At 51.6% G+C, this 138,501-nt stretch overlaps 5 protein-coding genes and 1 long non-coding RNA gene across 18 annotated transcripts; 2 read left to right on the forward strand and 4 right to left on the reverse strand.

The window, feature by feature from the left end:
* Positions 1-18,441: 18,441 nt before the first annotated feature.
* FMNL1 (formin like 1) lies at positions 18,442-43,972 on the forward strand. Of its 9 annotated transcripts, none has more exons than XM_054460211.2 (28): positions 18,555-18,811; positions 27,159-27,242; positions 28,992-29,105; positions 29,863-29,936; positions 30,287-30,370; positions 30,711-30,839; positions 31,471-31,488; positions 32,777-32,885; positions 33,948-34,024; positions 34,213-34,306; positions 35,227-35,301; positions 35,618-35,728; positions 37,141-37,290; positions 37,801-37,902; positions 38,054-38,306; positions 38,519-38,818; positions 39,010-39,134; positions 39,788-39,990; positions 40,437-40,671; positions 40,822-40,890; positions 41,465-41,545; positions 41,631-41,760; positions 41,905-42,068; positions 42,284-42,385; positions 42,530-42,625; positions 42,862-42,982; positions 43,157-43,256; positions 43,519-43,599. In XM_054460211.2, the coding sequence occupies exons 1-27, from the start codon at positions 18,683-18,685 to the stop codon at positions 43,246-43,248; spliced, it is 3,321 nt and encodes a 1,106-aa protein (XP_054316186.2). In that variant the 5' UTR covers positions 18,555-18,682; the 3' UTR covers positions 43,249-43,256; positions 43,519-43,599. The 9 variants fall into 9 exon arrangements, with proteins under 9 accessions (XP_054316187.2, XP_054316184.2, XP_054316180.2 ...); XM_054460215.2 differs by having other exon boundaries at positions 28,992-29,075; XM_054460209.2 differs by having other exon boundaries at positions 18,542-18,811; positions 28,992-29,075; positions 42,862-43,256.
* LOC134738742 (uncharacterized) lies at positions 34,685-39,011 on the reverse strand. The gene is made up of 2 exons (XR_010124727.1): positions 38,714-39,011; positions 34,685-38,369 (listed from the first exon to the last, which is right to left on the reverse strand). It is a non-coding gene; the product is annotated as an uncharacterized LOC134738742 (long non-coding RNA).
* Positions 43,973-45,313: 1,341 nt separating the features above from the next.
* LOC129018417 (formin-like protein 1) lies at positions 45,314-65,791 on the forward strand. 2 transcript variants are annotated; one of them, XM_063656788.1, is made up of 6 exons: positions 45,314-45,381; positions 45,412-45,983; positions 48,491-48,571; positions 48,651-48,780; positions 64,421-64,636; positions 64,724-65,791. In XM_063656788.1, the coding sequence occupies exons 2-5, from the start codon at positions 45,900-45,902 to the stop codon at positions 64,438-64,440; spliced, it is 315 nt and encodes a 104-aa protein (XP_063512858.1). In that variant the 5' UTR covers positions 45,314-45,381; positions 45,412-45,899; the 3' UTR covers positions 64,441-64,636; positions 64,724-65,791. The 2 variants fall into 2 exon arrangements, with proteins under 2 accessions (XP_063512858.1, XP_063512857.1); XM_063656787.1 differs by having other exon boundaries at positions 65,317-65,791.
* On the reverse strand, positions 51,798-59,665 carry SPATA32 (spermatogenesis associated 32). Of its 4 annotated transcripts, XM_054460217.2 has the most exons (5): positions 59,420-59,665; positions 54,574-54,628; positions 53,786-53,825; positions 52,525-53,489; positions 51,798-51,923 (listed from the first exon to the last, which is right to left on the reverse strand). In XM_054460217.2, exons 1-5 carry the CDS (start codon positions 59,430-59,432, stop codon positions 51,836-51,838), a joined length of 1,161 nt encoding a protein of 386 aa, XP_054316192.2. In that variant the 5' UTR covers positions 59,433-59,665; the 3' UTR covers positions 51,798-51,835. The 4 variants fall into 4 exon arrangements, with proteins under 4 accessions (XP_054316192.2, XP_054316193.2, XP_063512855.1 ...); XM_054460218.2 differs by lacking the exon at positions 53,786-53,825 and having other exon boundaries at positions 59,420-59,548; XM_063656785.1 differs by lacking the exon at positions 59,420-59,665 and having other exon boundaries at positions 52,525-53,510; positions 54,574-54,653.
* MAP3K14 (mitogen-activated protein kinase kinase kinase 14) lies at positions 60,454-114,849 on the reverse strand. The gene is made up of 16 exons (XM_054460216.2): positions 114,735-114,849; positions 88,277-88,552; positions 87,003-87,072; positions 84,916-85,126; positions 84,193-84,807; positions 82,571-82,708; positions 72,650-72,779; positions 72,309-72,440; positions 71,689-71,793; positions 69,241-69,404; positions 68,596-68,746; positions 64,714-65,067; positions 64,400-64,506; positions 63,845-63,989; positions 62,469-62,569; positions 60,454-62,125 (listed from the first exon to the last, which is right to left on the reverse strand). Exons 2-16 carry the CDS (start codon positions 88,530-88,532, stop codon positions 61,961-61,963), a joined length of 2,844 nt encoding a protein of 947 aa, XP_054316191.2. The 5' UTR covers positions 88,533-88,552; positions 114,735-114,849; the 3' UTR covers positions 60,454-61,960.
* LOC134738697 (uncharacterized protein KIAA1143-like) lies at positions 65,719-67,008 on the reverse strand. The gene is made up of 3 exons (XM_063656031.1): positions 66,954-67,008; positions 66,367-66,606; positions 65,719-66,311 (listed from the first exon to the last, which is right to left on the reverse strand). The coding sequence occupies exons 1-3, from the start codon at positions 67,006-67,008 to the stop codon at positions 66,100-66,102; spliced, it is 507 nt and encodes a 168-aa protein (XP_063512101.1). The 3' UTR covers positions 65,719-66,099.
* Positions 114,850-138,501: the final 23,652 nt, after the last annotated feature.

A 138,501-nucleotide genomic window follows, 5' to 3' on the forward strand; every position in this document is an offset into this window, starting at 1 on the left:
AGAGTGCAGTGGTACAATCGCAGCTCACAGCAATCTCTGCCTCCCAGGTTCAAGTGATTCTCCTGCCTCAACCTCCCGAGTAGCTGGGATTACAGGCATGTGCCACCACACCCAGCTAATTTTGTATTTTTAGTAGAGATGGGGTTTCTCCATGTTGGTCAGGCTGACCTCGAACTCCTGACCTCAGGTGATCCGCCCGCCTTGGCCTCTGAAAGTGCTGGGATTACAGGCATGAGCCTGTAATATGACATTTTCTTTAGCCACTCATTGATTGATGGGCATTTGGGCTAGTTCCATATTTTTGCAATTGTGCAATTGTGAATTGTGCTGCTATAAACATGTGTGTGCAAGTCTCTCTTTCATATAATGACTTCTTTTCCTCTGGGTAGATACCCAGTAGTGGGACTGCTGGATCAAATGGTAGATCTACTTTTAGTTCTTTAAGGAATCTCCTGGCCCGGCGCGGTGGCTCACGCCTGTAATCCCAGCACTTTGGGAGGCCCAGGTGGGCGGATCACGAGGTCAGGAGATCGAGACCATCCTGGCTAACACGGTGAAACCCTATTTCTACTAAAAATACAAAAAATTAGCCAGGCATGGTGGCAGGTGCCTGTAGTCCCAGTTACTTGGGAGGCTGAGGCAGGAGAATGGCATGAACCCGGGAGGCAGAGCTTGCAGTGAGCTGAGATTGCGCCACTGCACTCCAGCCTGGGTGACAGTGCAAGACTCCATCTCAAAAAAAAAAAAAAAAAAAAGTAAAGGAATCTCCATACGGCTTTCCATAGTGGTTATACTAGTTTACATTCCCACCAGCAGTATAAAAGTGTTCCCTTTTTACTACATCCATGCCTACATCTATTATTTTTTTATTTTTAAATTATGGCCATTCTTGCAGGAGTAAGATGGTATCACATTGTGGTTTTGATTTGCATTTCCCTGATAACTAGTGATGCTGAACATTTTTTCAAATGTTTGTCGGCCATTTGTATGTATTCTTTTGAGAATTGTCTATCTATTCATGTCCTTAGCCCACTTTTTGATGGGATTGTTTTTTTTGTTTTTTTTTTTCTTGCTGATTTGTTTGAGTTCCTTGCAGATTTTGGATATTAGTCCTTTGTCAGATGCATAGTTGTGAAGATTTTCTGCCACTCTGTGAGTTGTCTGTTTACTCTGCTGATTATTTCTTTTGCTGTGCAGAAGCTTTTTAGTTTAATTAAGTCCCATCTATTTATCTTTGTTTTTGTTGCATTTGCCTTTGGGTTCTTGGTCATGATGTCTTTGTTGAAGCCAATGTTTAGAAGCGTTTTTCAAATGTTATCTTCTAGAATTTTTATGGTTTCAGGTCTTAGATTTAAGTGTTTGATCCATCTTGAGCTGATTTTTGTATAAGGTGAGAGATAAGAATCCAGTTTCATTCTTCCACATGTGGCTTGCCAATTATCCCAGCCACCATTTGTTGAATAGGGTGTCCTTTCCCCACTTTATGTTTTTGTTTGAGTTGTTAAAGATCAGTTGGCTGTAAGTATTTGGATTTGTTTCTGGGTTTTCTATTCTGTTCCATTAGTCTATGTGCCTGTTTTTATACCAGTACCATGCTGTTTTGGTGACTATGGCCTTATAATATAGTCTGAAGTTAGGTAATGTGATGCCTCCAGATTGGTTCTTTTTGATTAGCATTGCTTTGGCTATGCAGGCTCTTTTTTGGTTCCATGTGCATTTTTTTTTTTTTTCCAGATGGAGTCTCGTTCTGTCGCCAGGCTGGAGTGCAGTGGCACAATCTCGGCTCACTGCAACCTCCGCCTCCCAGGTTCAAGTGATTCTCCTACCTCAGCCTTCTGAGTAGCTGGGACTACAGGAACGCACCACCATGCCCGGCTAATTTTTGCATTTTTAGTAGAGATGGGATTTCACCATGTTGGCCAGGCTGGTCTCAATCTCTTGACCTCGGATCCGCCTGCCTCTGCTTCCCAAAGTGCTGGGATTACAGGTGTGAGCCACTGCGCCCGGCCCCACATGAATTTTAGGATTGTCTTTTCTAGTTCTGTGAAGAATGATGATGGTATTTTGATGGGAATTGCCTTAGAGTTTTGGATTGCTTTTGGCAATGTGGTCATTTTCACAATATTGATTCTACCCATCCATGAGCATGGGATGTGTTTCCATTTGTTTGTGTCTATGATTTATTTCAGCAGTGTTTTGTAGTTTTCCTTATGGAGGTCTTTCACCTCCTTGGTTAGGTATATTCCTTAGTATTTTATTATTATTTTTTGCAGCTATTGTAAAAAAGGTTAGATTCTTGATTTGATTCTCAGTTTGGTCATTGTTGGTATACGGCAGTGCTACTGATTTGTGCGGATTGATTTTGTATCCTGAAACTTTACTGAATTTGTTTATCAAATCTAGGAGGTTTTGGATGAATCTTTAGAGTTTTTCTAGGTATATGATCATATGATTGGTGAACAGCAACAGTTTGACTTCCTCTTTACCAATTTGGATGCCTTTTATTTCTTTTTTTTTTTTTTGAGACGGAGTCTTGCTGTTTCCCAGGCTGGAGCGCAGTGGTGTGATCTTGGCTCACTGCAAGCTCCGCCCTGCCGGGTTCACACCATTCTCCTGCCTTAGCCTCCTGAGTAGCTGGGACTACAGGAGCCTGCCATCACGCCCGGCTAATTTTTTTTTTGTTTGTATTTTTAGTAGAGACAGGGTTTCACCATATTCACCAGGATGGTCTCGATCTCCTGACCTCATGATCCACCTGCCTCGGCCTCCCAAAGTGCTGGAATTATAGGTGTGAGCCACCGCGCCCAGCCTGGATGTACCTTATTTCTTTCCCTTGTCTGATTGCTCTGGGTAGGACTCTGCCATTTTCTTGACCTTGGATATGTCACTAAGCCTCTCAGCACCCCAGTCTCTGCATCTTATTGAAATAATGGGACTAGTAACACCAACCTAAATGTATTGCCACAAGGATGAAACTAACAAGACCCTTTCACAGGCCCAGCGCCTGGTGTTCAGCGGATCTTTGATAATTGTTCCTTCTGTTAGCATTCATTAAACACCTACTGTGTACCAGATGCCAGGCTGTGCTCCCCTAGCCCCAAGAATGGACCTAGGTTTTCTAGGGGGCCCCCTTACTCCACTCCCTCCTCTTAGCTGAGCAGCTCTGGGCAGCTGTGAGTCCCAGTCTATTTGGCTGCAGATTGGATGGGACCTCACCTGCCCTAGTTTGTTTGCTTTTTTAAGGTGGAGCCTCACTCTGTCGCCCAGGCTGGAGCACAGTGGCATGATCTTGGTTCACTGCAACCTCCACCTCCCCGGTTCCAGTGATTCACCTGCCTCAGCCTCCCAAGTAGCTGGGATTACAGGCACCTGCCACCACTTCTGGCTAATTTTTTATTTTTAGTAGAGGTGGGGTTTCACCATTTTGGCCAGGCTGGCCTTGAACTACTGACCTCAAATGATCCACCTGCCTCAGCCTCCCAAAGTGCTGGGATTATAGGCATGAGTCACCACACCTAGCCTGTTTATTTTTTGAGACAATGTCTCACTCTGTCACCCAGGCTGGAGTGCAGTGGTGCGATCATGGCTGACTGCAGCCTTGAGCTCCTAGGCTCAAGCGATCTTCCCACCTCAGCCTCTTGAGTAGCTGGGACAACAGGCACACACCACCATGCCTTGCTAATTTTTTAGTTTCTATAGAGACAGGGTCTCACTATGTTGCCCAGGTTCATCTTGAACTCCTGGGCTCAAGTGATTCTCCCGCCTTGGGCTCCCAAAGCAGTAGGATTACAGGCAGGAGCCACTGCAGCCGGTCCCCATCTGCCCTACTTTTTGTAAGACTTAGGGCCTTGAAAGAAATGACTACATTTTCCTCTCCTGGCTGGGTTGTCAGAGCTGTTTCAGACAGACTGACAGACCAGTAAAGGCGACAGCTGTGGTTTGTAGCCTCTCAGCTCAGTCAGACACAGCCAGAGTGTGAGAAGTGACCAAATGTCTCCTTGGTAGACCGTTTCAAAGATTAAGACACTTAATCTAAGATTAAGATTTGGAGGCTAAGTGTGGTGGCTCATGTCTGTAATCCTAGCACTTCGGAGGCCGAGGTGGGAGGATCACTTGAGGCCCAGGAGTTGGAGACCAGCCTGGGCAGCACAGGGAGAATCTGTTTCTACAAATAATTAAAAAGAAAAAAAAATTAGCTGAGCATGGTGGTGCATGCCTGTAGTCCCAGCAACTCAGGAGGCTGTGGTAGGAGGATTGCCTAAGCCCAGGAGGTGGAGTCTGTAGTGAGCCATGATTTTGTCACTGTACTCCAGCCTGGGCAATGGAGCAAGACTCTGCCTCAAAATAATAAATAAATAGGCCAGGGGCAGTGGCTCACACCTGTAATCCCAGCACTTCGGGAGGCCGAGGCAGGTGGATCACGAGGTCAGGAGATCGAGACCATCCTGGCTAACACGGTGAAATCCATCTCTACTAAAAATACAAAAAAAAAAAAAATATACAAAAAAAATTTTTTTTGAGACACTCTATCTCAAATAAATAAATAAATAAATAAATAAATAAAATAAGTAAAAATATAAACATTTGTTGTTAACCAAGAAGCTCCTCCTGGCTTCCCTCAGCTGTCCCCTCAGAGACACCATGAAAAGCAAGAGGGCTAACCTGGGTTTGAATCCTGGCTCTGCCACTTTATAAGTGGGTGACTTGAGTTACTTCATCATTAGCAGCCTCAGTGGCCACTAATGTAAAATGAAACTAGAATAATCTCCAGTTCACAGGGTTGCTGTTTGTATCTCATCCTTTGAATTCTCTCTTCCCAGACTCAGTGATCACCCTCAAACTCAGCCCTTGAATTTTTTGTTTTTTTGAGACAGGGTCTGGCTCTGTTGGCCAGGCAGTGCAGTGGCACAATCATGGCTCACTTCAGCCTCTATTTGCCTGGCTCAAGCCATCCTCCTGCCTTAGCCTCCTCAGTAGCTGGGACTACAGGAGTGCACCACTACACCCGGCTAATTTTTAAACTTTTTTTTTTTTTTTTTGAGATGGAGTGTCACTCTGTCACCCAGGCTGGAGTGCAGTGGCACGATCTTGGCTCACTGCAACCTCCACCTCTCGGGTTAAAGCGATTCTCCTGCCTCAGCCTCCCGAGTAGCTGTGACTACAGGCGAACAACACCACACCTGGCTAATTTTTGTATTTTTAGTAGAGATGGGGTTTCACCATATTGGTTAGTTTGGTCTTGAACTCCTGACCTCATGATCTGCCTGCCTCGGCTTCCCAAAGTGTTGGGATTACAGGCGTGAGCCACCGTGCCCGGCCTTTTTAAACACTTTTTGTAGAGACAGGGTTTCACTATGTTGCTTAGGCTGTCCTCATACTCCTAGGCTCAAGTAATCCTCCTGCCTTGGCCTCCTGAGTAGCTGAGACTTTGGATTTGTGCTACCATGCCTAGCTAATTTTTTTTTAATTTTTAGTAGAGACAAGGTCTTGCTATGTTGCTCAGGCTGGTCTCTAACTCCTGGACTCAAGCCGTCCTTCCACCTCAGCCTCTCAAAGTGCTGAGATTACAGATGTGAGCCACCACAACTGGCCAGTCCTTTAGTCTTTACCCCTCTTCCTTTGACCTCAGAACTGACTATTGCCAAGTTTGTCCTACAGATACCTTCCCTCCAAGCAATTGCTGCATATTCGTCATCCTCATCTTCACTTCCATTTTTAGGGCACTATGTGCTAAGGACTTTACACATGGCTTTTTTTGTTTGTTTTTGAGATGGAGTCTTGTTCTGTCGCCCGGACTGGAGTGCAGTGGCACGATCTCAGCTCACTGCAACCTCCACCTCCCAGGTTCAAGCGATTCTCCTGCCTCAGCCTCCTGAGTAGCTGGGACCATAGGTGCCCACCAACATGCCTGGCTAATTTTTGTATTTTTAGTAGAGACAGGGTTTCACCATGTTGGCCAGGCTGGTCTCGAACTCCTGACCTCCAGTGATCCGCCCGTCTCAGGCTCCCAAAGTGCTAGGATTACAGGTGTGAGCCACAGCGCTCAGGCTATACAAGGTATTTTTGATGTTCTGTTGTAGATATTTTCTAATTTCTGTTAGGAGTTCTTCAAGCCACAAATTTTTAATTAATTAATTAATTTATTTATTTATTTTGAGACAGGGTCTCTGTGGTCCAGGCTGGAGTGCAGTGGTTTGATCATGAATTACTGCAGCCTTTAACTCCTGGGCTCAAGCAGTCCTCCCACCTCTGTTTCCCGAGTAGCTGGGACTACAGGTGTGCGCCACCATGCCAGGCTATTTTTATTTTTAATTTTTTTTTATAGAGACAGGGTCTCACTATGTTGCCCAGGCTGGTCTCAAACTCCTGCGCTCAAGTGAGTCTCCTGCCTCAGCCTCTGAAAGTGCTGGGATTACAAGCATTAGCCACTGTGTCCAGCCCCATGAATTATTTAGAAGTGCATTTTGACTTTTTTTTGAGACGGAGTCTCACACTGTCACCTGGGTTGGTGTGCAGTGGCACGATCTCGGCTCTCTGCAACCTCCATCTCTCGGGTTCAAGCGATTCTCCTGCCTCAGCCTCCCGAGTAGCTAGGATTACAGGCGCCTGCCATCACGCTCATCTAATTTTTGTATTTTTAGTAGAGATGAGGTTTCACTATCTTGGCCAGGCTGATCTCAAACTCCTGATCTCGTGATCCACCCTCTTTGGTCTCCCAAAGTGCTGGGATTACAGGCGTGAGCCACTGCTCCCGGTGCATTTTGACATTTAAAAATGCATGGGGTAGTTTATTTTTAAAAATTATCGATTTCTAATTTAACTCTATTGCTGTTAGAGAATGTGGTCTATATGATATTTTGAGTTGATGGAGACTACTTGCTTTATGATCTGATATGTGGTCATTTTTGTAAATAGTCCATGTGTGTCTGAAAGTAGAAGTGTGTTCACCAATTGTTTGAACTGCAGTATTTAAAATATTCTATTAGATTATGCTTGCTGATTGCATCGCTCAAATCTTTTAAATCCTTACTGAATTTTTTGTCTGCTTGATGTACCAATTCCAGAGGGAGGTGATTTAAATCTTCCATTGGTAGATTTGTCTATTTTTCCCAGTATTTCTTTCTTTCTTTCTTTTTTTTTTTTTTTTTTTTTTTTTTGAGACGTAGTCTCGCTCTGTCGCCCAGGCTGGTGTGCAGTGGCGCGATCTCGGCTCACTGCAAGCTCCGCCTCCCGGGATCAAGTTATTCTCCTGCCTCAGCCTCCTGAATAGCTGGGATTACAGGCACCCGGCACCACGCCCAGCTAATTTTGTTGTTGTTGTTGTTGTCTGAGACGGAGTCTCGCTCTGTCACCCAGGCTGGAGTGCAGTGGCGCAATCTCGGCTCACTGCAAGCTCCGCCTCCCGGGTTCACACCATTCTCCTGCCTCAGCATCCCGAGTAGCTGGGACTACAGGCGCTCGCCACCATGCCCGGATAATTTTTTGTATTTTTAGTAGAGACAGGGTTTCACCGTGTTAGCCAGGATGGTCTCCATCTCCTGACCTTGTGATCCGCCTGCCTTGGCCTCCCAAAGTGCTGGGATTACAGGCGTGAGCTACCGAGCCCGGCCTATTTTTCCCAGTATTTCTGTTTTATGATTTTTGAAGCTATTTTATTAGGTACATACAACTGTAGAATGGATATATCTTTTTTTTTTTTTTTTTTTGAGACGGAGTCTCGCTCTGTCGCCCAGGCTGGAGTGCAGTGGCGCGATCTCGACTTACTGCAATCTCCGCCTCCCGGGTTCAAGCCATTCTCCTGCCTCGGCCTCCCGAGTAGCTGAGACTACAGGCGCCTGCCACTATGCCCGGCTAATTTTTTTGTATTTTTAGTAGAGACGGGGTTTCACCGTGTTAGCCAGGATGGTCTCGATCTCTCCTACTAAAAAAAATACAAAAATTAGCCGGGCATGGTGGCATGCGCCTGTAATCTCGATCTCCTGACCTTGTGATCCGCCCACCTCGGCCTCCCAAAGTGCTGGGATTAGAGGTGTGAGCCACTGTGCCCGGCCTAGAATGGATATATCTTATTGATAGATTGAGGTAAGCAAGTATCCCTAGCATCTCTCTCTGCTGGGTAGATGTTTTTTCCATTACTATGGAAGGATATCACCTTTTGGGCACCCTTGACTTTTTCTTTCTTTTTAAAAATTTTTTTTGAGACAGGGTCTTGCTCTGTCACCCAGGCTAGAGTGTGGCGGCATGATCTTGGCTCACTCCAGCCTCTGTCTCCTGGGCTCATGTGATCCTTCCACCTCAGCTTCCTGAGTAGCTGGGACTACAGGTGTGTACCACCATGCCCGGCTAATTTTAAGTATTTTTTGTAGAGATGGTGTCTCACCATGTTGCCCAGGCTGTTCTTGAACTCTTGGACTCAAGCGATCCTTCTGCCTCATCCTCTCAAAGTGCTGGAATTACAGGCTTGAGCCACCACGCCTGGTTCATTCACTCTTGACTTTTTTGAAGGGCACATTATCTCTGATTTAATCTCCTCCTCTTTATGAGGCCCCAGGCTTTGTCTTGTTGCTTTCTGGATTTGTGCCTTTGTGGAGTCTTGTTTTCTTGCCAGCTCAGCCTTGCATTGAAAATAACACACATGTCTGGGTGCAGTGGCTCATGCCTGTAATCCCAGCACTTTGGGAGGCCGAGGTGGGGTGGATCAGTTGAGGTCAGGAGTTTGAGACCAGCCTGGCCAACATGGTGAAACCCCATCTATATATAAAAATTATAATATACTTTTTATATTTTTATACTTTTTAATAAAAATTATAATATAATAATATAATATAATGTACTAAAAATATAAAAATTAGCCAGGGATGGTGATGCGCACCTGTAGTCCCAGCTACTCAAGGCTCAAGAGGCTGAGGCAAGAGAATTGCTTGAACCCAGGAGGTGGAGGCTGCAGTGAGCCAAGATCACAACACTGCCCTCCAGCCTGGGCAACACAGCAAGAGAAAGAAAGAGAGAAAGAGAGAGAGAGATAAAGAAAGAGAGGAAGAGAGAAAGAGAGAAGGAAGGAGAGGGAGGGAGGGAAGGAAGGAAGCAAAGAAGGAAAGAAGGAAAGGAAGGAAGGAGACCCATATACATTTTTTTTTAAATTTTTTATCTAGCATTTCTAGCTGTTTTGTACACAAGAGTTTTTCTGAACATATATAGTCCACCTTATTGCTGGAAATAAAATCTCTACTAAGTGCTTTACATAAAATTGTATTTAACATTCAAAACAATTCAATAAAATCATGTCACCATTTTTTTTTTTTCAGAGAAGAAAACAGAGGCTCAGGGAGTTTATGACTGGATTCAGATCCTAGTTCTGACATTTACCAGCAATATGACCTTGAATAAGTCAGTCACTCCAGAGGACACCGAGCTCAGTGAGCACAGTGGCGAGGCCTGCCCTGCTGGGATGCTGTTTGCCTTACAGTAACATGTAGAATGCCTCAGTGTCTGGCATAGCATTGGTACTCAGAAGACGTCAGTGATGACTGCTGTCTAAAGGGAAGGGATATGTACCTGGGACATGTAGCCTGTACTCTCTTCACTGGGAAGCATTGACAAGGACAGGTCAGTAACTGACTGAATTACCTGGAGGACTTTAAAAGACACAGATCCCTGACCGTACTCCCCCCAAATTCTGATTGTGATGCATGGCCGGGTTTGGGAGCCTGTGTCACGGGGGTGTGGCTCATGCGGTCTTCGCTGGTCCACTCCCTGGGGCTGTCCTCTAGTGAGTTACATAGAAAGGATAGCGTTGGGTTGGGTGCGGTGGCTCACACCTGTAATCCCAGCACTTTGGAAGGCCGAGGCGGGCGGATCACAAGGTCAGGAGTTCGAGATCAGCCTGGCCAATATGGTGAAACCCCGTCTCTACTAAAAAAATACAAAAATTAGCCGGGCATGGTGGCATGCACCTGTAATCCCAGCTACTTGGGAGGCTGAGGCAGAAGAATTGCTTTAACCCAGGAGGCGGAGGTTGCAGTGAGCTGAGATCGTGCCACTGCACTCCAGTCTGGGGGACAGAGCAAGGCTTTGTCTCAAAAAAAAAAAAGAAAGAAAGGATAACATAGTGACTATCACGAGTTGCCAAGAAGAGGGAGAGAGCAGCCCTCATGGTTAGATAGCAAGCAATTTGCTTTAATTTTAATTTACTTTTTTTTTTTTTTTTTGAGAGAGAGTCTCGCTTTGTCACCCAGGCTGGAGTGCAGTAGTGCAATTTCGGCTCGCTGCAGTCTCTGCCTCCCGAGTTCAAGTGATTCTTCTGCCTCAGCCTCTCTAGTAGCTGGGACTACAGGCACACACTACCACACTCAGATAATTTTTGTATTTTTAGTAGAGACGGGGTTTCACCATGTTAGCCAGGCTGGTCTCAAACTCATGGCCTCAAGTGATCTGCCGGCCTCAGTCTCCCAAAGTGCTGGGATTACAGGTGTGAGCCTTGTGCCCAGCCACCTTTTCATTTTTTTGAGACAGAGTCTCACTGTGTCACACAGGCAGGAGTGCAGTGGCGCGATCTTGGCTCTCTGCAGCCTCAACTTCCCTGGCTCAAGTGACTTTCCCATCTCAGCCTCCCAAGTAGCTGGGACTACAGGAGTGTGTCACCATATATGGCTAATTTTTTTTTTTTTTTTTTTTTTTTAGACGGAGTCTTGCTCTGTTGCCCAGGCTGGAGTGTAGTGTAGTGGCGTGATCTTGGCTCACTGTAGCCTCTGCCTCCCAGGCTCAAGCGATTCTCCTGTCTCAGCCTCCCAAGTAGTTGGGATTACAGGCATCTGCTGCCATGCCCAGCTAATTTTTGTATTTTTAGTAGAGATGAGGTTTCCCCATGTTGGCCAGGCTAGTCTCGGACTCCTGACCTCAGGTGATCTGCCTGCCTCCACCTCCCAAAGTGCTGGGATTACAGGTGTGAGCCACCGCACCCGGCTTATGGCTAATTTGTAAACTTTTTGTAGAAAGGAGGTCTCACTATATTGCCCAGGCTGGTCTCCAACTCCTGGGGTAAAGTGATCCTCCTACCTCAACCTCCCAAAGTACTGGGATTATGGGCATGAGCCAGTGCACCTGACCTTAATTTAACTTTTTGAATAGGTAATATATGTACACGTTTCAACAACCATAATGAAATATAAAGAAATTCACTGGAAAGTTCTGTTCCCACCCTGTCCTTGCCTACCCCCCAACAGGATTCCCCAGCTCCCTATAGGTCACCCACTGTTATTACTTTCCCTATGCAAATTCAAGCAAATATAAACATTTATTTTTATTTCCACCTCCCTTTCATTCATTGGCTACGATACTACCACTGTGCAAAGCTCTTTTCTTTTCTTTTATTTTTTTGAGACAGGGTCTCACTCTGTCACTCCTGCTGTCTCACTCTGTCACCCCTGCTGGAGTGCAGTGGTGCAATCTTGGCTCACTGCAGCCTCGACTTCCCCAGCTCAAGCAACCCTCCCACTTTAGCCTCCTGAGTAGCTGGGACTACAGGTGCGCACTACCACGTCCAACTAATTTTTGTATTTTGTGTAGAGATGGGGTTTCACCATGTTGTCCAGGCCGGTCTCACATTTCTGCAAGTGATCTGTCCCCCTTGGCCTCCCAAAGTGCTGGTATTACAGGCATGAGCCACCACACCCAGCCTCCTCTACCTGCCTTTCTTTCAAAAAAGATGACATACTATGTATACTGTTCTGAACCACATTTTTTTTTTTGAGACGGAGTTTCGCTCTTGTTGCCCAAGCTGAAGTGCAATGGCGCTATCTTGGCTCACTGCAACCTCCGCCTCCTGGGTTCAAGTGATTCTTCTGCCTCAGTCTCCTGCGTAGCTGGGATTATAGGCATGTGCCACCACTCCTGGCTAATTTTGTATTTTTAGTAGAGACAAGGTTTCTCTATGTTGGTCAGGCTGGTCCTGAGCTCCCAACCTCAGGTGATCCACGGTCCTCGGCCTGCCAAAGTGCTGGGATTACAGGTGTGAGCCATCGTGCCTGGCCTTTTTTTTTTTGTAGATGGGGTCTTGCTCTGTCACACAGGCTGGAGTGTGGTGGCACAACCACAGCTTACTGCAGCCTCAACTTCCCCGACTCAAGCAATCCTCCCACCTCAGCTTCCTGAGTAGCTGGGACTACATTCATATACCTCCATGCTGTCTTTTTTTTTTTTTTTTTTTACTTTCTGTAGAGACGGAAGTCTCATTATATTGACCAGGCTGGTCTTGAACCCCTGGACTCAAGTGATCCTCCTGCCTCGGCCTCTCACCTTGGCCTCCCAAAGTGCTGGGATTATTGGCGTGAGCCACTGCACCCAGCCTGTACCACATTTTTGTTTCAAAATATATCCTGAAGATCTTTCCATTTTTCTTGGCATCCTCATTTTTTTTTTTTACAGCTGTATAGTTTTCCACTGTGGGGCTATATCATAATTTACTGAACCCTTCACTGTCCAATATAGTAGCCACACATGGCTACTTAAATGGAAATTAATTAAAATTAAGTAACATTTATTTATTTCCTGAGTTGAACTAGCTACAGCTTGAATACTTGGTAGCTACGAGTGGCCAGTGGCTGCCATATTGGACAGGGCAGATAGAGAACATTTTCATCATTGCAGAAAGTTCTATAGGACAGTGGTTTAACTGATCCCCTAAAGCTGGACACCTAGTTTGTTTCCAGTTCTCAGGCAGCTTGGGGATGATGGGGCCTGGAATGCAGCAGAGCTGGGTGAAAGCTGCACTGGGAGTTCTGGGCCTTCAACCTCAGACCTTGCAACCTGGAAGGCTCCTGCAAGAGGAAGGCTTTTGGATTTGGGGCAGAGGCTTGACCAGGGTCTGGAAGAGAAAGTGGCCCTAAAGAGCAGTCCTCCTCGGAGGTTGCAGTGAGCCGAGATCGCGCCACTGCACTCCAGCCTGGGCAACAGAGTGAGACTCCATCTAAAAAAAAAAAAAAAGCAGGCCTCCTGTTCAAACCTAACCCTTTACTCTTTCCCTCCGGGCCTGCCAAAATGCAGCTCTGTTTCTTTCACTCAATATTTAGCAGATACTTCTTGAGTAACTCCCAAGGATGGTGTCAAGTCCTTCACTGGAGATGTAGGTAAGAGAAAGACACAGTCCCTGCCTTGGAGAAACCCGCGGCCCAAAGAAAAAGACAGATCATCAACTGCTCTGTGACCAGGACTTTTAAAGAGTCATCACCTAAGATCAAAAGGCCTGATATTAACTTGTTTGTGAGGATTTGGGGAAACAGGTGATCTCATCCATTATTGGGGATTGTAAATTGGTACAAAACTTTTGGAGTGCAATTCTGTGAAAACCTATAAAACATTTAAGAGCACATAATCTTTGACCCAGAATTGCCATACTTATAAATTTATTTTACACACACACATATGTCTGCAAATATATGTACCAAGATATTTCCTGTAATTAGCATTGTTTGTAGTAATAAAAGGCGGACATACATAAATATCCACCAGGAGGGGAATGGTAAGTAAATTGTGACACACCATATGATGGAAAACTGTGTTGACTATCTACAGGCAGGTATATTATGACACGAAAATAGCAGGCGCTGAACAGTGTAGAGTGCGTGCTATCATTTGTGTCACACACACAGGCACATACACACAGCATATGCTCCAAATATCTCTGCAAAGATACATTAGAACTGTTAAGAGGCCAGGTGCAGTGGCTCACACCTGTAATCCCAGCACTTTGGGAGGCCGAGGCGGGTGGATCACTTGAGGTCAGGAGTTCAAGACCAGCCTGGCCAACATGATGAAACCCCATCTCTACTAAAAATACAAAAATTAGCTGAACATGGTGGCGTGCACCTGTAGTCCCAGCTACTCAGGAGGCTGAAGCAGGAGGATTGCTTGAATCCAGGAAGCGGAGGTCGCAGTGAGCTGAGATCACGCTACTGCACTCCAGCCGCCTGGGCAACAGAGTGAGACTCTGTCTAAAAAAAAAAAAAAAAAAAACTGTTAAGAGTGGTTGCCTCTGGGGAGGGAATGGGCAACAGGGCAACAGGGAGGCTGATTGGCAAGAGATCTTTCCTTTCTTTCCCCTTCCTTCCCTCCTTCCTTCCTTCCTTTCTTCCTTCCTTCGAGATAGAGTCTTGCTCTGTTGCCCAGGCTAGAGTGCACTGGTGTGATCTTGGCTCACGGCACCCTCCGCCTCCCAAGTTCAAGTGATTCTCCTGCCTCAGCCTCCCGAGTACCTGGGATTACAGGCACCCGCCACTACGCCAAGCTAATTTTTATATTTTTAGTAGAGACGGGGTTTCACCATGTTGGCCAGGCTGGTCTCAAACTCCAGACCTCAAATGATCCACCCACTTCAGCCTCCCAGAGTGTTGAGATTATAGGTGTGAGCCATCGCACTTGGCCAGGAGGGACTTAGGTTCTTTGCACATGCTTTTGCACTTTGTTTCTCTTTTGAACTGTCTAATAACCTTTTTCCTTTTTTTTTTTTTTTTTTTTTTGAGGCAGGGTCTTGCTCTGTTACCCAGGCTGGAGTGCAGTGATGCGATCTTGGCTCACTGAAGCCTTGACCTCTCAGGCTCAAACAATCCTCCCACCTCAGCCTCCCGAGTAGCTGGGACTACAGGTGCGCACCATCATGCCCAGCTGTTTTATTTTTTTATTTTTTTAAATTTTTTGTAGAGATGGGGTCTCACCATGTTGCCCAGGCTGGTCTTGAACTCCCGGGTTTTAGCAATCTTCCCTCCTCAGCCTCCCAAAGTGCTGGGATTACAGGTGTGGGCCACAGTGCCTGGCCCCTTTTTCCTTTTTTTTTTTTTTTTTCCCTCAAGACGGAATCTTGCTCTGTCGCCCAGGCTGGAGTGCAATGGCGTGATCTCGGCTCACTGCAACCTCGGCCTCCTGGGTTCAAGCGATTCTCCTGCCTCAGCCTCTGGAGTAGCTAGGATTACAGGCATGCGCCATCACACCCGGCTAATTTTTTGTATTTTTAGTAGAGATGGGGTTTCACCATGTTGGCCACACTAGTCTCGAACTCCTGACCTCGTGATCTGCCCGCCTTGGTCTCCCAAAGTGCTAGGATTATAGGCGTGAGACACCGCGCCCGGCCCCTTTTTCCTTTTTTTTTTTTTTTTTTTGAGACAGGGTCTCGGTCGGCCAGGCTGGAGTGCAGTGGCGCCATCTCAGCTCACTGCAACCTCCTCTGCCTCCCGGGTTCAAGCGATTCTCCTGCCTCAGCCTCCTGAGTAGCTGGGACTACAGGCGCGTGCCACCATGCACGGCTAATTTTTTTGTATTTTAAGTAGAGACGGGGTTGTGTTAGCCAGGATGGTCTCGATCTCCTGACCTCGTGATCCGCCCGCCTCGGCCTCCCAAAGTGCTGGGATTACAGGCGTGAGCCACCGCGCCCGGCCTCTTGTTTTCCGTTTTTAAGGAGGCTCCTACAGAGTAATGGTGAAGGGGAGAGAAGAGATCCCTGGGGAAACCTTATCAATCACCTGGGTTCTGAATATCCCCAGTGACTGCACTGAAGGTGACAACAGTCCAGAAATGTCGCCGCTGCGGTGAATCCATCCATCGCCCCTCAAATCCTTGCCCTATCTTGGCTGTCATACCATCTGTGGCCAGCAGGGAGTAGCACAGATCCACCAATGTGTTAGTCCCAAGCTTCAGTCATCCCTTCTAGGATTTCCTCCTCTGTGGGCCAAGATGGGAAAGATACCTCCTGCCAAGCCAATGAAATTTACTACGTAATAATTGATTCCATCTTCTCATTTTTTTTTTTTTGTAACTCACAGTTCTGATCAGCATGAAAGAGAGAGAGAGAGAGAATGAATGTAGGCTTGCAGAAACAATAATTTTCCACAGAAGAGGTGTTACTTAGCCCAGCTTTATTCCACCAGGCGTTGGGTGAAGAGTGTCTGGCAATGGCTTGAGAAGCCCCCAGGATTGAGGATACAGTCTGGTAACTACTGCATTCGTGGCTCCCCACCTGGCTTGGGTTTCCAGCTGCAGGGCATGCTCCTACCCTTCTCTTTTCCTCTCACAGAAGTAGTTCTGGGCAAGAGGAAACATGAACAGCTGGTCCCATCGGATGACTTGAAGCAGCCACTCTCCGAGAGAGGTTAAAAGTCTGTCCCTCGCTAGGCTGCAAGCAGCCCAAGGACCGAGGCATTTCTCATCTGCCACAGAATCTGCAGGACCGAGCACAGTGATGGGCACATAGGTCGTGCTAATTAAGGTTTATTGTTCAATTGAAAGAGACAGCCATTGAGGAATCAGGGAATCCATTCTTTAAAAAAATGTGTTTTTTTCATTAAAAAAAAAAGTCTTCCAGGCTGGGCGGGGTGCCTCATGCCTGTAATCCCAGCACTTTGGGAGGCCGAGGCAGGCGGATCACTTGAGGTCAGGAGTTCGAGACCAGCTTGGTCAACATAGCAAAACCCTGTCTCTACTAAAAATACAAAAATGAGCTGGGTGTGGTGGCACGTGCCTATGGTCCCAGCTACTGAGGAGGCTGAGACTGGATAATTGCTTGGACCTGGGAGGTGGAGGTTGTAGTGAGCTGAGATCGAGCCACTGCACTCCAGCCTGGGCAACAGCGAGAGACTCCATCTTAAAAGAGAAAAAAAGTCTTCCACAACAGTTATCTTATAGAGACAAGAAGAAGAAGAAAGAAGGAGAAGAAGAGGAGGAGGTCCTAGCTAATCTCAAGGGCAAGGACCCAAGGGCAAGGCTCTGGTCTGTCTGAGAGGGAGAATATGGCAGTGTGCAGGGAATGGATCATTTTCCCTGCATGCTTTGACTCACCTTGGAGGTCCTTGGTCAGGCCACAAAACCAGTGATCACATCTCTCACCCATCTGGGGTGCTGGTGACCTTGGCAGAAGAAAGGCTTAAACCAGCTCAGCCTGGGGGAAGGGGCTGGCTCCCTCCAGGGTCTTCTTCCAGATTAGATGTTAACTTTCCGTCTCTTGCTTAAAGTCTCGTCAGTGGCTCTGAATGTGAGGGCAGAAGGAGGAGGATGCTGTCAAGGGAGGGGACACTAATGGCTCCTGAGCTGGCCTAGAGATAATCTGGGGCTCCTTCAGTGGGCCCTCCCTCCTCAGTGCCCTGGAAGTGTAGGGAGGGGCCAGTTGGGGATCCCCACAAATTAAATGGGGAATGAGAGGAGCAACTGAAAGTCTCAAATTCAGGCTATAGATGGGACCCCAGCCCCCCAAACTCTCCCATCCTACATGAGATGGGCAGTGGAGGGCCAGGACAGCAACTCCAAGCCAGTGTAGGTTTTGGAGGTAGACAGTGAGGAGGCTTGCTTCTGTCCTTTGTTAGCTGAGTGCCCTTGGACAGCTCACTTACCTACTCTCAGCCTCAGTTTCCCCATCTCTAAAATAAGGCTACCAATACCTACTTTCTCTGGCCATTGTCAGGATGAATGAAAGAGCTCTGGAAGTATTTCTGTAATTAGCAGACAGCAGAGATTGTTATTCTCCAAGGTGAGAGGCGCCCCTAGATCCCTGGCGGTGACAGCGTCAAGATTCTTTTTCCCTCCTCTGCGGTGCCCGCTCCTTTTTCAGCCTTGCGGCTGGCTCTCATCCTCCTTTCCGCAACCCCCCACTCCTCCTTGGGACCACCTTGGCGGGCCCAGCTTCTCGCAGCCTGCCATATTCCATAGGTACCCCCATTCTAAAACCTGTAGGGGTGCCCTTCACAGGCGCACGGTTGGTCGAGGTGGGACAGGCGGCGGGGGTCTCCACTGGCCTGCGTCCGCGCCCCCCATCCTGTTTAGGAGTTCCTGTTTGGAGATGGCTCCCCCTGGTCCTCAGCTCGTCTCTGGGCTAAGCAGGGAAGGAGAGAAATAAAAGGTGGGGGGCCTGGAAGGGGGTTCCCACCTTCTCAGTCCGGGACCTGAGACGGGAACGCAGCCCTGGCGCGCCAACGCTGCACCACCATGGGTCTCCGAGCCGTGCTCGTAGTCGCTGAGATCCTCGGTGCGGAAGAGATGTGCCCCTCCGATCCCCAGGCCGTGACCCCCTTCACCCAGACCCGGCCAATCCGTCGCCCGAGGCGAGCGGGAGGATGCGGTTCTAGGACCCGGAGGCGCCGCCGAGCGCGCCGCCGCCTCGGCCTCGCGTCGGTGGCCTCCCGCTCCGGCAGGTGAAGCGGCGCCGGCCGCCCCCTCTGCGGCAGGTGAAGCGGCTGGGCAGCCCACTCCCCGCCCGCCATGGTTGCGGGGGTCCCCCGGCCGGCGCCCGGCGCCCGCCCCCTCCCTCCAGCCCGCCCCCCTGGGGCTGGGTGCCCGGCGGCGGCGGCGAACTGCGGTTTGCGCGCACGGGGAGCGACAGCAGAAGTTCGAAAATCGCCGAGGGGGGAGCCAGCGCCGCAGCTTCCTGCCCCCGGCCCAGCCCTCTGGCCCCGGCGGCCTGCAGCCTGACTTCCTCCCCCAACCCTGCAGCTCGCCGCCCGGTCCCACTGACGGGGCCGCCCCGATGGGACGCCGCGCCCCGGCCCCTGCGCGCTGCTGAGCCGAGCGCCCCCCGCCGCCGAGACCCCCGCCGCAGCCGCCAGCCGCTGCCCCCTCGCCCCCGCCTGGGCCGGGAGCCTAGTCCCCGTCCCCCGGAAAGCTGGATTTCCGAGGCTGGAGGCGCCTGGCCGGCTGGGTGGGGACCACGATGGGCAACGCGGCCGGCAGCGCGGAGCAGCCCGCGGGCCCCGCCGCGCCGCCCCCCAAGCAGCCCGCGCCTCCCAAGCAGCCGATGCCCGCGGCCGGAGAACTGGAGGAGAGGTTCAACCGCGCCCTGGTGAGTGCGACCCGGAGGCGGGTCGGGCGCGGGCGGGGGGCGGCAGGGGCGCGGCAGGGGCTGGGCGCGCGTCCCCGCCCCCGGGGACTCAGGTGCCGCTTGGAGATCCCCGGTCCGGCAGCTGCCCCCTCCAGGAGGTGGGAGCGACAGTGGCCTTTTTTTCAGAGTGACTTAGCACTCTCCCCCCAAAACTTTCTTCAGTAATCGCCCGGTCTCCCTCCCTAAGACACCTCCACCCCAGCTGGGTCTAAAGGTCTAAACAAGTATGTCCTGTGAAGAAGTTGGGAGCAGGCACGCACAGGGGTCCCGGGTCGCCCCCTTCCCCACTGCACGCAGGCCCAGCCACCGAGCGCGGGTCTGGGGCATCTGCCTTTCTGTGTCTGGAGTCAAAGATGAAAGGGTTACAACCTCCCGGGAGCGGGAGACCTGCTGGAGGTGTTGGGTCCTGATTTGTTGGGCGCCTGGGCTGCGGGGAATCGGATTGTCGGATCATGGCCGGGAGGTATCTGTGTTTCTACCCCGCCATATGTCAGAGCCAGGGTGCCTGTGGGTCTTTATCTTGGGGCATCCTTTCCAAGCCACTGAAGGGAGTAAGATGAGGGAGGGTGGGGTCAGGACGGGTGGGTCGCCCAGGCTAGGGGTGGAGCAAAATCTGGAACCACCCCCCACTGTGCCTACCTGGGGAATTGGAGGGGGGGCCCTGGGGAATAGGTCTCTGGGAGGGAACCATCAGCTCAGGCCCAGCCTGGAAACAGTCAACATGTTCAGTGGGGTAGGGGCTCCAGAGCAGACTCAGGGGTCCCCAAGACCCTGCATAAGGCAGAAGTAGGGAGAGGAAGAGCTGCTCACTCTCACTCCCTCCACCCCCGACGCCCTAGCCTTGGCTCCCTCCTCTAACTAATTGCCTGGTGGCCTGCCTGCTGTCAGCCTTCCCTTGCTGGACGCTGGGTGACAGGCAAATGAGGCTGTGCCTTCTCCCAGATGCATTTCCCAGTCCCTACAGGTCTGAGGGTGGGGGCTCAACGGAGACACAGGCCGCAGAGGGTGCTGGCTCAGTTGGTGGCCCTCCATCTCCTTGACATCATTTCCGCTCGCCTGGCCAGTCATTAGGCCATATGTGCCAGATCCTCAGCATCGCCCCAAAGGGTCGCCTCCTAACAGTTCCTGAAAATGTTGGCTTCTGTCCTCTCCCAAGAGAAGGCTGGGGAGAGTTTGGAGGAGGTTTGGGGTGGCGAGGGATCCATCTTTGTGAAGACACCTTGCTTGATTAGAGGAGGGCAGGGACACTGAGGGACGCCTCACACAAGGCTGGCCCCTGACTTCTCCATCTCTCCACCTGCCCTGCTCCCCGCTGCCCAAGCATAGGACTTCACAAAGCTGAGCTGAGCTGAGCAGATGGGGGAGGGGGGAGAATGAGGAGACACAGTCTCTGGGGGCCATCTGGAGAGCCTGCGTTGGTGGTGGGTCCTTGGACCCCTGCCAGCCTGGTTGGAGGGACATGGGTCTGTCTTTCCCCCAAGTGTGTGTCTATGGTCACGGGTGTGGGCTCTTGGGGTGAGGTCCTGACCCCGATCTTCTGTTTAGCACGCTGATGGGGAGGAGCCCTGTGAATAATTCAGACCAGGGGAAAATCCACAAGTCAAATGGTGAGGTTCTGATGTGAGTGTAGGACTTGTCTGCCCTGCTTGGATTTGTGGCTGTAACTGATTGGCTGAGTCTGACAGTAAATGCCACTGGGAGTCCCTGAGTACCAGGATGTGGAGGGGGGACACCCACAGGTGGGTCAGAGAGGGTGTGCTGGTGGAGAAAGTGGAGGTGACTAGCAGAAATTTAGGGTAGCAGCACCCACCAGGGCTTACCCCCTACTGGGTGCCCAGGAACCCCAGTGTGTTTATACCTTCTTCTCGGGGTGGCTCAGCCTGTCTTATATCCTGTTGTGGGCAGGTTAAACCCAATCTAAGGACACTTGGCTAAGACCCTGGTTCCTCTCATTCCCCACCAGCAGGGGCATGAGGCTTGCCCCAGGGTGACAACCTTGACCTCTGCCTGAGGCTGCCCAGGGCTAAATAGTTGGTTCAACCCTCAGGTCTGGCAGTGGGTATCGCAGAGTTGGTCGCTATCTGAACCCCCACCCGAACCACCATGGCCATAGCTGAGTCCTGTCCTCGGTCAGTGTCTAAGAGGAAAAGAACCTTAGATTGCTGAGGAGAGGGGCCCACTGCCATCAGTGGTCCCCAGTCTCAATGGGAGAAGCACAGTCCTGCCCTCAGGGATGTAGTCCAGCGGCCCCAGGGACCCTCTTCCTTCCCCTTTTGTCCCTGGTGGGGCATGGGATCTTGATACCCCAAACTCTCCTTCCTCTCCTGGCTGTGGGACCTCTCTTGTGGGTGAGGGGTGTCCCCACTTACAGCCAGACAGGAGGTGCAGGGAGCCCTTCTCCCATGCAAGGGTGGGTGGTGGGGGGCTACCTTTCCAAAAAAGCTGTGAAAGAAAGGGGTGCCCCCTGCTTAAAATGGGGGTGGAGAGAAAGAGCAGGCTGAGCCAGGGTTTCTGGCTGCTGCCTTAGCAACAGCAGAGGAGCGACGGCTGCCCAGCCCCACGGGCCTGCTGCGATGGTGGGAACACCAGCCGGCAGGGCGCCAAGCTCTCGCCTCTCCTACGCCCATGCCCAAGGCTGGGTGTCTTCCAGCCCTTTCATGCCTTCCCCTGGGAGGCACGCGGGGTCAGGGACTGGGATGACAAGGCGACCTTTCCAGGCCTGCCAGAAGAGCCACGCTTACCCCTGGGCCTGGGACACCCCCGATCTGCCAGGCAGGGAGAATCCCATAACCTTGGGGCAGAGGAATCAAGGGAAAGTGTCAGGGGTGGTGTACGTGAGGCCAAGAGCCATGATGGCATCCAGTAGCAGTGGAGAGGAATTTGCCTGATGGGTGCTCTTAGCTTGTGCCCAGGGGCCTGGGTGCCTGGCCAGGCTGCGTGGGGAGGTCAGCATGGCCCCATGTTGGGTGTGGGCCTGGAGTCCTGCTTGCAGCTGGGGCCCTTCCCTTCTGGGGCTGGCAGTAAAGAGCAGGAGGGACTGCAACTGAGGCACTGCCCCCTGGCCACTCCCACCTCTGGGACAGGGCAGATGAAGTGTGGGGACATGGAGCCATGGGGTCACTCAGGCCTTATGCCTCCCATTTGCAAGACAGAGGATCTCAGGGGGGATGCGGCCATGTGGTCTGATGTTGGGCTGGGCAGAGGAGAGGGGTGACATTCCCAGCAGGCAGGGCTGGCACACACTAACCCTGGAAAGCCACGGATGTGGTGGGCATGATTCACAGTGACATCTGGGGCTGATTGGCAGAGAGCCGGGTGAGACGGGCAGGAGCAGGTGCTCTCGGGGCTACCTCTGCCATTTTCCTGGGAACATGGAGCCCTGGAAGGTGGCTTGGGTGGCCTTTGAAGGGACAGGGGTTACTTATGGGAAAGGCAGGGACGTTTCCTGAGCTTTGGGGTCATGATGTTTGGGGGTTGAGATTCATTTTTGTCACTGCCTGCATGGCCCTGGACACGTTACTTAACTTCTCTGAGCTGTAGTTTCCCTCACCTGTAAAAAGAGAATAATAATGGCATCTGCTGGCCTCCTAGGATTGTCGAGAGGGTGAAATAGAGGACTTCACACAGTGCCTGTCACAGAGCAGATGCTCAGTAACCCCCCTCCACTGTGAGGAAGGGGATAAAGCTGGAGCTGATCTGGTCCTCTCCATCTCAGGGCCCATTTAGCGGAGGGAGCCCAGACCCTGCCTCTCCCCTCCCTCCACCTCCACTACCAAGAGCACCCAAGGTTACTGTGCACTCCCCAGGAGCCCCAGATCCTTAGCTAGTGAGGGCCAGGCAACCTCCCCACCGTTATGCAGGTCACTAGCAGTGGGGCCCAGACCAAAAACTGCCTGGTGGCCGGAAACCGCTGGAGGGAGGGCCCACCTCTCCTGGAGGGTGGGGCAGCGGTGGTGCTAACGGTAGCAGTGTGCACATGGGAGGGGGAGGGGAGGCCTCCACTTCCCCTTGAGAGAGGGTGTGCTGAGGGGGGGGGGTTCCCCAGTGAGTAAGAGCTCGGTGTGGGCAACAACAGGAAGCGTGGGGCACTGGGTGGCAGGAAGTGGGGCTGGCTGTTCCTGGTTCCTCAGATGGGGGATCTGGGCCAGGCTGTCTGCAGAAGACCCCTGGGGGCCAGGAGCCACATTTCCCATTCCCCAGGTGCTCCTTCTTTGGAGGAAGCCGGGTCTTCCTTGCTAGCTTGTCACCGAGGCCACCCTGGGCAAGCACCTTAACCTCCTTGAGCCTCAGTTTCCCATTTGTGAGATAGGGATTATAACAGTATCTATTTTGTAGGCTTGTTGAGGTTTAAATGAGTTTTGATGTAAAGCGCTTAGAACGGCACCCAGCACCGAATGTTTGGGGATTGAGAGATTAATTCTGAGTTGAAAAAAGTGTCTGGGGAGTATTTGTTATTGTTACTATTGTTGGTGTTGTTTTCCTCCTACCAACCTGGATGATGTAGGTAGTGGCTTCCACCCTGCTTGCCCTTGTCCCAGCTGTGGGGACCCTTGAACTCTGATGGGAGAAGCTGTTAGCTCTTTGGGTCCTCAGCACCTGATCCTAGGGCTGGGTCTCCTCATAGGTCTCCTGTAAGCCTGGAATTGCTTATAAGAGCTCCAGAAAATCTATATGCCAAAGTTTAAAAGAGTGGGTAAAATTGATTGTGTTTGGAGATGTGCCGAGAGCACTATAACTGAGGTTGAGACCATATAGAGGTGGGCAGGTGGCAGGGAGATGGATGGGGGAGTGGGGGCTGGGAGACAGGCTCAGCTTCTGGGTCCATCGGGCTGAGGAACGCCTGTGGGGCTGGCCTGAGACTGGGATTGATGTGCAAGTTCAGGGGTACCCTGGGGCTTGAAGGGCTAGGCCATAGGGAGAGATGGGCAGGTGGACTGAGACGTAGGCTCCGCTCAAACTGAAAGTGAAACCCTAGGGTGTGGCTGTGTCCAGATGTGGACGCAGCCCCTTCGGCCTCCTGGGACACTGTCTCAGAAGTCAGCACTGGTGTGGGGGATGTGGGGGAAGGGCTCTTAGCAGTGTCTTTTGGGGGCTGGTCTTAGGTGAGCAGATGCTGGGAGTCCCCTCTCACACCCCGGGCAGGGAAGGAGGAGAATGGTCCCCACACATTCTAATAGAAAGCTGTGGGGAATCAGTTCCTTTTCTCGGCCACACCCTAAAAGATGAATCCTGTCTCTTTCCACATCTGACCCAAAGCACTAAAGGCAGCAGGGAAAGTAGGCTGAAGGCTAGTTAAAGTTTGGCCAAAGCCTTGGAGACAAGTCTGTGTTTCTGGATGTTTTCACAAACTTCTGCTCACCCTACCATCCCCTACCCTAGGGTCTTCCATGGACCCCTGCCCCTCCACCGCTCCTGCCTCTGTGAAGTGCTTCTTCATAGTGTTAGGCCACTGAAGAGCTTTGTCAAATCCAAACTCAACTTCTCACTGAGTGTTCCAGGAGCTCTGTGACTGTGAGGCTCTGGTGAGGGAGTGCGCCCATTTTATGGAGGAGGAAGCTGAGGTCTAAGGGGGCAAAGAAGCTGTAGGGTTAGTTGGGCCCAGAGCCTGGGTCTTTTGAAGCCAGCTCCAGGTCCTCCATGTGGCAGCTCATAGCTGTCCCTCCCTGCCCCACTCAGGAGGCAAGTATCCCCCCAACCTGGACTGCCAGCCCCTCCCATCCTACTTGAGCACTGTCAGCCAACTCTCTGTGTGTCCCCCAGCCCCCCATCCCATGGTGCTGCTGCCTCGCTGAAGGCCCTGGTCTGGGGGTCTGTTCCTGTTTTCAGGGTGGCCTCACTCCACCCCGAGTGAGTGGCATCTGATGGCCCCTCTCCTACTCCCTGGAGTGCCTGCCTCCTCGGTGGGCACAGCCACAGCTGAGGAGCAGCTGCTAATTAGTGTTCGGCGCTGTCAGAGCTATTTCTGATTTCTGAGCCTAAATTTAGCCTGTCTGGCAGGCTGGCATGTGGGCCTGGGGGCCTGAGAAGGCCCAGGTGGGGAAGGGGCATGGGCACTCTGCCCTCCACCACTGTTCAGACAGGTGCTCCAGGCCCCAGCAGAGGCCTCCCCTTGGCAGTAACAACCAGGGGGCTGTCCTGGGGGAGTGGACCTGGGTGGTGGCTCAGAGTCAGCTCCAGGCTCAAAGCCAGCCCAGCTCTCCTCTTACTGGCTTCGTAACCTTGGGCAGGTCACTAAACTGATCTGTGCCTGCACCTGTGAGGTGGGAATGTTAACGGTGCCAGTGACGGCAGTGAGGGCGGAAGGCAGTCGTCGGCACGCAGGGCTCGGAGCAGTGCCTTGCACAGTGAGCATTCTGGCGGAGCGGGCTACCTGACTGTTGGGGATGTCATCATGACTAGTTACTGCCTCTAGAAATGCCGCTGGGGCCATTCCAGAACCATAAAGGTCCCTGGGTGGGTGAGGGCCTGGGAGGATTCATGTCGGGAAGCAGCTGTTCCCTCTGTGGCTCTGTGCTGGGCTCAGCCATCCTCTCACTCCCTGGCCACCATCTCCAGTTTCCCTGGCACTGCTGGCCCTGTCTCCCTTCTTTGTCCCTTTCCTCCACCTTGCTCCCACCTCAGCCCTGCCCCACGCTTTGTTCCTGTTGGGTGGGGTTGACTGAGAGATCATCAGCAAGATGCATCAGAGAGAGAGCCAGACAGATGGACAGAGACAGAGAGACAGAGAATGACCTCGCCTCCTTTGTACTCCTGGGCGGTCCCCCCCACCCCCTGCCCCTGTGGTAGCAGGAGCTGTCCTGGCCCTTGGAGGGCTGGGGGAGGGCGGCTGATGAGACAGCAGTGGTTTCCTCAATGCAGGCTCACTTTCGCAATGGGGGAGAGGGATGACGTATTCCACCCCCTTCAGCCGCTGGGGGCGGGGGCCTGGCAGAGGGGCAGTTTCACCTCTCCAGCAGGGCCTGGCCGGAAAGCTTAGGCAATGGAGGCTGAGCGCACCCAGCTTCCTGTTGTCTGGGCCTGACCTGAGGCAGTGATTTTGGGGGTAAGGTCTGGCTGGAGCCCCAGAACTAGGCCCAGCACCCTGGAGAGGAAGCTGGCTGGGGAGCCTCAGGTGGGTGTGGCCCTCTGACTGCTCCAGCTGTGGCCTCTCCTCAGAGCCACATGACTGAGGGTGTGGAGCGTGAACCACCATGGCTGGTGAGCCCCTCAGGCTCTCCCACATCCCCGATGGAGACTCTTACTCAACTCAGAGCTCCTTGAGGGCAGGAACTGTCTTTTTGGGCCAGACATATAGAAGGCTCTCAATAACCTGGGGTTTACTAAATTGAAGGGAACTGGCCTCATCTTTTGGGTCTGTCAGGGAGACAAGCCAAGTCTGGGGGTCCAGAAAGCCCCTGGTGCTATTGACACCTGGTTGATTCTGCAGCCCTGGGCTGGCCCTAACCTGCTCCGTGGTGGCAGGGGCACCGTACCCTTGTCGTCTGTGGCCAGGGGAGGAGGACCCAGGCAGAGTTCTGTTGACCTTTCTCAGCTCCTGGGGGAGTCCCAGCTGGGCGGCCCGCACCTCAGACCCAGGGCACTGGCTCTTCTCCCCAGTGCTGTGGCCCAGTGACCTTCCCCGCAAATCTCCCCGCCCCTGCAGCTGTGATCTGGAACTCCCTGCCTGCTGACATGGCCGCCCTCAGCTCCCCCAGCCCTCTCCCTCCTTTCTCAGCCTTCTCCTCCAAGTGGGAGGGGGCTGGAGAGGGATGAGGAGAAGGCTGCTGTCCACCCTCCTTGCAAGAGGTTTCCTGGAGTTCGTGAGGCACTGGTGCCCTGGGCCTGGTCTGTGTGCACGTGGGATCTAGTGGCACGTGGAGGTGGGACACTGGCCACTGGCCACACTTTGGCTTGACTGGTGGTGATGGCTCCCCTGTTAGCTTCCCACCAGAATGGGGGAAGAGATGATGCCCCAACAGGAAAACTGGGGCCCAGAAGTGTCTCAGGTCTCCAGAGAGGTAGGCTGACAACCCACGCACCTGCCTGCACACCAGGCAGGCCAGGGAGGCGGTGTGGGGGGTGACACAGCGCAGGCAGACTCGAATTCAAATCCTGCTGTCCCTTCTAGCTGGTGTGCCCCGGGAAAGGTGCTCTGTCTCTCTTGGCCTCAGCCTTCTCATTGGATAACACTACGTATCTCCTAGGGTCAGAGGATTCATGGGGGTGATGCACCTCCTAGGGAGCCAAGTGGGTTTCCCCCAAATGCCCATTCTCCCCTCTCCCCTTGTTGGGGCCCCAGCTCAGGGGTCTTTGTCCTCCCTCTCCCCAGAACTGCATGAACTTGCCCCCGGACAAGGTCCAGCTGCTGAGCCAGTATGACAACGAGAAGAAGTGGGAGCTCATCTGTGATCAGGTAGGTGCCAGCACTGCCCAGCCACCCCTTCCCTCCCACTGTCAGCACCCCACCCTGACCAGGCTGGGGCTATGGGGAGAGGGGCACCGCCATATCGCCCATAGGGCCAAGACTCTGCTCAGTGGCCAATGTAGCACCTGGGGAGGGTGCTGGGGTCTGCAGGACTCCCAAATCCCTTTCTCTTGAACTCCCCAAAAGACCTTGTGAGTCACTAGCAGGGCTGGGTCAGCTTTGGAGGAGCTGGCAGAGCTGGTTCAGGCCGGGGCAGCTGGGGCCTCATCACTATCACTGTCCTCCTGCTGAGCTTCCTGAGAAACCTCTCTGGACTGGGGAAGGGAGAGGGCGACCCTGGGGTTGGACATCTTCACCTGACCCCATGGGAGGGAGGAGGAAGGGGCGGGAATTCCTGCCCTTTTGCCTTGGGTCCAGAGAAGCTGCAGCTGACCAGCAACTCCCCAAGGCCAGCCACTTTGGACCCCTGCTTTGGTGCTCCGTCCAGGTGCCTGAACTCGTGGGTCACTCAGCTGCCCCCACCCCTCCAGCTTTAAGGGCTGCGGTCGGCCATGGGCCGACCCTCTCCCAGCGCTGGGCTGGGTGGGGCTCGGCTGCTGCAGGGATTCTGTGAAGGAGGGAGGCTGCAGAGGCTGGGGGTGGGGAGTTGGGAGCTGAGAGCCTCCCCTGGGAGCCAAGGCTGGGCCTTCGCCTCCTGTTAATGAAGCAGATGACCTGAGCCGGCTGGGCAGCAGTCCAGGGGTAAGGGCTGGGAAGTGGGAAGAGGGTGGAGAGCTGCCCCTGGAGTCTCTGGTAGGGGTCCCTTCGGAGCAGCTCGGCCTGACATCTCAGAGGTTGGGGGCTCAAAGGGCTGGAAGAAGTGAAAGTCTGAGGGGTGGCTTGGCGAATCTGAGGGATTTGGGTTGGAAGGGTGGGGGCCCCTCTGGGGAGGGGTCTTTGCCGTAGTCCCTGCCTCTTTGTGTGAGTGGCCGCGGGAGCCTGTGGTGGGGTGGGGGAGTTAGGAATTGCATCGCTGAGCACAGGAGAGGAGCACGCAGGTTCCTGCCAACACAGACGTGCAGGGCGGCCGGGTCCGAGTCCTACCCAGGTGCTGGGTCCCCTTCACAAGGCACCTCCAGCCGTCCTTCCCCGCCGTATCCCAGCTCTGGTTCAGGGAGGGCACCACCTGCCGGCTAGACTGAGTTCCTTCCCAGGGCAGGGCCTACGGCAGGACTGACCCCTGCATAGTCCACCCCAAAGCTATGTCAGGGCTGTGGCCTGGGAGCCCATACGGGAAGGGCAGGCTAGGCCTAGACCAGGGGTCTTTAAAGTGGCCCGATGGTAGCTGGGCATGGTGGTGCACACCTGCAGTCCCAGCTACCTGGGAGGCTGAGGTAGGAGGATCGCTTGAGCCTGGGAGTAGGAGGCTGCAGTGAACTATGTTCGTGCCGCAGCACTCCAGCCTGGGCCACTGAAAAGAGAAGAGATAAAAGAGAAAGATAAAATAAAAGAGAAAAGAGACAAGAAAAGAGAAAGATAAAAGAAAAGAGAAAGATAAGAGAAAGAAAAGAGAAAGATAAAAGAAAAGAAAGTGGCTTGGTGGACTGTTTGGGTTTATACCTTTGGTATTTCAGAGGCGTCTTAAGAAAGCCTGGGACCTCAGATCAGAGCTGAGAATGGGACACTGGGACGAGAACTGGTCATTTGCCCTGGGGTAGTTCTGGCTGGTTTTCTGTACACCCCATTCCATCTCCCCAGGAGCGGTTTCAAGTCAAGAATCCCCCTGCAGCCTACATCCAGAAGCTGAAGAGCTATGTGGATACTGGTGGGGTCAGCCGAAAGGTAGCAGCTGATTGGATGTCCAACCTGGGGGTACATGTCTCCCCTCTTTTCTCTGTCCCTTTCCCCCACATTTTCCAAGCTCTGGGCAGCTGGAGTAACTGTGTGTACAGACTTTTCTATGTGCGTGTGTGGGTGCATGTATGAGTGTGTGTGTGTGTGTGTGTTTTTGTGTGTCTGTGTATTTATAGGGGACTGAGAGTGCCCTGGGTGTGCACTTTAGATATTCCTCTGTACATCCTGTGTGTGCTTACATGGACACATTCTGTGTACTTACACTGTGTGTATACACATGTGCAGCCCATATGTCCATACATAGGTGTGTGTGTATACTATGTGTGTACTTTGTCCACTTATGGATGTGTGTGTGTGTACCCTTGAGTCCATATCTAGGAGAGAGAGAGAATGTGTGTGTGTGTGTGTGTCCATGTATGGATGTGTGGATATCCTATGTCTGTATTTAGAGTGCATGTATATGGATGTTCATGTGCTGTGTGTGTGTGTGCGTGCACACCCTGCCTCTTTGTGTGTGTGTGTGCATGTGTATACCTTGTGTGCCCATGTATCGGGGGTGTGTGCACCCTGCTTGTCTATGTATGGGGGAGCACATGTAGCCTGTGAGTTCTTATTCTGCTGGGCAGGTGTGTGGAGGTGGTGGGGGAGGCTGAGCATGAAAGGCCACTTGTGCCAGTTGGAGGAGGGTGGGCGCTGCTGCCTGCTGCCTCAGGACTTGGTGGGCCTGTGGGAGGCCGGGCTCTACCCACCAGCCTTCCCTGTTCTCGGTCCCCAGTTTAAGAGGCGAGTTCAGGAGTCCACGCAGGTGCTACGGGAGCTGGAGACCTCCCTGAGGACAAACCACATTGGGTGAGTGAGGGCTCAGATCTTCCTCTCTGGGCCTAGGAAGGCTCCGCTTCCAGGCAGCTCCTGGAGCTTCCCCTTCCTACTCCCCCTGCCCTCTGCACAAGGCTGTGCTTGTGGACCACCTCCTGGAGGTGTCCAGGACAGCTTCCCCTCCCCTTCCTGCCCATGTTCTGACTGGCACCTTGAGGCATGGCTGGGCTGTGGGACCCACCTGAGTCTCCCAGAATCCCTTGGTATCATTGGGTCTTTGGGGGTTGAAAGGGCACCCCAGGGGTCCTTGCTGTCCCTATTCTGTGCCCATCTGGGGCAGGACCTCCTTTCTGGCTGGAGCTCAGGGAGCCATGTGCCCACAGGTGGGTGCAGGAGTTCCTCAATGAAGAGAACCGTGGCCTGGATGTGCTCCTCGAGTACCTGGCCTTTGCCCAGTGCTCCGTCACGTAAGCCCCCTGCTCCCAGCCCTCATGCCGCTCCTCAGAGCTTTGATCCCCATCTCTCTGCATCTCACCCACTCCCCTGGCCAGTTTCAAGCTGGGCAGCCCAAGCCTACCCTGGAACCCTCCATTTGGCCTTGAGCGATGCTCCTTCCAGAAGGCCTGCCCCCGACAGGGAGGGGTGGCCTCTCTTCCACCACTATGTTCAGCACAGTGCCAAGAACACAGCCTCCTCCTCCTGCTCCTTAGTCTCACCTGCAGGTCTGTCTCTCCTTGCGTTTCCTCTGCCCCCTCTTAAGTGACCCCTGCAGTGTTGGCCTCCAGCCCCATTGCATCCTGTCCCCAGGTATGACATGGAGAGCACAGACAACGGGGCTTCCAACTCAGAGAAAAACAAGCCCCTGGAGCAGTCTGTGGAAGACCTCAGCAAGGGTCCGCCCTCCTCTGTGCCCAAAAGCCGCCACCTGACCATCAAGTATGTGGGCCACAAGGTGGGGTCGTGGGAGAACAGAGAATTCAGCCCCCACACTGCTGCATCTAGCCAGCCCACCCCGGGCCCTTGGGGTTGGCGAGAGGGGTAGCTACGCATTAGGGGTCCGAGTAAGGGGCTCATACAGAGTTTGGGACACCAGTATGTTAAGAAGCCATCAGGGGTGGGGCTGGGTGCTGTGGCTCACGCCTGTAATCCCAGCACTTTGGGAGACTGAGGTGGGCAGATCATTTGAGGACAGGAGTTTGAGACCAGCCTGCCTAACATGGTGAAACCCCATCTCTACTAAAATACAAAAATTAGCTGGGTGTGGTGGCGCATGCCTGTAATCCTAGCTGCTCAGGAAGCTGAGGTGGGAGAATCGCTGGAGTCTGGGGGATGGAGGATGCAGTGAGCCGAGATCGCACCACTGCACTCCAGCCTGGGTGACAGAGTGAGACCCTGTCTCAAAAAAAAAAAAAAAAAAAAAAGAAAAGAAAAAAGAAAAAAGAAGCCATCGGGGTGGGCACCTAGAAGTTGGAGTCTGGATGGGTCTGGGATAAGAAGGGAGTTTCTGGGTTGGTGGGACCCCTCTTGTATGCATCTAATCCCCTGTTTTCTCCCATGCGGCCTCCAGGTGTCCCCCTTCTCCCCGGTACGTAGCCATCTAGGGGCAGGTGCATGCCTGGCTGACTCCCTCCCAGGGTGATGGTGGGTTAGGACGAGGTATTCAACTGATGTCCCTGGGTTCAGTGCTGTGGCTGAGTTCCTCCATCCTAACACGGGCATCTTGCTGGGAGGCAGGAAGCAGGCAGTAGATTGACCCTAGGGCATCTTGTGGATCCCTAGCTTCCTACTTTGGGTCTAGAGGATTGATTGCATATTAAGCCTCAAACTTTCACAATATGTTATTTGTCCATTCATGCAATTATGCATTCAACAAACTTTTTTTAACACTTAGTATGTATTAGGTGTATGGCAGGTGCCCAGGAGACAGGTTACCCTGCCCTCAGGGGCCCACAGTCTAAGTGGGGGACAATTTAGTGTGACAGGCTGTCATGGAAGTGTGCCTGGGAGCTCTGAGGAGGGAGGTGGCCACCACTTGGGGCATCAGGAAGGCTTCCCAGAAAAGGCGACACTGGAACTATGTCTTACAGACAGATACAGGCTTTACAGGCAGCCATGGGAACAGAGAAGACTATTCCAGGCAGAAGGAACAGCATGAACAAAAACTCTGGCATATTAGCACAATGACAAGAAAGGGTGATGTGGCAGGAGGGGATGAAGGCGGGGCCTCCCGGTATTACTGGGAATGTGATAGAATCGTCAGGGAGACTGACATGTGGAAGTCCCGGTCGGCAGTTCTGCAACAATGAAAACATCACACATTTGTTGGCGAAGAATAAGGGAGTACAGTCATATAGCACTTACTATGTGCCAGGCACTGTTCTAAGCCTATTCCATAGTCCCAACAACCCTGACAGGAAGCTACTATTATTAGCATTCCTATTCTAGAAGTGAGGAAAGTGAGGGACAGGGAGATTAAGTGACTCGTCCAGTAAATGGTGAGCTGGGATGCTCCTGAACCCTGGCAGTGTGAATTCAGATCCGCCTCTCACATTGGAAGATGAGCCCAAGTGGCCATGAGCGCCACCTTGTGGTGATCCTTCCCATGTGTCTTCCTTCTATAGACCGTCGCCCTACCAAGTCCCTGGGAAGTGTCTTTGCTTCCCTGAACCCCTCCTCCAAGCATGCCAGACCCCAGGTCTAAGGACTGAGGAAGCCTGCCTGCCCTCAGCCAGCCTCTTTGGTTGGGTAGACGGGATGTGGTGCCGTCAGGTTCCAGATGTGCCTCCTCTTACCCCAGAGGCCATCTGAATGGTGGGGAAACAGGAAGCTGGGGCTCGCTCTGACTCCTGCTGCCTCCTCCACACCCCGCCCAGGCTGACCCCAGCCCACAGCAGGAAGACCCTGCGGAATTCCCGCATCGTCAGCCAGAAGGACGACGTCCACGTCTGTATTATGTGCCTACGAGCCATCATGAACTACCAGGTCAGCCGGGGGGCGTGGGACTGGGGACTAGGGAGCCCAGCCTGTCCTCACCGGGGGCTACACAAGCTGACGAGGCTCTGGGATCCACTGTCCCTTTACCCTGTGCTGTGCTGGGGAACTTGCGCTTCTGGGCTGTTGGCTCGGGCTTTTAAGGCTGGTGAGTCTTGAGGGTAAGCCCATGTTTTTGCTGCCTCTGTCAGGTTCTCTGAGTACCCCTGCCCATGGCTGGGACAGGAAGGAGCCTCACATAGGGAGTGGGCTCACCTACCAAGAAGGGCTGGCCAGAAGGCCAGGGGAGAACAGCCTCGGGTCGATTCATTTGGAGGGCTGATGGGTGAAGCTGGGTCCTCCTTTACTTAGCCCACCTTTAAGCCAGCTTCACGGTTACCGAGGTGCCTGATGCTGGCTTTTGGAAACACAAAGGTTTTTAAAAAGAGGCCAGGTGCAGTGGCTCATGCCTATAATCCCAGCACTCTGGGAGGCCAAAGCGGGAGGATTGCTTGAACCCAGGAATTCTAGATCAGCCTGGGCAACATACCGAAACCCCATCTCTATGAAAATAAAAAAATAAAAAATAAATAAAGAGAGGCCAGGCATGGTGGCTCATATCTGTAATCCCAGCACTTTGGGAGGCCAAGGTGGGCAGATCACCTGAGGTCAGGAGTTTGAGACCAGCCTGGCCAATATGGCGAAACCCCGTCTCTACTGAAAAAATACAAAAAAAAATTAGTTGCGTGTGGTGGCAGGTGCCTGTAATCCCAGCTACATGGGAAGCTGAGTCAGGAGAATCACTTGAACCCGGGAGGCAGAGGCTGCAGTGAGCTGAGATGGCGCCACTGCACTCCAGCCTGGGTGACAGAGGGAAATTCCATCTTGAAAAAAAAAAAGAGAGAGAAACAAGGCCAGGTTTTGGCGGCCACAGAAGAAGTTGCGGTTGGATATGAAGAACTTCCTAAACTCGAGGGCAGTTAAAGATCCATGTGGCGTGGCACTGACTCTGCTGGGGTGCCTGAAGTCCTGTGGGGCCCTTCCTGGAGACACTGACCTCTCCTCTCTCCCCAGTCTGGCTTCAGCCTTGTCATGAACCACCCAGCCTGTGTCAATGAGATTGCTCTGAGCCTCAACAACAAGAACCCCAGGTGAGGTCCAGGCCCCAAACCTTTCTCCATATCTACAGTCTTCTCCTACTTAGCCCCTTGCTTACTCTGTCCTCCAGGTCTCAGAGGCTCATTCCGCACCCACTATGCTCCTCCTAGCCAGGCCTGTGCCCACCCTTGCTGCAGGTCCTGCCTGTTCTCAAGGGACAACCTGCCCCTTCTCTCTCCAGAACCAAGGCTTTGGTGCTGGAGCTGCTGGCGGCTGTGTGCTTGGTGCGGGGAGGACATGACATCATCCTTGCAGCCTTTGACAACTTCAAGGAGGTACCGGAGTCCCTCACCCAAACATGCATTTCCCCCTATGGTGATGCTTGGAGTCTTGTTGTTGGCAGTTGTGGCCTTTGCTGGAGGCAGCTGGGGACATTGGGTGGGCATTTGGGGAATGCCCAAAAGTTGAAGTTGAGCCACATCACTGGCTCAACAATCTGGGATGGGGAAGTTCTGAATGGAAGGTGCAGGGTCAGGTAAGGGCACCACCTGGGTGGGGGTAGGAACAACTACAGGGACCTGCTGAACCTCTGACTCAGCCTTGCCAGATCCAAACTAGCCTTGGTTCATACCTCCAGGAGTTGCGGACTCTGGCTAACAGGCTTGCAAGAAGTAGATGTGTGGGGATGCATAAGATGCATAAGACAAGATATCTTCATTCATTCATTCCTTTAATGAATATTTATTGAGTGCCTACTATGTGTCAGGAACAGGGCACTTGGGCACATCAGTGAACAAAGGAAACCGTATAGGGAAAGACAGAAATGATATAATAAACGAGCAAATTACATAGTATGTTAGGAAATGATAAATGCTGTGAGAAAAAAGCCAGCAATGTTGCAGAGGGAGGGGGAATTGGTTGCAGGGTGGTCAGGGAAGGCCTCACTGAGCAAGTGAGATTTCAGCAAAGCTGTGAAGGAAGCAAGGGACTTGGTGTGGGAGTGAGGGCACTCCAGGGAGTTGGAACAGCAAGTGCAAAGGCCCTGGGGTGGGAATGTGCCAGGATGCCAGTGTGGCCGGAGTGGAAAAAGTGAGGGGGAGTGGGAGATTGAGAGGGAGTGGAGGTTTTGAGCAGAAGAGTGACGTGGCTCAACTTAGAAATAACTGGAGACGAGCCTGTTGAAGCACAGGTGTGGCAGCCAGAAGGTAGCTTAGGACGTGTGTCACTGGGCCTCAGAGCCATTCCCCTTACCCAGGTGTGTGGAGAGCAGCACCGCTTTGAAAAGCTGATGGAATATTTCCGGAATGAAGACAGCAACATCGACTTCATGGTGAGCTCAGGAGCCCAGCAGCCCGAGGCCTGGGCCAGGCCCTCTTGGGTGCAGGGAGGAGCTAGGGTCCTGGGTGCTGGGCAATGGGCTCTGCCCCCGCAAAGCGTAAGGATTGAGTGGTCAGTAGGGGAAGGGTGGATGTTGGCATGGGGCTGGATTGAGGGAACATGGAGGTGAAATGTTGGGCAGGCCAAGGCTGGGAGTTAGCGGAGTGGGAACTGTGGAGAAGGAGGGAGGCTTGGGGTAAGTGGAGGTGGAAGGCATTGAGCAACCCCACCTAGAGGATCATAGATCTGCCCATGTCCCTGGCTCCCAGGTAGCCTGCATGCAGTTCATCAACATTGTGGTACATTCGGTGGAGAACATGAACTTCCGTGTCTTCCTGCAATATGAGTTCACCCACTTGGGCCTGGACCTGTACTTGGAGGTAAGCCCTGTACTGCCCCCCAGACTGAACTGCCTGCCCACGGCAGAGTACGGCTGAGTGGTTAGCAGCATGAGTGCTGGGGTCAGGCAGACCTGGGTTTAAGTCCCGTCTCTGCCATTTCCTGCCATGTGACCTTGGATAGGCCTCTTCCTCTCTCTGAGTGTCAGTTTTGCCATGTGTCAAATAGGAGAATCATAGAAGATAATCTTGACTCTAAATGCATAGACCAGTGCCTGGCACATACCAGGCCCCCAGTCTATGGAACTGTTTTTGCAGGCACCAGAACAGGTCAAGGTGGCCCAGAGTCTGGCTCTGGGAGCACCAGCCTCAGACAGGTGCTCTGACTCCAGCATATAACGGGGAACCCAGAGATACAGTGCAGAAGCAGGAGTTGGCTCATCCTGGATGGGCCCAGGACATGGAGGAGTTCCCTGCCCTGGGGAGGGTGGGCAGAGCTGCTTGGTGCTTCCTGGCCCAGCCTGAGCAGAGAAGCTGCAGCTCCTTCTCTGCTTCCTTTGGGAGGTTTCCTGGAGGAGCAGGGCTTTCGGGGTTGGATTTTTGAAAGCCAGGATTAACAAAAGGTAGAGGGCAGGCTGGCGGGGGGGTCTATCCGTACAATGGAATATTATTCAGCCACAAGAAGAAATGAAGTATTGACACATGCTACAACATGGGTGAGCCTTGAAAACATGCTAAGTGAAAGAAGCCAGACACAAAAGGTCATGCACTCTATGATTGCTTTTTTTTTGAGACGGAGTCTTGCTCTGTTGCCCAGGCTGGAGTGCAGTGGCACGATCTTGGCTCACTGCAACCTCCACCTCCCGGGTTCAAGTGATTTTCCAGCCTCCCCAGTAGCTGGGATTATAGGCGCCCACCACCACCACCACACCCAGTTAATTTTTGTATTTTTGGTAGAGACAGGGGTTTCACCATGTTGGCCAGGTTGGTCTTGAACTCCTGACCTTAGGTGATCCGTCTGCCTCAGCTTCCCACAGTGCTGGGATTACAGGCATGAGCCACCTCGCCCAGCTATCTATGATTGCTTTATATGAAATGTCCAGAATGGGTAAGTCCTTAAAGATGGAAAGTAGATTAGTGGTTGCCAGGGACTGGGGGAGGAGAGAATGGCAAGTGACTGCTGACGCCTATGGGGTTTCTTTTTGGGCTGATGACAATGTTCTGGAATTAGATAATGGTGATGGTTGCACAACCTTGTGGCTATACTAAGAATGACTGAATTGTACACTTTAAAATGGATTTTATGACATGTGAATTATATCTTAAAAAATAAAGAAAAAGTAGGCTAGGGCTCAGGCCCCTTCCTCTGGATGGCAGTGGTGGGGGGGGGGATTTGGAAAGACTCCCCCACACACACACCAGGCCTCACCCCACTTCTTCCATCTGGGGGACAGAGACTTCGGCTCACCGAGAGTGACAAGCTGCAGGTGCAGATCCAGGCGTACCTGGACAATGTTTTTGATGTGGGGGCGCTGCTGGAGGACACAGAGACCAAGAACGCTGTGCTGGAGCACATGGAGGAACTGCAGGAGCAGGTGGCGCTGGTGAGAGTGGGTCCTGACCCCAGCCTGGCACATCATAGGCCCACAGGGCACACGGGCCACAGGGCCACGCAGGCATGGGCACTGGGCACTGGGAGGCAGACAGTGTTATAGCTGTGCATTGGAGGTGCTGCCTGCCTGGCCCCAGAGCCTGGCCTGAATCCAAAGCCTGAATCTGTTGGGTGTCTTTCTCAATGAGTGTGGGTGAGCGCCCTCACTGACAGGCCCCTCCTCTACCCAGGCTCAGACCCCAGGTGAACTGAAATGGGTGCCTGGGGCCCCTCCCAGCTCAGACTCCTCCTCTCCCTCCACCTCCCGCATCACTGGTACCTTGGTTTCCTCTCCTTATTTGCTTGGGTTCGAGTGCCAGGCTCGGCCCACCCTTGGCACCTGGGCTGAGCGGATCTGGGAGCCTCCCCCAGTCTTCCAGGCAGGCATGCCTGATGCCGCCCCCTCACCGGCGGTGCCAGTGCCGGGCTGCGGGTCGGGGCTCACCATGTGCTGGTGCTACAGCTGACAGAGCGGCTTCGGGACGCAGAGAACGAATCCATGGCCAAGATTGCAGAACTGGAAAAACAGCTAAGCCAGGCGCGCAAGGAGTTGGAGACCCTGCGGGTGAGGCTGGGGCGGGTGGTGGGCCAGGCGCCCAAGAACAGGCCAGCTGAGGCTTCTAGGCTTGACATCTCCCTCCACCCCGGGAAAAGGATGGGGGCTTGGTGCCAAGCAGTCTGCTGGTGGGCACTGACCCCTCCCGTGGGGTTCGCAGGAGCGCTTCAGCGAATCGACCGCCATGGGCGCCTCCAGGAGTCCCCCAGAGCCTGAGAAAGCGCCTCCGGCTGCTCCGACGCGGCCCTCGGCCCTGGAGCTGAAGGTGGAGGAGCTGGAGGAGAAGGGGTTAATCCGTATCCTGCGGGGGCCGGGGGATGCTGTCTCTATCGAGATCCTTCCCGTCGCTGTGGCAACTCCGAGCGGCGGTGATGCTCCGACTCCGGGGGTGCCGACCGGCTCCCCCAGCCCAGGTGCGCAGGAGCTTCAGGCTGGCGGGGATGCGGGGCAGGGTCTGGAGGGGAGCCCAGGGGCATCTGTGGCGGGCAGAGTTGGGCGAGGGAGGTTTGGATTGTAGGCTCGGCTCAGGTAGGAGCGCATGCGTAGAGCGGGGAGGCGGAGAGGGGCCCACCCAAGCCAAGGAGCTGACTCGCGCCTCCCCCACACCGCGCCCTCGCTGGCTCAGATCTCGCACCTGCAGCAGGGCCGGCTCCCGGAGCAGCGCCGCCGCCACCGCCCCCACTGCCCGGCCTCCCCTCCCCGCAGGAAGCCCCGCCCTCGGCGCCCCCACAGGCCCCGCCTCTCCCTGGCAGCCCGGAGCCCCCGCCGGCGCCGCCGCTGCCAGGAGACCTGCCGCCCCCACCCCCGCCACCGCCACCACCTCCGGGCACTGACGGGCCGGTGCCTCCGCCGCCGCCGCCGCCGCCGCCGCCTCCCGGAGGTCCTCCTGATGCCCTAGGAAGACGCGACTCAGAATTGGGCCCAGGTGAGTGGAGTGGACCACCTTGGGTCCGGGGCTGGGGGGAGATGGAGGGAGGAGCCTGGGCCTCAGTGTCCTCCAGGGTCCTCTGCCTGGGGGCCTCCTGCTGCCTCCTGGCTGCCCCATCAGCCCTCCCTGGGCCCAGGTTCCCTCCAGTACCCCCAGTGCTCACCACTCCCCCCAACCCCCCATCCCAGGAGTGAAGGCCAAGAAGCCCATCCAGACCAAGTTCCGAATGCCACTCTTGAACTGGGTGGCACTGAAACCCAGCCAGATCACCGGCACTGTCTTCACAGAGCTCAATGATGAGAAGGTGCTGCAGGTGAGTGGCCCTGCCTGGCTCTGCATGTGGGCACCGGAGGAAGAGGGGAGTTGCCTGGATCAGGCTGGGCGCTGAGGGTAGTCATTTTCTCCAAGCCATTTCACAGATGAGGAGGGGGAGGCCCAGGGATGGGCATTAAGCCAGACTGGACCAGTACCTCTAACAGGCAGAATCTTGCCTTCCTAAACGCCTTCCCCTCCATCCCTGCAGAGGGCTGCATCCCCTCACCCCACTTCTTCTGCCTCCAGGCCTCTTTCCTTCCACTTTCCCACAGGCAGCCAAGGCTTCAGCCCTCCTGATTCCACTTCCAGTTTTCCAAAAGGATGTGTTCTCTTGCCTCTAGGCCATTGTTCCATTCTGTTCCCTCTGCCTAGAATGTCCTTTCCTTTCTCCTTTTTACCGCTGGCCAGTTCAGCTCTTCCTTTAGCTCTTGTGGCCCCAAGTCTGGGTCCCCGGGGTTAGGCGGCCCTGCTCCTCCAGGCTTCCTGTGCTTCCCCTGTGCCTCCCATGAGGGCCTGCGGTCAGGCTGGGTTACTGGTTCTCTGCTGGTGGCCTGGTCAGAGCTCAGATGGGTGGCTCTAGCACTGTGCTCAGCCAGGAGAGTGCCAGACCCCAGCCCCATCCAGCTCCGCCTCCTCACCCTGTACCTTCAGGAGCTGGACATGAGTGACTTTGAGGAACAGTTCAAGACCAAGTCCCAAGGCCCCAGCCTGGACCTCAGCGCTCTCAAGAGTAAGGCAGCCCAGAAGGCCCCCAGCAAGGCGACACTCATTGAGGCCAACCGGGCCAAGAACTTGGCCATCACCCTGCGGAAGGGCAACCTGGGGGCCGAGCGCATCTGCCAAGCCATTGAGGCGTGAGTGTCCCTGTCCTGGGTTTGTGGGCACTCCGGCCCCTCTGCTAGGCTGGGGTTGTCAGGCAGATCCTAGTAAAAGAGCCTCAATGGTGAGCTCTTTCATCAAGCTTCATACCAACCCTGGTCCAGGAACCTTGTCCCCATGTTAAGGTGGAGAAAACTGAGTCCATGCCTAAATTAGGATGTCCCACTTCCTCCCTGCCTCTTTGCCTAGCTGTGAGCACCCAGGCTGTGGGACTTACAGCTGGGCGTCTGCCACCGATGCACGATGGGAACCCCGGCTTCCCAGTTCCCAGTTTCTCTGGATTCCTACCTCTTGCTCTCTGAAGCTGTTGGCAAATAGAAAATACTGAAATTCATTTATTCAATCAAGGCAGGGGTAGCCCTGCTCCCAGGGACTGGTGGGTATGGATGATGCCCACTCTCCCCTCTCCTCCCTCCCACAGATACGACCTGCAGGCTCTGGGCCTGGACTTCCTGGAGCTGCTGATGCGCTTCCTGCCCACAGAGTATGAGCGCAGCCTCATCACCCGCTTTGAGCGGGAGCAGCGGCCGATGGAGGAGCTGTCAGAGGAGGACCGCTTCATGCTGTGCTTCAGCCGCATCCCGCGCCTGCCGGAGCGCATGACCACACTCACCTTCCTGGGCAACTTCCCGGACACAGCCCAGCTGCTCATGCCGGTGTGGGCGGAGCGGGCAGGGCGGTGTGACTTGGGAGGGGATGGGCAGGAGGCAACTCCCAGCCTGGGCTGCAGCAGGGAACCTGGGAGTACTTGAGCCTCCAGATGGAGGAGGCTCCAACTTATCTTACCTCCCCCATCCCACCCCCAGCAACTGAATGCCATCATTGCAGCCTCAATGTCCATCAAGTCCTCTGACAAACTCCGCCAGATCCTGGAGGTGAGGGGCCGGGAGGTGGGGCCCACCCTTGCCTGTTCCGGATAGTGTGAGAGGGAGACCCAGGCCCTGTCCACCTGCAATGCAACAAAGATAACATTCCCACTTCTCATGTACATGCTGAGAAGGACAAATCTAAGGGGGGTGGCGAGTGGGAAGGGGTACAGCAGCCGTGTCTGTAGCAGCTCAGCTGGGACCCTGCCGGAGAGCTCAGTCCCCTTTAGCGTTGCTCTGTGAGCAACCTCACCTGCTCAGTGGAGGGCCGGGGAACCAGTAGAAATGGCTGGTGGAAAGGCAGTGACCACACAGACTAGGAGGGGATGCTGGCAACAACTTGTGGGTTGGACTAGCAGAGGACAAAATTGAGTGTGCCCACGGTGTTAACCGTGCACATGTGTGAGACCTGTGTGTACACACATGTACATGTGCTGTGGATCTGAGGGGCCTGTGCAGGAGCACAGTAGGGGCTGAGTGTGTGGGGCCTGCTCCTTGCCACCTCTTCTCCTCCTTGTGCAATATACTTAAGCGGTGTCCTCAGCCCTGGCATTCTGCTGAGCCTTTCTCCTGCCTCTCCCAGATCGTCCTGGCCTTTGGCAACTATATGAACAGTAGCAAGCGTGGGGCAGCCTACGGCTTCCGGCTCCAGAGCCTGGATGCGGTGAGGAGGGGCCCCTGGCTTGGGGACGGGGACTGGGGCTGGGGACTGGCTGGTGGCCTGTGGCTTACAATGGGTCCTTGTGCAGCTGTTGGAGATGAAGTCGACTGACCGCAAGCAGACGCTGCTGCACTACCTGGTGAAGGTCATTGCTGAGAAGTACCCGCAACTCACAGGCTTCCACAGCGACCTGCACTTCCTGGACAAGGCGGGCTCAGGTAGGGGACACACAGATCCTTGGGTGCGGGGAGGGGCCATGGGCTGGGGTAGGTTGGGAGAAAGCTAGGGTGCCACAGGATATAATTAGTCGGAGGGCTGCCTCTCCGATTCACTGACCTGATACTGCCCCATCCCTGGCCCAGTGTCCCTGGACAGTGTCCTGGCGGACGTGCGCTCCCTGCAGCGAGGCCTAGAGTTGACGCAGAGGGAGTTTGTGCGGCAGGATGACTGCATGGTGCTCAAGGAGTTCCTGAGGGCCAACTCGCCCACCATGGACAAGCTGCTGGCAGACAGCAAGACAGCTCAGGTGCGCCAGGGCTGGCCTCACCTGGAGGTGGGGCATGTAGGAGCACTAGGTAGCCCAGCCTGGAGGGGTGTGGCTGTAGCTGGGACCCCTTGGGGGGATGCAGCAGGAATGAGGGGCCACCCTGCCTGGGAGGAGCTGAGATCAGGTGGCCAGTGTCCTGAGGGGTACAGGCTGTGAGAGGTCTAAGCTGGGGGGCTGACAGGCTGTGCCTACAGGAGGCCTTTGAGTCCGTGGTGGAGTACTTCGGAGAGAACCCCAAGACCACATCCCCAGGCCTGTTCTTCTCCCTCTTTAGCCGCTTCATTAAGGCCTACAAGGTATTCGGGTCTGGGGCAGGCTGGGAGCGCTGTAAGGCACTGAAGCCTTTCCACTGGGCAGCGGAGGGGTGGGGCTGCTTCTGTTTAGGGGGTGGGTAGGGCAGTAGGGAGGGCCACCCTCATGGAGACTGCCTTGGCCCACAGAAAGCTGAGCAGGAGGTGGAACAGTGGAAAAAAGAAGCCGCTGCCCAGGAGGCAGGCGCTGATAGCCCGGGCAAAGGGGAGCCCCCAGCACCCAAGGTAGGCAGCTGCTCCTGGGCTTGGTACTGGGCTGCAGGGATGCATGGCATCTCATCACCCTCTGGTGCCACCCCCACACCCTCACTGTTACAGACGGACCCTGCCCCAGGAGCCTGGGATGGGAAAGGGTTCTTTCTGCTCAAGCCAGCTGTCCTTGCTGTGGGGGACCAGGCAGATATTCCAGGGTTTTGGTGATGGGGAGGCATCCTGGAGCTGGAGCTATAAATTCCCCCTAGTCACCGCCAAAGGCCCGCCGGCCACAGATGGACCTCATCTCTGAGCTGAAACGGAGGCAGCAGAAGGAACCACTCATTTATGACAGCGACCGTGATGGGGCCATTGAAGACATCATCACAGGTAAGGGCTTGGCCAGGCCTTCCTCTTATCCTCAGTCTGTCCTTCTATGCTTTCTTCTGACCCAATCCCCTACCCTCTGGGGGACTGGCTACCACACTGCTTCTTGCTACCTTTTCTGTTTTTCTTTCCTTTTTCCTTTCTCTACTCCCTTTCACCCGCCCCACCCCCACTCAGTGATCAAGACGGTGCCCTTCACGGCCCGCACCGGCAAGCGGACATCCCGGCTCCTCTGTGAGGCCAGCCTGGGAGAAGAGGTGCCCCTCTAGCCCCTCAGGTACCCAGATGACCTGGCCTCTGATACCACGCTGCCCACAGCCTCTGGGACCCTTGGGGGAACTGAGGCATGCTGCCTTCTCCTGGGCCAGTGGATGGCTGGGATGTGATTTGTGGGGTGGGGGGGTCTGGCAAACATAAACGGTACCCCTGCCATGTGCACACAATCTGAGTCCTTAGGAGGCTAAGCTTTGTGCCCTGGAGCCATGCTCCCAGCTCTGGGCGGACTCCTGAATGGTAAATGTGTCTCCTTCGGCTGCCAGATCTGCGGAACCAGCCCTACATCCGCGCAGACACAGGCCGCCGCAGTGCCCGCCGGCGTCCCCCGGGCCCCCCACTGCAGGTCACCTCCGACCTCTCGCTGTAGCTGCTATTTCTGCAGGTGGATTCTGCAGGGGTGTGGGGCCGTGGACAGGCTGAGGCTCAAGGAAGGTGGTCCTCAGCTCGGCTGGCCGGGCAGCCCCTCCTCCGCTGTGGCCCGCCTCAAACGGGCTGGTGCATCCTCCTTTTGGCCACAGAGGGCAGCGTCGCCCGCCCCTTCCCCCAAATGCTGCTTGCAGCACCCACCCTAAAGCCCCCTCCAAATAGCCATACTTAGCCTCAGCAGGAGCCTGGCCTGTAACTTATAAAGCGCACCTCGCCCTCGCAAGCCCCAGCCCCGAGGACCGTCCATGGACCTTATTTTTATACGAGATTAATAAAGATGTTTGCAAAAGATCCGCGTCGGCTCCGTGCCTGCCGCAGCCACCCGCAGCCTGTTTTCGCTCAGCAAACGCTTTACTTGTACAAGCTCTTCATAGCAGGCCTCTGCAAACCAGCGGGCGCCGGGGAGAAGGGCTGCTTCTTCACTAGAGTTGGCGGCGAGGGAGCCCGCTTCGAGGGGGCGGAGGCTCTAGTGGCTGGCCCAGTATCCCTGCGGGAGGCCGGAGGGGGCGAGCGCAGGGGCGAGCGGGCAGCTGGGGTTAGACACGCCCGGCCAGCCCCGCAGCAGTTCTCCTTCCGGCTGCCCCGCCCGTTTGCGCCAGTCCTGCCGCCTACCTGGGCATCTGGCCCCTTTTCCTTTCGCCCTGCCCAGTACTTAGTGACGCCATGAGTGACCTCGCCTTACATCTCCGCGCGTGCCGCCTCCGTCACCGCCTGCCGGGTCCCCATTTCTTCCGGGCCTGCCCCCGCTCCTCGCCTGCCCCTCCCCTCCGCCAGCCGGTGTCGCTCCATCTGTCTGTCCCGCCTCCGCGCACTTGTCCCGCCCCTCACTGCGTGTCCCTCCCCCGCCCGCCGGCTCTCACCTAGGCAGAGTCACGCCCCGGGCTGGGCGGGATCTTGGGGAGGCCGGGCTAGTAGGGCTGGATCAGGCGGAAGCCGGGGCTCGGGGCTGGGCTTCGTGTCCTGGGTTCCGGGAGCGCCAACCCCTCCAGGTTAGGAATCTGAGAGTAGGGGCTGCGCGCACCTGGGGCGGGTGCCCGGGAGAAGGTAGAGGAGGAGAGGGTCCTCAGAGCGGGTCCTGGGGGTCGGAGGCGAGGGCGGGGGTTGTGAGTGGCTGGGAGAGGTCCCTCCCGCGGGTCCCCGCGCCCCCCGCCCCGTCGGGGACGCACCTACTTCGTGCAGTCTGTGCAGCGAGCGCGCCAGCTCCTAGTTGGAGAAGCCGCTGATGCGCGCCGCGTGGCAGAAGGTGAGACCCGCGTGGGAGCGCCCCCCAACCCCCGCACCTGGGCTGAGCCGCAGAGCCCGCTGCTTCTTGAAGTAGTAGCTTGGAGAAGAGAGGCGGGGCGGCCGCCTCAGACACTCCCAGCCCTCTCTGTCTCACAGGTGCGGAAGCCAAAGCAGGGCCGGAAGCCACTGCTTTGTCTTTGTCCTGGGGCGACTTGGGGCCCAGGTAACAGACCCAGAATTCAGGGCTCCCGTCTCTAGGGCAGGAACATCAGGGGTCCCTGCACGGGGCAGGGTTTGCTCCTCCCATTCTGGGCCCAGGAGCTGGTATGGTTGTGCCCACCTCATCACCTCCTGTGCCAACTTGGAGGGCACAAAGCCCCGGCCCAGCAGCTTGAACAGCATTTCCAAGAACAGGGTCTGCGGTCCCTGGGGGTCACAGACCTGGCTGTTCCTCACCCGGCTTGGGGGCAAAAAAGGTGAAGGAGGGTGAGGAGGGGGCAAAAAAGGTGAAGGAGGGTGAGGAGGGGGCACTCCCTAGGCCAGGCCCACCCCTCCTCCACCAGCCTTGCCCCTCACCCATGCACTGAGCCAAGCGGTGGTTGTCATCGAAGACACCCAGGAAGTCACTGAAGCTTACGATTCCATCACCTGGGGAGAGAGGAGTGGGGGTGCTGTGGGTGCCTGCCCCCCTGCAGAAGGCCTGCCTTGCACATGCCTGCTGGCAGTTCCAGGTGTTAGAGAATCTAGTCCTGCCTCTAGCCAAGGGCAGGCCCCAGTTTCAATGGGGGGAGAAATGGCCCATGCCTTGGGGGTTCCCAAATCAGGATTAGGATTAACACAGCAGCAACGTTTACAGGCCATGAGATAGGTGTGTTGGTCAGGGCAGGCTTCCTGGAAGAGGGAACTTTAAAATAGGACCAGGCCAGGATTTTGTGGGAAGGGTAGGCATTCTTTAAAAGAATGCCTGGAGGCGGGAGGGGACAAGAGGACAGGGATGGGGCACCCACCATCCAAGTCTGCCTGCTGCAGAGCCTCGAACGTCTCCTGTGGACTCAGCTGGATACCCACATTGTCCAGGGCAAGTTTCATGCTGCGCATGTCCACGGTGCCTGTTGGGCTGGAGCTGAAGAGTTTGAAGATATCCTGGAAGGCTGAGGGTAGAGGGGACAGGTGGCAAGACGAACCACCCACACAGGAACCCTGAGAGCTGCCCACTCTAACTCAGGTGGAACTGACGACTTGGCTCATTCCAACTCCCTCCTGGGTGTTTTAAAATTTTATTTATTTATTAATTTTTGAGACAGAGTCTCACTCTTTGCCCAGGCTGGAGTGCAGTGGTGAGATCTCGGCTCACTGCAGCCTCAACCTCCCAAGGCTCAAACGATCCTCTCACCTCAGCCTCCTGAGTAGCTGAGATCACAGGTACGTGCCACCATGCCTGGCTAATTGTTTAATTTGTTGTAGAGATGGGGTTTCGCCATGTTGCTCAGGCTGGTCTCAAAGTACTGGGCTCAAGTAATCCTCCCGCCTTGGCCTCCTAAACTGTTGGGATTACAGACGTCAACCTCCACACCTGGCCTATAACTTTTAATATAAAGAGTAGCAGTGGCTGTTGTGTGTTGGTACATGTTATGTGCCCATCCAGTCCTCATGTCCAAAACTCATGTTTGAAAAACATTCAAAACTCATGTCCAAGGTCAAATCTGGCAGTCTGGCTCTGAAGCTGCAGTGCCTTGGAGCCCTGCTGGTGTCTGGCATGTAGTAAGCACTGAACATTGTTGATGATGAATAAAGTGATTCTGCTTTGAGGGGCCCTTGCCAATATCAGGACATGTTGTTTGGGGGAGCATTGGGGCTGTGGTTTCTTTTGCCTTTACCCCTATGGTCCTAGACCCCATGAGGCAGGGGAACTCAGATTTTTCCCCCCATTTTTTCTCCTTCTTTACCTTCTCCCTTCTTTTCCATCCTGTTCATCATCCATCTATCCGTCCATCTAAATACCTGCATTCACCTATCTACCAATCCATTGAGTTTTCTTTTCCTTTCCTACACACACACACACACACACACACACACACACACACACAAAGACTCTGTGAGCCCTAGGGTTGTAGAGATGAGCAAATCAGACAAGCATGGAGCGATGGTTGAAAACACTGGCTTCTTGCAGTGACCCCAGCTTCAGGGCAGGCAATCCTTTGTAGTTCTTCCCTGAGCACCCCCTAATTTTCTTCTCTACTCCAAGTCCTGGGGCCCTCACCTGCCAGCTGCCGGGGTGTCTCACCTGTCAAGCTGCCCCAGGAGAAAGAAAGAGGTTGGAAAGGTCTTTGCACCTGTTGCATAGAAATGCCAGAGCTAGCCAGGCCTTACCCGAAACCCAGCACCCAAGGCCTGGCTTCCGGTCCCTGCCTTCACCTCTGAGACCCAGCATCTGGACCTGACTCTACTGAATGGGCAGCTTCACAAGGCCCTGGATTTCTCTTGCTCTCCTCATGGTGTGTTCAGCTTTTGTGGCCATGGCTGTTGCTGGCTCCGTCTGGGTCAGCCAGGCAGTATGCAGCTGCAGCCTCCCTTTCTGCATCCTGCCAGCCTGCTCTTCTGCTGGATCTCATGTGAGCAGCCGTTGACGGTGCTGTGGAGGCCTCAGAGGCAGGAAGGAGAGAGGGCAGAGGGGCCCAGCCCACTCAGGTACTCAGACTCCAGGGCACCTGGGACCAGGCCTGTGGGTATATAGTTCCACCTCCTCCCAGGATCCTCCATATGAAGCTGTACCACAGCCCTCTATGCAGGGGATTCTGGGGAAAGGGGTAGGGCAGTGATTCCCTGCACCCCGGGTGAGGGAAAAGGACCCTTCTCCAGCCCTGGTCACCTGTTTGTTCTCTGTGATGACTCGGATTTCTTGGTCTTCTGCCCTCTGCAAATTACTCCTAAAACTCAACAGTAAGGCCAGGCGTGGTGCTCAGGACCGTAATCCCGGCACTTTGGATGGCCGAGGAGGGAGGATTGCTTGAGCTTAGAAGTTCAAGGCTGCAGTGAGCCATGATGGCACCATTGTACTCCAGCCTGGGTGATGGAGAGAGAACTTGTCTCAAAAAACAGAAAAATAAAACCCCTCAACAGTAAGAAAATGAACAGCCCGATTTAAAAAAAATGGGCAAAAGCCAAGTGTGATGGCTTACATCTATAATCCCAGCACTTTGGGAAGCTGAGGTGGGAGGATCACTTGAGGCCAGGAGTTTGAGATCAGCCTGGGCAACATAGAAAGATCCCATCTCTACAAAAAATAAAAAGCTTAGCCAGGCATGGTGGTGCACACCTTTAGTCCCAGCTTTTTGGGAAGCTGAGACAGGAGGATCACTTGAGCCCAGGAGTTCAAGGCTGCAATTAGCCATGATCGAGCCACTGCACTCTGCCTGGATGACAGAATGAAGCCTTGTCTAAAAAAAAAAAAAAAAAAAAAAAAAATCTAATCTAAACAGGCACCTCACCAAAGAATATATACAAATGAAAGTAAGCATATGAAATATGCTTAAGCAGTGTCCTCAGCCCTGGCATTCTGCTGAGCCTTTCTCCTGCCTCTCCCAGATCGTCCTGGCCTTTGGCAACTATATGAACAGTAGCAAGCGTGGGGCAGCCTACAGCTTCCGGCTCCAGAGCCTGGATGCAGTGAGGAGGGGCCCCTGGCTTGGGGACTGGGGCTGGGGACTGGCTGGTGGCCTGTGGCTTACAATGGGTCTTTGTGCAGCTGTTGGAGATGAAGTCGACTGACCGCAAGCAGGCGCTGCTGCACTACCTGGTGAAGGTCATTGCTGAGAAGTACCCGCAACTCACAGGCTTCCACAGCGACCTGCACTTCCTGGACAAGGCGGGCTCAGGTAGGGGACACACAGATCCTTGGGTGCGGGGAGGGGCCGTGGGCTGGGGTAGGTTGGGAGAAAGCTAGGGTGCCACAGGATATACTTGGTGGGAGGGCTGCCTCTCCGATTCACTGACCTGATACTGCCCCATCCCTGGGGCAGCATGCCTCAGTTCCCCCAAGGGTCCCAGGGGCTGTGGGCAGCGTGGTATCAGAGGCCAGGTCATCTGGGTACCTGAGGGGCTAGAGGGGCACCTCTTCTCCCAGGCTGGCCTCACAGAGGAGCCGGGATGTCTGCTTGCCGGTGCGGGCCGTGAAGGGCACCGTCTTGATCACTGAGTGGGGGTGGGGCGGGTGAAAGGGAGTAATAACATATGTTCAACATCATATGTTATTAGCAAATTGCAAAATTAAAACAATGAGATACTATTATGCACCTATTCAGATACCAAAATCCAAAACACTACCACCACCAAATGCTGGTGAGGATGTGGAACAATAGGAACTGATTAGTTGCTGGTGGGAATGCAAAATGGTGCAGCCAATCTGGAAGACAGTTTGGCAGTTTCTTACAAAACTAAACACACCCTTATCACATGATCCAGTGATTGTGCTCCTTGGTATTTATCCAAATGTTCTGAAAACTCATATCCACACAAAAACCTGCACATGGATGTTTATGGCAGCTTTATTCATAATTGCCTAAACTTGGCAGCAACCCAGATGTCCTTCAGTAAGTGAATGGATAAATAAACAGTGATACACCCAGACAATGGAATAGTATTCACCACTAAAAATAAATGCGCTATCAAGCCAGGAAAAGGCAGGAGGAACCTTAAAGGTGTATTACCAAGTGAAAGAAGCCAACCCAAACAAACTGCATACCGTATGATTCCAGATCATTCTGGAAAAAGCAAAACTGTGGCAACAGTAAAAGGACCAGTTGTTGACTGAGTTGGAGGGGCCAGGTAGAGCACAGAGTTTTTAGGGCAATGAAACGACTCTGTATCATACTACAATCAAAACCCATAGAACAGGCCGGGTGCGGTGGCTCACGTCTGTAATCCCAGCACTTTGGGAGGCCGAGGCGGGTGGATCACCTAGAGTCAGGAGTTCAAGACCAGCCTGGCCAACATGGTGAAACCTCGTCTGTATGAAAATACAAAAATTAGATGGGCATGGTGGCGGGTGCCTGTAGTCCCAGCTACTTGGGAGGCTGAGGCAGGAGAATCGCTTGAACCCAAGAGGTGAACAGAGGTTTCACTGAGCTGAGATCACACCATTGCACTCCAGCCTGGGTGACAGGGCACAACTCTGTCTCAAAAACAACAAAAAACCCCCATAGAATGTAGAACACCAATAGTGTACCCCAATGTGAACTGTGGACTTTTGGTGATGATGATGAGTCAGTGTAGGTTTATCAGTTGTAACAAATGTACCACTGCAGGATGTCCATAGCGGGGGAGGTTGTATGTGGGTGGGGACAGGGAGGGGTACATGGGAACTCTTTGTACTTCCCACTCAGTTTTGCTGCAAACCTAAAATTGCTTTAAAAAATAGAGTCTATTAATTTAAAAAAACCTATGGAAAGATGAGTCCTGAGAGCCCAGTGATGCTTCTGGCTCAGTCCCCCACTGCCCCCGACACCCACCTCTGCAGCTCCTCCTTGTCCCTCCTTCCAGTCTGCTACCCGCTTCTCCTCCTGGCCCTGGCCCATTCTGAACTGCTCACCCCTTCCTAATCCCACCCTCCAGGCCCTGGGCATCTCTCTCCTTGGCCCCTTTGAAAGCTGGGCAGGCTCTTGAAGATCCACAAGGCTGGGCTTTTGCTTAGCAGGGAACCTGAGGCCAGGCCATGGCACGCCTCCCCTTCTCCTTCCCCTAGGCTTGCTTCCCTGTCCACATCCCTGTCCATCCGCGTACTCCGAATCCCCTTCCTTCCTTTGCTGCCATCTCTCCTCTTCCAGAAGCCAGTCTATACGGCCTGCCCTCTGGGCCTCCAAGGCCAAACCCTGGGTGGGAGGTGTGTGCATTTGTGTGCATGTGTGTTTTTTTTTTTTCTTCTCCTTTGAGATGGAGTCTCGCTCTGTTGCCCAGGCTGGAGTGCAGTGGTGCAATCTCAGCTCACTGCAACCTCTGCCTCCCAGACTCAAGAGATCCTCCTGCCTCAGCCTCCCCAGTAGCTGAGACTACAGATGCATGTCACCACGCCCAGCTAATTTTTGTATTTTTAGTAGAGACGGAGTTTCACCATGTTAGCCAGACTGGTCTCGAACTCCTGACCTCAAGTGATCTGCTGGCCTCTGCCTCCCAAAGTGCTGGGATTACAGGCGTGAGGTACCACGCCTGGCTTTGTGTGCATGTTTGGTACATGCGACTGTCACAGGCACATGTGTACATGGGCATGTGTGGCATGCGCTGCTTCCTCTGTGTGTGGGTGCTGTATGTGTGATGTGTTAGGCAGCTGGTGGTGTCTGTGTGCACATGTCTGGGTGATCTATGGCTCTCTTGCATTTGGAGGTACGTCTAGCTCCAGCCTGTGACCCCCTGGAGGACCAGTCCTTCGGCCTCATTTTCCTCCTCTTCAAGCTCCTGGACACCATCCCTTCCCCATGCCAGCCCTTCCCCATGAAGAGTGCAGGAAGAACCCCCTCAGACCCACTTTCTCACCTGCCCAGTCCACGCCCAGGAGGCCATCTCCTCAGATGATCCCAACACGTCCCTGGCCTCAGGCCAAGAGGAAGCCTCATTTCACAGTCTAAGAAATGGAAGCCTCAGAGGACACCGAGGTCTCCCCAAGACCAGCCACAAGTCTTTCTGCTGGCCTAGAGGGCTGGCCAGGAGGGACTGAAGGGAACTGACCCTGGGGAGTGGGCAGGTGAGAGATGGGTGGCCAGGACAAGGGTGGCATTGCCCTCTGGGGGCAGGTGGAGCCGGGGCAGCTAAAAAATGGGGTGGCATCCCTAAAAAACTGAGACCAGGACACAGCAGCCAGGTGGGCTCCCTGGCCCAGGGGCATTTGCACAAAAGTCTGAGCTGACGGCCAGCACTGGAGGCTTTATTGGTTCTGTCTAGTCATTTCTCTGGGATTGTGGGGGCTGACAGCTTAAAATGGATTTTCACCAATAATGGATTCTCTTTCTCTTTTCCTGTCGGCACTGAGCTGCAACACAAAAGAGAGAGTGTCACTTGGGCCCCAGAGGGTGGTTGAAGGAGAGGGGTGAGCCCAGAGGCCCCTCCGAAGAGGTCACTGGGGGTAAGGGGTCTTCTGCTGCTGCCTGCGTCTGGGCAGCTGAGGTTACATTAGGTGTCCATTCACTACCAGAAAGCAAGGTGTACTGGAGAGCCCTGCACCTTCATTCTCCCCTCAAGAAAAGTGTCCTGGACCCCAGGGTTGGGGCCAACAGGCTTTCAACAGGGCAGACCCCAGCCTGAGCATTCCCAACCTTGGTGAGGCCCGACCCCCAGGGTGGAAAGCTGCCTAATGCCAGCGTGGTCCTTCCCATTTTGAACCCAGGCCCCTGTGCCCACCCTCCTTGGTCCCCAGGCCTCCTCCAGCCCTCGCCTTGGCTCTGCGCCTCAGTCCACTGGAACCTCGTTCCAACAGCCTTTATGAGGTCACTGAGGTGGAGGCGTTACAGCCCACCGCATCCTGCTCCCAGGCCCTCATTCCACTGTTCCCCACCCCTACCCGGCTGTGTGAGGACCCCCACCACGTTCTAGCACAGCCCCTCTATGGGAGCTGCGGGGCTGGCCTCACTCACTCTTCCTTGCCTCCCTGCAGCAGAGGGGACGTGGCTGGTGGCTGGAGAAGCTGCATTTGCCCTTCGACGGTGGCCCTCTTGATCCCCGGCTTGCTGAAGTCAAAGTAAGAGTGAGCAAAGTTCTTGTCTTTCTGACTCCAAGATTTCAGTGGTGCTCTGGCTTCACGTGGTTTCTCTGGCAGGGTCTCTGCGTGCTTTTCTGGCTCTCGCTCCTCCACAGTGGTCAGGAGGGGCTCTGTGGAAGGCTCCAGAGCCTCCTGGGGTGGAGCTTTCATCATGTGTTCCAAACTGGGCAGGTCCATCCTGCTGGAGGAGGCCATGGCCAGGGAAGATGCAAAGGTGATTAGCTCTGTCAGGCCAATGGGTGGCGGGAGATCTGAGGACAGGAGGGGGCTTGGCGCCTGGGAGCTTGTGGCTGGAGGAGCTGAGTGGGCATCGGGGATCTGGAACTGCTCCTCGGAGCACAGGGCGTTGGTGGGGATGGCCTCCCGGAGGGGGGAGCTGATGGGCTGGCCTGTGCTGCCATTGTTGAGCTGCATGTTGATGGCCCGCTGCAGGCTGTGCTCTGAGGCCTGGATGAGCTTGTTTGCCCAAAAGAGGTGCTTGGAGGTCTGCGCACTGACGGAGTGATGGCAGGCAGACACGTGGTTCTCCTCCGTGAAACTCCGGCCGTTTGAATTCAGACTCCACGGTCTGAAGGTCTGAGGCGTGGGCAGCCCCATGTTGGAGTGGACGGACTCTATCTTGCATACCAGCTGCATGGGTTCTTCAAAGTCAGACTGCTCGTTCGAGTTGGCTTCCGTGTCCAGCTCAGCTTCAAGCTTGAGGGCTGGGTATAGCTCTGACTCCAGTAAAGCCGGCACCTGTCCGATCTCCAGTTCTGGGTCTGGGTCTAGGTCTGGGTCTGGGTCCGGGTCCAGGTCCACTTTGAGTTGGGGCTTCTGCTCTAGCATGTCTGCCTCCAGCTGAAATGTTTCAACTCAAAGCTGAGGAGGCAGGAGCGGGAGGTCCTGCCCCTGAGGCCCTCCCTGGCACCGAGTCCCTGCCCCACCCCTGCCCCGGGTCCTGCTCTCTTCCCCCCGCCCCCTAACCCCATGCCTGCCTCCTCTCAGAGACCTGCCTGGTGAGGGGGTGTGTGTGTGGGTGTACCCACACGGTACTAGGGTCCCAGGATTGTCAAGGGTAGGGGCTGGTGGGGACTTAGAGAAGAGCCCTGCCGCTTGCCTACCACCTCCCTGTAAGAGGACACTCCCATTTTTACCTCCTGTTCCTCTTGTATCTGGTGTTGACTTAAGTCATCTCTAAGACAGAAGAAGACAGAGTGGGTGATGGGGATCTGTGGGGTGGGTGGTGGCTTCAGCGGGAAGGGGGTTTCTGGGGCCCTCAAAGCCCTCTGCCTTGTAACAGAAGCTGGCACGATGCACCTCCCCCCGACCACCCCGCCATCAGCTCATCCACTCCCCTGGCTGTCCCACTCCGCTGCCACCAGGAAGTCTGCAGTTGTATTCTGAAACTTTAGTGAGTTTAGGAAGCTCCTTGCCAACTCATGCCCCACCCCCAAAGAGGAATCCGGTTGGTTGGAGGTAAGGCCCAGGAATCTCATTTTTATCAAGCATTGCAGGTGAGCTGGGGCAACTCACTTCAAGGATTAGTGCCCAGAACACTAGTCCCCAGCAGGGGAGCCCCAGAGCAATGTCCTCCCACCCACCTGTCCACTCTTTCTTCAAGTGCCTGCCCACCCCCGCCTTGAGCAACTCTGTCCTCAGCAAGCCAGGCAGCTCTGAGGGGTCAGGTCCTATCCTGTCCCTGGGTGTGCCCCACCACCCCTCAGTCTTCCTCTTGTGCCAAGGGCTGAGGGCATAAACAGAAGTGGGAGGATAGATGCCCCACGCCCTCCCCAGCCTTTTGACCTGGACACTGGCCCCGGGGAAGTTTTGGAAATGGCAGAAGGGAGGGAGATCCTAGGCTGGGGGATCCTAGGCTGGGGGTTAGGTTGGAGGTCCTGGAGGGCTCGGGGGAGGCCCTGCGTTGATTGAGGATGGTTCTCACCGCATCTCTGCAACCTCCACTGACCCTTTGCCGCAGCATGGAAATCCATGGATACCTGACAGGGGAAAGAAGGTGAAGGCAGGGAGCTGCAGGGTAGAGGACAGTCCCGGAGGGATTCCGGAGCCAGCCACCTCTTCCTGCCCTTCTTTTCTGTCTTCCCGGCTGCCATTCCCCCTCACCGTCCTGCCCCGCTCTCCTTGTTCTGGAGCCAGTCGCCATTCCTATCCTCCAGTCCTGCTTCCTCCACTCTCCGTCTGTGCCTTGCCTCCTCGGAGGCTCCCAGTTCCATCTCCATTCCCCAAAACCGTGATTGCTAACAGTACCCCGACCATGACGGAGCGCTTCCATAGCCTGGGCACTTTACCTGCTTTATCTCATTGATTCAACACAAAAAATTAGGACAGGTCCATTTGCCCAAGGCCTCCCAGCTGATCATAGCTGAAGTGATGACTTGAATGCAGGCTTGACTCAGGAAACTCTTAACTCCCTGCCCCCCCGCTACTCCCAGGACCCTGTAACTGCATGGAGTCCCAGTAACGCCCCATGTGAACCTCCCCCATCTCCCCATTCCTGCTCCTCTGCCGGCTTCCTCTACTCTCTCTGGGTCATCCATCACTGACTCCAGGCCAAGGCCTGCACCCCAGGTGTGTGATCTGAGGTGGTGCTAGCACCTATCCGACGATTTATGAGCTCAGATCACCCTCTGCAGGGGAGACTGACTCCTTGGGAACGTCTGCAACCCCAAATCCCTCCCTGGAGGCTTGTATCTTTTACTGCAGAAGCTGTTTCTTCACCCTGTGGGGGTGGGAAGCACCAGGCTGCCCTGTTCTCTGCTACCCAGGGCCATGCATAGCGGTTGATGGTGGGGCCATCATGACAACCCTGCCATCATGCAAGGTGGGTCCCCATCAGCCTGGGGTATGGCAGGAAGTGACAGCCCTGGCTCTGGCTGGGAAGAATCGCTCCCAGGATCATATTGGAAGGATGAGAATGTACTGCAGTCTCTTCCTAGAGATGTAGTGGCTGGAAGGAGGGGTCCTTGCATGGCTGGTCCTGGGATTGGGACCATCTGCTTCAGCCTGGTCTTGGGGGATGTATCAGCAGAGTAACCGGCTCAATGATGTCTTCAGAACCCTCTACCTCCTTGATCACTATGGTTCCCTGGCTTCCTCATGTGTCTCTCTTCTCCCTCTCCAACTCCCCCTGCCCCAGGTCCTGCTGTTCCCCCAGGCTTCTGACCTCAGGGCCTTTGCTCCCTTTACAGAATTTCCCTGGGCAGTTTAATCAACACCCACAGCCTCAACCCCTCCATAAACGGCAGCTGGGTATGGACAGGAGAAGAAATTACTGTTGTGTGAGCCTCTTAACAGCACTGGGGGCTGGGAGAAAAAGTCAAACATTGACTCAGCTTGGGACCTCGTTGCCTGACTTGAGAATGTTCTATTAGGGATTCAAGTGATATTCTGCAGTATATGAAATAATTGAAGTAATTTTTTTTTTTTGAGGCAGGGTCTCACTCTGTCACCCAGGCTGGAGTGCAGTGGTGTGATCTCGGCTCACTGTAACCTCCGCCTCCTGAGATCAAGCGATTCTCCTGACGCAGCCTCCTGAGCAGCTGGGATTATAGGCATGTGCCATGACGCCCAGCTCACTTTTTGTATTTTTAGTAGAGATGGGGTTTCACCATTTTGGCCAGGCTGGTCTCAAACTCCTGGCCTCAAATGATCTGCCTGCCTCGGCCTCCCAAAGTGCTGGGATTACAGGCATGAACCACTATGCCCGGCCGAAATAATTTCAATTTCCAGTGGTTTGTTGCTAGTACACAGAAATATATCCATCTTTTGTATCCTGCAACTACACTAAAATCTTATTTGTTCTCATAGCTTTTTTTTCTTTTAGATTCTATCGGATTTTCTACATAGACAATAATGTGTGTGAGTCAAGACACTTTTACTTCTTCCTTCCCAATCTGGTTCCTCTTATTTCCTTTACTTGCCTAATTGCACTGGGGACAATCTCCATACAATGTTGAGTAGGAGTGCGTGTGTACATCCTCGCTTCGTTCTGAGCTTAGCACCATTAAGGATGATGCTAGCTGTAGGTTTCTTCATGATGCCTTTCGTTAGCTTGGGCATCTTCGTGAAGTTTCCTCTCTTAGATTGCTTAGTTTTAATTAGGAATGGATGCTGGATTTTGCCTAATGCTTTTTCTGCATTTATTGAGATGATCATATGGTTTTTCTTTAATATTATATTATATATGTTATACATAACATACGTTATAATACTTTAACATATGAGTAATGTTATATTATTTGGGTGATAATTGTTTTATATTTTTATATTCTGTTTATGGTAAAATACATTGATTTTTTTTTTGAGTCAGGGTCTCACTCTGTTGCCCAGGCTGGAGTTCAGTGGCGCAATTTCGGCAACCTCAACCTCCCTGTCTCGAGTGATCCTCCCGCCTCACCTCTGGAGTAGCTGGGACTACGGGTGTTCACCACCACCCCCAGCTAATTTTTGTATTTTTTGTAGAGATGGGTCTTGTTCTGGTCTTGAACTCCTGGGCTCAAGCTATCCACCTGCCTTGGCCTCCCAAAGTGCTAGATTACAGGTGTGAGCCACCAGGCCCAGCTATAAATTTATTTTTTTAAATGTTAAATCAGCCTTACATTACTGGGATAAACCTCATTTGGTCATGATATATTACCCTTTTTATATGTTGTTGACTCTGATTGGCTTTTTTTCAGAATTTTCACATGCATATTCATGAGGGATATTGGTGTATAATTTTCTTTTCTTGTAATGTCTTTGTTAGGTTTTGATAGGGAGGATGGCTTGAGCCTGGGAGGCAGAGGTTGCAGTGAGCTGAGATGGTGCCATTGCACTCCAGCCTGGGCGACAGAGCGAGACTCTGTCTCAAAAAAAAAAAAAAAAAGAGATGAGGTCTCGCTATGTTGCCCAGGCTGGTCTCAAACTCCTGAGCTCAAGTGATCTTCCCACCTTGGCCTCCCAAAGTGTTGGGATTACAGGCCTGAGCCACTGTGCCTGGCCTAATTTCTTACCTCAAATCCACACCCTGTATGTCCAGACTCTTAAGTGTGGCCACCACGGTTCTGCCTGTCTGACCCCTGTCTCCCTTTCTAGTCTGTCATCTCTCCATACCCCACTCTCCTCGCCCCATTCATCCTTCATCCTTTCACCCAAATGAGAAACCTGGGTCATTTGTGACTCCTCCTCACTCCGCAGCTCCTGCACTCCTACCCCTGATGCTCTCATCTCCCAGTACCAGAGCCAACACACACCCATGACTTCCTACCCTTTGGCACTTGGTGCTGAGTGCTTTGCACATTCAGTCTTCATACCTACCCTATGCCCAGTTGGCCACGGCTCTCCTCTCACAGAGGAGGAAACGTGTATGAGGTCACGCAGCTATTAAGAGCAGCACACGACCCAAAGGCAGGTCTGGCTGGCTCCAAACTCTGGGATGCTGCTCACTGCACTGTCTTAAATCTCTTTAGTCTTCCAATGGGACCACTGCAACCATGTCCCCGTCCAACCTGGATTTTCAATGACCTCAGAGTGAGCCTGCTACATCTCACTTGTCTCTGGTCACCCCCAGACTCCATGTGGCCTCTTGGTCTGATCTCTACCTTCATTTTTCATCTCTTGGCATCCAGCTTCCTGTCCCTTACCCTAAGCAGAAGCTACCCCCAGAGTACGGCAGGCCCTTCTGCACCCAGTGCCTTTGCAAATGCTATTTCTCATACCTGGAAAGCCTTCTTCTGGCAAAGTCCTACTCATGCCTGAAAGCCCAATTCAAATAATCAGTGTAATCCTCTCCATGACAGACCTGGCTGTCTAATCTACGTTTTACCTTACAGGCGTGAGCCACTGCACCTGACCTCTGGTTAAATGTTTTTTTTTTTTTTTTTTTTTTTTTTTTTTTTTTTTAACAGGGTCTTGCTCTGTGGCCCAGGCTGGAGTGGCACCATCATAGCTCACTGCAACTCCTGGGCTCCAGTGAGCCGCCCAGTTTAGCCTCCCAAGTAGCTGGGACTACAGGCTCATGCCACCACACCTGTCTAATTTTAAACATTTCCTGTAGAGGACAAAGTCTCGCTATGTTGCCTAGGCTGGTCTTGAACTCCTGGCCTCATGTGATCCTCCCACCTCTGCCTCCTGAAGTGTTGGGATTGCAGGGGTTGAACCATCATGCCCACCTAATTTTTGACCATTTTTAATGCTGGCCCATGCCCTTCTGGGAGAGAGGATCCCCAAAAGAAGGCCACCATTTCAGTGGGGGATCTGACGCCCCTATGGGAAGGGGAGACCCAGGGCACTGGGGGCAAATATCTTTGCTCATTGGTTCAGAGAAGAGTACAAGGCATCAAGGAAGCGCTCCATAAAAATCTGCTGAAGACTGCCGCTCCTCCCTGCAAAGCCTCAAGCATCAAGCAGGGACAACTGGATGTGATTTTTTGGATCTGCAGTTCAGGATAATTCATGAGTCGTTTCCTGTGCACAAGGCCATTGCTCCTTCTGTGGTCTCAGAACCCCTTCAAGAACCACTGACTCTGCAGTCCCTACCCCAGGGCGCGCATGCGTGTCCGTGAGAGCACACGGGTGTGCACCGCGCAGGGGCTGAGGATGGGAGCCGTAGTCAGGGGCACCGGGTGGGCTTTGGCGGCGGGTCGACCTGCCTTTCGGGTGCCGGGGGTTTGGGAGCAGGGGAACGGGCCCTGGGCGGATTCCTGACCGCCCCCTTCGCGCCCCTCCCCCCCCTCACTTTCGCTTTCCCCGCCTGCCCCAACCCCCGCCCCCGGGCGCCCGGCCGCTCCCACCTGTCACCCCCATGCAGACCGAGGCTCTGTCCTGGAGGCGGGGAGCGGGCTGGTGGATGCTGCCTCTCCGCCTCCAGTGTGCTCTTTGGCTGAGGGACTGGGGGCGCTGGAAATATTAGAGGCGCCGGTGCCTGTGATGTCGCCGCCTCTGTGACGTCCCCGCCGCGACCCCGCAGGCAGAGAGCCGCATTTAGGTTCTGGGCGGGCGGACGGGGGACGGCCCGAGTGAGGCGTCCTCCGAAGGCTGCGGGCCCAAAGCCAAAACTCCTCTCTAAAGACCTCGGGGGTGGGGCTCGCGCTTCCGCAGCGGGCCCAGAGCGAGAGGCAGGCGGAAGGTAAGCCTGGCTCTGCTGGACCGGACTTGGACCCGCTCTGCACGCCAGGGGCTCAGGACTGCCGCCCCTTTCGTGGTCCCAGGGCCCTTCCAAGAACCGGCTAAACCAACCCAAGCTGCGCGCACACACACTTGTGCACATAGGGAGTGTGGAGCCAGATTCGATAAGGCACCCCGTGTGCCCCAGCTCCATGACCAAGGAACTCAGCCCACAAAGGCATCCCTGGCCCCATGCAGGGCTCAGGAGGCAGCGGAAAGGGTTAAGAGTCCAGGCCTCAAGGACAGGAGGGGAGGGTGGAGGGCCTGTGGTGTGCATCCGGCATCCCTGGCTGGTCAGGGCCCAGAACCCATCCCTATTTACCTTCTGGTGGTAGGGGGCTGCCTGACTTGGGCAGGTGGCACAAAGCATGCAGGCTTTGTTGTCCTCCTACACCCCTCAGCCTGGCATATTTTGGCGAGGGACTTCCCTGATGCCACCGGGCAAGGCATCTTGCCTAACTGGTCTGAACGACTAGCCCAGAGTTGGGACTAGAAGCACCCACTGGGAGGAGTGGTGGGAAAGCAGCCCCACTCAAGGGCTGAAACAGTCCTTGTCCAAAACAAGGGGGACTTGAAAAGATCTCACCAAGAAGGCAAAGAGAGGCAGTTGTTAGGGTTGTGAGGTTCAGCAGGCCGGCAGGCAAGAGAGAGGACACCGATGGCCTGGAAACATTTGTCATCACCCCAAACTTTATTGCTTACAAAGAGTTCTCTACAACCCAGACTCTGTAGTACCAAGGCTGCAGTTCTTTATGTGCTGGGGGCCGGGGCTCTCTCCCCGGGAGCAGTCTGGCTCGATGTGGACAGCTGGACAAAGGCTGTCTTGGCAAGACGTGGGAATGAGCTTCTCCCAAGGAGTCTTGGCGTCCCCCGCCCCAGGAGGGTGAGGCTAGCAGACACCCTCTGACGATTCACAGCTGATTTAATGCTACGTGAGTCCTGAGTAGCTCCCCTGGGAGAAGAGGCTAAGCTGGGGCAATGGGGAAGGGGGTGCTGTTCTTAGCGAAATCTGGAAGAGGTCTGAGGAGTCACATGCATGTGGACAGCTCAAGACTGTCCTTTCACCCCATCTCCTGGCTTGCTATGCTCCTACAGAGTCACCGCCCTGCCCTGCCAGAGGGCAGCCATGAAAGTGCTTTGAGGTCATCAGAGTGCAAAGTGCCGTCGGCAGTACCCTCTGGCCAGGGGCAAGGCAGGGTGAATGTCAGTGTGATGCTGAGCTGTGCTCTGGGGGACCGGCACGCTGGACACTGATAGTGGGGCTGGGGCGCCGGAGCGTCTCTGTCTGCTGCTTTCCTTAGCACTGATCATGTCCATCCACAGACTGTTCCTGTCAGGCACATCCTGCATCACCCCTCACCTTTACAGATGAGGGAGCTGAGTGTCAGCGAGTCTGGGGCAGTGCTGGGCCTGAAGGGGCTCGGGGCCTGCTGCTCTGGGGAAGAGTGGTAGCCAGCAGCAAAGGGGCACATGTCTGGGGACTGAGAACCACTTCACTTACACACCTTCTTTGGTCCTTGGCTGAACCAGAGGTCAACTCAGGACCTGTGTTGCAACAACCTGAAAAGTGTGGTGTATTCTACCAGGGAGCCTTCCCAGGGTCAGGCATTCCTTTCCCCTACACCCAAAAGGGGTGAGCTGGCCAGGTGAGGCCAGGCAAGGGGGTCAGAGGGCCCCCTTAACCTACGGGCGGGCATACCTGCTGACCTGGTTCCACACTGAACCTGAGTGTGGGCCCTTACACACTTGACACTCTCACACCAGCCTGGAGGGTAAGGGGCCGAGGGGCTCACCCACCCCTTCTGACCCAGGCTGGAAGCTGTTCTTCCCTGTCTGCCAGCAAATGGTCACTGATCCAAGCGGTCAGGCCAACTCGACTGGAGCAGGGCAGAGAAGATCCTGTTTGTTTCCTGAGGTAACTCCTGCCGTCCTCCTCTGTCTCTTCATGTGGCGGAGTGTTTTCTCAGCAGGGTGGGGCAGGACTCAGGTGGGAAATCCTGGGAGGCGTTCTGCTTGCCCCCACCTTGCTGCTGCTAGGCCCTGGTCCCACTGCTGAGCCGGGGGCTGGCAGATCCCTGGGAGCGGCTGAGCCTGTGTTTCAGGGCGGCATTGTGCACCGAGCAGGAAGGCTGCTTCCGGCAGTGTGGAGCCGGCGGTGGAGGGTGGGGTTAGGGCCTGTTCTCCAGCTGGCCATGCTTGACCCTCCAGCTCCAGGCAAAGCTGCCATCAGGGGCCAGCGTGCACTGTAGGTCGATGCCCGAGTCTGGCACCTCCATGTCGTAGCAAACAGGCTGCCCGTCTTTGGTCACCAAGCTGAAGGCTGCAGCTGGGATCTAAGGGTGGAGCAAACCAGTGGGCTGAGATCATGGCATGGGGCTCAAGCTACGTAGAAAGGTAAAAGACATTTCCCTCCAGCCAGACCGGCAGCCCTAAGGGCACTGTCTGTCTGTCATTCCACGGGATTCAGAGAATCCCACCCGGCCCAAGTGTGGGTCTGGAGGACCTCTTCGTCACCACTGCCAGTCTTGCTTTGAGGCCCTGGGGGACGTTGAAGGCCAATTCCAAGTATTCCCTAGAGTGCCATTCTACTTCTTTGAAAGCTTTCCTCCTGGAGGGTGGGGCCAGCTGCACTGGCTTCTGGGACTCTGCCCGTCAGAGTGTACCTGCCCCCCTTACCTGGCTGCTGATGCCAGTGGCGATGTCTCCCACTTTGACCCGGTGGAACTCTCGGATGTGCAGGTGTTCACCATTAAGAGACTGTATTTGGACTTTCACACCTAGAAGGCGGGAAAGGTGATAGTCAGGAGAGCAGCTGCTGGCTTCCCAAGGACCAGGGTCCTGGCAGGGGCTGGGGGAACGTTTTTGTTAAAAGTCACTCTGCCCTATGTAGCGGGGAGCAGGTCTGGCTGTGATGAAGCAGCAGAGATAAAATTTAGGCTTGTCTAAGCACAGCTGCATTTTTTTTTGTTTTTGAGACAGTCTCACTGTGTCACCCTGGCTGGAGTGCAGTGGCGCGATCTCAGCTCACTGCAACCTTTACCTCCCGGGTTCAAGTGATTCTCCTGCCTCAGCCTCTCAAGTAGCTGGGATTACAGGCATGCGCCACTACACCCAGCTAATTTTTGCATTTTTTAGTAGAGACGGGGTTTCACCGTGTTGGCCAGGCTGGTCTCGAACTCCTGATCTCATGTAATCCACCTGCCTTGGCCTTCCTAAGTGCTGAGATTACAGGTGTGGGCCACCACACCTGGTCACAAAGCTGCATTTTATAAGAAAAAAAAAATTCAGGCTGGAACAGCCCTCATATTATATACACCTGCTAGTTCTTCCTGGCCGTCAGCACCTGGGATTTGGCCTGTGCATTGCTAAGAGCTGGGGCTGGCTCCTATGGGGAAGTAGTATTTCAACCTGGATGCAAAGCAGAAAGGAACTGAACACAAGGATTCTTAAATTAGATTATGGGCAATTTAGATTGTTCCCTGAGTTGAAGTGGCCTTTGGCCAGCTGTGGGGCCCTGATGCCATGAGTCACACTTGCCCGGGAGAGGGCCAGGGAACTCCGAGCTGATGATGCCCTTGTTGTAGCAAAGCCACATCATAACCTATGCAATCAAGCTTGAAAACGAAGGAATTTTATGTTGTCTTTCTCATCTGACCTCAAATCCCAGAGGGGGATTCCTTTTGCTGAGTTTTTGATTAAAATGCTCATGGGTCCTGTTCCTTTTCCCTTTAGAAGAGATGAATTGCTCAGTTTCCTGACTCCAGGTCAAGAGAGACTGCTCTCCTCCCCAAGCTAGGGGAAACTTCTGGGACTCCATCAGCCGCCAATGAGGGGATAATGGTCCCTCACTGCCCCATCAGGAAAGGCTCCTGGGTGATTGGGACCTTTGCCTGAAACCCAACTTACTGGCCAGGAACCTCAAGTTCTGGGACCAGGCGCCTTCCTCCCTCCCACTGTGCCAGGGGAGGGAGACACAATCCCTCAATGGCTGTCTAGCTCCAGGCAGATCAGCTGCCACGGGGGCTGCTGAGCGGGTGGGAATTGGACTGTACCATTGAAATAGCTTGGGGTGTCGGTGGGCCGCCCCCGGGCCAGCACCATGTTCCAGCTGGAGCTTCGAGCCTCGGCCTGGCTGCTCCAGGAGTGTACGCCTGAGCTCAGGGTGTCCCGCGAGCTTTGAGAGGCCTTTGATGGGTTCTGAAACAACAGGATTGGGTACGGACTCAGGGCCCTGGGCTCCGGGATCCATCTCCGGCTTGGGTCTCCATCGGGGCAAAGGGGCACTGCTCATGCCCTCAGCTGGAGGGGGGTAAGGGTTGCCTCCATGGGGGACCAAGGCCTGCCTCCCCATTATCTCTGGTGGCAAAACACATTCCCTAATCCCAGAAGGGTAGATTCCCATGGTTTCTCTCACTGTGAACCATGACCACCTCCCCCAACCTAGTGAGGACCCCTACCAGAAGGAAGGGGTGACCCCCATCACCCTCCCTTTACCCACTACTTGCACAGTGTCCATTCACTAGCTGGACGCAAAGCTACTTGCTCTGTGCCAGGGCCGGGAGAACCACACCCCTGGAGCCATGGCTCCGGGGCCACAACCGACTCACCTTCTCACTGTCATCTGACAGGGAGAGGCTGTCGATGCTGAGGCACGAGAGAATTTGCTCCTGCTCCTCCAGAGAAAATGGCTGGGACAGGCTGTTCAGGAATAATTCTGCAGGGAAAAGTGGAAGATGGATGTGAAAGACTGGGAGAAGGCTGGCTGTGTTTTCAGGGGTTCTTCCTGCACAGTCGTTAGAAGCTGAACTGCTGGGGAAGGGGCTGGAAGAAAGCCCACACCGCAGGTAAAGAGAAACGCCGGCCTCCGAGGGTGGCCCAGGGCCAGTGCTCAGGGCCCCACTGCAGCCACGGCTGCCCGTACCTATTTCCAGCTGCTGCAGTTCCTGCTCCGGGAAGGTTGCTTTCCGCTCTGGTGAGCTGGGGTTTCTGGCAGGGGCTGGCTCCAGGGAGGACAGAGGTAAGGGTTCCCACATCCCAGACTCCTCCTTGCTCAAAGTCAAGGGAGGAGACTTGTTTGGCTCTGGGGGCTCTGGTGGGAGAGGAGGCTGGAGCTTAGGGGCTCTGCCTGTTGTCTCCTCAGTTGGCTGGGGCCCTGGGGCCCTTGGCGAAAGCTTCCTCGGCTGGGCATGGAGGGTCTGGTGATAATTGGCTTGATTTGGCGGTGGATGTCTTGGTTCTTTATATTCTCCCCTCCAAGGGCTCTTCAGACCGCCCACTAGAAAACAGAGAGTACAATGGTGAGGGGAAGCGTGCTGTGCACAGACAGCAGTCCAGGCAGGAGCGGCGTCTCCTGAGTGCAGAAGGGCTAGAGGCGAACAGAGGGGAGGACACTGTCCCGGGCCACCATGGGAGGTGATTTCAGAGGGCAGTGTGGTGGTCTCCACAGGAGACTTCCTCAATAAGATGGTCCCAATATGACAGGGATAGGACTGGATTTCTGTCTTTGACTCCGTTTTTCTTCTAGGTATCAGTAGCAAATTCAAAAACTACAGAAATCAGCTCCAGAGGACTTTGTTAACAAGAAAGAGAAGATTGAAAACAGCCCTGGGGCTACACCAACTCAAGAGCTCCCAGGCAAAGTGGCGTCCTGGACCCACAATCTCTCCTACCCCATCCTCAGTCAGTACTTCCCCAGGCACCGTTCGTTCTGGCGTGGGGCGAGTTCAGCCCTGGGACCACCCTCATCCTTAAAACTACCAGCTGTCTTTGGTGAGGTGCAAGATCTCTCTGGTTTTCTTTATTTCATTTTCATTCCTATAATCACAGCATTTTTGTGCCCATCCCTCAGGTGACATTCTATTATGTTTGATGTGTCATTTTTTATTTGGTTGTGTCCTTGCAAAATATGTGTTGTTTTATTTATCAGTTTTTATTTTTTTATTTTTTGTTTTTTTTTTTTTTTTTTTTTTTTTTTTTTTTTTTTTTTTTTTTTTTTTTTTTTGCAATACAAGTGTATTTATAAAATTTTGTTTACACACAAAAAAAATGTATTTTGCTTAAAAATATAATTTACATATATACACAACCACACAAGGGAAATAACAAAATGTTAATACTAGCTAATTTCTATAGAGTTGGCATTTTAAGTCAGAGGGGTATTGATGAATAGATGTACTTTATTAAATTTTTTTCTCTATTTCCTAAACTTTCTATAAAGAACTTGTAGTATCTTTATAATAGGAAAAAATGTTATTTTAAAAAACACTCCATATACTTTCAAAGTAGACTAAATTCAAAATATTTTCACTTACTCATTTTCATCTTCATTGTCAAAAGAAAGGAGGCTACTATTTTTAATTTGTTTTTGTGAGTTCTTTTTGACCGAGTCATGATTTATTTCATCTTCATTTGGCTTCTTCTTTTTTGAGCTTGCTGTTAAACCTGAATATTTTTCATCTGAGGGATGCTTGACTGGTTTTCGATATATGATTCTTCCATCAGCTGGAGCTGGTTCTTCATCTGAGCAAAAACAGAATTTTTAAGAACTTTCTTCTCCTCATTATTTTGCCTTTACCTGCTTTGGCAGCCTTTATTTCTGCTTTAATTTTCATGACTTCTTCAACTGACAGGTCTCCCTTTTTTAAAACCACCACTTGAGGCTGTTCATCTTCTTTGTCACTGTGATCCCCATCTTCATCTGGGAGCTGAGGCTGAATTCTCTTAGTCTCTACGGTGGGTCCCTCCCTGTAGCCGACCCGTTCCTTGAAGCGGGCCAGAAACGCCGGCTCGGCTGGCCGCACGTACGATATTTGGTCTATTTTTTGTTTTTTTAAAGAGACGAGGTCTCATCATGTTGCCCAGACTGGACTCCAACTCCTGGGCTCAAGCGATCCTTCCACCTCAGCCTTCTGAGTGGCTGGGACTACAGATGTGTGCCACCATACCTGGCTATTGATCAATTTTTAGTTTACCAAACAGGCATTATGTTCTGGGTCCCATTGTGTCGGGTTCTCTTTTCACTCGGCACCATGGCTTTAGGATCCATCCATGCTGCTCTGTGAATGCCGAGTTGCTTTAACTGCTTGGCGCTCCATGCGGCATCCTCTTTTGTGTCTCTGTCCTCCCAGTGAGGGACCCCATCGTACCCTACTCCCCTCCCACAAAGGAAGCTGTAGTGCGCATTCTCAGGCGTGTCCCCATATGGATCTGCTGGCATTCCTTTGTCAGTGCACCCAGGGGTAGAGGTCCTTGGTCTCAGTCTGCAGACGTCTGCCTGAGTGCAGCCAGGTGCCCTCCAGAGTGGGTAGCCTTGTCCACATGCCCATCAGCAGCACCTGAGGGGTCTCAACAGCCCCACATCCCACCAACTTTCTGCTTTTTTCCAGTCAAATGGCTCTCGAGTGTTACCTGGCTTTATTTATTTATTTATTTTTTGAGTCAGGGTCTCTGCTGCCCAGGCTGGAGTGCAGTGGTACAATCATGGCTCACTGCAGCCTCGACCTCCCAGGCTCAAACAATCCTCTCACCTCCTGAGTAACCGGGACTAATTTTTAGGCACGTGCCACCATGCCTGGCTAATTTTTAAATTTTTTTGCAGAGAAAGGGTCTTGCTATGTTGCCCAGGCTGATCTTGAACTCCTGGCCTCAAGCGATCCTCCTGCCCCAGCCTCCCAAAGTGCTGGGATTACAGGTGTGAGCCACTGCTCCCGGCCTGTCTTTATTTTGTATTCTTGGACTCCTAGTGAGTTTGAGCCCCTTCTATACATAACCCTTGTGATACTAGTAAACATATATCTTGTCTTTAACCCCATTTCTGACACATAACTCCTAAAAGCCTTACTCTCCAAAATGATCTCTTTCTGTGTACTAATGGATTGACTGAAGGCTGGCAGCCCCTAGGTAGCTTCAGGATGGGGGCTGGTCATCAGAGAGGCATAGGCAGGATTAGAGGGTTGGGACTTTCATCCCACCATCCCACATACTGGGAGGGAAGGGGGCTAAAGGTTAAGCTGTTCGCCAATGGCCAGTGATTTATTCAATCATGCTTACGTAATGAAGCCTCCACAAAAACTCAAGAAGACAGCATTCAGAGAACTTCTGGTAGCTGGGCACATGGAGGTTCCTGGAGGGTGCCAAGCCCTGGAAGCTCCGCGCTGCCTCCCACATGCCTTGCCCTATGCATCTCTTCATTTGTATCCTTTGTAATATTCTTTCTAATAAACTGGTAAATGTAAGGAAGTGTTTCTCTGAGTTCTGTGAGCCACCCCAGCAAATTAATCGACCCCAAGGAGAGGGTCATGGGGTCTCTGACTTATAGCCAGTTGGTCAGAAGCACAGGTAAACACGCGGGCCTGAGACTGGCATGGGTAGGGGGTGCAGTCTTGGGGATCGAGCCCTCCTGCTGCGGGATCTGATGCTACCTCCAGGTAGATAGTGTTGGAACAGAACTGAATTAGAGGACACTCAGCTAGTGTCTGCTGCTGCAGAACTGATTGCTGGCTTGGTGGGGTGGAAATCCCCACACATGTGGTCACAGGAGTCTTCTGGGTTGATTGTAGTTGAGTGGGAGAATGGAAAAAGCACTTCGAGTTCGTGTGTGAGTTTTCTCTTTCCCATCTCCTGAGCGCTGCCTCTGAGTCAAGGCGTGGCACTGCCGCAATCTCCCAACAACCCTGAGGCTGCTGCACCCCCATAATCCAGAGGGGGAAACTAAGGCTCTGAGGGGTGTCTTGCTCTGGACCCGCGCCCACCTGCCTCCTCTGTCCTCTGCCCCCCGGGTCAGCCAGTGCGGGGCTCTTCTTACCTTGCTGTAGGGCCCGGTTCACCTTCCCTCCCAGCTCTGCTGCAGACGCGCGGTGGACGGGCTCTTTCCTCAGCCCGTCTTGGATGGCCTGGGCTGTGAGAGGGGCGCAGGAGGGTGGGATCTCCCTCACAGGCGGAGGCTCATTGGCAATCTGGGGGGCAAAAGACAACAGGTGAGGCCTGCCTTCCCTCATTTCCTGATACCCGGCTGTTATTGCTCTTTGCGCAACTCCCGCCAGCCCCTGCTCCTGCTGTGCTGGGGTCTACCACAAGGAATGGAGGGGTCTGGGCTACAGTGAGGGCACTTTTCCCAGGAAAGGGACAAATGGAGCCAGTAAAACAGGCCAGAGCCAGGCAGCAAGACGCCCACAGCCTCCAGGCCCGGCCCGTTAGGAGGCAGGTGGATGGGGCCCAGGATATGGACAGGAGAGAGTTCTCACCTGCCATGAACTCGGTGAGCCCCCGCAGCTGGATCTCCCCTCGTACCCCCAGATTTGGGTGGCAAGTATTTGAATTAGGATCCCACATGGATGACCAGGCCTCCCCTTGCTCCATCTGCCACCGCAGAGCAGCCCCTCAAGCCTGCAGCCTGGGCCCCAGGGCCCTGCAGCTCCCCCTCTTGGCCATGCCGGGTGCTGTCACCGACCTTGAGGCAGAGCGGCCCTCGGAAGAACTGAGTCCAGGGGTGGCAGCCATTGAGCATGTGCAGCATCATGCAGCAGCTGCTCCAGACGTCCACCTTGGCGTCGCAGCGCCTGCCCAGCACCACCTCCGGAGCCATGTGGGTCTCTGTGCCAGGGATGTAGTCCCCTGAGAAGGGGGATGAGACAAAAAGTCACCTGGAATGCTGATGGGCAGGAGCCTAGGCAGTGGCCACCCTAGTTAATCCTCGGGGTATCTTACATTTGTCACTGTTAAAGTACTTTTTATTTTATTATCTTTTTCGTTCTTTGAGATGGAGTCTTGCTCTGTCACCCAGGCTGGAGTACAATGGCGCGATCTCGACTCACTGCAACCTCCACTTCCTGGGTTCAAGAGATTCTCCTGCCTCAGCCTCCCGAGTAGCTGGAATTACAGTCATGAGCCACCATGCCCAGCTAATTTTTATATTTTTAGTAGAGATGGGGTTTCACCCATGTTGGCCAGGCTGGTCTCGAACTCCTGACCTCAGGTGATCCACCCACCTCGGCCTCCCAAAGTGCTGAGATTACAGGCATGAGCCACTGTGCCCGGCCATGTTAAAGTACTTAAAATACAGAAATAAAGTCTCCAAGTCAAACTTGTAGGGAGGAGCTAGGCGGGGACTCTGCTGGGAACTTGTACAAAGCAACAGAGCATCCATGATGTGGACTCTGCCCTTTGGACCAAACCCTTAAAGTATTTTTTGAAAATGGGGCAGGGGCTGGACATTACAAATTAGGTTGTAGAAGGCTAATTACTGGTAAGATGTTCCTGAAATACTAGTAAGTGAAATTTAAAAATTATAATAGAAAACTTACATGCATAAAAGACTGAAAGGATAGATGGCAGATGTGAACAGTGGTTTTTTTCCTGGTGATTTGTATTTGTAATTTTTGCTTAGCTCTACTTTCTTCAAAAGATATTAGAAAAAAGGGTCAGGCAGTGGCTCATGCCTGTAATCCCAGCACTTTGGGAGACTGAGGTGGGAGGAATGCTTAAATCCAGGAATTTAAGACCAGCCTGGGCAACATACTGAGACCCCATGTGTATCTACAAAAAATATAAAAAATGAGCCGGACATGGTGGTGCATGCCTGTGGTCCCAGCTACTCAGGAGGCTGAGGTGGAAGGATTGCTTGAACCAAGGAGCTTGAGGCTGCAGTGAGCTATGAGTGAGCTACTGCACTCCAGCCTGGGTGACAGAGCAAGACTCTGTCTCTAAAAAATAAAAGTTAAAAAAAAATCAGAAAAGATACATTTTTTTTTGTAACAAGAAAAAGCCCACTACAGTTATTTTAAAAGGGCTTAAAACAACACGGGTGGAGGTCAAGTGTCCACATTCAATTTACATCTTCAGAATTGCCAACATAGTCCTTTAACAATACACAATCATATACTTCCAAAGATTCTTTTTCTGTTGGTCAAAATGAAATCATTTTATCCTTAATGCTATAAATGAAAAAAGCAGGGCACAAAATTGTGTTATAATGGCCCTAACTAGGCACAGGGAAAACAACAGCCTGGAAGGAGTTATTTAAAATATTCATGATTCGGCCGGGCACGGAGGCTCATGCCTGTAATTCCAGCACTTTGGGGGGCTAAGTGGGGAGGATCACCTGGGAGGCCACCTGGGAGGCCAGGTCTGGAGTTTGAGACTGGCCTGGCCAACATGGCAAAACCCCGTCTCTACTAAAATACAAAAATTAGCTGGGCATGGTGGAAGGCGCCTGTAATCCCAGCTACTCAGGAGGCTGAGACAGGAGAATTGCTTGAACCCGGGAGGCGGAGGTTGCAGTGAGCTGAGATTGTGCCACTGTACTCCAGCCTGGGTGACAGAGTGAGACTCTGTCTCAACGAAAACAACAAAAAAATTTGTGATTCTCTCTCTGGGTAAGAGGAATGGTGAGAATTCTGTTCTCTGCCTCTTTTATATGCTTAACTCTATACTTTACAGTGGGCATGGATTATTTCAATAATCAGAGGAGTTAAAGAAAGATATTTCACTGGCTTTAGAGCCCAGGCCCCTTGGTCAGCCTGCCCACTGTGCTTCCAGCCAACTGTGCTCAGAGGCGCAGGAGAGCTGGGGTCACAGGCTGGCAATGCACTCCCCTGAAAAGGCCAGACGAGGTGGGGAGCCACGGGGCCTCCAAGACAGAAGGCCTGGGACCTACGGAGAGTCAACCAGCCTTTCCCTTCTCTTCCCTGTGTACAGGAGCATCGACAATGAGCACCTGACATCCATTATCACATTTACACATAACAAAGAAATCCCTGATAATCATCCAGGCTGGTTGCGGGGCTTAAACACACAGGTGGACCTAAGTGTTCACATCTCAATTCCCATTCTGGAAAGCATGGAAGGCATTTGGCGAATGAATGCATTGGGGGGTACGGCAGTTGGTGGGGGGCCTTACCTGTGAGCAAGGACTTCCCCAGGCCATCAGGTTGAAGACACACAGCATGGCCAAAGTCACAGAGGGCCGCATGGCTCCCATCGCTGGACAGGAGCACGTTGTCAGCTGCCAGGCCGCCCCGGGGAGGAAGAGGAACAGGTGAGTCATGCCGGGTCCCAGCCCACCCTGGCTCGGTTTGGCCTGCCCTCCAGTGACGTAATTTTCTGGCTGACCCTACGTGGCAGCTGCTGCTTCTGATTAGTTTCATTAATTGTGGAGGAAGGGAGGAGGGTATCAATTCAGGCTAGAGGCAGGCAGGATCTCTGAGGGCAAGGGGACAGGAGCAGGGTTTACTTGGGAACGCTGCCACTCTGCTTGCCTGCGCCGACCCCGTACCAGGGGTCACCAGTGGGTGGGAGCTTGACCTTTGGTTCTCTGTGGCCACCATCTACCAGAAACTACAGTGCTTGGCTAAGGGGTTGGAGAACATCATTCCCCTTCCTACAGGCACAGTCCTGTCAGCCTGACTCAGGGCCTGCTACTGGAGATGACCAGCCTAGCCCAGAACTGAGAGGAGATCAGGCAGGATGGTGTGAGAGAAGAGCCTGCTGGGGATCAGGGCCGTGGGGCCTGGGCCTTACCTTTGACGTCCCCATGCAGAATCCTTCGTGAGTGGAGGTATTCCAGCCCCTCCAGGGCCTGGCCCAGGTAGTACAGGGCCCGGTCCTCTGGGAGACAGCCCTGCTCCTTGACCAGCTGGCCCAGGGAGCCACCTAGGAGACCAAAGGCCAGGCTATACATGGGACTTGCCCAAGCCTCCATGCCAGCCAAGGGCAAGAGCACAGGGCAGGCGGTGGAAAGCAGGGTCACAGGGTCAAGAGATTAACAATGGATAGATCAGTGACCAAGGCCAACCTGGGCAAGACTCAGGGGGGAACTCTTGGCCCTGAATTTGGAGAAAGAGTGGGACCTGGCTCCTTACCTTCCAGCAGCTCCATGAAGATGTTGACCCAAGGCCCTTCTCTCACAGCTCCATACAAAGGGACAATTCTGGGTGAGGTCAATCCTGCACATGCCATCAGCTCCTCTGCCCGAAATACTTCCAGCCGCACCTGCAAGGGCCCAGAAGCAGCTGTTAAGACAGGGTGAGGGGACCAGAGCTGGATCCCTGGCATCCTGTCAGCACCCTAGTACTCCACACACACAGGCTGCTGCTGTTTCCAGTGGTGATGCAGGGGCCTGGGGGGCCTGCTGGACCCTCAGAGGCTAAATTGTGTATCCCGTGCCCTTGGTATCAGGAGCAACTTATTGTACTTAAAGTTCTGGAGTACTGCCTGTGTGCAAAAACAGCCACATAAAAACTACATCTGCGCCAGGCGCAGTGGCTCATGCCTGTAATCCCAGCACTTTGGGAGGCCGAGGCGGGCGGATCACGAGGTCAGGAGATCGAGACCATCCTGGCTAACACGGTGAAACCCCGTCTCTACTAAAAAATAAAAAAAAATTAGCTGCGTGTGGTGGCGGATGCCTGTAGTCCCAGCTACTCGGGAGGCTGAGGCAGGAGAATGGCGTGAACCCAGGAGGCAGAGCTTGCAGTGAGCTGAGATCGCGCCAGCGCACTCCAGCCTGGGTGACAGAGTGAGACTCCGTCTCAAAAAAAAAAAAAATTAAAATAAAAAAAAAAACCCACTACATTCCAGCCGGGCGCGGTGGCTCATGGCTGTAATCTCAGCACTTTGGGAGGCTGAGGCGGGTGGATCAAGGAGACCAAGGTCAGGAGATCAAGACCATCCTGGCCAACATGGCGAAACCCTGTCTCTACTAAAAATACAAAAATTAGCCCTGTCTCTACTAAAAATACAAAAAATACAAAAAAATACAAAAAAAAAAACAACAGGGCACGTGGCTGTAGTCCCAGCTACTCGGGAGGCTGAGGCAGGAGAATCACTTGAACCTGGGAGTTGGAGGTTGCAATGAGCTGAGGTCGCAATGAGCCGAGGTCGCACCACTGCGCTCCAGTCTGGCAACAGAGTGAGACTCCATCTCAAAAACAAAAACAAAAACAAAAACAAAACCCCAAGAAACAAAAAAACCCCTACATTCCTCATCCTGGCTGCTGGCACACTGTCCGCCCTCAAATCTGCCAAACGCAGAACATTTTTTCCTCCAGCTAAATGTCTGGGCAATTTCTAGGATGTGGGACCTTTTGCTTATCAACATCCATGTCTACTCTCAGAAGCTGGGTTTCTGACTTATCTGACTGTCAAGAACCAAGATTTGGACTCCATCGGGTGCATTTTTTTTTCTTTTCTTTTTTTTTTTTTTGAGACAGAGGTCTCACTCTGTCGCCCAGGCTGGAGTACAGTGACGTGATCTCTGTTCATTGCAACCTCTGCCTCCCAGGTTCAAGTGATTCTCCTGCCTCAGCTGCCCGAGTAGCTGCGACTACAAGTGTGTGCCACCAGGCCCGGATAATTTTTGTATTTTTTAGTAGAGACGGGGTTTCACCATGCTGGCCAGGCTGGTCTCAAACTCCTGACCTTGTGATTTGCCTGCGTCGGCCTCCCAAAGTGCTAGGATTACAGGCGTGAGCCACCACGCCCGGCCTCAACACTTTTCTTTCCTGGAGGACTAAAACATCCACATAGACAGAGCAGTGTTTATTCTGTTTGCAGCTGTCTCCCAGCATCTGGGAGCTTAAGGAGGCTTCTGCGGAGGGGTTTGGCCAAGGCCACTCCCACTGCCGACTGGCAGGTCCGGGATCATCTACTCCTTTCTACAGGGACCAGCAACTTGGTGGGAGGAAATAGGCCTTGGATATAAACATCTTGGGCTTAGATCCTGGCTCAGCCTTTTAAAACAAGGCAGCAGACTTCCCATCCACCTGTTTCCATAAGCAAACAGCAGGGACAGTGGTATCTGCTCCTGGGTAGAGCAAGGATTTGGAAGGATGGTAACTGACACCAGGCCTGGCAACCAGTGGGCACTCAGGAAGTGCTAGCTCCCCAATTCCTCCAGCTCACATCAGAGAAGCTGATACTTAGACTGACACTTAGACCTTTTTTTTTTTTTTGAGACAGAGTCTCGCTGTGTCGCCCAGGCTGGAGTGCAGTGGCGCAATCTCAGCTAATTACAACCTCCACCTCCTGGGTTCAAGCAATTCTCCTGCCTCAGCCTCCCCAGTAGCTGGGATTACAGGCACCTGCCACCATGTCCAGCGAATTTTTCATATTTTTAGTAGAAGCAGGGTTTCACCATGTTGGTCGGGCTGGTCTTAAACTCCTGACCTCAGGTGATCCGCCTACCTTGGCCTCCCAAAGTGCTGGGATTACAGGCATGAGCCACTGTGCCCGGCCTCTTAGACTTCTTCTTCTTCTTCTTCTTTTTTTTTTTTTTTGAGACGGAGTCTCGCTCTGTCACCAGGCTGGAGTGCAGCGGTGTGATATCTCGGCTCACTGCAACCTCCGCCTCCTGGGTTCAAGCGATTCTCGTGCCTCAGTCTCCTGAGTAGCTGGGATTACAGGCACATGCCACCACACCCAGCTAATTTTTGTATTTTTAGTAGAGACGGAGTTTCACCACATCGGCCAGGCTGGTCTTGAACTCCTGGCCTCATGATCCGCCCACCTCGGCCTCCCAAAGTGCTGGGATTACAGGCGTGAGCCACTGCGTGCAGCCTCTTAGGCTTCTTAATAGACTTGTCCTCCTTCCTGGCTGCTGATGGTTCTCAAGTAAGCCTTGAGTAGCATCGCCAGGGGGCGCTGGCAGTAACAGAACCAGCTTGGAAGCGATCTCCACAGACTTGCTGACTTGGCAAACAGCTGTGACACTGTGGGGTTTTGGGACTTTTGCCTATCAGTGGAAAATGTCGCCCTTCTGGTTCCCTAATATCTGGTTTGGTTAATCACCTCCCATGAACTTTGACTCTGCCAGTGTTTCCAGCTCTAAAAAGCCTCTGAACCTGAGTTGGAACTAATTCAACAACAGGACGTGTTAGCAAATGTCTTCAGCCTAACCACCCCCAAACTGAGCTGAGGCACCCCGGGGCACTGCAGATAACTCAGAAAGGCGCCAAATGGATGTCTGACATTTGAGGGAAACGGCCACTGCAATATCTGCAGGATACCGCATGAACTACTCGCTCGAGACAGTTCAGCTTCAAAGTTCGATCACGCATGCGACATTCCCTTTGATAATGTATCTCTATGAAGCTAGGTTTTTGCAGGTCACTGTGATTAAAAGTACTTCAAGGAGAAAATGTGGGATATGAAGGTGGTGGTGTCCTATCTGATTTCAAGGGTTGAGATGTGCAACTAGGCATACATCCCATTAATAATCTGGCGGTTTGGAAATGGAAGGACCCTTTTTCTTTCAACTTATGTCGTGCTTTTCAAATGGCTACTAAGTTGTTAGGATAAAGACTTATTATTCGACCTCATTGCTTCATAAACAGAACTGTTGGGTATTTGTTTTGGCCTGGGTTGCCCTGAAACAATGACTGAGATATTAACAGGGCTGTGATCCAAAAGAGTTGGGGAAACTTGGCTTTAACTTTGCAGAAATCTGTAAGTCCTCTTAGAGTGTCCCGTCCATGCTAAAAATATTTCCAACCACCCAGACCAAAGAGGAGGGAGGAGATACTTCAAAATACAAGGTGCTTTAGAAGTCGGTGCCAGAGGAGAAAGCAGCCCAGCCTTCCAGACCAAGCTGGCTGCCCGTCTGGCCACCCCTCTTCTCTGAACTTCCGTGTTCCTCATCCGTAAAATGAGGGGGCTGGACTGCGATGAGGATATTCATGAGAACTAAGATCTAATGCCCACTTATCATTTCCCAGGCACTGGTAAAGACCTTTCTAAGCATTAGTTATTTAGATCTTACAACAGCCTGTAAGCTGGTGGGATCATTATCCCCATTTTATAGATGAAGAAGCTGAAGCCTGGGGAAGTAATTTGCCCAAGGTCACTGGGTATAAGAGATCACAGCCGGGCTTTTACTCAGGCAAGCCTGACTCCAGAGCTGCCAGCTACTCTGCCTCCTGAAGGCCTTTCCATGCTGAACTTTTTTTTTTTTTTTTTTTTTTGAGACAAGGTCTCCCTTGGTTGGCCAGGCTGGGGTGCAGTGGCACAATCACAGCTCACTGCAGCCTCGACCTTCCTGGGCTCAAGCGATCCTCCCATCTCAGCCTCCCAAGTAGCTGAGACTATAGGTGCCACGCCCAGTTAATTTTTGTATTTTTTGTAGAGATGGGGTTTTGCCATATTGCCCAGGCTAGTCTTGAACTCCTAGGCTCAAGTGATTCTCCCACCTTGGCCTCCAACATGTTGAGATTACAAGTGTGAGCCACTGTGCCTGGCATCCATGCTAATGTTTTAAAATACATTCAGGATCGAGCATCCCCAGGTGGAAGCACTATCAGCAATGAGCCTACTGCCTGATCCAGAACCCACTTCCTTGCCCTCAATTGCCTGCACGCTGGACTGGGGATCACTTTTTCCTCCTTGAACTTCCCTCGTTTTCTTTGGTATTCTTTTTTTTTTTTTTGAGATGAAGTTTTGCTCTTGTTGCCCAAGCTGGAGTGCAATGGCGTGATCTCGGCTCACCGCAACCTCCACCTTCTGGGTTCAAGCGATTCTCCTGCTTCAGTCTCCTGAGTAGCTGAGATTACAGGCATGCACCACCATGCCCAGCTAACTTTTTGTATTTTTAATAGAGACAGGGTTTCTCCGTGTTGGTCAGGCTGGTCTTGAACTCCCGACCTCAGGTGATCCACCCGCCCCGGCCTCTCAAAGTGCTGGGATTACAGGCGTGAGCCACCACACCCAGCCTTCTTTGGTATTCTTTTATTTTTGAGACGGAGTCTCATTCTGTTGCCCAGGCTGGAGTGCAGTGGTGTGATCTTGGCTCACTGCAACCTCTGCCTCCCAGGTTCAAGCGATTCTCCTGCCTCGGCCTCCCGAGTAGCTGGTGGCGCCACCATGCCCGGCCAATTTTTTGGTATTTTTAGTAGAGACGGGGTTTCACCGTGTTAGCCAGGATGGTCTTGATCTCCTGACCTCATGATCTGCCCGCCTCGGCCTCCCAAAGTGCTGGGATTACAGACGTGAGCCACCGCGCCCAGCCTCTTCTTTGGTATTCTTATCTGTTTTATTCCATCAATAAAAAAAGGCGTAAGAGCAATTCTATAAATTCTTTTGAAGATTCCAGGAATGTAAACTATGTGAAAGGGACTACCACAGTACTGTGCACAGATGTCCAATGAATATTAGAGGGTCCCGCCTTATTTTCTCACCTCTGTCGAGGTATTTTCCTCTGATCCTTGTGCTATTTTCCTTCTAAACACGTGTCCAGGACTGAAGGCTGCTCACCTTTACCCCAATATAAATGTCTATCCCCTACTACAACTCGGGTTCCTTCAGGTCAGGCCTGTGGATTTCACATCTCTGTCCCCAGCCCCTGCACATTGTCTGGCACAGAGCAGGTGTTTGGTGACAGCTGGGTTGACTTGGCCAGGGCCACATTATCCCAGATCAGCGGCAGAGCCAAAGCAAAGCTCCCAGAACTCCACACTTGAGCCAGATGTTCTAAAAGGAGTGATTCTTAACCCTTTTTGGGCTACAGACCCCTATGAGGATCTGGTAAATGATATGAATTATTCTTTAAAAATGTGTGATTGCCCATACATGCAACACAGAAACACTTTTTTTTTTTTTTTTTTCGAGACGGAGTCTTGCTCTGTCGCCCAGGCTGGAGTATAGTGGCATGATCTTGGCTCACTGCAACCTCTGCTTCCCGGGTTCAAGCAATTCTCCTGCCTCAGCCTCCCGAGTAGTTAGTATTACAGGCAAGCGCCACCACACCCAGCTAATTTTTTATATTTTTGGTAGAGACAGGGTTTCACCATGTTGGCCAGGCTGGTCTCAAACTCCTGACCTCAAGTGATCTGCCCGCTTTGGCCTTTCAAAGTGCTGGGATTACAGGCGTGAGCTACTGCACCTGGCCGATAAACACTCTTTTGAATAAAGTTCCTAGAATTCATGGATCCTGTCAATCCATCCACTGACTAGGATAAGAACTTCTACATGGCCGTTAAAAAGCATAAGAGATTTGTATATGTGCCAATAAGGAAATCTGTCATGATATATTATTGCATTAAAAAAACATGGTACAGAATAGTCCCTAGAGTAGGATCCCATTTCTTGTGGGGTTGGGGGACAGGGTCTCACTCTGTTGTCCAGGCTGGAGTGCAGTGGTACGATCTTGGCTCACTGCAGTCTCTACTTCCTGGGCTCAAGCGATCCTCCCACCTCAGTCTCCCGAGTAGCTAGAACCACAGGTGTATGCCACCATGGCTGGCTAATTTTTTTTTTTTTTTTTGTAGAGACAGGGTGTATACAAAGAAGTGCTAGGATTATAGGCATAAGTGCCGCACTGGCTGATCTTTTTTTTTTTTTTTTTTTTTTTTTTTTTTGAGGCAGAGTCTCACTCTGTCGCCAGGCTGGAGTGCAGTGGCACAATCTTGGCTCACTGCAACCTCTGCCTCCCGGGTTCAGGCAATTCTGCCTCAGCCTCCCAAGTACCTGGGACTACAGGCGCCCACCACCATGCCTGGCTAATTTTTGTATTTTTAGTAGAGATGGAGTTTCACTGTGTTGGCCAAATCTCCTGACCTCGTGATCCACCACCCTTGGCCTCCCAAAGTGCTGGGATTACAGGCATGAGCCACAGGCCCGGCCTGATCTTACTTCTTTTTTTTTTTTTTTTTTTTTTGAGACTGAGTCTTGCTCTGTCACCTAGGCTGGAGTGCTGTGGCGTGATCTTGGCTCACTGCAACCTCCACCTCCCAGGTTCAAGCAATTCTCTGCCTCAGCCTCCTGAGTAGCTGGGATTACAGGTGCCTGCCACCACACCTGGCTAATATTTGTATTTTTAGAAGAGATGGGGTTTCACCATCTTGGCCAGAGGCTGGTCTTGAACTCCTGACCTTGTGATCCACCTGCCTCAGCCTCCCGAAGTGCTGGGATTACAGGTGTGAGCCACCGTGCTCTGCCCTGATCTTACTTTTAATAGCAAACAAATATAGGCTCATTATAAAAGAATTCAAATGATACCAAAAAAAGCAAAAGTCTCCATTCCCCAGTCCTATTCTCAGAGGTAACTGCCCTTTGACAGAAATCTTTTTAGACTTTTAAAATTTCTTTTTTATTTCTATTTTTTACTTTTTTGTAGACATGCTATCTCGCTACGTTGCCCAGGCTGGTCTCCAACTCCTGGCCTCAAGCAATCCTCCCACCTCAGCCTCCCAAAGTACTGGGATTACAAGCATGAGCCACTGTACCCAGTCTGGACTTTTTATGCGTGTATAAACAAGTAGTTGTTTCTTCTATTAAAATGGGATCCTGGTGGGGCACAGTGGCTCACACCTGTAATCCCAGCACTTTGGGAGGTTGCCCAGGAGTTTGAGTCCAGCCTGGGCAACACAGTGAGATCCTGTTTCTACAAAAAATAAAAAATTAGCTGGGTGTGGTGGTGAGTGCCTGAAGTCCCAGCTACGTGGGAAGCTGAGGCAACAGGGTTGTTTGGGTCTGTGGGGCTGAGGCTGCAGTGAGCTGTGATCATGCCACTGCATACCAGCCTGGACAACAGAGCGAGATCCTGTCTCAAAAAAAAAAAAGAAAAGAAAAAAGATCAAACAAAACCTTAAAAAAAGAAAAACTGCATCAAACCCTGGACCTATGGCCAATCAGCATCTAGATCAGGAGGACGAAGGGAGTGCTGGCACCGCCACGTGACACCTTACACACTGGATTCTCCCCAAGGAGCATCAGGGGGGCACAGACTTGCTCTGATCCGATGTGCGGCCTGACCTCTGATGCCTGATCCACCTCCCGGTCCCCATCCCCTAATTGGGGAACTGTTTCTCCTGCTCTTCTAGCTGAAAACCCTAAAGGACACCACTGCCTTGAGGGAAAGCAGGGGCTGTCTGCCCAACCAATGGCAGCTGTGCGGGCTGCCAAAGAGCCATCCCCACTGCATTCTCCGGGGTCGGAAGGAAGTGGTTCTGCTAGTGGCCAGCTCTGGTGGGCTTGAGCTGCAGCTCTGGTGCTGAGAAGTCCACGCCTTGTGCTTGGAGCTTTTCCAACTGCCTTGCAGTGGATGGGAGGGGCGAGACATGGAGTATTTATCCTCTTCCACTATATTAGGGTTGTTTACCTTGTTGCCTGGGAGGACTCTTGAGGTCCTCAGCAGGGGAACAGCTGAGAAGCCCAGTGACTAAGCTCCCAGCGCTGGGTGCGCGTCTCTTCACACTCTCACACTCTCCTCCCACCACCTCTCAAGAGGGACAGCTGAGCCTTCTCCGGTAGCCTGGGGAGGGGAACTGCAGCTGAGCAGGTCAGGCACGTGGCCTTGGCCTCCCCAAGTGGAAGACGATGATCCACACTGGCAAGAACTCGGCAAGAACTTAGCACGCACTCAGCATGTGTTGCCAGTCGGGGGTGGTGAGGGCGGAGTTTTTGTATTCAACACAGTGTGTCTGAAGTTTGGGGTGGTACCTGCAGATAGTCCCCTCACTGGTCTCACCATCCAAGTACGCACCAGGGAAGCCGGGTTTATTCACATCCCAGTTGTCTCCTCTCCCCTTAAGGCCACAGGCACCCCGGACGGTGGTGGCAGTGTCTGCTCTGAATGGGGCCAGCGTGTGCCGGGCTTTTGTGCTCTGGCTACAGTGAGCATTTCCTGTGTCAGGTTGGTGCTCCAAAAGTTTTGGATTTTGGAGCACTTCAGATTTTGGGTTTTCAGATTGCGGATGCTCTACCTGTATTTGTTGCTTTCCTTTTGGGGATTGGAGTGTCTCTGACATAAGCCACTTGAAACAAGGTATATCTCTGAGCTTACTTCACCCTGCCCAGAGGGCCAAGGGGATGGTCCACAGAAACATGCCTTAGGTCCTGGTGCTGGCTTTGAGGCCGAGAGCTTTGACTGGGGACAAGGTGGCTTCCAATCAAGATGATCTGAGAGTTGGGGGTGGGGGAAAAGTTGGTGACGGGGAGAAGGACCGACACCCGTGAGGCCTGTGGGTCTGCAGCCACCACCAATGCTCCCTCTGGGATCGGACAGTGTGATCTGACAGGAGGAGGCCTCAGCTGCAGGCCCAGCATGCCACACCGTCTTCTCTGCTCTCCACTTCTAACATCAGTGAGATGAAGGGGTGGGAGAGGTGATTCCTGTCTTCTGTCTCTACTCAAAACTCTAGGACAACAAGTCTATCTTCTTTCCTCTTCTTCCTGAAGAGTGGTTGAAAGCCGAACTCTCAGGTCAGACAGACCTGGTCTGAATCAGGGCTCTGCCACCCGGCCAGTGACTTCCTGTCTTGCCAAGCTTCATGTCCCCACCATGTCTGTCTTGCAGGACTGTGGCACACCTGGCCAACAGGGGTCACAGCTCCGACTCTGGCAGATCTGCCCACTCCCACTGAGGCTGGCTTCCTCCTGGAAGCGACCCACAGGTGGAGGCTACTGCTTTCCCATCATCTGGCCCAGGTTGGGGGCGGCCTCCTATGTGGTTCAGGGGTTTTACCTCAGTGTGAATTTCATGACGCTCCAACCATCTTCCATGTTGGGACTTGCCCCTCAGGGCCCTGGCTGTATTGAGACACCGAGGCCACGTGCGTCCTCTCACACTGCCTCTCACATACACACATGCCAGGGGCAGCAGCCAGGCCAGGACACGTGACAGGCTGCTCCCTTCCAGTTCCAGCCGACCTCAGGTGGCTAGTGACAGCCAAGTTCTGTTCACAAGTCAGACCCATGGCCACCCTGTGACTGTCCTTGACAGAAAGCAGAGGGAACACGCCACGCCCCCTTCCTGGCTTCCCTCTTCACTCAGCCCCTGAGCCCTGGCGTACCTTTTTGACTGCGCACTGGAAGCCAGTCTGCTTGTCCTCCATCCTGTGCACCTCTCCGAAGGAGCCTCTGCCCAGGCGGGGCTGGTGCGTGGCCCAGTGGACTTCTTCTCGGTACTCATAATCCACTGGCTTGAGTTTCTGGGGTTGGCAGGAGAGAGAGGACAGTTTTAGTGGCCAGGGCAGCAGAGGGCTACAGGGCTACAGTGAGGAAGACTCTCCAGCTGGTGACCTTGCCGGGGCTGCTGAGCTGAGCCCTCACAACCAGGCAGCCCTGGGGCGAAGGCAGGGATCTGAGCCGGGCAGCACCAGAGAGGGGGTAGAGGAATGAGGTGAAGGCGAGGGAAGGGTTCATGGGCTGCGGCCACCGATCCTTGTGATGAAAAACATCCCAGACTTGTGATGGTGAGACAGAAACAGAACTGCCAATCACCTTGACAATGAAAAAACAAAACTCAGGAGCTAGAAGGTGGAGGGAAGGGAGGAAGAGCAAAGAGGGGCCGGGGTCAAGGATGATGTTAAAAGTGGATGGAGGGGCCAGGCGTGGTGGCTCATGCCTGTAATCCCAGCACTTTGGGAAGCCAAGGTGGGCAGATTACTTGAGGTCAGGAGTTTGAGACCACCCTGGCCAACATGGTGAAACCCTGTCTCTACCAAAAAACACAAAATTAGCCAGGCATGGTGGTGCACACCTGTAGTCCCAGCTACTCGGGAGGCTGAGGTAGGAGAATCACTTGAACCTGGAAGAGGGAGGTTGCAGTGAGCTGATATAGTGCCACTACACTCCAGCCTGGGCGACAGAGTAAGACTCTGTCTCAAAACAAAACAAAACAAAACAATTAAAAAATTAAAAAGTGGATGGAATAGACGGTGCAGTGGCTCACACCTATAATCCCAGCACTTTTGGAGGCCAATGTGTGAGGATTGCTTTAGCCCAGGAATTTGAGACCAGCCTGGGCAACACAGCAAGACCTCATCTGTATTAAAAAAAAAAAAAAATAGTTGGGCGTGGTGGTACACGCTTGTAGTCCCAGCTACTTGCGGGGCTGAGGCAGGAGGATTGCTTGAACCCAGGAGATGGAGGCTGTAGTGAGCTATGATTGTACCACTGCACTCCAGCCTGGGTGACAGAGTGAGACTCTGTCTCAAAAAACACATTTATTTAAAAAAAAAAAAAAAAGTGGATGGATGGAATAAAACCTGGAAATCAAAGTTTGATAAAATCATTTAAAGTTATAAAATTATTTGGGAAGTGAACAAGAGGAAAAGGGAAGGAGGTGGGTGGTGAAAACAGGCCCCATCCTCATCTTCCGTCTCTGGAGGCCATGATAACATCTCCAGTGGCTCCTGGCTGATTCCCCTTGTCCTCAGCATGTGTACTATTCATGCAGTGCCCACATTCAGCAAGCAGGAGGTGACCAACCACAAGAACTCAGAACAGAAGACGCTAAAAAGGCTGTGAGAAGTGAGGTTGGCGGAGTAAGAGATGATACTTTTCATCCACAATGAGCACTGTCCTACTGTTTGATTTGTCACCACAGGCAAGAGTGACTCTGATAAAGAGAGAAAAGCATCCCCCAGGTTGCTGGTGGAGGGACATATACAGGTGCTGGGGGATTAGTTACCTCAGTGAGCAGGACACCCTCGTTGTCCTCAGTTTTGGGGCTGGGCTCCCGGGATCTGGAGCCCCTTGCTGCCCAGGTCTTGGCCAGGCTGGTCAGGCTATGGGCCTGGCCTGAGCTCACGCTGCCTTGCAGAGCATGCACCAGGTATTCCTCCACAGAAAACTTCTCATGGGCACCACAAGACGGGTAGCTGGGCTCCAGGTGTGGGCCAGGCAGGGGCTTCGGACTGTCTACACAGGCCAGTTTGCTCAGGTGTGGGTCAGGCAAGGGTTGCTGGCTGTCTACAAAGGCCAGTTTGCCCAGGAAGGACTCTAGAGGGTGAGGTTTCCAGGGCTGGAGAGGGTGGAATGGGAAGGGATGAGGCAGTCTGCTATAGGGGAAGGGGTGCGTGGGCAGGGGCAGGGGGCCTCCGTCCTGGGGGTGGTGTAGTTTCCACACGTGGTTCAGACATTGCAAGGGGCTGATCAGTTTGTGGAGTTCCGATCGAGGCAGAGCCGGCCGTAGGCCCTCGCCAAGCTGCTTAAAACAGAGTTGCCCAAGGCCTGGTTCCTTCAGAGGCTTGGTGAACTGCGGGGTGTTTCTAACATATGGGGTGCCGAGTGGAGACTCATCCTCCTGTGGGGGGAAACACAGCTATCAGCACAGAGGGCCAGGGCCCAGGGACAGGCTCCAATTCCAAGGCCCCATGAACCTGGGGTCTGGGCAGTAGGTGGAGGGTCTCACCTGCACTGGGATGGTGCAGCTCTCCTGCTCAGGGGTCCTGGGGAGGGGTTTGGCCAAGGCCACTCCTGCATGAGCCAGGGACTTTGAGCTCTTCTTCTTCCGTTTCTTCCGGGCTTTGCTGCGACGCTTTCCCTTCCAACACACACGGGCCATTTTGCCCTCTGTAGCATGGGCCACATTGTTGGGGATCTGATCAAGACTCTCAGACTGGCTGTGAAAAAAGGGACAGATTTGCATATTGAGCACGAGGAGGCAGGAAGATGGAATGGTCTAGACACTTGTATCTGGACTCCTGCAGATCCAAGGTCAAATCCCAGCTTGCCATTACTTGTGTGAATGCGGCAAAGTTTCTAAATCCCAAGGAACCTCGGTTTTCTCACTTATCTTACTTATAAAATGTGTTTGGTATTTTCTGCTATACAGGGTGGAAATGAAGTTTCAATAATTTAGTTCATTTAAAAAGCCCAGCTCAGTGTCTGGCCCCAAGGCAAGCTGCCAAGAAGCTGTGCTTGTTACTATGGTGATGGGGTATAGACTCAGCACTTCTTGGGGAGAGTCAGGGGAGCAGACACGGTTCGCTCACTGCTCTCCAAGGTGAGCTGCCCCTGGAGAGTTCCCAGGAGGGGGCCACGCTCATGGCAGGCCTCTCAGCTCTGACTGAGCAGAGCTTGTTTCTGTTGCCTCCGGATGGAGGAACAGGTAAGGCTGGTCACCTCCATTCTCACAGTTCCTGGGGGTCCCTGGCTGCTGTTGCAGGTGAACAGCCTGGGCTGCTGCCTGGTACTGGGGAGCCTGCCCTTCTCTGCTGGCCTCGGGGCTCATCACTGCCATGGATCTAACTGGACTGGAATCCCTGCCAAGTATTAAAGGACCTGGCAACAGATGGGTTGCTGCAGAACAGCTGTGGAGCAGATCATGGCCTCAGCCACCCTCCCTTGACCTCATCTTCTGCCCCTACGGAGAAGGCAGACTCATGGCAGTCCTGGGGACCACTGGAGGCCTACAGGCTTCTCTGGGACAGCTGAAAGAAGTGTGTCTATCAGAGGCTCCTACCCTGGGCCAAAAGGCAGCCAGGACAGCAGAAGGAATCCCACCAAACTGAGCATTTCTTGGTTCCAAGGCAGCCAGCTGCCCTCCCCACAATCTTATCACTAGCAGGTTCCAAACTCTAATGATACAAAAACCTGCCTGGTGATAGGGGAAGGAGCTGTTTCTAGCTTGAACTCTTGTTTGTTTTTTTTTTTTTTTTTGAGACAGAATCTCACTCTGTCACCAGGTTGGAGTGCATGGCGCAATCTCGGCTCACTGCAACCTCCGACTCCTGGATTCAAGCGATTCTCCTGCTTCAGCCTCCCGAGTAGCTGAGGTTATAGGCATGCGCTACCATGCCCAGCTAATTTTTGTATTTTTAGTAGAGACGGGGTTTCACCATGTTGGCCAGGATGGTCTCAATCTCCTGACCTTGTGATCCACCTGCCTTGGCCTCCCAAAGTGCTGGGATTATAGGTGAGAGCCATCACGCCCAGCACTTGAACTCTTGTTTCAAAAAATCATCTGTGGGGGAATGCAGAGCCTGGGAACAGACTCAGCCCCACCCTGGCTTCCTTTCTACCGGGCCACCAAGTCTATGTGTCCCCTCCTTTTCTACCACCTGTATCCCTACTCGGTGCATCTCCCAGGAGAAAAGGCACCAGCAGGTTTCTCCCATAGAGGACAGTAGAAGGCCCCCCAACCAACCCAGCCTGTGCTCACGGTCACGCAAGAGTGGGAAGCAGATTCTGTTCCCAGCACCCTCCCTGTTGATGGGAAACGAGGGGGTGCATTAAGGACTCTGAGGAGAATAAAAATAAAACGTCAAGTTGATGTGGCCCAGAGGCAGTCAGCCACAAGCTGTGAAAAGCCTTTGAAAAGCTTATTTGGCTGAGAGAGTGGCTCAGCCAGGAAAGCCTGGGCGAGTTCCAGGAGCTGAACCACAGGTGCTGAGGGAGGGAGCCTGGGGTCAGCAGGCGTGGCCCAGGCAAGCGCTGGGGACGAGGACGCTGGGTCCAGTCCCCACCTTCCCACTCAGGCTTATCTCCCCTGCTTACCTGTACTGTTTGGACCCAGCGATGAAAATGCGTTCTGAAAAGGTAGGGCTGAACTCTTGGCTATTCTCACCTAAAGCAAAAGGAGTTAGATTAGCAGAGAGGAGAAAAAATAGGAATTTAGCACTTAGGGGAGAGACATGTTACAGAGATCCCCTCTGGCGCCTCTCCTTCCCGTCCTTTCCAGACAACCCCTGTCTGGCAGTCACCTCCCCACCAATGCCTCCTTCCCGCACTGTCTCTCCCCAGCTTCTCAGCTTACTGGTCAAGAGCAGACCACGGCCTCAGCCACCTGCTCTGAAATAGCCATGCCTATAACATGGGGATCATAGGGCGCCCGCCTCACTTCCTATGAAGTGAGATGATCTACGGAAAACGCTCAGCACAGTGCCTGGCTCATAAGAAAAACAGCTCAATAAATACCAGCTATTAGGTATTTATATATGTGTGTACATATAAGTGTGGATCTATGTGTGTGTATTTTTTTAAAAAACAATTATTATGTCACTCTCTGCATTTTAGTTTTTATTCTCTCATCTCTCCTCAAAAACCAACCAGGAGGAAGTGGGAGACGAGGGCAGGATGTGTGCGTGTGGAGAAACGCCAGCACGGCTGTCCAGCTCTCCAGGTTTCACCCCAAGAAGCCTCCCGGGTTGAGGGAAGGCGTTGGAGAGAGAGGACTCCCGGCCCTACCCAGGCCTCGTGGGAGTTTCTGTCTCCAAGGGAAGCCACCATTACTAGTCATCATAAAGTATCATGAGTAGAAGAAGAAAGGACCAGGCTAGGCCTCACCCTGCAGCGGCCTGCCGCCCCAGGACTGGCCCAGCAGGCTCAAGAGCACGGTGCTCATTCCTGGGGGGGGGGGGGGCACCTCCAGGTGGAAGATGGTGAAGGCCCTACAGGCCCCAGTGGGGCTTTCCAGGAGACCTGGCCTTTCCTGTCTGGAGCCTCTCCAGACACTGGGGCTGCTCAAGGTCACAGCAGAAGGTTGATGGCCTGCTTGATGATTCTGCAAAGAGTCCTGAGTGCTCGTCTGTTACCTCTCTTCCCCTGCTCCAGTCATGATGGGCACAGCCTCCCCTTGCCACATCCACCATCTGTGCACTTTTACAACCCCACTTTCCATGATTCTCAGCATAGACCTCTGGTTGTATCTCATGAGAATCTTATCTAGCGGTGACACGGACCTCTCTCCTCCATAGGGAACCCCTGGGCCCACCTACCCACCTGCAGGCCCACCCACCTGCCCCGTGCCCACAACAACCCCAGGCCCCTACACTCAGCCTGGGCGATGATAGAGATGGCAGCTGGCCCTGCCTCGGAGCCTTCCTTGGCTGTGCCCTTGGTAATCACATCATTCAGGATCTCCCACTTTCCGCAGAACACCGGGCTCTTCTCCACGGCCTCAAGCTTGTAGACAGAGCTCTGTTTCTTCCCCAGTGGCAGTGTCTTCTCCTTGGCTTTGGGGAGTTCCTTCTGCTGCCCCACTGCTGAGCCAGGGGCGCCTGGGCAGGCCATTTCCATCACTGCCATCTCCCAGGCTTGTGCTCACCCTGAGAGAGACCAAACACAGAGCACGTCACTTAGAATCCCAGACCTGGGAGAACACAGGTCAGACCTGGGAGAACACAGGTCAGCCTTGGGTTGGGGGAGAAAGGCAGGGGCAAAGGGTCTCTGCCTCTTTATGTGTGCCTCCGCCACACATACTCATCCTCCAAACATCCTCAATGGTAACAGAGTCCACCTCTCAACATCTACACATGTTCCACACGGCACAGGCCCCCGGTCCTCCCAGTACCACAACGTAAACAGCCTCCTTCACTGTGTCCAGCAAGGATGCCAGCCCACTCCCTATAGGACAGCTGTGGCACAAATGTCTGGGTTGGCTCTTTCTTGCCTTTATGGTGACTCACTCTTTTTCTGTTGTTTTAGGGCAAACTTTGTTTCCCCAGGACAGGGTGGTGAATCCCAAACTCCAAAACCATGGCCTCACTGACCCCACCATAAGCCTTTGGAGAGGACCTGTTGGCACACACCATCCACAGCAACTTTTCTCCAAGTGGAGAGAAGCAAGGTTCTATTCTGTTCCCTAGTAGGAGGTAGATATGTGTGTGTGCGCGTGTGTCCTACAAAGTCTAAAACTCAGCATGCAAATGGTGCTCAGCACGTGATTCCTTGCCCAATGCGTCTGTTTGTGGCTCTCCAGAAGGAACTAACATGCTTCCTCCTCTAATGTCCAAACTCACTGGCTGAAAACTTCTAGGTATCATTTTTCATTCAGGCAACATCAGGAGTAGAATTTATATTCAAGGCCCTAACACCAACCTATACCTCTAGAAATAAAGAATAAAGCACAATAATTCACGTCTCTCTGGGTTCTGTCTTGCCCAGCCCTAGGAAGCTGCAAAGAAGCGCAACCCAGAGTTGCCAACAATCTGTGCAAACAGCCTGCAGACTGGAATTGGCAAAAAAGAGAAGAGCACTGATTTGAGACTGTTACCATTTGGAAACCTTTTTAAAGACTGGGAGTTTTTAATGGGCAGGGCCCCTCTCAGGCATGACTTGCTTTAGAAACAGCCTGAGAAGGTCCCAAATGCAGACAGATTTTTAATAACTGCTCTCTGATGGTAGGTTTGTCTTAAAGCTGCTACCAGCAGAAATCATCTTCCTTGTGATAACTCTGTGAACCCTGGATCACTTCTCTGCTTCTGGGGCAGACAGGCACACCATCTGAAGCTGAACTCTAAGGCCTCTGGCCTTTTGCCCTGTGAGGCCTGAGGACTGAAAGAGATGGTGGGAAGCTGAGGTACTAGGTTGAAACATTCCTCCTTCTGAATCTGCCTCACTGGTCTTCCCACCTCGATGGCTATGAAAGGCTCTGCCAGCTTAGCTGGGGTGTGTGGTGGGGTTTGTTGTTCACTATTGATTAGTTCCTTGCATCTCTGTCTTCAAGGGTCTCCTAGCTCTGAACTCGGAGCAGCTCCAGCTTCCTGCAAGGATGCCTGGATTTGGTACCAAACGCCAGATGCTGAGGAGGCCAAATGGGTGGCCTCACTGTTACCTGAGGATCTTAAGAAGTCTGAGGGGACTGGGCATGGTGGTCCATGCCTGTAATCCCACCACTTTGGGAGGCTGAGGCAGGAGGATTACTTGAGCCCAGGAGTTCAAGATCAGCCTGGGCAACATGGTGGAACCCCGTCTCTACAAAAAAATACAAAAAATTAGCTGGGGTAGTGGTATGTGCCTGTAGTCCCAGCTACTCTAGAGGCTGTGGTGGGAGGAATGCTTAAGCCCAGGAGGTTGAGGCTACAGTGAGTTGAGATTGCACCATTGCATTCTCCAGCCTGAGTGACAGAACAAGACCCTGTCTCTAAAAGAAAAAAAAAAAAGTCTAAGGGGTGTTCTGACATCCAATTAGGCAAAGGCCCTTCAAGGCTGGCTATGCTCCTTGTAACTGTACTTTCATCCCACCTCACACCTCCCCACCCCACTCTACTTCCAATAAAGAAACTGACCTAAGCCCAGAGCCAATCCTACTGTTCTCAGCCTCTTTACCAGGGGAAACGAGATCTTAACAGACCAAAAAGTCTCCAAACCTAGCAGCAGTAGGGAATGCTCACAAGGAGCTCAATGTGAGCGTGACCTCCTCATTTCTATTTGAAGAAGCTGAGGCCTAATTCAGTGGAGACTTGCCCAAGGTCACCCAATCCACGTGTGACAGGGCATGGCTAGGATCCAGACCCTAGGTTCTTTAGGCCATGACGCCCACTCCCCAAGCTCCTGGGTTACAGGCAAATGCAGGAGGGGACACTAAGGTCCTCCCTGGTCAACAGGCTCCTGAGAGCAGAAGTGGGGCCCCGCACAGAGTGCCTCCCCAGTGTATAGCACAGGGGCCACAGACCAGGCAACTGACGCTGGCTGAATGAGGGACTCAAAGGACAAAGATTGCTTTTCCAACACCTTTGGAGACAGGATGATCCTGAATGCTGAGGAGGAAGAGAGAGTCCTGCCTGATGAATGAGAAAAATGAGGCCAGGTGGTGCAGCTGCTGCTCTGAGGGCACATGGCTATTAGAGATCTGGCTGTGTGGGGGCTCTGATAGCCTATCTCCGCCTGGCATGGCCCAACGGAGGCTTCTGGATAGGTCATCCTGAGCTAGAACTCCTCCAGAGGGGGTGCAGGGCATCCCGAGTCCCAGAGTTGTCCTTTCATATTGGTGTTAGGTAGGCAGCTGTCCAGTGCCCCTCTGTGAGCACACCAGGCTCCCCTTTTCCCAGAGAAGTGGAAGCTGAGGCTGAGGCAGCCACGCTCAGAGCCTCCTTTGCAGTTCCCCGATGACTCATCCAACAGCCTGGCAGGCAGACAGTAACAAGGAGGCTGTTGAGAAGCTGACCCAGCAGATGGCAGCTGAACTTGTGAAGGACATGGGGAAAACAGGCTGACCCTCACCTCCCAGGGGCACAAATCACGGCCTGGGAGCTGTAAAGCTCCTCCTGTGGCTGGCTTTTCTGTGCCACATCACCATGACTCAGACCCTCACCGACAGCCTCCAAGTTCAAGAGGCTATTCTTGGGACACTTTGGCCTGACAGTGGCTCTCCCCAAACACCACCTCCCACACAGACACACATGCACACACACATGCACACACAGACACACACACATACAGATGCACTTGCTCCCTCCCTCCTTTCCTAATTCTATCTGGACTCTGGTCTACAAAAATCATGGTTCTGTACCAAGTCTAGGACTGCTGGCTAGGGGGCCTTCCCAGCCCTGGACTTTGGTCTCTGGCTGTCACCCCAGCTCATGGCCCTAACACTTTGCCCCTTCTCCCTCCTGCAGCGTGTGGGGAGGACGAAGTGGGAGCCAGTTATGTCTCTGCCTTTTAAGGCAAGTCAAACTCCTGATTCATTCCTCAGCCTAGACACTCTCCTCAGCTTATTCAGGCCCCAAATGCATTGGGCCCTCTACTCTCTGCATAAGAGTTGAGGACACGAGCAGTGGCAACAGCCAAACCCACATGGCTCACCCATAAGCCTATGAAATCAGAAGAGAAAAGGAAAGGAGCAGAATTCACTCCATACTCTTTGAGGCCTGATGCACAGACACTGTTGGTTCTTTCTTCTGTGATGCCTCAGTGACCTCCTGGGAGAAGCCTAGGGGATAGGAATGATCTGGATGGTACCAGATCAACCTCTGGGCATAGCTGTATGTGGAGTTCTTAATCTAGGTTCAAGGATGGATTCAGGGAGAAAAATATAATTTGCATTTTTCCAGGGAAGACTTGGTCCATAGCTTTCAACAGATTCTCCAAGGATCTGCCATTCCCCAGAAGGTTACTCTAGTCTCCCTAGAAGATCAGGGCTGGGCTAATTCTGGCTCTGATTCTTCCACTCCAAGGAAAAGCTCTCCAATGTAGCAGTTTCCAATCTGACCACAGATTAGAATAACCAGATAAGTTCTTTAAATGCATTCCTTCTAGGCCTGCTGAACCAGAATCACTGGGCATTAGGCCCAGAATCTGTACTTTTGACAAGTTCCCTGGATGATTCTGATGCCAAAGGGCCAGAGACTGCCACCTGACCCCTGCTCTATACTTAAGGCGACAGTGTCCAAAATGGTAGCCACTAGCAACATGTAGCTATTTACATTTAATTAAAATGAGGTAAAGTTTTAAAATCATTTCCTTGTTACACTAGCTACCATACTCAACAGTGCAGACAGAGAACATGTCCAGCATTGCAGAAAGTTCTATTGGACAGTGCTGTTCTGAGGTGATGAGAGCGGTGTTTTCTCTGACAGCAAAATTTCTGTTCCTAGGATTCTGGGGCAGGAATGGGGTTTACAGTAAACAAATTTTTGATTCACTGGAAGGCACAAAAGCAATGCTTTAAATGTTAATCTTCAAAGATGATAACCTTTTTAGAATATATCATATTTCAGTTCCCTGTTTTAGCAAGTACAACATAGTAAAAATTTCAGACTGGGAACCAGAAGTTATGGGTTCTAGCTTTAACAATTTTTTTTTTTTTTTAAGAAGAGCAGTGGGACCATTTTTGTCAAATGAAATCACACCTCAACTCCCAATAACTAAAAGAACCAGATGCATGCAACTGGCATGTAACTCACATTTGAAACCGCTGCCCTGGCTGAAGGAGCTCCACATGCTCAGTGTCCCTTCATCCACTGAGGACCTCTACAAAATCCTAGTTCTCCAAGAAAAGAGTTTGGAAACCAGCGGCCTAGGAAATCTTTTGAGGTTCCTTCTAGTTCTGAGAATGTAGCCCATCTGTCAGGATTCTTTGACAGCCGGACAACTCCAATTCAGAACACTAACTGTTGATACTTACAAAGCACCTACTGTCATCTCATTTTCAGACATGAAGATATGGCTTAGGGAAGTTTAGTAGCACACCAAAAGTTACGCAGTTGCAGGTTGCAGAGGTGGGGTTGAACCTAGACTGCTGCCTCCTAAGCCGACATCTAAACCTTGAGCTAGCCACTTAACCTCTCTGAGTTTCTTCTCTTAGCTCCTTCAGAGCTGTTTTGAGGACCGAATGAAGACGAGTACATGAAATGCCAATCGGGTTGCCTGGCCAACAGAAGAGGCTAAATGAATGTTCATTCCCTTGTCTGTCACCAGGCTACTAAAAGCCATCACTGAGAAGATGGGCCTTCTCTGTTTCAGCACCATATAGCCAAGGTATCTTGAGCCTTACCTAGTTCATGCAATGCTTGGAGCCTTGATTCTCCATACACGAAAGGGAAATAAAAATGTGTCTTACAGGGCCAGCTTGAAAATGTCTACAAGGGGCCAAGGCAAATCCCTCTCATGACTATTTCATCTGGAAGTAAAAACTTGTCCTTCTCTGAATGCCCAGAGGGGATAAATAGCAGAAGTAGAATGACTCAACTTCCTTAATAAGATATTGGTTGAAAACCAATCTTCTCCTGACTTCCTCTTTTAAGCCTTCAGCTTGCCTGGCCACCAGGCCACAATAGGCAAACCTCTGCCTACCCAAAGTGAGGGGCTGGGCTGGGCGCGGTGGCTCACGCCTGTAATCTCAGCACTTTGGGAGGCCAAGGCGGGAGGATCACTTGAGACCAGCAGTTTGACACCAGCCTGGGCAACATAGTGAGACTTCATCTCTACAAAAAATTAAAAAATTAGCCAGGCATGGTGGCACACGCCTGTAGTCCTAGCTACTTGGGAGCCTGAAGCAGGAGGATTGCTTGAGCCTGGGAGGTTGAGGCTACAGTGAGCCATGATTGCACCACCGCACTCCAGTCTGGGCAACAGAGCAAGACCCCATCTCAAAAGGAAAAATAAAGAAAGAAAGGGAGGGGAAAAAAAAAAAGAGGGAACCAAGGGCAAGTATCAGGCAGAGCAAGCTGGCCTGGCAAAACAGCCATCTGGCGAGGCAGACTCAGAAGTCCCCATACATGCTCACCCTGACTCCCCTTTCTACCCTTTCTGCCCTTCCTACAGCCCTTCCCCAGTTTGTTCCAGACTGATTCCTTCACTTGCCTGAGCAGGGCAGCACTGGGCAAGCCTCTGATTCTCTTCTTCTGCCCACCCTGTTCCTCCCATAGGGAGTGGCTGCTTGCCTTCCTCCCTTATCAATGTCTGCCCAGATCTCACCTATCCTTTAAGGCCTATCTACTCAATGAAGCCTTTTATAGTAGGCTTCTGCATCCACTCTATAAATATTCAATGAGTGTCTCCCAAGTGCCAGGGAATGTAATAGCCACTACCGTCCATAAATGTCTTCTGCGTATGGGGCACTGTGCCAGGAACTCTATCTGCCTTGTTGATGCATTCCACACTAACCCTGCAAGGTTGGCAATATTATCTCCAATTTTACAGATGAAGAAATTAAGGTTTAGAGAGGTACATTACCTACAGGAATAAATGAGGCTCAATTTATACAGTTAGAGCATCCAACATGGAGTTAGGGCTCAAGCCAGGACACTCTTGGCCCATTCTCTTGGGACCCAAGGATCTCCAGTTCCTTCCTAGAATAAAATCTGGTTGGCAGAGAGGCATCTAGAACATCCAGGAACTGAGCAGTATTACTACCCATGTGGATATTACTACCCCTAGCATCTGCCCATCTACTGTTGGTAATAATTTCTTAGCCCATGTAGACAGGAAGCAGAAGAAGATCCCTTACTGATGAGGGGTCTCGTCAGTCAGGGCTGAATCAGCCATCAATTTGTCAGACTTTTAGTTCAGTTACACCACTAAATCCTGTTATGTTATGTGTTATGACTTACTTAACTAGATGGTTTTAACAGGTCGTTTCATTTTCTTGAAACAATCAAACAAATGCACATCTAATACACACATACACAAACAGGAGTTCTAGGTAAGGTGGCACTGCCTTCACTGAAAGAACCACTGAAGGATGTGCTTTGCAAAGAAAAAAGTAAACAGAAAAAAGAAACAATGGTAGGCACAGGAACTCAAACAATATGTTGGTCAATTTAATTAACAGTTGAATATGAAAAATTGGTTTAAATCTTTTTTTTTTTTTGAGATGGAGTCTTGCTCTGTCACCCAGGCTAGAGTGCAGTGGCGCAATCTTGGCTCACTGCAAACTCAGCCTTCCGGTTCAAGTGATTCTCCTGCCTCAGCTTCCCGAGTAGCTGGGATTATAGGCATGTGCCACCACACCTGGCTAATTTTTGTATTTTTAGTAGAGATGGGATTTCCCCATGTTGGCCAGGCTGGTCTCGAACTCCTGACCTGAGGTGATCCGCCTGCCTTGGCCTCCTAAAGTGCTGGGATTACAGGCATGAGCCACCACGTCTGGCCAGTTTAAATCATTTTAAAACATGAAAATCTAGACACCAATAATAAGGAAGATGGGTGAAATGGGTTGTTCAATGGGTAAAACGTAATATGATCCTTGCCTTTTTGGGGACTTTATGTACAAAAACTTTTAAATTTTATTAGAAAAAATTACAGTTAGTATGTATGTTGATTTAAGAGTAATGACTGAAATAATAGAAATACAATTCAGACCAGAAGAATAAAGAAGGAAAAATAGAAAATGCTGTCAATCTGATACAAGGCAAGGCAAGGAGGAAAAAAGAAGCAAAAAGGACAATAAATATAAAATAAAAACACAAGATGGCAGAAATAAGGCAAAATATTAGCATGTCATTAACCACAGTACATGTGAGTAGATTACAAAAACAGCAAACCAGATAGGATTTTAAAAGATCCAGCTAGATGCTGACTAAAAGAAACAAAATTATCCAGAAAAGTTGGAAATAAAGACATAGAAAGAGATGTGCCAGGCCAATATTAACCAAAAAGAAGTAATACTCGTATCAGACAAAATACTTAAGACAAAAAGATACAATCACTTCTAGGCACCCGACAAAGAGCCTCCAAATCCAATGACTGGAGGCAGGCTGAGGCTTTATGTTGAGTAAGGTCTTGGCCCCAGAGTGTCCTGTCTAGCTGCAGAGCAAGGATCTTACGCGTGGCAGTTCCTGGGCATGTACTGGGTCTGCTGGGTGTTGGGCCCTGTGCTGAGTGCTGGCAGTACACTGAGGAAGAAGACACTGTCCCTTGAGGATCTTACAGTCTACTGGGGGAAACAGACAAGAAGTCAGAAGAGTTCAGTACAATACAGAGATGCAAGGACAGAGATAGATACACAGCAGATGTGACGAGAACACAGAGGGACACCTAATCCAGCCCAGGAGGTGATGCCTGGGCTGAGTCTGAAGCAGTGAGCAAGGCCTGCCCAAGAAAAAGGAGAGGGTGTTCCGGGTAGAGGGGACGGCAAAAGGTAAGGCACTGAGGTGAGTCAATGCAGCAATCACCAGCAGCTTGAAGTTGTCAGTGAGTAAAGTGTAAGTCAGGCAGTCCCAGGGGAGGAGGCTGCAGATGAAGTTTCGGTATCAGACCATGGACACACGCTTGATCCTCATATACCCTCAGGGTTTAAATTCTCAGATGAGTGTGCGGGGTATAATTCCACATTCCTCCCAGACTTTTGGGGGTAAAGTTCCAGATGGCAGAAGCCGCAGAGTAGAGGCAGATGGCACTGGCCAGGCACAGTGGCTCATTCCTGTAATCCCAGCATTTTGGGAGGCTGAGGCAAGAGGATCACTTGAGCCTGGGAGTTTGAGATCAGCTTGTATAACATAACAAGACTGTGTCTCTATGAAAAGAAAAAAAAGAAAAAAGAAAAGAAAATCCTGCCATTGGTACAGAACCCCCACCCTGGCCTGGGCTAACAATCTGACAAGTGACAGGCTTCTGAAAGGCCTGCTTCACTCTCTCCCTCAGGCGGAGAAGGAGAATGGCCATGTGATTCCTGGGACATAGAAACAGATGTCTGAGGAAGGAGGAAGGGGCCTTACTGGGGCCTGCACTCAGGCGCTGTGAGTGAAACGCAGCTGGAGAAACCTCAAAACTGGACTCATTGGCCTGCTTGAGGCCTGCTTCCCAGGAGAGTAATTTCTGAATAAGCATTTCCCATTAAGGGGGATATGAAATGTGAAGGTACATTAATCATTAAAATCTTACAGATCAATTATTAAAAAGAAACAAATCTGACATGCCCTCAAAAACTCAGTCTCGGCCAGGCATGGTGGCTCACACCTGTAATCCCAGCACTTTCAGAGGCCGAGGCAGGTGGATCACTTGAGGTCGGGAGTTCAAGACCAGCCTGGCCAACATAGTGAAACCCCGTCTCTACTAAAAATACAAAAATTAGCTGGGCGTGGTGGCACATGCCTGTAATCCCAGCTACTCAGGAGGCTGAGATGAGAGAATTGCTTGAACCTAGAGGTGGAGGTTGCAGTGAGCCGAGATCGCGCCACTGCACTCCAGCCTGGGCAGCAGAGCGAGACTCCATCTCAAAAAAACAAAACTCAGTCTTGCTGCCAATCCCACAGGTCAAACTGCAGGGTAAATACAATTTATGGGGTAAAGTTTCTGACTGTCCTGAAGTTACCACCACATGCCTGATGATGGCTGGCCAGCCCTAGCCATGCAGAAACTACTGTCTATGAGGCCCCTTCAGATGTTTAGGGCAATTCCCTCGCATCTATTCTATTGGCATTGGTCTTACCCACTTCCAGCTTCTCTCTGACCTCCCACCCTGGTGCTGAGCTAATCTTGAAACATCGTGTACTTAAGAAAACCTCAAGCTCAAAGACATCTGCCGGCTCTGCACTGCTTATGGGCTCAGGCTCAACTCTGTGGTCCATAATCTTTTTGGCCATTGTTTCCCCAAACATAGGGTTTGGCTTTGGCCAGTCTGATCTCTCTACAACCCCTTGGCTACTCAACTCTCCAGGTCCCACGTGTGCCATGCTGTTGTGTGGGCCACCCCATACATCCTGCTTGTCCTTCAAAGGCAAGGCTCAGCCTCCACCCAGGAAGCCCCTCCCATCAGCTCCACTGCACAACGCCCTCCTTTTCTGCCTGCCCACAGCACCTTGTCTCCTCTATCCTCCTCCTCCTCCTGGTCCTGACACCCCCACTCCCTTTTACTCATTCAATGAAACAATGTAGATGAAGGAACTCTGGGAACAATAAAGCATCATAGCAAGTGAAGATACCCACTTTTTGTGTGCACAACTCACAGAATTGCAATCTAAGTAGGGAACAAATAAAAAAAAAAAAACCCAGAAAAAAGCATAATCAAAAATGTTCAGGGCGGAGCATGGTGGCTCATGCCTGTAATACCAGCACTTTGGGAGGCCAAGGCAGGAGGATTGCTTGAGTCCAGGAGTTTGAGACCAGCCTGGGCAATATAGTGAGACCCATCTTTACAAAAAAATACAAAACTTAGCTGAGCATAGTCACACGTGCCCGTAGTTCTAGCTACTCAGGAGGCTGAGGTGGAAGGATTGCTTTAGTCTAGGAGTTCAAGGTTGCAGCGAGCCATGATTACTCCACTGCACTCCAGCCTGGACAACAGAATGAGATCCTGTTTAAAAAAAAAAAAAAAAAGCCGGGTGCCGTGGCTCACGCCTGTAATCCCAACACTTTGGGAGGCCGAGGCAGGCGGATCACCTGAGGTCAGGAGTTTGAGACCAGCCTGACTAACACGGAGAAATCCCGTCTCTACTAAAAACACAAAATTAGCCAGGCATGGTGGCACATGCCTGTAATCCCAGCTACTCAGGAGACTGAGGCAGGAGAATTGCTTGAACCTGGGAGGCGGAGGTTGCGGTGAGCTAAGTTCATGCCATTGCATTCCAGCCTGGGCAACAAGAGCGAAACTCCATCTCAAAAAAAAAAAAAAAATTCACAGTATTTCTATAACAGTAAAAAACTGGAACAAAAAAGTCTAATTACAGGGGAAGGATAATTATTAAATAAATCATGGAACATCCATTAAAAATGTTTATAAATCATTTTAACAATATGGAAAAATGGGATATTAAATTAGTAGAAAGAAGATACAGAAGTGTATCTAAAATATGACACTATATACATGTGTCGGTATATTACAATGACATTTATAAAAATGCAGATACCTAGGACAAATAGCAATGGTTCTCTTTTGGTGGTGGGCTTATGTTTAATATTTCTTTTTATACTTTTCTAATTTTTCCACTTTTTCAGTGAGCACGTATTAGTTTTCTCAGTTCTCATTTTTTCTTTTGACATGCAGTCTCATTCTGTCACCCTGACTGGAGTGCAGTGACACAATCTCAGCTCACTGTAACCTCTGCCTCCCAGGCTTAAGTGATCCTCCCATTTCAGTCTCCCGAGTAGCTGGGACAGGTGCGTGCCACCACGCTTGGCTAATTTTTTGTATTTTTGGTAGAGACAGGGTTTTGCCATGGTGCCCAGGCTGGTCTTGAACCCTTGAGCTCACGAGATTCACCTGCTTCAGCCTCCCAAAGTGCTGGGATTACAGGCATGAGCCACTGCACCCGACCTTGATTCTCATTTTTAACAGATAATGTTTCTAAGTGGTAAAAAAAAAAAAAAAAATACGGAAGGGGTGCCAATGAAAAGCATGAGTCCTTCCCTCCATTCCTCTAAGGGGATCCCTGTTAACAGTTTCTTGTATCTCCCTCTACTGATTTTCTCTGTAGGTATTACTTTTATTTATTTTTATTATTGTTATTATTTTTATGAGATGGAGTCTCACTCTGTTACCCAGGCTGGGGTGCAATGGTGCGATCTTGGCTTACTGCAACTTCCACCTCTTGGGTTCAAGAAATTCTTCTGCCTCAGCCTCCTTAGCAGCTGGGATTACAGGCGCCCGCCACCACACCCGGCTAATTTTTCTATTTTTAGTAGACATGGGGTTTCACCATGTTGGCCAGGCTGGTCTCAAACTCCTGACCTCAAGTGATCTGCCTGCCTTGGCCTCCCAAAGTGCTGCGATTACAGGCATGAGCCACTGTACCCGGCCAAGTATTACTTTTTAATCATGAAAACAACTAAAAAAGAATCTCTTGGCATAGGATGAGAATTTAGGAGGCATTAGGTCCACACTTGAGATTGGGTCTTTATAAATATGTGATGAGCTAGTTTCTCCAACCCTGTGGGCGCACATGCACACACATGCAAGCACAAACCCATGTGCAGGCAGGAAACTTCACCAGAAAGTCTGTGGCTCTTCTGTTCTGCTCACTGAGTTCTGGCAGCTGGGCCGCTAAAACAGAAGGCTGGAGATGGGCAAGCTTGTCCTTCCTGGTTTTGGTTTTCATTTCATTCCCTCCCTTGTTCTCTGCTGGGGACTGAGAGTTTTATCAGTTGTGACTCAAGAAATAGGAAGGTGCTCAGAAGATGGGGACTGTTTCCTGCTTTGATTTATCGAATGGCAAGTGCATGCGTGGTTACAGGCTCGTGCTAGTGCTGGATGGACCAGATGCCCCTGGGCACGAGTGGCCCCACAGAGTGAAAAACAGCAGAAGTGGACCAGGGAGAAAAAAACCAGCCCTTCCTCCACTGCTTGCGCAAAGGGGTGGGAATCGCAGGGTTAGTCCTAGTCTGGGAAACCCAAGGGAGGACAGTTTTCCTAGCTAGCCTCTCCTACCTTTCTTATATATGATCTTCAACCTTGCTTAAATTTTTTTTTTCAGGCCAGGTGCAGTGGCTCATGCCTGTAATCCCATCACTTTGGGAGGCCGAGGTGGGTGGATCACTTGAGGTCAGGAGTTCAAGACCAGCCTGGCCAACATGGGGAAATCTCGTCTCTACTAAAAATACAAAAATTAGCTGGGTGTGGTGGTGGGCACCTGTAATCCCAGCTACTTTGGAGGCTGAGGCAGGAGACTCACTTGAGCCCAGGAGGTAGAGGTTGTAGTGAGCCGAAATTGCGCCACTGCACCCCAGCTTGGGCAACGGAGTGAGACTCCGTCTCAAAAATTTTTTCCCAATACCAAAATAATTGTTCATTATAAAAATGTAAACAAAACAAAATTGTATATAGAAAAAAAATCCCGGTACCGTCCCGTCCTCTCTGCAACATAAAAACCACTTAAGTTTCATGTAAATCCTTCTAGTTCCAATTACTATACATATATAAACATATAGTTTGGGACTTTTTTTTTTTTTGTATTTTTAGTAGAGACGGGGTTTCACCATGTTAGCTAGGATGGTCTTGATCTCCTGACCTCGTGATCCAGCCGCCTTGGCCTCCCAAAGTGCTGGGATTACAGGCGTGAGCCACCGCACCTGGCCTAGTTTGGGACTATTTTTAAAAGAAACATGGATTCTACACATGTAATGTCATACAAATTGCATCTTTCACTTAACAAGATACTATGAATACTATTCCATCTCAGCACATTTAGATTTATTTCTTTTCTTTTCTTTCTTTTTTTTTTTTTTTTTGAGACAGAGTCTCGCTCTGTCACCCAGGCTGGAGTGCAGCAGCCCATTCTTGGCTCACTGCAACCTCTGTCTCCCAAGTTCAAGTGATCCTCCTGCCTCAGCCTTCCGAGTAGCTGGGATTACAGGCGCCAGCCACCACGTCTGGCTAATTTTTGTATTTTTAGTAGAGACGGGGTTTCACCATGTTGGTCAGGCTGGTCTTGAACTCCTGACCTCAAGCAATCCACCCACCTTGGCCTCCCAAAGTACTGGGATTACAGGTGTGAGCCACCATGGTTGACCTCTAATTCATTCTTTTTAAGGCTTCATAATATTGCAAGGTACAGATGTACCATCATTTTCCCACCTGGAAACTTTGTTTCCAATTTTTCACTTATAAGTAATAATGGAAAAAACTCTACCCTTATTCACATTTATGTGTACTTGTAGAAGGAATTCTAGGTGGTAAGCTCTTGGGACTGGAATTTCTGGGTGACTCTTTTGTTAATGGGTTATCTCTTTTCTCCTGTTTCTATGTGTCAGAGAAGTAGGCAGCATCAGATAGGTGGTTTCCAAACATTATATTATTTATTTGCTGTGAAGATGCTATCCTTGTTTTCAACATGCTTACAGTCTAGATGGGTAGAAAATGGGTAGATGGATAAACCATAAAGGAATCAAAATGATCTTAGGGTCAGAAAGACCCTCAGAGGTAATTTATTCCAACATATTACTTATTAATCCTGAGGAATGGCCATTCAGCTACATGACAGGATGGCCTTGGAGTCAGAAGATCTGAGTTTGAATCTTAGTTTCTCAATACTCTGGTGTGTGACCACCGGCAGGTCACATAATCTGAGACTCAGGAGTCTTATCTGTAATATAGGGATCCTCAAACCTACATGATAGAACTTTACAGGGTGACTCAATGCAAGGAACAAAGTTTCAATTACATAGCACAGTACCTGGCATGTAGTGGGCATTCTGGAAACATCAGTGCAACCTCCAGAGAGATGGAAGCCGCTACAAGATGAGCAGTCAGACCTTTGTATGACTGGAAGTGTAAGATTTTTTTGGTTTTATTTATTTATTTATTTATTTTTTGAGACAGAGTCTTGCTCTGTTGCCCAGGCTAGAGTGCAGTGACGCAATCTCGGCTCACTGCAAGCTCTGCCTCCCGGGTTCACACCATTCTTCTGCCTCAGCCTCCCAAGTAGCTGGGACCACAGGCACCCGCCACCACGCTCAGCTAATTTTTTGTATTTTTAGTAGAGACGGGGTTTCACCATGTTAGCCAGGATGGTCTCGATCTCCTGACCTCATGATCCACCCGCCTCGGCCTCCCAAAGTGCTGGGATTACAGGTGTGAGCCACTGTGCCTGGCTGTTTTTTTTTTTTTTTTTGTGAAACAGAGTCTTGCTGTCACCCAGGCTGGAGTGCAGTGGCATGATCTCGGCTCACTGCAACCTCCGCCTCCCGGATTCAAGCGATTCTTGTGCCTCAGCCACCCAAGTGGCTGGGATTACAGGCATGCACCACCACGCATGGCTAATTTTATTTATTTTTTTTTTGTAGAAACGGGGTTTTGCCATCTTGGCCAGGCTGATCTCGAACTCCTGGCCTCAAGTGATCTGCCCACCTCAGCCTCCCAAAGTGCTGGGATTACAGATGTGAGTCATGGTCTATAAGTGTTAAGTTGCTTGAAAGTTGCTGCTATAAGGCACTGAAGCCTACCTCCCACAGCTTCTAGCCAGCAGCCCTAGCATCAGACAGAAAGTCTGGAACAGATGTGGTCAAAGCAGGAGGAGGAGAATCCTGAGAGTAGAGGGACAGAGTGGTTGGCAAGAACCCACGAAGATGTTCTTTGAAGAGCATTCTGCACACCCCATCTGGCTTCTGTGTCCACTGGCAGTGCCTCAGCTCTGCGTGATGAACTGGGACCCACAATTCCTTGGCAGCTAAAGCTGAAATTAGTTGTCCTGTGGTCATCTTTGGGTGTTACAACAATCTGCTATTTGTATACACATAACTACATGCTGGTTGTTGGTAATCATACAAATGAATAATAATGGCAGCTATTATTATCTGCCATGTATTAGGTAATGCATGCATTTTTTTCTTGAATCCTCACAACTCTGTGAGCCAGGCACTAATGTTATCCCTCTATAAGGAGGAAGAAACTGGGCCTCAGCAGGCCAAGTAATTTGCCCAAGGCCACACAGCAGTGAAGTGGCAGCGGCAGGATTTACACAAGGGACTTTTATGTCAAAGCCCATACTCTTAACCATGACACTCTTTCTACTTCCAAATGATCTAAGCTTTAAAAATTGGGACCGAGATGCAGAAGCTGTCACAAGTCAAAGGTTAGTGAGAAATCCAGGGACTGGCCTGGGAGGAAGCACCTTAATTAGGAAGCATGAACTACAGCCAGCCTATGTTCTGGAAAAAGCAACTTTAAAATGACAACAGGGAAGACAGACTCCAAGCTGGACTTGTGGTGGGCCTATGTTCCTCAGCCCACCCAGGCCTGGCATAGCCGGGCCCATTCTAAGGAGAAGTTCTATGACAATGCAAATTTGCCATTCACTTTACAAAGCCTGGCTCCAGGCTTCTTGAGCCTATTTACCATTCTTTTTATAACAAAGACTCGAGCATCATTTGCTATCTTCATAAATTTCATCAGTACTTTTGCCCCCAGGCCCTGATACAGGGCATTTTATAAGCTCTAAAAGAGAAGTATTACAGTGGTATTTTCAATTCAACCTTCAAATCCTTTGCACAAGGAGAGCTAACAGCAAATAGAAAAGATGCCACAGGGGGCACCATGGATCCACAGAGACCCGACACGCAGGAGAACATGTGGGCCAAGGTAGTGTTGAGATAAAAACCTGTCACACGTGTACTTAATTTTATACAATAAGCAACAAGGAATGTTTAATGTATATTGTATAAAAAATTTTTCAGGCCGGGAGTGGTGGCTCACACCTGTAATCCTAGCACTTTGGGAGGCCCAGGCGGGCGGACTGCCTGAGGTTGTGAGATCGAGACCAGCCTGGCCAACATGGCAAAACGCTGCCTCCACTAAAAATACAAAAATTAGCTGGGTGTGGTGGCGGGCGCCTGTAATCCCAGCTACTCCGGAGGCTGAGGCACAAGAATCGCTGGAACCCGGGAGGTGGAGGTTGCAGTAAGCCGAGATCGTGCCACTGCACTCCAACCTAGGCAACAGAGTGAGACTCTGTCTCAAAAAATTAAAAAAAATAAAAAATAAAAAAATAAATTAAAAAATTTTCAAGTGTCATTGAAATCTGCAACTTAGGGTATTTTGTGTAACTGAATATTCTGATTAAGTGGGGGCTGCCCTGTATGCCACTTAACATGACCAATTTCCAAAGATTAGATGGCCATAATTGCCCTTGACACTAAAATCATGTGAAACACAGCCAGTTTCTTTGATGACTCAAAACGTACTTTGTGATCTTGCCAAGCTTTGAGATCATCGTTAGAAGCAGCATTTTGGTTGTGAAAAACAACTCTCCTTATTTAACCTTTCGGGGTGGATTCTGAGCAAGAAGTTCCCTAGGCTACGGTCAATCTCGCTGAAATACAACCACCCGCCGCTCCTTTCTGGGTTTAGAAATCTGCTTTTCAGAGGTGGGAGTGGCTTCAAGCAGCGTCTACCTGTGTTCAGAAAAGATGAAGAAAGACAGGCTCAGGCTCCCTATATAGGAGAATTCAAGTTCATTGTAGTCACTGGTGACTGGTTCTGAAATTGAGGAACTAGTTTGAGGAACTTCAGAATAAACAAGAAACCCAAAGAACTCAGCTTTCCACACAAGGCTTCCAACGCATGGAAGGAGGCACAGGTCCAGCTCCGCCCTGTGGCGGGGCAACCTTGACCCTGGCCTCATTTCAGATGCTGCCCCACATGCTCTTTGACAAGCTGGCCCAAGTAACCAGCTTGAGGACATGAGTGGCAGAGGGGTCCCTTTATAATGAGGGGTCATATTCTTGTCCTCCCCTGGGAAGGGAAAAAAGGGCTTGGGACATGGGGCATGACGAGGAATATTCTCAGAGGATTTCACACGATTCTTTGGTAAAAGAGGGTAAATCATGAAACAGCCCATGGCTCTCTCGTCCTCCCTGAGGCCAGCAGGGCTTAGCAGGAGGAGTTTGGATTCAAGTCTTGTACTTTCACTCAACAGCAAATACTTAACCAGTGGCTACCATGTTTCAGGCACCGTGCTGGCCAGCGGGAATATGAGGATGACGAAGAGCCTTCTCTGTTGAAACCCTCGAAAGGCCTTCTTGGAATGCTGAACCCAGTTACCTAGAAGCACTGCCTTGATCCACCTGCCTACAGCTCTCTAGTGGCACCAAGCCTATGGGATGTGCCAGTGTGGTCACTGCCCTCCCAATTCCCACTTGGAGGGGTGGGAGGTGGTCAGTTATGTGTTTATTAGCTGGCTACTCACTGTCTGATTCTACTTTGAACTATATTTTCTTTTTTGAGAAGAGGACTTGTTCTGTCACCCAGGCTGGAATGCAGTGGTACAACCATAGCTCACTACAGCCTCGAACTCCTGAGCTCAAGTGATCATCCCACCTCAGCCTCTGAAGTAGCTAGGACTACAGGTACGCACCACCATGCCCAGCTAATTTTTTTTTTTTTTTTTTTTTGACAGAGTCTTGCTCTGTCGCCCAGGCTGGAGTGCAGTGGTGCGATCATGGCTCATTGCAACCTCTGCCTCCCAGGTTCAAGTGATTCTTGTGCCTCAGCCTCCTGAGTAGCTGGGATTACAAGTGCCCACCAACACACCTGGCTAATTTTTGTATTTTTAGTAGAGACAGGTTTCACCACGTTGGCCAGGCTGGTCTTGACCTCCTGGCCTCAAGTGGTCTGCCTGTCTTGGCCTCCCGAAGTGCTGGGATTACAGGTGTGAGCCACTGTGCCTGGCAATGCCCAGCTAGTTTAAAAAAAATTTTTTTTGGAGGTAGATCTCACTATGTTGTCCAAGCTGGTCTCCAGCTCTTGGCCTAAAAGGCAATCCTCCTGCCTTACCCTCCCAAGTCACTGGGATTACAGGCATGAGCCACTGTACCCAAGCAATATTTGAGCACATTTCTCCTGACTGTCCCTGCGCTTCTGAAAATGCACTTCTTTCCCCCAGAGTGCTGAAGTTGCCCAATTGTTACCGAGCTCCCACTCCAAGCTGACAAGTGGTACAAGACCCCAGGGTGAGAGAAATACCAAGGTGTTCCCACCCAGGCACCTGCAGAATCCGAGACGCTCTACGCCTGACAGCGCTGGCTCAGGCTGGAAAAGGAGGGCCACTGGGCTGCGCATGGTGGCCTCCTCGCTCCCTCCAGCTCCTATAGTCATGGCTCCCGACCAGCACCGGGGTTGACTTGTGAGGTGTCTGCCTTTGTGCCCAGCTTACCCCCGTCGTGGTGAGGTCCTCCAGGGCGGTGCCTTAATTGTGTTTGGTTTTCTAGCACCTAGCAGACATGGCCTATTTGACACACTTGGCAAGTGTTCCTGATTGAAAGGACAGACACACTTCTGAGCAATAAATGAGTGCCACAGGCTCTGAGAGCCTGGCTGGACAGGGACATGTGTCCACACTGTCCAATCACCTGGCAGGCTGGAAGGGAGGGAGTCACAGCTTGGTGGCTGTACTCTAACTGCACCCCAGCAAGCAGGTGTCCTGAAAGATGGCTGTGGAGCCACTCCTGCCATCCCCTTTCCTAAATGCTGACCTAGAGACCCAATTACTTCTAATTGCTTGAGAAGATAACCCTTCTGAACTGGACAACCCCCATCTGGGCTCAGATTTGCATATATTTGCATGTATCTAATACATGCTAGAGGGAGGTGGTGTAGGACTCTGTCCTTCACATTGATCTATACAAAGCTATTCCTGCCTCTCCAGGCACAGTATCTGCCAGTGGAGACTGTTGGGCAGGACTCAAGGAGTCTGGTGGGTCCAATCAACTCCCTTGGCCAAAGGAGTCCATTTGTAATCTTTTTTTTTTTTTTTTTTTTTTGAGACGGAGTTTCACTCTTATCGCCCGGGCTGGAGTGCAATGGTGGATCTTGGCTCACTGCAACCTCCACCTCCCAGGTTCAAGTGACTCTCCTACCCCAGCCTCCCGAGTAGCTGGGATTACAGGCATGTAACCACCATGCCCAGCTAATTTTTTTGTATTTTTAGTAGAGACGGGGTTTCACCATGTTGGCCAGGATGGTCTCAATCTCTTGACCTTGTGATTCGCCCGCCTCAGCCTCCCAAAGCACTGGGATTACAGGCATGAGCCACCGTGCCTGGCCTCCATTTATAATCTTAATTGACAACCATATCCTCATTGGAGGCTGGTTAAGCCTCCTTTTCCTCCCAACCCTCCTGGCTATCCCTAGTATGGACCAGAAACACCTACCTTTTAATTCTGGCCCAGTAAAAGGAAACTTTAATGTCAGTAGAAGGTGGGTGGTAGATTTTGGCTACAATAATTCTTTACACTTACAGGGGCCACCATCCAGATGATATCATGACATCATGCTTCACCCACAAGGAAGAGCCTCTCACTGAGAGGAGCCAGGCAGATCAGCTAGGATAACACCCAGAGTATGCATGCACCTCCTGCACAGAAGAAAGATGCAGAAGAGCTTCGTGCACTGTGGGTTTGGACCCCTGTAATCAATCATTGAAAGTTACTAAATACCCACTCTAGGTGAGATACTGCTTGGCTAGGTAGGAAAGTGCCCTAAAGGTGTGGGCAACCTTTGAGACTTCCTGGTAATTGTATTTTCTTATCAACCTTGACCTCCTTTTGATTACGTGAACCTCATGGTATAAGACAGCGTCCAACAAATAGCTTTCTGTTTACTTTTTCTTAGACCCAGGGCAGCAGCTGCTGTGGCTCCACCCTTCCCAGGCCTGGCAGAGCTTGCAGAAAGGCTGAGAATGATAGGGTTGGGGTAGGGGAATAAAAGGAGGAGCTAGTTTAAAAAAAAAAAAAAAATCCTGCTTTAGGATTAGTTCCTTCGTTCCCTTGCAGCAGAGTACATTGAAGAGTCTGGGTTTTATAGTTCAGGCTCTGCCATTAACTAGCTGTGTGGCCTTGGGCAACCCACTTGGCTTTCTTGGGCCACCATTTTCTCTTCTGCATTTTCTCACTGCAAAAAATGTGAATGATCACATCCAGGCTATAATCCTAACAGCTCTTTCTGGACAGTGAGGTTAAGGTTATTTAGCCATGCCAGCAGGAGGTGACTGCTGGTTGGTCCAGATTGATGGGGTATGGGTACAGGGGCTGGGTTGTTAGTCTGCCAGAGACAGGCAACAAGATTATTTGCAAGAGCTGCAGCTTCATTAAAGTCAAGCCCTCCTTGTAGTTGGTCCTGGACATTGCTTATAGATGTCCCTGACCATAGGCGTCAAGTTCAACACCAACTGCACTAGTCCAGAACAGTGTCTGAAGAAAATCTCTGCCTTAATGGACACCTGATAGTGGCTTTAGCGGAAACAGGGTCAGGAGAAGCTGTAGTGACCAGAAACTGGGAGGGAGGGATGGCTCAGGAGTCCCCCCTGCTGCTTCTTTCTGGGTACAAATCCTGGTCCTAGAAGTGTAGACAACTGAGGTGGTGGCAGGCTTGGGATTCCTCAAGCTTTTTGAAATCCAGGGTTTAATCTAGCCTTTACAATCGCTGGAGCTCTGCAGAGCCTCCAACTCAGGTGGCTGAAAAGGAGGCAGGTGGAAAAGCGTTCCTAAAAGGTTTTTCACACCAAAATAGGGCTGTCTCTCTGCTCTCTGCCAAGGGATTTCCCAGCTCCCTGGGGCCAAAGCTCCCCTCCTGCTTCTTTGCTGACTGTCACTGGAAGCAGGCCATTTTCCACCCTCAGGGTGGCTGGACTCAGGAGTCAGTGACACTGCTGATCTGGGCTCTGTGCCCCATCCACGATCCCCCCTCCGCTGTCAGCCCACTGGCCCCAGAAGCCTCCTGTTTGCCTCCTGCCCCCTGCTTCCATAGCCCTGGGACTGGGATGAGGCTGATTTGTGGCACAGGGCTCCTCAAGAAGGTCTGCTCAGGACTTTCTCTGCAACTGTGCTGGGGAATAAATCGCCTGTCACCTACACCCCTGCATGGGTGACTCACCTTCCAGAGAAAGTGCTCTCCTCACCTAAGCAAAGCTGCTTGGAAAATGACTAAGGCACCTATCAAATGCACTCTGTGAGGCCAACCAGTTATGGAGCAAGGTCCAGGCACACTCTGCCTCTCACCTCCAGCCTGAAGTCAAGTGCAGAGCTGCCACACCAGGCCTGCTGGTTTCATTTTCATCTGAACCGAGCTCCACATGAGGCTTGACATCCGGTGATCTATTTTTTCTAAAAACTAGCTTCACTTTAGAAATGACTCTTCGGCCATCAAGTCAGCTTCCCCAAGAGAAAACAAAATGTTATTTAAAGGGAACGGCAGCCTGGTGAGAGCCTATATTTTTGTTTTGTATTAAGGGGAAAAAAGACTTTAAAATATGAAACTTTTTTTTCCCTTGTGAGATTAAAACAAACGTTTTTCTTTCAAGAGAGGGGGTCTCGCTATGTTGCCCATAGCTACTTGACCTCCTGGGCTCAAGTGATCCTCCCGCCTCAGCCTCTCAAGTAGCTGGGACTAAAGAAACACACATCACCATTCCAGGCTTCTTGTGAGATTTAAAGGGAAATCTGCAAGTCCTTGACTGCAGATCCTGGGCCCCGAGACATAGTCCCAGAGAGAAGCTGACAAAGACATGAGAAGGAAAGGGTGGTGAGCTGGGGATGCCATGTGGTAGTGGGACCCTCATCCCACAGAACCAAATGTTCCCTCCTAGTCCCCCAAAGAACAAGTCCTTGCTGACCTACATGCCATACAGTATTTTCCCTTTCCTCACCTCCAGGGTTAATGCAGGAACCTACTTGATCACATGTGGGACACAGGAAGCCCCTAGACAGGCCTAGCTGTGTCTCCAGCTCAGAGTTAGGATTGTCAACTGGGCAGAGCCTGGACCTTTGTAGCCTCATTTGGAGTACGGTGAGGGCAGTATATAGTGTAAGACAGGGAGAACCTGACAGCTGAAGCTTTTAGACTGAAGAACTGTCCCCCTAAAGTTCCTACTAAGAAAATGACCCTGGCCTGTCAGGCAGTCTGACCCTCCTTGACATCATCTTACAGAAAACAGGTTTAGTCACAATGCAGTAATTGGCAACTACTACTGCTACTATTACTACCACCAGCAAACACCACCACCACCACCAACAACAGTTACAGCCTCTATGTTCTGTGCTGGGCACTGGGCTCAGCACTTTACATATCTCCTCTCATTTTCTACTCAAAACAGCCCCATGAAGTATTTCTGATCCCATTCACAGATGAGGCACCTGATGATTAGAGAAGTGAAGTGATTTGCTTGTGGGCACAAAGGCAGGCAGTGGCAGACCTCGACCTGACCCAGGTCTCTCTGACCTGACAGCCTCAGCCACCACATGTGACATGGAGACACCAAGGACTTGTTCTGTTGCTCTGGACAAATCACGGGCTCTCTGCCTTTGTTTCTACATCTGGAAAATGGGCACAAGCACACCTGTCCAGGCAGCAGGCTATTCATCTTTTGGCCTTTTATTAATTAACAATCAATATCAATTAATAATTGATTGGTACAATAAATAAACAAAGCTGCTACCCTGGTTTCATTATATTCAAAACTGACATGTTTGGGCGAAGAAAATCCTTACCGTTTTCATGAGCAACTTAGTAGAAAAAGCAGTGACCTAGATATCAAAAAAAGGGGGTTTAGATTCTGAGCAATCCTGTCTATTTCTCCTTATGAGGCTTCACTTTTCTGATCTTTGTCCCTGCCCTTCTTCACATGAGCATTGTGTGAAAATACAAAGACTGGCTATAAAATTATTATTGATGCCACATCATTTCAAGGGATTTCTATCAGGGAGCTGAGGGATTAAGACATGTAGAAAAGCAAGAAGGGAAGAGGCTCCTTTAAACTAGAATGCAAAGAGCACACCGGCCACTGAAGAAAAATGACTTTTTCTGCATTGTCATTCAGGCAGTCATAAGCCCAGAACAAAAAATCTCATACTTCAATGTCCTGCTCAGCTCAACAGAAATGCTCCCCTACAATTTGCCCTACGTCTGGCCTTCCCTTTCTGGGCTACTACGTACAGCATTTTAGCCAGCATCACCGAGTAAATGCAGAACCTTCACACATGTATCACTTTGAATGCCCACCCAGCTCTTGCAGATGCTCAGCCCCATTCTGTTCCCTTACTAGAGAATCCTGGTGTGTGGAGACCAGAGGGGCTGACATCCTTAGAGCTCCCTAAATCCACTGACATGGAATTGTCCCCGGCCCACCAATTTCACACTGGTGCCATCAATAGTGCCCATAATGCTCAGATGTTTCCAGTTTAACTGAAATACTAAAATGGGGCAAACAGGAAGCATCAGACACAACTGCGGTAGTGACTTATTAATCACGAAAGCAGAATTTTAGTTGCATTTTAACCTTTTGCCAGGAAAAAAAAAAAAACAACCTTGAGATGATGGAAGCCATCGGTAGAAGTACGCTGCCTTTATGCGTATCGGGCTGACTTAGACTTTTTACTTAGGACTGACTTTGCTTTTAAGATTTCTGAACTTTCCCCCCAGAAAGAACATCTGTCAAACCAACCAATATGAATCTGTCAGCTCTTCATCGAGGCAGGCAGGCTTGTTAGGAAAGCCCATGTGCTGTCCATTGAGACAGAAAAAAAAATAGGAAGTTAAAAGTGCCTTCACAGGCCAAAGTGATACAACACTGTTCAGAGGGTGCCAACAATGAAGAAAACAACCCTGGATAAAGCTTTCATCTCTTTCACATCTCTGCAGATCTCTCACCAGGCCCTAGCCAGGGATGAACTGTTATCAAATCACCACAAAAAAAAAAAAAAAAAAAAAAATCACAACAGTTGCCGAGGGCTGGACAACCAATCAGCGCAAGCCATCTTCTCAGCAGTAAATGATATACACATATTCCAGGCAGATCACAAAGGAGTCAGTGTTCAACAGGAGAACCAAAATGAGGAACCAAACCTTCATCTGTTGAGGCGAAACGGCCCAACCAGACATTTTTGTTTAATAGAGGGAGACGGATTTGGCAGGGTCTCTGTGGTGCCGCTCCCACAAACTCTTAACAGACAATACCAATGACAAAAAACCCCCTTCAGAACTGCTTCTTATAATCAGAAAACACTCAGAAGATGGCCTGAAGCTCGGCAGCGTCTTGCTGTCTGATTTCACAAAGAGCTGGTACATATACCTGGGTACTTATCTCTAAAATTAGAGTCAGAGACGATTACTTTTATTTTGAGATCTTCTCAGAAGTTCTCCACACCCTTCAAAATAAATAAGGATGTCCGAAAGGTGTCTGAAAAATTCAGAGGTCTGGCACCGCTCCAAAGGAACTGATTGATATCACTTAAAAAACACCAAGAGTAAATCCAAACACAACCAAAGTAAGGCAAGCACTTTTTAAGTGTCCTCTCACATTAAGAGCATAAAAACCACACCAAAAACTTCTCCCTCCTTTCTGCATCTCAGTTCTATAATGTGGTCCTGATCTAGGATTCTGGGGAAGACCCATCCTTAGTCCTAGCTATGAGGCATCAGGCAAGATATATACCACCCCCACTCCCTCATACACACCTGCCTCAGGTGCCTCGCCTGTAAAACAAGACACTACAATCTGTCTTACCACACAGCCATCTGAAGGAAAACGGAGCTCACAGGTATGAAGACACTAAGTAAAAAACACATCACTAATGTTAAGATACTGTTTCCTTTTAATCTTTCAGAAAGACCATGTTTCTAGTCAAGGGGTTTTCAATATTTTTCTTGGAATAAACTCCAGACTCCTATTTTATATCATGACCTCACTCTAATCATTTAATTTCACGTCCTTTTAAAGTCCTTAATTAAGTCATTGGTGTTCATTGTCTCCAGCGAGCAAAAGTAGTTTTACCATTTACTTTGCTGATATATGTACCTTTTCACCACTTATCCTCTCCCTCATTCATACCTCCAGTCCACCCTTTAGGGCCGAGAGCAACTTTTTAACTTTGACTAGGAAAGAAACACTTTTTCTGAAGCTGCCCAGCACTAAGGAGGCTCCCGGGCAGGCGGGAAACGTACGTACAAGTGGCCCCTCTCTGCCTGGTGCCCGGTGGCTGCAAGATGCCAGGGCCACGATGGGTTTCCAAGATGGGAATGTTATATTTGAACCGACAGATAAAGTCCCGAGTTGGAGAGCCCAGAAGAATTACAGAGGAGGACTGGGGTCCGAGGGCGGAGGAAGGATGCTGCGGGCGGCCAGCACTGCCCCGCTGCATGCTGAGGACAGGCTTAGTTAGCTCCTGCTCCCCGCCTTGAGGTGTGACCCGAGAACTTCCCATGAAAGGCCAGGAGGGTTTCACGCCAGGGCAGATGCCAGGGCGCACTCCTGCAGGAGACACGTCCGCCCCGCGCCAGGCGAGCTCCATCCTGGAGGCACTGGGGCGCAGAGCAGGCGGGCGGGCCTGGCGGCGGCGCGGGGCGCTACTGAAGGGGAAGCAGGGGGCCCCTGCGCGCGCTCGGAGCCAGCGTGTGGCCAGCAGGAGTGCGCGGCCTGGAGGCCCGGGGCAAGCGCGGCGCCGGCAGCGCGTGCGAGGGCGCGCCCGCGGACCGCCGCGAGTGGGTTGGACGGGGTACGTCGGACTGCGCTGGCCTGGCCGCCGACCCCACTGCTCCGGGGCGAGGGGCCAGGCCGCAGCCCAGCCCGGGGCTGAGGGGCGATCCATCCCAGCCGCTCCCTGGGCGCCTCGCACCGGGCCCCAGGGTCCCGCCCCGTCACCTACCGGCCAAGCGCCGATCTCCCCAACCAAGCGAGTGTTGCGCTCCGCTCGCCCTCGATCTCCCGCCGCCGGCCGCCGGCCGCCGACCGCTGAGCTCCCGGCCCGTGGTCGCCCCGCCCCGGTCCCGGGCTCCGCCCCCTCGCCTTCTCGGCCGCCCCCGGGGCCACGCCTCCCCCGGAGGCTGTAACTTTTCCTCGCTTCGCGCCTCCTTTCTTTGGCCGCACCACGACCCGTGGCCCCGCCCGCTCCCCTAAGCCAGCCAATGAGACGGCCGTCCCGGCAAGCCCGTCTTCCCGCTCCCTAGCAACGATTGGTTAACTAGGCCTGGTTTCCAGAAATGGGCACTATTTCCGGACGATGTTTGTAGAAGGGAGATCGCTGGGCGGGCGGACTGACAGAAGGCGGAGGCGACTAGGGTGTTGGTGGAACCACACATGCGCCCTCGGCTTCTGGCAGTCTTACCAGCTGCGTTCTCGAGGTTACGGGAAGGAAGGGCGAGTGTGCGCATGCGTGGGCACTCCCTGCCACTGACTTCGGTTACCTTGGAGACAGCGAGGCGCTCTCCCTCGTGGGTCGCTCGCGTTCCGCTTCCTCTCTGCTGCCAGGCGGTGGCGGCTGAGGCAGGAGGTGGTGGGGGTAGAGACGTTTTTATTGAGCGCTTACCGTGTGCCTGGTCCTGTAGAATCCCTGTAATGAATAAAGAAGGTTACAGTGCCTGCCCTCGAGAAGCTTGGGGAGCCAAGGGCTTACAGGGGCCCGACCTGTGGGTTGAAACCCAGGTACAAAGAGAGCATGTGGGTGCGTGGCGTGGTACGAGCGCTGAGCAAAGCATCTGCTCGTTGGGTTTGCAGACCACAGAGCCGGCAAGAGGATGAGAGCTTGATGTATGCAAAGAAAGGACCTGGAGTTCAGAATATGCATTGAAGTGTCAACAGTGCTTCTTTCTGAATGGGGGTCGGGGGTGGGGAGTAGGGAAGGTATAGAAATTTTTTCTAACTTTTGCTCCTCTGTATTATCTAGTGTTTCCACACTGAGCTTGTATTTTATTTGTAATAAATTCCAGGCCAGGCACGGTGGCTCACTCCTGTAATCCCAGCGCTTTTGGGAGGCAAAGGCAGGAGGATCGCTTGAGGCCAGGAGTTGGAGAACAGCCTGGGCAATATAGCAAGGACCTCGTCCCTGCAAAAAAATAAAAGAGTAGCCAGGCGTGGTAGTTTGCACTTGCAGTCCCAGCTAGAGGGGAGGCTGAGAGTTTGAGGTTACAGTGAGCCACGATCGTGCCACTGCACTCCAGCCTGGGTAACAGAGTGAGGCAGTCCTTAAAAAAAAAAAAATCCAAACTTTTTTTTTAATTGCAAAATAAAAGATGTACTCCTACCCTGGGCATCCCACTTCCATAAAGGGTCCATGGTAGGTGTGGTGAGTGGCTCTAGTCCGGGGATAGGCAGGCCCCACCCAAGGCTGTCTTGAAAAGTAAGGAACACCCATCTCTGAAAGTGAGCAAAGACCACCATCTGCTTGAGACTACTTTGCAGACAGTCCGAAGCTGAACTCTTCTTTCTGGATATCTGTGCCAAACAGTCATCTCTGCTGGCGAATAGGGAAGATCATTTATTTAGGCAGTGGTCAAAAACTCACAACCTGAGGGCCTCATTCACTCACCCAGGCCAGAAATATGCTTTGTTTGGCTGGCCCAATATTTTTTTAAATTTGAATTTGAATGCCTTAGAGCAGAGCCTGCAGTTCCTTACAGTTCCCGCCACCCAACCATCTAACCTTATGTCACCTGTCTGGCCCCTGGAGCATTTGAGGTTGTGGCTCCCGTAGAGTCTGTGCTTTAGAGCCAAACAGTCTCTGGTGCCCCCCCTGGCTCTGCCACTGACTAGCTGGGAGATGGCAGGCAAGAAAGAAGCTGGACTGGTGGCCCCCAAATCTCTTTCCACCCCCAGGGTTTTGCATTTCAGTGACTCAGGGAGAGGCAGAGCTTGGCCAGATGTACAGGTTGGTATCCACAATCTTGGATGCCCCCTTATTGCCTCTCCCACCACCTGTTTGCCTCTGGGCACACCACTTCTCAGGAAAGATGTAGGCACACCTCCAGAGTCTGCAGACACTCCCTGGCTTGCCTTTGCCTTCTCTCTCTTTCACTATTCCTTCTTTAAAACACCCAGTGCCTCTGTACTTTGCCCAGGTTCCCTTGACACCTCTGGTCCTGGGTCCCCTGTACACTCCCACCTACCCCATCAAGATGATCTGTCTTTAAATCCGTCCCTGAACACTAATGTGTATTAATCGGAGAGAGTGAACTGTGCTGACTCAAAACTGTAACTCTGGAGAAGGAATGTCACATCAGGTTGCAGGGGAGGAGCAAACCACTAAACACTGGTAAGGAAGATATTCGGGATAAACAAGGCCTCTCGGTTTCAGCTACTTTTCTGAGGTCTTTCCAAGCCCCACTGTGTGTGGGTGAGGTGAGAAACAATACACCCACCCAGAGTGAGCAGTGTGGTGTCTCTGAGTCTTGAAATGCTTGCACCCTCTGGAAGGAGTGCTTCGGGACGAGATTACTTCCTCCCAGCCTAAGTCGAGACAACCTGGGAAAGCTTCTGGCCTTGAGTCACTTGTGCAGCCTCAGCTCTGCTTTAAATACAAGAAGTTGACATTTACAGGATGACTCACACCTGGAGCAGTGAACTAGGTTCTCAGTACTCAAGGGTTTTCACATCCCATCCATTTCAGGTCTGGAAATAGGGTAAGACTGTGCTATTCCAAAAGAATCGCAGCTTGTTTTCTGATACTTTACAAAAAGTAAGCCAGACAGACTTAGAGTACTTCATGTGCATAACCTCACTGAATGTTCCCTCTAGGCCAGGGTTTCTCAGCCTGGCACTATAGACATTTGGGGTTGGATAATTCATTGTTGGGGGACGGGGCTTGTATTCGTCTGCTTTCACGCTGCTGATAAAGACATAGCTGAGACGGGGTAATTTATAAAGGAAAGAGATGTAATGTAGTCACAGTTCCGTGTAGCTGGGGAGGCCTCACAATCATGGCAGAAGGCAAAAGGCATGTCTTACACGACAGCAGACAAGAGAGAATGATGAGAGCCAAGCGAAAGGGGAAATCCCTTACAAAAACATCAGATTTCATGAGACTTACGCACTACCATGAGAACAGTATGGGAGAAACTGCCCCAGTGATTCAATTATCTCCCACTGGGTCCCTCGCACAACACGGGATTGTGGGAGCTACAAGATGAGATTTTTTTTTTCTTTTTTGAGATGGAGTCTCCCTGTGTCACCCAGGCTGGAGTGCAGTGGCGCAACCTCAGCTCACTGCATCCTCCTCCTTTTGGGTTCTAGTGATTCTCGTGCCTCAGCCTCCTGAGTAGCTGGGACTATAGGTGTGCACCACCATGCCCGGCTAATTTTTATATTTTTAGTACAGATGGGGTTTTGCTACGTCAGCCAGGCAGGTCTTGAACTCAAGTGATCCACCCGCCTCAACCTCCCAAAGTGCTGGAATTACAGGCATGAGCCACTGCGCCTAGCCTCAATGTGAGATTTGGGTGGGGCCACAGCCAAACCACATCAGGGTTGTCTTGTGCATTGCAGGATGTTTAAAAGCTTTCCTGGCCTCTGTCTACTACATACCTATAGCACTCCCTCATCCACCCAATGTGACAATAAATGTCTCTGGACATTGCTAGATGTCACCAAGGAAGCAAAATTGCCCCCAGTTGAGAACCCCTACAGTCTGACCCCATTGAATAGGTAGTATTACTGTCCCCATTTCACTGATGAGCAAACCGAAGCTCGGACAGAAGTAACTTGCCCAGTGTCACTTTGCTGTAACAGGAGACCCAGGATTCAAACCATGTCTGACTCCAGAGCCCCTGCCCTCCTGCATGCCGGACTCTGCAGAGAGACTTCAGGCTTCAGGGAGCCAGTTGCCCATCAGTTCTCTAGGAGAGTGCTGAAGAGTGAGTAAATCAGTGAAGGAATGCTATCCTTGGATCATTTTTCCTTTTCTGTTTGCCTTGGAAGAAAGGAAATTATATTCTGGTTTTTATTGCCTTAGTCAGCACGGTTTATGGTGCTGAGCCATGTCCAGTGAGAAAGTGGCTGATGAGTCATCTGAATGTCTGTGGATTTCAGGCCCCAAATTACTGTGAGATTCTGAAGTTACACTTGAGAATTCAGATGTGAGGCTGAGATAGGAGATGACTGGGGACTGTAGGGTGGATGTTCCTGGAGGAGAGCAGTTTTCCTTTCCCTATCGGGACTGCCTGAAGTTGCAGCCACAGTGCTGTTGCTGCCCTCCCCAGCTTGGACCTGCGCTACTGCTGCTGTCAGCTGAGGTCTATGGAGAGGCCAGCGAGGCAGGAGAGGAAATGGATAGATGGATGCAGGCAAAAGTGTGATCCATTCTCTCTAGCTATTTTGTGATCAGTGATCTCATATTGGTAGCTTGAAATTGGACATGTTGGGAGTATTTATACCATGGAAGTTGGCAAACAGTATAAATCAGGGCTACCCATCCTGAGTTGGTTGTTAAACACCTGCTGGCACACCACTGTGTGCCAGTTCTGGCCTGTGCCTGCTGCCCACCAAACCCACCCCACATAGGGAGATGGCAGGGGGCACCACAAACCACAGAGCTGCTGGAGAAGAGGAGGGGCCATGGCGATGTGGGTGAGGGGGAGAGGAGTGCCAATTTCAGCAAAGAATGGAGGTGAGGGCTGGTAGGGGTTTCTGGAGGGTACTGGGCAAAGATGACCTTACAAGAACAGGTCCTGGGCATACCTTCCAGAGATCTAGCCTCTTCTCCCAACTTTGGAGCCTTCTTAGGGTGCCCTGGCTTGACACAAATTCTTCTCACTTCCTGATTTGGAGATTTTCCCCTCCAGACTCACCTGCTTACCTCTAGTCTCCTCTCCACACTATCCTCAAGCCTTCTGGTGAATTGAGTCTTCCTAAGAGATCGCATAGGTCCTGTCATTCCACTCCCAATGTCCCAGTATCTCCTGCCCTTCAATATCTCCCTCCTCTCTCTTCTTCCTTTCAACCTACAAATGAGATCAAGCTGAGGACACCCTAAAAACAACAAACAAACAAAACCTTGCTAGTCCTGGCTCTCCCCTGCACTGTTAGCCCAGCCTTCTTTCCCCCTTCACTCCCAAACTTCTTGAAAGTCTGCTTCATCTCCCACTCAAGTGTGCTCCTTGCAGCCTGGTTTCTGCTCACCAGCTCTTCTCTCCATGAACTGCCTCCTAGTAGATGACCTTGTCTCAGTTTCTTATCTGCAGGCAGCCACAAACGTGATGCACTGAGATCCTCTGTGTCAGGCTCTGGGTAGGAAGCATGGAACCTCCAGACCAGTCCCTGCCCTTAGGGAGCTTCCTTGAACAGGTAGCAGCAGATGAGGACTTAAGCCACTGCAAGATGGCAAGAAGATGGGGAGACTGTATCGTGTCAGGTAGGATCCAGCCAGGAAAACAGAACCCATTCTGAGGGTTGTTTTTTTTTTCATTTTGATAAAGGTAGGAGTCTCCCTATGTTGCCCAGGCTGATCTCGATCTCCTGGCCTCAAACGATTCTCCCGCCTTGGCCTCCCAAAGCACTGGGATTACAGGCAGGAGCCTCTAAGCCCAGCCTCATTCTGAATTTTTATTTTTATTTTATTTATTTATTTATTTTTGAGATGAAGTCTCACTCTGTCACCCAGGCTGGAGTGCAGTGGCACGATCTTGACTCACTGCAACCTCCACCTCCCGGGTTCAAGCGATTCTCCTGTCAGCCTCCTGAGTAGCTGGGGTTACAGGCGCCTGCCACCACACTCGGCTAATTTTTTTGTATTTTTAGTAGAGACGGGGTTTCACCATGTTGGCCAGGCTGGTCTCGAACTCTTGACCTCAGGTGATCCACCCGCCTCGGCTTCCCAAAGTGCTAGGATTACAGGTGTGAGCCACCTCGCCTGGCCTCTGAGTTTTTAAACATAGAATAAACATAGAATTGAATGCAGGAAATTGGTTACATAGGGGATAAAAGGATGGAGAAGTTCTTCAGACAATGGGGGAAGTAACCAGGAATCCAGCTGCGACCCCTGGGTTGGAGGGACTGGACTGGGGCAGTGTAATCAAAGGCTGGGACTGGGGTCACTTGGAAGAAGTTGAAACCATAGAGAAGACACAACCACTTCCACAGATACCACTAAGACTGAGAGGGATGGGGAGAAATCCCTGGATTCTCCTTTCCTTCTACCTTTGGGTTTCCTGCCAGAGCCTCTTACTGGCCTGGGAGCCTAGAGGGGTCAGTCACTTGCAATGCAGAGCAGAGCAGATGAGGGCTGGATGGGGAAGCACACAGCCCAGGACCAGCGCAGGTATGGGATGGGAGAGGATAAAGGGGGACTAACTTAGTGGAAGAGGCTCAGAGAAGGCTTCCTGAAGGGACTCAGCTGCAACCTAAAAAATGAAGGCAGTTAAAAAGGGGAAAGTATTCGCAGCAATCACCAGCATTTTTTTTGGCCAATCCTCTTTCCGGGGTTTCTGAGATACTGTGTTTTTTGTCTGTTTCCCTCTCCCATTTTTTTTTCTTTTTTTGAGACAGAGTCTCACTGTGTCGCACAGGCTGGAGTGCAGTGGTGCAATCTCAGCTCACTGCAACCTCCACCTCCCAGGTCAAGCGATTCTCCTGCCTCAGCCTCCCGAGTAGCTGGGATTACACGCGCCAGCCATCACGCCTGGCTAATTTTGTATTTTTAGTAGAGACAGGGTTTCTCCATGTTGGCCAGGCTGATCCCGAACTCCTGACCTCAAGTGATCTGCCCGCCTTGGCCTCCCAAAGTGTTGGGATTACAGGCATGAGCCACTGCGCCTGGCCTCCCTCTCCAATTCTTAAAAATTGAGACCCTCCAAGTTTCAGGCCTAAGCCCCTCATTTCTCTACACTCTCTCCCTTGGAGTCCTCATCCACTACTGGCTGTATTGAATCATTCAACAAACAGTAGTTGAGCACCTATTTGGTGCCAGGCACTTGACTAAGCCCTGGTGCTGGAGAGAGATGAATGAGTCATAAGGCCTGGCCTCAATAGGGGAGATGGACATGGTAACAGGGGAGATGTGGAGGGTAGAAGGAATCCCTGGGTGAGGTAAGAACTCATAGAATAGATCAAAGAAGGCTTCCTGGAAGAGGTCATACTTGAATTGGTTGCTGCCAGCTACACTAGCAGTAAGCCAGGTGAATGAGGTGGGAAGAGCATTCAGGCAGAAGGAATAACATGTACAAGGGCATGGAGACAGGGGACAGTAAAGGCATGTTTGAGGAACTGGGTCTGGGATGCAAGGAACTGGGAGGGGGATGTAGCTGGCCCTGCAGTCTGCAACCTGGATTGTGGAGGAGGGCCTTGTAGGCAACTCTTAGTAGACTGGGTTGGAGAAAAGACAAATAACATTGCTAGAATGGAATTTAGAAATCTTTCTCTGATTGCAGTGGTGAAGAGTGCAGGCTGCAGACCCAGAGGCCAGTTGGGGGGCTTTGCAGTGAACCAGGTGAGAAATGATGGGAACTGGACTCTCAGTGGCAGGATGATGGGAAGCAGGAGAGATGAGCAAAATATGGAGAGAATCAGTATTGAGAAAATAAGTATGATGACACGATGTGGACATGGGTGGGGAGGGCGAGCCTGGGATGAGGCTGCAGAGGTTGGGAGCCACAGGAGGAGAGAGGATTCTGGAAGAAGAGGAGCACCAGCTTTGGACACAGTGTATCTGGGCTGCCCTGGCCCTCTCAATTGTCCTCTCTTTGCTGTTGACTGCAAGATTAACACCTTCAGTTCTGACCGTGATCTTGGGCTCCAAACCAGAGTTTCCAGGGGCCCATAGAGTATTTCCACCTTCTAGCCACCTGGCATCTCCAGTTTTGCATTGTTCCCCAAACCTGTTCCTTGGCCACCCCTCTCTGTTAATGACCTCACCGCCAACCCCGGGAGTCTTCATCACCCGCCTCTTCTTGCTGTCTTATGCCAAGCCATGTTGATTCTCTCTCCATGATACCTCTGTATCTGTGGCTTCCCTTTGTCTCCGCTTTCTGATGATGCCCTTGTGGTATGTCAGCGTTTCTTCTTGCTTCCTGTCATTTATATTCCAATCCCTCCTACACTGTCTGTCACTCCCTTGCCCAAAACTTTCAATGGCTCCCCATTGCCTACTGATGAAGTACAAGCTTGTTATCTGGCTCGCAAGGGCCTCATAGTCTAGCCCCAACTCACCTCTTTTGGTCTTACTTTTCACAACTTCCCTGTGGGCACCCTCTGTACTACTTACCATTGACCCAAACCACCTGTCTGTACATCCTGACCCAAGGCTGCCCTGTGGACTGAAATGCACCCCTCTGCCTCTGCCTGTCAGATCATACCCATCCATCAAGTTCCTGATGAAACGCCTCCTCTCCAAGCACCACTTAGCCCAGCTATGTATCTCCCTACCTTATCTCTCTTAACAGACAGTATGCACCTTGATGGCAGCTTGTAATCACCAAATGGTGAGTTGGTATTTAGTAAATGTATGTTGACCTGAAGTGGCTCCAAAACTATTCTTCAGATCAAGAACCTCCTGTGGGCTGGGCACAGTGGTTCACCCTTGTAATCCCAGCACTTTGGGAGGCTGAGGCGGGCAGATCACTTGAGGTCAGGAGTTCGAGACCAGTCTGGCCAACATGGTGAAACCCCATCTCTGCTAAAAGTACAAAAATTAGCCAGGTGTGGTGGCGGGTGCCTGTAATCCTAGCTACCTGGGAGGCTGAGGCGGGAGAATTGCTTGAACCCGGTAGGCAGAGGTTGCAGTGAGCCAAGATTGTGCCACTGCACTCCAGCCTGGGTGACAGAGTGAGACTCTGTCTCAAAAAATAAAAAATAAAAAAAGAACCTGCTGTGGCTCCTTGATGACCACTTCAGAAGCCTGTTCCATCTTAGTATCTAACCTTACTCCCCCACTGTTGCCTCCAAATACGTCTCATGTTCAGTTTCAACCCTTTGGTAGAAGCGTGAAAGATATAAACATGAAAAAAAGGCATTACTGCCCTCCAGAAGTATGCATTCTCCTAGGGTGGATTAGCCACGCATACTAACAGCTAATAGAATTGGTTTAAAATCATATCTTAGCTAGGCGCAGTGGCTCATGCCTGTAATCCCAGCACTTTGGGCGGCCGAGGCGGGTGGATCACTTGAGGTCCGGAGTTGGAGACCAGCCTGGCCAACATGGTGAAACCCTGTCTCTACTAAAAATACAAAATTAGCTGGGCGTGGTGGCATGCATCTGTAATCCCAGCTGCTTGGGAGGCTGAGGCAGGAGAATCACTTGAACCCGGGAGGCGGAGGTTGCAGTGAGCCAAGATCGTGCCATTGCACTCCAGCCGGGGTGACAGAGCAACACTCCGTCTCAAAAAATAAAATAAAACAATAAAATAAAATCATATATTTTGCTCAGAAGGGGATATCCAGTCTCTCCTTTTTTATGATCAGAACCTGGATTTTATTCATAGTGGTGACCTGCCCCGTGTGAAATGCTTCCCCGACTCTCTTACAGCTAGAGTGGTTATTTGATGTAATTCTGGCCAGTGAGATGTACATGGAAGTCTCTGGATGGAGCTTCTGGGAAAGCTGGGGGGCTGACCTAGCTGGCACAAGCCCTTTTGTCTGTTGCCCTTGGCCTTATCCCCTTTCTTTAGTCTGGAATGCGCACCCAGTGCTTGGAGGTGTAGCAGCCAGCGTTTGAGCATAAGAATTCTATGATGGCAGAGCAGAAAGCTAGGCTCTGAGTCCCCAAAAGCCTTATGGAACCATCACGCAGCCAGGGACTGCCCACCTCCTGGGGACTGCTGACCTTCAGCTTCTGGCATGTGATGAAGCCACTGCAGCTGGGTTTCTGTGACATGCAATACTGACCGGTACACTTCAGAGCTGTAAAATTTAGCCAGCTTGAGAATTCCCAACAGCGAAAAGTAGCCCCAGGATGAAATTACACTGCAGCAAAAGCCTTAAATATAATAAGCTGGCCAGGTGCGGTGGCTCACACCTGTAATCTCAGCACTTTGGGAGGCCGAGGCGGGCGGATCACGAGGTCAGGAGATCGAGACCATCCTGGCCAACATGTTGAAACACCGTCTCTACTAAAAATACAAAAATTAGCTGGGTGTGGTGGCGCATGCCTGTAATCCCAGCTACTCGGGAGGCTGAGGCAGGAGAAACACTTGAACCCAGGAGATGGAGGTTGCAGTGAGCCGAGATCACACGCTACTATACTCCAGCCTGGGCGACAGAGTGAGACTCCATCTCAAAAAAAAAAAAAAAAATGTAATAAGCTTATGCTCATTAGGGATTGTGTAACACATGGAAACAGTAAAGAAGGTCTGTAGCCTACATGAGTAGAGAGAGCTACTCCTGTTTTCTGAGAAAGGGAATCTCACCTGGGAAAGCTGTGGAAGGAGATGAGTGACTTCATGGGCTAGAGAGGATGCCGGAAATGTCAGTCAAGGATTACATGACTCCTTGTGCTAATCACAAGAAGTCTTGATCAGGACCAAGATATATTTCACCTGATTCAGATAAAGGATGCTCAAATTAGGTAGAGGGAAAACCCAGGTGTTAAGATGCAGAGATTAGAGCAGATGTCTGTCTGTAGAGACAAGAATGCATTCACGCAATCCGTGCCATCTGGACAGAGCTTTACTATAAATCACAGTTCCCCAAAGGGAGGCATGTGGTTCCCCAGGGATGCACTAGATGATGTGTGGTGGCCCACAGCTCTGAGAAACATTGGATCTCATGCTGAGCTAGTTATTCTCTAATTCTTTTTTAGATTTGTCTATTTCTTGAATAATTGATGCATGCGGTTTGTACAAATTCCAAAAGAGCATGCTTCTCCCACTTCTGGCCCCATGCTCTTTTTTTCTTTTTCTTTTTCTTTTTTTTTTTTTTTTTTTTTTGAGATGGAGTCTTGCTCTGTTGCCCAGGCTGGAGTGCAGTGGCTCAGTCTTGGCTTACTGCAACCTCTGCCGCCCGGGTTCAAGTGCTTCTCCTGCCTCAGCCTCCCAAGTAGCTGAGATTACAGGCACCCACCACCAGGCCCAACTAATTTTTGTATTTTTAGTAGAGATGAGGTTTCACCGTGTTGGCCAGGCTGGTCTTGAACTCCTGACTTCTGGTGATCCGCCCATCTCGGCCTCCCAGAGTGCTGGGATTACAGGCGTGAGCCACTGTGCTTGGCCCCCAGGCTCTTTTGAAGCAACCATTCTCCCATCCAGGTACCAACCAGGCCTGACCCTGCTTAGCTTCCAAGATCAGATGAGATCGGGCGTGTTCAGGGTGTTATGGCAGTAGATGAAGCAATCATTCTTACCAGTTCCTTATGTATTTTTCCAGATGTACTTCAGCATGTGCAAACGATACATTCCTATAGCCTCTTTCTAAAAAGTTAATGGAAGCATACTATCCACAACTGCCCTGTACCTTGCTTATCTCACTTATCAGTGAGTTCCATATTATACATATAGAACTGCCTCCTTCTTTTATAAAGACTCATGCTATTCAACTGTATGACTGGTATATAATTTACCCAGTTCACTGTTGATAGACTTGTTTCCAACCATTTCCAACCATTATAAGAATTGTTGCAATAAATATCTTTATACGTATTTCATTTTGCATATTAGTTAATCCATGCGTTCAACAAATATTTTCTGAACACCTACTATGCACCAGGTCAGGTCTAGGCACCAGAGGCAGAGCAGTGAACACAATAGATGGAGTCCCTGCATCACGGAGCTGCCATTCTGTAGTGGAGAATAGCCATAGGATTAACTCCTAGAAGTGAGTCACACTTTCAGTCCTTCTAATTAAATCAAGTAGAAAGTCTCACTTTGGTGCCAATATGTCTTTTTTTGTTGTTTGTTTTGTTTTTTGAGACTGAGTCTTGCTCTGTTGTCCAGGCTGGAGTACAGTGGTGCAATCTCGGCTCAGTACAACCTCCACCTTCCCGGGTTCAAGTGATTCTCCTGCCTCCGCCTCCTGAGTAGCTGGGATTACAGGCATGTGTGCCACCAAGCCTAGCTAATTTTTGTATTTTTGGTAGAGATGGGGTTTCACTATTTTGGCCAGGCTGGTCTTGAACTCCTTACCTCAAGTGATCCACTGGCGTCATCATCCCAAAGTACTGGGATTACAGGCATGAGCCACTGCACCTGGCTGAGTGCCAATATGTCTTTAATGTATCTCTCTCTGACACTTGTAAATTTCTTTAAGACAGAAAGTGCTGGCCTTAGGTTTAGAGTGTATGACAGGCCACAGAGACTAGCTAGAGTTGAATAACAATGTTTGATTGTTACTGGATTTATTTCTATATAGCAAATGTTATTGATTTTCCATCTATAGTCAAAATATGAAGGTTCCCTTTAAAATACACAGGTTCCTTTCAAAATAATTTTTTAAACTTATTTTTTATTTTATTTTTTTGAGACAAGGTCTCTCTCTGTCACCCAGGCTGGAGTGCAGTGGCACCATCATGGCTCACTGCAGCCTCAACTTCCTGGGCTCAAACAATCCTCCCATCTCAGCCTCCCGAGTAGCTGGGACTACAGGCATGCACCACCATGCCTGGCTAATTTTGTTTATTTTTTGTAGAGACAGGGTCTCACTATGTTGCCCAGGCTGGTCTCCAACAACTGGACTCAAGCAATCCTCCCACCTCAACCTCCCACAGCGCTGGGATTACAGGCATGAACCACCGTGCCCAGCCTAAAATAATTTAAATTAAAAAAAATGAGTTAATATAGAGAAGAATGTTAAGTAAATTAATAACATAGGTGGAATTCAGATGTGGAAAAAACCTGCAAAGGTGATAGTCAAATGAGTGAGATTAGGAAATCATCAAATTAAACAAAGCAAGGAGAAAAGGCTAGGCTCGTTATATTGTATTTGATGTTTATTTTTGTATCTTCACTCATCTTTCATATTGAAACGTTCTCACCTCCATAATTCTTCCTAGCAGCTGATTTGCTTATCATTTATTATTGTTTACTACTTGTTTGGCGATTCTTATGCTTAGATTTCCTGGAGTTCCTGGTCAGAAAATTTGGCTTTGTGGGTTTTTTTTGTTTTTTTTTTTTTTGAGATGGAGTCTTGCTCTGTCACCAGGCTGGAGTGCAGCGGAGTGATCTCGGTTCACCACAATCTCTGCCTCCCAGGTTCAAGCAATTCTCCTGCCTGAGCCTCCCGAGTATCTGGGATTACAGGTGCGTGCCACAAGCCTTGCTAATTTTTGTATTTTTAGTAGAGATGGGGTTTCGCCATGTTGACCAGGCTAGTCTCGAACTCCTAACCTTGTGATCCACCCGCCTTGGCCTCCCAAAGTGTTGGGATTACAGGCGTGAGCCACCACGCCGGGCGCTTTGTTTTGCTTTCATGAACTGTCACCAATTTGCATTCTCTTAGAAGATCTCTTTCACTTTGAATCCCCCAAAGGCCCCGCCGCTCTGTTTGTCATTGCTGGCTCTGGAGGGGGTTGGAGATGCTCCTGCTGGGGACCTCGATGCAACACCCTTAGTCAGGTTTTCGTAATCTGGCTGAGGCTTGCCCTGTAATTCTCTAAAAATATAATATGATGAAACAACCAAGCCCAAGTAAGCCTTCGAGGAGATCTCAAAGCCAGCAGCTTCTGAACAGTGCCCACAACCACCAGTGAGGCTGTAATCACCCACAGCTTGTTAGCTAAAGACACAAACAATTAGCTTGGTGGTTGGAAAGGTAAACAAGGGGCATTTCACAAATGTGCTCTTTAGGTCAACTAGGTGGTTATAAGTCTCTAGCTGTGGTTGTTGGCTTTCTCTGCAGCACAGGTCGGAGAGTGGGTGGTGCCTCTGGGCCCTGGGCAGAGTACCTTTGAGGTGGGCAGTAAGAGGGACCACAGCTGAATGGAGAGGGAGTAGGTGGGAGCAAGCAGGGCTCCAAGGCAACTGAAGGAGCACCTGGGAGCCTGAGAAATAAGAGACAACAAAAAGTAAGGCCATCCATTAGAAGGCGAGTCCTTGAGTTTTGAAATCTAGTGGAGCTCTCAATTAATGACTGAGGACCTACCATGTACCAGGCCCTGACTTAAACTTTTTTTTTTTTTTTTGAGATGGAATCTCTCTCTGTTGCCCAGGCTGGAGTGCTGTGGCATAGTCTTGGCTCACTGCAACCTCCGCCTCTTGGGTTCAAGCGATTCTCCTGCCTCAGCCTCCCGAGTAGCTGGGATTACAGGCGCCTGCCACCATGCCCAGCTAATTTTTTGTATTTTTAGTAGAAGTGGGGTTTCACCATGTTGGCCAGGCTGGTCTTGAACTCCTGACCTCGTGATCTGCCCGCCTCAGCCTCCCAAAGGGCTGGGATTACAGGCATGAGCCACCGTGCCCGGCCTGACTTAAACATTTTTATAAGTACCAGCTCAGTGGTTCTCAAGCTTTTTGGTTTGTTCATAATTTTTTTGAGGACTCCAAAGAGCTTTTGTTTTTATAGATGATATCCAATGGTGTGATGGTACATGTTTCACAATTGGTTCTCTGCTGAAAAGTCCTAATTTGTAGCTCTTACCAATTTCCATAGTGTAAATACTTCCACCACGGCCAATTTCTTTTTCTTTCTTTCTTTCTTCCTTTTTTTTTTTTTTTTTTGAGATGGAATCTTGTTCTGTTGCCCAGGCTGGAGTGCAGTGGTGTGATCTTGGCTCACTGCAACCTCTGCCTCCCGGGTTCAAGAGATTCTCCTGCCTCAGCCTTCTGAGTAGTTGGAACTACAGGCATCTTGAACCCCAGACCTCAGGTGATCCACCCGCCTCGGCCTCCCAAAGTGCTGGGATGACAGGCATGAGCCACCGTGCCTGGCCCACCATGGCCGATTTCAAGATACCAACCTAACATCACTGAATGTGAAATGGGAAGAGATATGTACAGTCAACTTTCCGAAGCCAGTGCAAGCGGACTCCAGTGCACCACTGGAATTTTTATTGATATTTACAGTACTGGAAATTAAAACTCATAAATTTAAAAAAGTGCCTTTATTAAAAATACTAATAATAACCCATTACATATGAATATAAACATTCTTTTTGAAAATAACTATTTAGAAAAATAAAAAATAATTAGTGAAGACAGTGGCATTGTTTTATATTTTGCAAATCCCTTTAATCTAGCTTAATGGAAGACAGCGGCATTCATAGATCTCCGTTCAATCAGTTGTGATGTCCTATATCACGTGGTCTTTGGAAAACTCCAGAAAAGAGCACTAAAGGTAAATAATGTCTTAGCATTACTATGGAAATAGTTTTGACCTCATGGACCCCCTGAAAGAGTCCTGGGGACTTCCAGGGCATCCCAGGACCACACTTTGAGAATAGCTGTACTAATGCATTTACTTTTTCCAAGGAGCCCAGTGAGGCAGGTTTCTTATATCACCATTTTGCAAATGAGGAAATTGAGGTACAGAGTACTTACCCAAGGGCACTGAGCTAGAAAGTGGCAAAGTCAGCCAGACATGGTGCCTTGCACCTGTAATCCCAACATTTTGGGAGGCTAAGGCGAGAGGATTGCTTGAGCCCAGGAGTTCAAGACCAGCCTGGGCAATAGAGTGAGACCTCGTCTCTACAAAAAATTTAAAATAAAATAAATCAAAAAAGAAAATGTGGCTGGGCACGGTGGCTCACGCCTGTAATCCCAGCACTTTGGAAGGCCAAGATGGGTGGATCACTTGAGGCCAGGAGTTCAATACCAGCCTGGGCAACATGGTGAAACCCTGTCTCTACTAATAATACAAAAATTAGCCAGGCTTGGTGGTGCGTGCCTGTAATCACAGCTACTTGGGAGGCTGAGGCAGGAGAATCTCTTGAACCTGGGAGGGGGAGGTTGCAGTGAACCGAGATGACACCATTGCACTCCAGACTGGGTGACTCTGTCTCAAAAAAAAAAAAAGAAAAGAAAATGGCAAAGTCAAGATTCCAACCCAGTCAGTCTATACAGATGGGCAGTTGAGTTGGTGACTATCACTTATTAGATATGTGATCTTGGTGACAATTAACCTCTCTGAGCCTGAGGTACTGTCATTTGATGAACCCATTGTCATCCCCTAGATTAGGCAGGACTCGACTTTCTCCCTTGTACCCAGCTCTCACTGATGGGGCATCATCTGTGCTCCCTTAGAACCTTCTTTTTTTCTCTGCTCACCTGACACTTTATCCCACACTACGTGGCATTAATTGTCTCCATCAGATTGTGTGCACCCCATGAGGACAGACACCACATCTATCTTGATTACATTTGTGCCATCAGTGTCTGCAGCAGGTCTTCAAAAGTCTTTGCTGAAGAAATAAGTGGAGAAATAAATGGATAGACATTTTGCAAGAAGGCAGGACACAGTTCATCCTACCTAGGGCTCTTCTCTGTGGCTCGAGGGAGAAGAGTGGCAGTGGGGGAGTGGAAAGGGGATAAAGTGATCCTGCTCCCAAATGGCACTTATATACACTTGCCCAAGCCTGCTGCGTCATCCTAATTACAGGACAAATTCTTGCCTGGAGTCTCCTCCACTCAGTGTTCCCATTACTTGGCACTCAGACGCTTGAGTTAACAGCCCCTCCAGGTATACCTTCATTCTTCTAGAAACTTCTGTATCCCCTGTGCACTAGAGGTCCATGTAGTACATATAGAGCTGCCTCATTCCTTGCAAAGACTGCATACTACCCCACTGTATAATTGGTATATAATTTACAGATGGCGGGCTCTGCTTTTTCCCTTCATATCCTGGGCTATGTGATGAGTTACTGGCACCCACCCCCACTACCCTTTTTTAAGGCAGTTATATCTTTTTATGTCATCACCTACAGAAAGGGTCCAGGGACAAAAGAGTGGCCCACACCACTTGGGGCCCAATTAATGACTACACTTGTGGAGGCTGGGGACTCTGGCAGGTGGGAGCAGTTAGACAGAGGCTCTTCTTAGGGCCTCGCAGCTTCCTCTTTTGCTATCTATACGGTCCTTTCCAGCGGTGACCTTCTAGGAGTCTCAGAAGCCCCAAGAAGGGAGAAGTGTAATTGTGGGGGAGGGAGGGAGCAGTGCAGAGACAACCAGCTAGGGTTCTGCCTGGAAGGTCAGGGGGCTGAGCTCTGGCACCAGAGACCTTTAAGAAGCAAAAAGGAACTGAGAAAGCAGCCAGGAGTCTGCTCAGCCTGGAGTTCCTGGAATTCTGCTTTGTGGGTGAGCTTCCCGTGGCAGCCAAGGCCCCTTCTGACTAACAGGAGATGAGAATGGGAGGTGAGGAGGGTGGGTAGAGAGGTGGCTGGGCCTGCCAGCTCTCCTGGGCACTGCCAGCTCCCCAGACTGGCTCCAGATTTCCTCCAGGAACTGAGCTGAGATTCCTGGGAATCTCACCCACTTGGGTGAGTGGCTGCCTGCCTGCTGAGCAGAGGTTGGGCAAGTCTACAAGTCAGGTTCTCTTCCCACCCAGGATCAAGCTGTGTCTGCCCACTTGGTCTGGAGTAGGCAACAAAACCAAGGCCATGATCTCTAGAAAGCCATCTCTAAAACGTGAACTTTACATAGGAGGGAACAACTGGCCCCACAGCCATTTTTATTAGTATGATTAGGTGGTTGCCACCTTGGAAGGCACTGTGAGCCTTGCCTGGGCTGCAGGACTGATGAATTTCAGTAGAAGGGAGGAGAAGAAGGAATCAGGAGCAGGAGGCGGGAGCCAGGGAACACCAGCAGGGGTGGGATTCTTACGGACTTGGGGTCGGAACCACTCCTGAGGTTGCAGACAAATCCAGGGATCCCATTTCCTCCCTCCACCCACTGTTAGTGCAGGTGAAATCTTGCTAAAATAAAAATCAAGGGTAGCCTTGGCATACTGTCGACTTCTCATACTATGTCATAATCGTTGTTCGCACATGTGCCTCCCCTTCTAACCTGTGAGGTCCTGGAGGATGGAGGCCTGGGTTAGACTCACCTCTGGACACCAGCCTCCTGCACTGGGCTTGGCACATGGGAAGGGCTCAATAGATATTACATGAACGAGTGAAGGAGCCTGACTGAGCCCTCCCCATATGCCAGGCCCACCAAGGGGGAGCTACAAGCAAGGGCAGTTGATTGGGATGGAGGTGTGGATGCACCTGTCTGGCAGCTGCTTGCTTTGTTTTCACTGCTCATAGCTTCCTCCTCCTCCTCCTCCTCTCCCTGGAGCTGCCCTGGTCTCTAAATGCTTAGATAAGGTGGTTTATTCATCCATTCAACAAATGTTTATTGAGCACCTGCTGTGACAGGCCCTGGGTTCTGCATGATTGGGAATGAAACCTACACATTTCCTGCCTCCTCCAGCTCCTAGTCTAGTGTCATTAAATAAGTAATTACAGTGAGTAGTAACAAACACTGTGACTTGGTAGGTCTCATAGAGCTAGGGTGATGGTAAAACTTATTATCCTAACTGGGACACCTTTTGAGAGTAAAAGTGATGGTTGCCGGTTGAGTTCCCCAGGAAGCAGATTCTGAAATGGAGATTAGTGTGCAGAAAGTTGATTAGGAGGCCTTGAGGATCAACACCTGTGAAAAGGAAGGGACCAAAGCAAGATTGAGGAGAGGGAGATGTTGGGATGTGATGGAGTCTCAACAAAGGCCTCAGCCAATCCCACAGGGCACCTTCGGCTGAGATGGCCCTTCAGCTTCATCTCCGGTTGGAGTGAGGAGGCCTGGCCTTCATACCATTATGTTGATAAGTCACTGGATACTGGCTACCTCTGGAAGGAGGTATGACCTTGGGCGAGGCTGTTCTCAGTTGAGACAGTCTTCAAAGAAGGCTGACAGCTGAAGGCGTCTTCCCATTGCCAATAGCCAAGGATTTGGGTGGCACTTCCCAGCATCTGCCACAGAAGCACTGTTGATAATTATGTCCAGATAATAGGCGTTTGCAGGGCTGGCCCAAGTACCCACAGCAAGAGCACCTGGCTGGGAGTTTCAGCTGGAATCCTGCACAAATGTGGGGTGGCAGAAAGCTCCCAGCAATAGGAACAAGCCCAGGGCTTGCTCAGCCTGCATCCTCTTCATGGCTATCTCTCCTTTCTCTCACCTGTTTCCTTTGCTTTTTTTTTTTTTTTTTTTAGACAGGTTCTCGCTCTGTTGCCCAGGCTGGAGTACATTGGTGCCATCATGGCTCACTGCAGCCTCAAACTCCTGAGTTCAAGGGATCCTCCCACCTCAGCCTCCCGAGTAGCTGGGACTACAGGTGTGCATCATCATGCCCAGCTAATTTTTTGATTTTTTGTAGAGGCGGGATCTCACTCTGTTGCCCAGGCTGGTCTCAAACTCCTGGGCTCAAGTGATCTTCCTGCCTCGGCTTCCCAAAGTGCTGGGATTATAGGTGTGCACCACCATGCCTGGCTTCTTTGCTTTATAGAACCAGTCATGGCTATCACATGCTATATCACCTACTTCACATCATTCTATCACCCATTTTCCATGCATTCTATTCTTTAATTTGTGGTGAGGTGGGTGTAATTATTATTCTCACCCCATACATCCAAACTATCAGGCAGTCCTTTCCCTGTTACTTCCAAAACAGAGCCCAATCATTCCCTTTCTCTGTCTTCAACACCTCCATCTTGGTGCAAACCACCACCATCTCTCCCCTAACTGCTGACATTGTTTTGATTTTGAGCCCAGGTAGCCAACAGCATGGATCTGCTGAGAAGGCAGATGACAGCAGTAAAACAACAGCGGAAACAGACCACGGACAGAGGCCCAGGTAGAGCACGTACACTGAGAAAACTCCAGGAAAGCCAAAAGCATGGTATCTGAACAGAGAGATAAGCACATGAGCTGAAAGCTCAGGATATTCCCTCTTCAGAACAAAATTGAGAACAGGGGAGCACAGGGGTTAACAGCATGGCCTCTGGGCCAGAGCGCCTGGGTTTCTGTAACCTTGGGCCAGCTTCTTGATGTCTCTATGCCTCAGTTTCCTTGTCTGTAAAACAGGGGTGATGATAATAGAACCATCATAGGGGCTTTTAGGTGAAGTAGTCAGTTACCATGGGTAAGGTATTTAGAGCAGTGCTCTGCCAGGGTTAGCTGCAGGTATTACCCTGGGAGCTACCATCTTGGTCCACATTCAGTGTGGCCAAGGTGGCTGTCAGCACTTCTTGTCTGCTCCCATCTCCAGCACCTTACCCCCATGTGGAGTCATTTATTCATTCAACAAGTATTTCTTGAGCGCCTGCTCACGTATCAGGCATTGAACTCTTGTGTTACTTTCCTATATCCCAAAAGTCGCTGAGCTTAAGGGCAGGCTGACCTAGGCTTGCTTTCTGCTGCACAGGGGAGGCTCCATTCCCCATCATTTCTTGTTCACGCTCAAGGTCATCCAGATGAAAAGCCAGCTTCTGTGTGGCTCAGCTGCCTATTGTTCTCCCTTTTGGATCTCTGGCTGCTGGGTCTGAGTCCTTGGGCTTAGAGTGAGCATGAGAATGACCCTTAGGCCCTCCTCTCAGACCCCAGAGGGCTCAGCGGGAAAGGAGGCTGAGCGGTTCACTTGGGCCCTTTGCAGGGTGGGGCCCTGCCCCCTCTCGTGGGTGCCTCCTCCACGTGGATCCTCCCTTGGCCATGGCCTGGTGTACTCCTAGCCTGAGCCTCCTTTTTCTAGGTGGCCGCTCTCCATCTCAGGGAAGGGCCTAGAACGGATGAGGGAGGAGTTCACAGGAGAGAGAAGAGGGCAGAGGCAAGTGGAAGAAAAGAGAGAGGCCAAGTCAGGCAAGAGGGGTTGAGAGGGAGGAGGAGGAGAGGATGCTGATGATGACATCTGACATGATTGATTAATGCATGCCTTAATTCCTAGGAGGTCAGAGCTGTTATTATCCCCACTCTACAGTGGAGGCTGAGGCAAAGTGGGTTATGAAACTTGCCCAAAGCCTTGGAGCTGGTAACTGGCAGAGCTGGAATTTGAACTTGAATAGTTTGACTCCACCACCCCAGAAGGGTGCAGAATTCTCAAAAGGCATCCCGAGGTGTGCAATGAATCGTGTTGGATGGACGGTGGGTTGTGTGTGTGTGTGTGTGTGTGTGTGTGTGTGTGTGTTGGGGGGGCGGGGGGAGGCTGAAGGCTCTGAGTTGGCTGTTTTTTTTTCTTAAGAGTCAGTGTCATGGCTGGGCGTGGTGGCTCACGCCTGTAATCCCAGCACTTTGAGAAGCCAAGGTGGGCAGATCACTTGAGGTCAGGAGTTTGAAACCAGCCTGGCCAACATGGTGAAACCCTGTCTCCACTAAAATAAAAAAAGTAGCCGTGTGTGGTAGCACAGGCCTGTAGTCCCAGCTACTTGGGAGGCTGAGGCAGGAGAATCACTTGAACCTGAGAGGTGGAGGTTGCAGTGAGCCGAGATTGTACCACTGCACTCCAGCCTGGGCGACAGAGTGAGACTCCGTCTCAAAAAAATAATAATAATAATAATAATAATAAAATAAAATAAAAGAGTCAGGGTCTTGCTCTGTCACCCAGGCGGGAGTGCAGTGGTGTGATCATAGCTCACTGCAGCCTCGAACTCCTGCCTCAAGTGATCCTCGCACCTCAGCCTCCCCAGTCACTGGGATTACAGATGTAATCCTTGGTGTCTTTTGGCCCTGTCTGGTGAAGCGTCTTATCTTCCCCATGAAGTAACCTCTCATGTACTCGGGTCAGGAACCTATGATCATTCCCACCAGAGGGAAACCTATATTCACCAGGTTCTGAGACAGCACCGTCCACAGCAGCAGTGTGAGGAGGGAGGTGGCTGTGGTGTGGGCACAGGCCTGATATCGGTCATTTCCTATCCCTGTGATCATAGGTGAGGCATTTAGCCTCATTTTCCTCAGTGACAAAATAGAAATAAGAAGTCCATCCTCATAAGGCCATGGTGAAGCTGAAACTGCACAGGTGGAGGGCCTGGCACAGGGCAGGGGTGCGGTAAACGGGCGCAGTTGTGATTCCTGCAGCTCCCGTCACCAGCCTCACTGCTCGGTGGCTGGCAGAGCCCTTCCCACCCCACTCTCAGTCTGGCCTAGATCCCCGGAGCAGGTAGGCAGGCACTTGCAGAAGCCCCCTCACTGTGTCACAGATGAGCAAATTGAAGCTCAGGAGGTCAGAGAGAACAAGGAGGCCTTGCAGAGGTGTGTGGGGATCTGCCGGAGTCTGCGGGGGTATCAGCAAGAGAGGGCCCTCTGGGTGGACAGTGGGGGGCCCAGGGGCCCAGTGCAGCTCCCCTGCTCCTCCCCCAGCCACTGAGTCCATCCACACGGCTGGGATCTATTGGCCCACAAATGGCCCCCATGTCCCTTTCCAGCAGCCTGACCTCGTCCACTTGGAGAAAAACAGGAAGCTGGGCACTGCCAGGAATCGGAACACTCCCTTCCTCAGCTCTGGGCTGCAAGGATGCTGGGATGGCAGGGGGCTCTGGGAGAAGAACCTGGGACAGGGTGTGGGGTGGGGACTCCGCAGGCTAAGCCGGGGTGACCTGGGCTGCCCTTGGGGCTTTGGCTTTGGCTCAGTTGGCCGGACTTGGTCTGGCCTGGCATTGCTGAGCCAGACCAAGGGCTGGGAGGAAGCAGTGAGGTGGGGAGGCAGAGAAGGAGCTCCTGACGTTTCTCTTCCATGTGGAGACAGAGCCCTGGGGCACCAGGGCCACATCTGCCTTTTGTGTTCATGGGTCCCTTCCTCCACAGAAAAATATTACAAAGTATATTATACAACTGTGTTGGTATAAAGATGAATATAACCCAAGCTGGATTCATGATTATATATTGATTATTATTTTGTTCAACATTTCTTCTGATTATAAAATAAAATTAAAACATTTTCAGCCAGGCCTGTAATTCCAGCACTTTGGGAGGCCGAGGCAGGTGGATTGCTTGAGCCCAGGAATTCAAGACCAGCCTGGGCAACATGGCAACACCCCATCTCTACAAGAAAATGCAAAACTTAGCCAGGTGTGGTGGCACACTCCTGTAGTCCCAGACTTGGGAGGCTGAGGTGGGAGGATCACCAGAGCCCGGAGTGTTGGAGGGTGCACTGAGCTGCAATTGCACTGCTCCACTCCAGCCTGAGTGATAAAATGAGATCCTGTCTCAAAAAAAACCACCACCACCAACATTTTCATGGGGCCCCAAAAGTGTCAGTGTGCCTCCTGTGTCTAATGGAGAATTTGGCCCCGTGGGGGAAGCTTCTAACGCTTTCCTGTCCTGCAGAAGCCATGTACCCCCACACAGCCATGCAGCATGGCCATTAGCACCCAGGGGAATGCCAGCCCAGCCTAAAAACTGAACCTCCCCAAGCCCCAGTTTCCTCTTCTGTAGAATGGGAGAACGAAAATGCTTGCCTCCTGGTGCTTTTTTTTGTTTTGTTTTGTTTTGTTTTGTTTTGTTTTGAGATGGAGTCTCCCTCTGTCACCCAGGCTGGAGTGCAGTGGCATGATCTTGGCTCACTGCAACCTCTACCTCCCAAGTTTAAGCGATTCTCCAGCCTCAGACTCCCGAGTAGCTGGGACTACAGGGACATGCCACCATGCCCAGCTAAATTTTGTACTTTTAGTAGAGATGGGGTTTCACCATGTTGGCCAAGCTGGTCTTGAACTCCTGACCCCAAGTGAAGCTCCTGCCTTGGCCTCCTGAAGTGCTGGGATTACAGGCATGAGCCACTGTGCCCAGCCCTCATGCTCTTTTGAGATGATCCCATGAAAAGTG

The sequence above is a fragment of the Pongo pygmaeus genome, chromosome 19, assembly GCF_028885625.2.
Source record: "Pongo pygmaeus isolate AG05252 chromosome 19, NHGRI_mPonPyg2-v2.0_pri, whole genome shotgun sequence".
Taxonomy (NCBI): Eukaryota; Metazoa; Chordata; class Mammalia; order Primates; family Hominidae; genus Pongo; species Pongo pygmaeus.

What these genes read in the sequence shown, in the direction of transcription:
- FMNL1 (XM_054460205.2), top strand. Translation starts at nt 18,683, where the DNA reads ATGGGCAACGCGGCCGGCAGCGCGGAGCAGCCCGCGGGCCCCGCCGCG. An exon ending in GACCGGCTCCCCCAGCCCAG is followed by an intron (nt 38,307 to 38,518) that starts GTGCGCAGGAGC and finishes TCGCTGGCTCAG; the next exon opens with ATCTCGCACCTGCAGCAGGG. An exon ending in ATCTGCCAAGCCATTGAGGC is followed by an intron (nt 39,991 to 40,436) that starts GTGAGTGTCCCT and finishes TCCCTCCCACAG; the next exon opens with ATACGACCTGCAGGCTCTGG.
- LOC129018417 (XM_063656788.1), top strand. Translation starts at nt 45,900, where the DNA reads ATGGGGCACCCACCATCCAAGTCTGCCTGCTGCAGAGCCTCGAACGTC. An exon ending in GGCTCCAGAGCCTGGATGCA is followed by an intron (nt 48,572 to 48,650) that starts GTGAGGAGGGGC and finishes GTCTTTGTGCAG; the next exon opens with CTGTTGGAGATGAAGTCGAC. An exon ending in CCTGGACAAGGCGGGCTCAG is followed by an intron (nt 48,781 to 64,420) that starts GTAGGGGACACA and finishes GTCATCTGACAG; the next exon opens with GGAGAGGCTGTCGATGCTGA.
- SPATA32 (XM_054460217.2), bottom strand. An exon ending in GTGGAGGTTGCAGAGATGCG is followed by an intron (nt 53,826 to 54,573) that starts GTGAGAACCATC and finishes CTTCTGTCTTAG; the next exon opens with AGATGACTTAAGTCAACACC. An exon ending in CTGCAGGGAGGCAAGGAAGA is followed by an intron (nt 51,924 to 52,524) that starts GTGAGTGAGGCC and finishes TTTGTGTTGCAG; the next exon opens with CTCAGTGCCGACAGGAAAAG.
- LOC134738697 (XM_063656031.1), bottom strand. Translation starts at nt 67,008, where the DNA reads ATGCCAGCAGATCCATATGGGGACACGCCTGAGAATGCGCACTACAGC. An exon ending in TGCGCACTACAGCTTCCTTT is followed by an intron (nt 66,607 to 66,953) that starts GTGGGAGGGGAG and finishes AACAAAAAATAG; the next exon opens with ACCAAATATCGTACGTGCGG. An exon ending in AATAAAGGCTGCCAAAGCAG is followed by an intron (nt 66,312 to 66,366) that starts GTAAAGGCAAAA and finishes GTTTTTGCTCAG; the next exon opens with ATGAAGAACCAGCTCCAGCT.
- MAP3K14 (XM_054460216.2), bottom strand. Translation starts at nt 88,532, where the DNA reads ATGGCAGTGATGGAAATGGCCTGCCCAGGCGCCCCTGGCTCAGCAGTG. An exon ending in GCTGGGTCCAAACAGTACAG is followed by an intron (nt 85,127 to 87,002) that starts GTAAGCAGGGGA and finishes CTTTTTTCACAG; the next exon opens with CCAGTCTGAGAGTCTTGATC. An exon ending in AGGGTGTCCTGCTCACTGAG is followed by an intron (nt 82,709 to 84,192) that starts GTAACTAATCCC and finishes TGCCAACCCCAG; the next exon opens with AAACTCAAGCCAGTGGATTA.